We start from the raw sequence: 143398 nt of genomic DNA, 5'->3' as shown, positions 1-143398 counted from the left end.
TGTGCCTTGGAGATTATTTCATGTCTGTACAAACAGAGCTTCCTCATTTTGAGGGTTTCTACAGCTGGATAGAATTCCACTATATGGATATACCATCATGTATTTAACCCAAAGCCTATCGATGGACTTTGGGGGACATAGTCATGTGCTATTATAAACGTTGCTGTAATGATTCATCACACACAGGTGCTATTTCACACATAAATAAGAATAAATTCTAGAAGTAGAACTGCAGGGTCGAAGAGCATAGGCTAAAATGAAGCTTTTAACTGCGTGGGATAAAACCCGGTATCTGAAAGATTAAAGACGGCTCTTGCTACACACACTACACCACACCCAGTGACCCGTGCTCATGTCTCATGTCTCTGTCTTCCACCAGACAGTAAGTTCCAGCAAGGCAAGAAGCTGTCTGTCTTATTTATCATTGCATCCTTGGCATCCGGCACTGGGCCTAGAACATAGTGTCAACAACAGCTGTGAGAGGGAGGGAGAGAGGAAGGAAGAGTTGAATAGAGTTGAATAGTTCTGGGGTACGGAGACCCCAGGGAAGCTGCGCTCACCCAAAGGCCCTGATTCTATGACTTGATAGAATAAGAAATCATCAGACCCAGTAAAAAAAAAGTCTCCAAAGTACACCAGATGGAAAACTAAGAGTAACTCATCCCCAAGGTCAGGCCATAAGAGAGTGAATGTGCTTCCTTCAGAGACAAGGAGCTATATTAGGGTCCCCCCCCTTCCACTTGGCCTGGTGAGAACAATATCATGGAAGCCAGCCTCTGTTCCAGGAAGGAAAAAAATTGTGCCGGAGCTAGAAAGATGGCCCATCAGGGGAAAAGGTAATCAACCCTCTGGCCCTATTTTAGCTTTAACTAGATCCACATTTGCTCTCCCGCTTGACAGAATGATGTCGATAGATCCTTTCCTTTTCATCCAGGCATTTCCCAGATGGCTCAGGAGTCTCTGAATGGTATGTTTTGGCACCAGTATACCCATGGGATCTTTAAGAGGTCTTACCCCTAAGCAAATTCAATAAAGCAAAGTGAACAAGTCCTTGGCATGGTCTAGAATTCTCTCCAAAATCGAGGCCTGATGCTCTGTCCAAAAGTGGAAGCCCCCAGGAGGCCCTCAGCCTTATTGAGCGTATGAATGCCCAAAGACAGAGTGTTCGAGGTATAGGAGGACTACGCTACGGATTTGAGAGCTTCCTCCCTCCCGACCCAGTAAAACCAACCAGGTTTGAGAGGAGGAAGAAGTAGAAGAACAAAGAGAAGAGCAAGTGGGGTAGGGGAGACTGGAGAGAGGTAGGTGACCCGGGGAGGGAAGCAGAGGGGCTCACTCTGGTTTAGGCAAACAGAGGGCGGGGCTGGGAAAGGAGGGGGGTGGAGGAGAGGGAAGAGAGAGGAGCGGAGGGAGAGGAGAGGAGAGCCAGGGACACAGGAAGACCTACAGGGCTACTAGGGCTGCTTCTCCCCAGGCTTGGAGGAGACTCTGCCTGAATCTCCCTGGATCTCCTCCTTCCCAGAGGAAGACCACAGAGGTCCATGACAGGCTGCCTCCTGGGAGGTTATGGAAACAGGGGCTGTGGGCAGGCCAACTGGAGAGGCGTTTCGGCGACGGTTTGCCCTGGTATGTGAAAAATTTTTCCTGCTTAGATAGTTGGCAAACATTTTAGAGGCAAAATGGAATTTATTAACAGAAAATATTTGTCAAGGATTGTTCCTTCCCCCTCCCTCTGTTCTTTTCTTCCTTTTTTTCTCTCTCTCTTTTAATCTTCTTCTTCCCAGGGCAGAGGACTTCATTAACAAGGTTCTTTCATCTTCTTTTGTGGTTTGGGTCTTCAGGCCCGGCTTGAGAGAAGAGGGATCCAGCGTTAGGGGAAATGCTCAGCCCTCCACCCACAGAATGGCTTCCTTTTCTATGTGCAGGTGTCAGCCTTCTGCCCCAGGAAGATTCTGGACTGATATGCAATTGTCTTTCTAGAGGGGTTCCTTCTGTTCACATTGATGTGGGATTGAGGCCCCATAGACCTGGGCTTGAATCCATGATCCACCACTTATTAGGCTTTCATCTTTTGGGGCCTCCATTTCCTCAGGAGTGGAAGGAGGTGGTGTGATCCTTAGCCCTTGTCATAGTTATGAGCATAAAATGTGAAAGGGTATGTTAAGTGTCTGGCTTAGAGTCTGGCCCCGAGTGAAACCTCAAAGGATGCTAGCTCTGTTGCTTCTGATAGAGGACAGAGATGGTCACGCACTCATGCAGTTACTCAACTGAGAATCAGAATATGGCAGCTATGGGTACCCGTTAACATGCAACCTACCGTCAACCAGAGGCACCAAAATCGATGATGTTTATGCAGGGTTCACTAAGGACCAAGGGTTCTAAATGCTTTATCAGCATTATTTACCCCACACTACTCTCCTACCATTAATCCAAAGTTGATAGTAGTAGAGTAGCTGAACCAGTGTTTGAACACAGACCATCTGGTTCTCCAGCCTCCTTTGTTAACCAGACTGAATGCTCCATCCTTGTGGCAATGAAAGGGGGCCATGGAATCAAACCACTCTAGAAATTGAACAAGCTTGAGAGATCACCTTTTCCATATTTGTGTTATAGAGGAGTAAATGTCAGCCCAAAGAAGGGAAATTCTCACCCAAGTCCATGTAGTGGTAGAGCCAGGACTAGCAGTCCAGCATCTGGAATCTCAGGCCAGTTGTCTTGTCACTGAGAAGAGAGGAATGGTCAGATTTCTTGGGGAGAGAGACTGCTGGTTGACCACCTGCTCTTGAGAACTGAAGGTCTTAACTTAAATCCTCAAATTTAGCCCATAAACCAAACCTTTTTCAACCACCTTTGATTGGACATCTGCCATGAAAGGAGGCATCAGGGAGTGCATCCACCCTGCAGGAGCCGAAGATGGAGGCCCCTCCTGTGTGGAACTGGGGATGGGCTCTGGGGCCATGGGAAGCTCATCTCTGATGAGCTGGAATGAGGCAGCTGCAGGAACACTGAGCAAGAAACTAATGTTAGGCTCTGTGTGGAGATCTAGAGGAAGAGGGACCTGTGGTATGTCTCTTGAGGGGTCAGGAAAGACTCATTGGCAATGGTCCTTAGAAACCAAGGGCAGGGTTCCAGTTTTTCCCATCTAGGCAGAGCCCAGCCACACCTGTATGCACAGATATGGCCCCCAGTTCTCAAAATATTGAAAACATCTGTACTACTTGGGAAACAGCCACTACCCTGACTCCTGGTAGTGCCCCCGGCCATCATGTGACACCTTCACACCTCCCCCAAGTCCAGCAACTAAACAGTTAGCACTTGCCCTAGCAGAGGCCCTCTGGTCGCTCGCTCCTGCCTTCAGAGTTGGCTGTTACTAATGGACTAGAACTAAATCCATTCTTACTGGGGTGGGTTTTGTCGTCGTTGTTGTTCTTTTGGTTTTTGTGGGTTTCTTTTAAGATTTACTTATTTATTTGAGAAAGAGAGAGCATGAGGGAGAGAGTGTGAGGGGAGGCGTAGAGGGAGGGAGAAGCTCAAGCCGACTCCACACAGTGCACAGAGCCCACCACGGCTCCATCTCCTGACCCTGAGATCATGAGCCGAGCAGATGTTTCATTGACTGAGGTACCCGGGTGCCCCTCGTTCTGTTTTTAACGTTTGAATGTCACCTCCAGCTGAAGCTCCCCAAATGGAATGAAGCCTCTCAACAGAGCCCCATAGGGTCCATCTGGGTGGCTCCCCAGAGGACAGAGCCTGCAGAGGAAATCTGAAGGGGTAGGAGATGCAATTTAGTGGCTAGGGGAGTGAGGTTTTGGACCAAAGCTCTGATTAAGGGGCAGTCCTCCCGCTGCATGCCGAGATTTAAACACAGGGTTCAGGCACCTCCCACATCCCTCTGCCCTCCGCTGCCCCCTGGGCCCCTCCCCTGCCACAGACTTGGAGGGCCAGGTCCAGTAGTCAGCGGCCACATTATTAATACTCCTTGATCTGCTGGACTCCCTGTGGTTTCCCTGCCAGCAGCGCCTTCCCTCCCCTCATTGCACATGCTTGGGGCTTATGCTCCTAGACAACACGTGCTAGAAGAATGCGGGTCAGAACAGCCACAGAGGGCTCCCCAGCAACCCACCAAATCCTCTGCCCAGCACGCTCCCCCAGAGGTCACTGAGTCAGGGTCGAAGGTAGGAGGATTTCACCAACACACAGGCATTGTGCAGGGAAAGAGTTTCGATAACTTGCCAGGGATGGTGCCCCGCGTCTTATGACAGGTGGGAAAAGGTTCCTGAAGGCTTCACTTCAGGCCCTCCCCTTCAAAGGGAGAAACAACAAAATGGGCCAGGGAGAGAGGGAGGAGAAGAGGGGGGGTCAAACCCATGTGCCGTCTCCCGCACTGCTGGGGAAATGTAGAGGGCAGCTCATCCACTGGCTCTGGAGCCGGGCAGCCCTGGGTTCACATGCTGGCCCTTCCCTTCCCAGCTCTGTGACTCTGGGTGGCTTATCTACCCTCTCAGCCCGGCTTCCTCATCTATAAAATAGGAATATTTTATCTATATCTATAAAATATCTATAAAATAGTAACGCCGAGGCCTTCAAGGGGTCAGATGCGGTGGTGGATGGAGGGCATGTCCCCCCGTGACTATTGTCAGCGCCCTTCTCTTGCTTCATCATGTGACGTCGGACAAGGACTTGATCCCACTTGTCCAAAAACGATCCCCCAAGCCATCCAAATATACATAAAATTAGTTCAGGAGTTTTTTCTGCCAGCTACAGACTTTCTCACACATCTTCACCTGGTCTTTTCTTCCCTTGGGCTCCTTATCTCTGGTCCTCCCTGATCCCCTCCATGCCCCCCTCTGGGACCAAAACAGTGAAAGATGCCCCCACAGTCAGGAGATGGTTCATGAAGTCAAGCAGACATTTCAGAAGGGGTGATCTCTGCCATTTTGTTCATATTAGGAGCCTCCCAATGTTCATTATTTCACCTGAAACTTCTACTTCTAGAAAGATTAAAGGTACAAGGACATGAGATACACAGGCACATATATTTGGCATTCAGGTTGTGATATTAGATATATAATATATAATAATTCTATATAAGATTATATATAGGGATCCCTGGGTGGCGCAGCAGTTTAGCGCTTGCCTTTGGCTCAGGGCGCGATCCTGGAGACCCGGGATCGAATCCCACGTCGGGCTCCCGGTGCATGGCCTGCTTCTCCCTCTGCCTATGTCTCTGCCTCTCTCTCTCTCTCTCTCTCTCTCTGTGTGACTATCATAAATTAAAAAAAAAAGATTATATATAGTATGTATTATAATGACATAGGTTGTGACATAGTAATCTACAATAATAATATAATAATAAATATCTATTGCAATCAGAATGTCAAATAAATAATGCTGAAAAAATTAAATAATTAAATACTTATCCGTGCCATTAAAAAATTGAGTTTGGGAAACTATTTAGAGAGAGTCTTAAAATATAAAATACAGTGAAAAATCAAGACATAAAACCATATTTATGGCAGGATCTCAAATATCCAACAGATGTTTGAGCACAGAGGACAGGCTGAAAGGAAATTCACCAGAATGGGAATTCTGGTTGATTCTGAGCATTGGAATTGGAAGTGGGTTTTGTTTTCTTCATTACAAAAGTAATCCATGCCCACTGCAGAAAATTCGAAAAATGCAAAATGGTACAACCAGAAAAAAAGTTGGTTTTATTTTTAAAATATTTTAAAAGAAAAATGGTTGGTTTGCAGGGGACTCACCAAGAACACCAGCAAGTAACACGATCAGCTCCTCTGCTACCCGCTACCCTCCTCCCGTGTTTGCAGCACTGTCCTCCGCATACACCTCACACGTGCACACACGCACACACACACTCGTGTACCCACCTGCACCCACATGTACTCGCCCTGAGATTTCCCCAGGGCACGCGGGAGTCCCCCAGGGGCCGGGCAGGAGCCTGAGACTGGGAAGAAGGGATGTGCTGCAGGGAGGGGGAGGGACTTCTTTTTTTTTTATTTAAAGTTTATTTATTTATTTCTAAGGATTTATTTATTTATTCATGAGAGACACACAAAGAGAGAGAGGCAGAGACAGGCAGAGGGAGAAGAAGGCTCCCCGCAGGGAGCCCGATGTGGGACTCGATCCCAGAGCCCCGGGATCTCGACCTGAGACAAAGGCAGATGCTCAACCACTGAGCCACCCAGGTGCCCCTGGACTTCTGAGGATGCAGCCACAGTCACCGTCATTCAGAGATGAGCTGAGGGTCTTTTCCAGAGAAAGCCCAGCCTAGGGGGCGGCAGGGTGTGCTGCTCTAAGAAAAAGACCTGAGGGGCCTTGCTCCCCAGCACCAGCCTTGCCCGTCCCCAGGACCAGACAGCCCTGGGACTTAGTGGCTCCCAAGAGCCCCATGTACCTGTTGGGGTCACGTCCCTGCGTTGGGGCAGGGCATGCTGGGGACGGGGGGCCTCTGCTCCGCATGCTCAGCCGGCGCCTGGACGGAGGGCTCTGGGATGGCGCGCTCATAGCGCTGGCACGTTGGCGCTGGGCGCTGGGCCGGGGCCAAGGTCTGGGTGCGCCCGTTCCTCTCCACGTGGGCTTCTCGTCCCCACAGGCTGCTCTGGCTTCCTCGAACCATGGTGGCTGGGTTCCAGGAGCAAGCATCCCAAGACACAGCTCCTGAAGACCTGGGCCCAGGTATTGGCACAGCACCCCGGGTGCTCTGTTCCTTTGTCCCACAGGCACAAGGGCCAGATTTCAGGGATGGGGAGACATCCCACCTGCCAAGAGGAGGGGGATGAAAGAATCGGAAGGCACAGACAAGATCTCCTCTTGGGGGCCGGTTTCTTCAGGCCAAGCTGTGTACAGCATCATGGCACTCATGAAGGACAAGTGGGTTGAGAATGGGTAGAACGAGCCACGCCGCACCACATCCCTAAAGAAGCAGCCTGCTCGGGCCTGGGAAAGGAAAGCCCAGTATCTCTCTCCCGCCCACCTCTCCAGCGCCCACTGAATGGATCCCTCCAGCCTCGGGCCTGTCCTCCTCCTGTCTGCTCCGTCCCTAACAACTCTGGACAACCTCCTGTCCCGGATGGTCCTCAGGGCCTGCGTGAGCAAAGGCAAGGTGCCGTGACTCCTCAGAACCAGCTCTAGAAGCCAGAGGGTGGGAGAATCAGGTCACTTCTCTCTAAGCGAGTGATGCAGGGGAAGAGGGAGCCTGTGGTCCGTCACCCAGTCCGTGTGCGGCCTGTGGGACTGGGACTCCCTACGCCGCTGAGAAAGGACCTCGCAGATGGAGGGCAGCGCCTCATGCTCAGAGGAGGACCCTGAGCTCAGAGCAGGAGAGAGGCTGGCCGGAAAAGCGGGGCCTAGCGCCCAGGTCTCCTGACCCCACACCCAGGGGCCCCCCACCGGCCCATCTCTTAGGGCGTATCCGTTCCCTGCTGTCTCTGGAGCTTCCCTTGTGAGTGGGGGGCTCACCTTAGATGGGAAAATGGTTCTAGCCCAGCACCTCCACCCGGACCCCCCGCCAGGGCGTCTACACATTTCCTCTAAAGAAGCCAGCAGCTGAGAGATCTGCAGAGCCAGGGCTCCCTGGGCCCCTTTCCCCCAAGTCAGCAGCCAACGCCCCTCGACCCCCACCAAGGTGAAGCTGCTCCAAGGTCCCTGAAGTCTGTGACGGCGGGACTCGTGCTTTGTGACCTGCCCCCCACTTCCGATAACGACCTGCAGAAATTACTGCTGGGGGAAGAGGATGACGTGGGGGCTGTGGCCTCCCTAGGGGCCCCTGGTGCCCTTCTCTCTCACACCCGCCACCCTGCACGCTCCTGGGCACCGACCCGGCTGGGGTTCTGCTCTCTCACCTGATAATCGGGCCAGTGGGGCCTGGGGACGTCGGGCACCTGAGTGCAGGTGTCGGGGCCGTGAGCCGGGAGTGTGGGCGCTCCCACAGCCAGAGGGCACCCCCACGGGGTCACCCCGCCAGCCTTGGGGCACCCAGAGGAAGGAGCGAGTGAGGCTGGTGTCCTGCATGGGGCTGACTTGCCCAGACCTGCCACCCCGGCCCCCAATATTTCTGGGGGAGGATCGTCCAACAAATATGCATCGGATATCGGGTATGTGCCTGGAACTGCGACAGACACTGGGATGACAGTGAAAAAAACAGGTGAACGAAACCCCTGCCCCGGTGAAGCTGATGGTCGCAGGGAGGAGGCCGGGTAAGGTCAGGGGTGGTGGGGCTCCCGGTCTCGGGCTGGGGGGCAGCGAAGGCCTAGAGAGCGCTGGTCTGATCTGGAAAGACCTCTCTGAGAGGTGATGCTCGGGGAGAGACCTGGTGGCAGCCAGAGCGAGGGGAGGAGGAGGTGGGGGGCCCCCGTCCTGAGGCTGGAGGGGGAGGACATGAACCTGACGGACCCGGGAGGCCTCCTGCCCGCCCTGCCCCTGCAGAGGGCACAGCCGCAGGGAGGTGGACTCTGAGTAGGGCTTCCATCCTGCTTGGGCCTCGGGGCCGCGTGGAGGCTCCCAGAAGTTACCAGGGGGTTCGACTGTTAGAGGCGAAGTTGGGATTTGAACCCAGGACCGCATGGCTCCACAGATCTGTCCCCGCTGCGGTGCGTGGCCTCCCGCGGAACAGGCTTTCCCTTTCCAGGAACCGAGGCGCTACTGTCTAAGCGGTGACCCAATGGGACACACGGACCGGTTGTCCGGGCATGGGACAAACCCCGGCGCTGCTGCCCTCGGGGCCCCGCCCGGACACCTGCGGACGCCACCACTCGCCCCCCTGCCCCAGCCCCCAGCAGGGCCGTGAGACCCCCAAGGCCTGGCCGGGCAGTGGGAGCCCGCGCGGGGCTGAGCCCTCCCCTCCTCCCGAGCGCCCGGCCTGCCAATCCCCCCTTTCTGGAACCAAAGGAGGACAGAGCAGGTGAGTAAGGAGCGTCGCAGGGCGGGGGCAGAGGACAGAAGGCGCGGCCGTGGTCGCAGGCGGGCAGCTCTGTGTGGGCTCGGGGCTGACGCTCGCTCGGAGCCGCGGATTCCTGTAGCCAAGGTCCTTGGGAATGAGGCAGAGCGAGTGGGGTGGCACCACCAACCACGGCCTTCCTGTTCCCCGTCCCGTGGGAGGAGGAAGGGACAGGCCAGAGAAGCCCAGAGGACGGTCCGGTCGAGCCCAGGTTGTGACCTGTCTAGTCAGAAAGTTCCAGCAGCATCACGGGCAGAAAGCACGCGCTGAAGCCAAGTCGCCTGTCGCTCAGCCGAAGTCCCAAAGCACCGGCCTTGTCTTCATCCTGCTGGGACACGAAAGGGAGGAGAGGAGGGCTGCCACTTGATACAAAAATGGCTTTCCCTTCCAATTCTGGAGATTCAAGGTGCATTTTCTTTCTTTTTTTTTTTTTAAAGATTTTATTTATTTATTCATGAAAGACACACAGAGAGAGGCAGAGACACAGGCAGAGGGAGAAGCAGGCTCCCTTCGGGGAGCCCAATGGGGGACTCGATCCCACGGGATCATGACCTGGGTGGAAGGCAGATGCTCAACCACTGAGCCACCCGGGCGTCCCACAAGATGCATTTTCTACCCACTTTGTAGGGAAAACCTTTCACGAAGTTTCCTTCCAACTTCCTCGGCCCCTCTTCTTCCTTTGCTCATTTTCTTTATCGTCCTCATTAGTGTGTGAGTGCCCCCTCTCTCTCCTCTCTCTCTTTATCCCCCTCTTTTTCACTCCTCTCTCCTTACTCCCTCTCTCCTTCCTTCTCTCTCTCTCTGCTCACTCTCTCTCTCCACCTCCGCTCTCCCTCTCTCTCCATCTCCCGCCCTTCCCTGTCTCTCTCTCCCTCTCTCTTTTCTTCACGATCCAATTCATCCAAACAGAACACTTCCCTTTGGGGCTCGGGGGGATTTCTGACACCTGGGAAGGGGGCCGAGCTGTGCCCAGTATGTACCCGAGTTCTAGCTCCAGAATGCTTCGGGCCTGTTCCTCTGATGATAACCTACAGCCGTGCAAGTGCAGGAGCACCTCCTGCTCCCACACTGGCCTTCAGACAGAGAGAGAGAGAGACAACACCACGACCGCAGCCTCCTCCCTGGCTGGTCAGTGCAGAGGCCACATCACACACCCCCAGGCCATCTCTTACCAAGCAAACATTTTAGAAGACTCATGCTTCCAGAAAAATAAACAGAACGTTTTTAAAATCATCAGTCATAAAACTTGCTCTTAGCTTCTTTGAAAAAAAAAAAAAAAAACCACCACCACAACAACAAAGCAAGCTCTGGAGTAGAGTGATCTGGGATTCGAGTTTTCAGGTTGGGAATAGAAGAAACCCATGTACGATGTTCAACGCTAGCGATGCTTCTATTTTTTTTTTATTGGAGTTCAATTTGCCAACATATAGCATAACATCCAGTGCTCATCCAGTCAAGTGCCCCCCCACCCCAGGGCCCGTCACCCAGTAGCGATGCTTCTAAACGCACGTCGGCTTTATGTGTCAGGCTGTTTGTCTGAGTCCACCCATTAACGAAACGCCCTCTGCCCCAACTCAGAATAAAGAGACGGAGGAGTGAGGAAAGCTTTGTTATCAAGCAACCTTGGCTTCCAATCCTGACTCAGCCGTTTCCCAGCTATAGATGTAAAAATACTCCTCTGCGCTTTGGTTTCATCTACAAAGCGCCGACAAAAATTATCCAACGCTCGGGGTTGAAAGGATTCAATGAGATAACGTCTTAAAGCCTCTGCTAGATGTTCATTTCCTCGTTCCCACATCCGTTTTTGGGTGCAGCCGAGAGCTCATTCCAACAGGTATCACCACATCCTCACCGTCAAGAAGATTACAACCTTGTTGAAATGGCAACACGTCGTAATGCACAAAAACCCCTGCCCGAATGACGGGGGGTGGGTCGTAATCAACACGTCCAGCGTGAGGCCACGAAGGGGCAGGCCTCACCCAGATGGGCCTCAAAGGATGGGCAGCGGGCGGCGGAGCCGAGGCTGGCAGCTGGGGCCCAGGTGCTGAGGGGTGAATCCAGCTGAGGGGTTGAGGAGAGAGCGGCAAGACTGGCCAGGGGACAGAAGTCATGGAAGGGGGAGCCACACAAAGTGCCCTGGCGGGAAGGTGCAGGGCCGCGGGGTGGCGATGTTTGGAGGCCAGGCGGAAGCAGGTGGGCATGAGTTCATCGGAAACGGGCTTAATTGCAGGTTCTGCTATCATGAGATCAGAGTTTGATGGCACGGGGTGCGAGCGGCCTCCTCCCTCCCCAGACACGAGGCCCCGGGAGAGGTGAGGAGAATCACCCACAAAGGAGGGAAGGGGTGAGGTCCCCCAGTGGCTGGGATCTGGAGGGGGAGAGAGGTATAGGGGGATCCCCGATGAGCCCCGGTTGGAGTCAGGAGGAGCAGGGAAGCTCACTGCCGATACCAGGGATGGAGGGGCTCAAAAAGGGGATTGACTGAAGAAGGAAGCCATGGGGCCAAGTTGGGGCAGGTTTATGGTGAGGTGGGGGGGCAGGCGCATCCCCCCACCTGTGTCGGGGGCGCAGAGCCTGCTCCCACTTGCCCTACCCTCTACCCCTCCTCTCCCTCTCTCCCAGCATCTTGCAGCCGAAAACCTCAGCCCGGTTCCCGACTGGGTCTGCCTGGGGGCAGGACGAGGAGGCCGGGGCACGTGTCACACCTGTGTTTCCCAGGTCCTCGTTGAGTCCCCGAAATCGTCAGCCAGCAGTCCCCTAAAAGGGCTCAGACTCCCTTCCCCTTTTTGCTCATTCAATACAGTAATTTTGCAACAGGAAAATGAGAGCTTCTGGAGAGAATTCGACTCCACGTCGGGGAAAGGCTCGTGTCTTAAGGAGACTCCATAGAGAACCCTAGAACCCTAAGGAAACTTGGAGACGTTCTTCCCTAAGATCTTTCGTCAGTTACGTGTATTCCGGATTTCTCTTCCCAGCTGGGAATTTGTTGTTTCTCGTCCTGTAAGGTGCCCTTCGATGAGCGGACCCACATACCTTGGACGCATCCTCTGGCCCATTCGATCTGCCCCCGGAGAAGCCCACCCTTATCTGCTGCGCTTTACCGGAACTTCATCGGCCAGCATTGCTGTGTGGGATTCTGGGCACCCGAACAGCCAGCGGGCCTGGAGGCAGCCAGCGTCGGGAATCGAGGCAGAGAGTTCCAGATGGAAGCAGCACAGTGTGAAGATGCTTGACTACAGGCCAGCTCCGGGGCGGGGGGGAGACGTGCGGGGGCTTGGAATGCCCTAAAAGGTTCCAGACCAGTGGAGAAAGGCTGCTAGGAACGGCTGAGAGCATCGGCACGCAGACCCAAAGGAACGTCTGGTATTCGGCCCCTATGTTAATAAGATCTGAGGAATTACAGGCTCCCCGGGATGGAAATCACCCTCACCCTAAAATTCTCGTGTCCACACGCCAGCCTCCTGCCAAGATCACCAAAGCAGTGTTTTGTGAACAGGGGTGGAAATCTGCCACAAACTCCTGCAGGTCATTCATTCAAGACCCCCTAATACTTCCGTTGCCTTCTACACCATGTCAAGAAGAGCAAAAAAAAATCCAACTTCAGACTTTTCTGAACTAGAAGGAAACAGATGAATGCAGGGGGAAGTAATGCACATCAATGAAATGAGTCAGAGTTAGAGAACAGAAAGCACTTCCCAGGAGTCTGAGGAGTGAGGGATAGACCACATTCTCAAAAGTAAGTCTCGGTGCTCTTTCATGGAAAAGACAAACACACTAGCCTCTCCCTCGTCTATGGGATATGGGTGGGGACCATTCTCTACCTTGCGTTATCGATAGCGCAGAGAATGAAGCCCCCTGTAGACGCTAAAGACCTTGACATGTTGAAAGGACACTTCACCCCTAGATCAGCTTCCAGAAGCCCTACATGAGTCAATGAGGCCAGCGCCCTCTAGAAGGTGCTCTCAGACTGCCAACAGTCCTCCTGCTTTCAGCTGATAACTTCCTTCCCTCACTACAGGAACCGTGACTCGACCACTCCCTGAACTTGATGATGCCAAGCACGCCAAGACCACTTCCCACCAGCCTCCACCAGGGCTCCCAGGTTGCAGGTGCAGGGACCACCTCTCCCAGAGGTGAGGAGAGAACATGGAAGGCTGGCTTAGAGCCAAAAAAGCCCGAAACATCATCTTAACTCGTTCCCTACGGCCCAGGGACCTCTGGAATCCCGATGAGGTGTCTCAATGGGGAATGGGAGTAGGTCAGGATTAGTTTTGGGTCTCCTACCCCTGCCTCAACCACAGAAGTTCAGATGTTACCAGTGTTATCTACTAGGGTTCCATTCATGCTTTTGTTTACAAAAGGGATCCTGTGCTTCTAAAAATGCTATAAAGCATCTGCCTGCAATAATGTATTTTATTTTATAGACAAAGAAACCGAAGTTTTGAGAGGAAAAATTGTGCTCAAGACTTCTTTAGAACCAAATACCAAACCCAACAGAAGAATTCTATTGAGAAAAGTGCCCGTGCTGTTGACCCCAAACTAATGTGACATGCATGTAAATCCTATGGGTCCGTATATTTTTGCTGAGCTCTCCCCCTTTCCAACTCCTAGGTGCTGCTGGGACAGGTAGAGATGCTCTTAGGAGATGGCCTCCATGTATCCTCACTCTGGGGCACTGCAGATCCTCCCTTCAGCTCTGTTTTGCTCATCCTCCATCATTAACACTCTATATGATTGGTTGCTCTGGACCATGAACACCTTGAGGGCAGGAACCAGGTCCAATTCCATAAATCTGTTCAGTCTCCACATGAAGCACAGTGCTCATAACTCAAGAGAAGCTCAATAGATGGTTCCTGAATGAATGAATGAATGAATGAATGAACAAATGAATACGTACCCTGCACAGACGTAAATCCCTTGGTTTCTCTTCTCTAAGTAAGTTAACCTCCTCCATGGTTTTCTTTTTTTCCCCCTCTTCTGGGTTACAGAGGGCTAATGCTGTAGATTTTCTCTAAGAGAAAACTGGGCAGATGTACTTGGGAACACTTAAAAAACTAGGCTGGCATTGGAGAGGAAACAGCCAATATATTTAGCTACCCATGGCATGCCAAGGCCTTATTGAGACAGAAATAAGCACCGTAGGAGGAATCTCAATTAAATATTTTTCTAAGCATTCAGTTTTGGGCTTTGCCTGAACATGGCTGTGGAGCTGGGGTGAAGCACAGGACAGAAAGCCAAGAGGTTTCTGAGTGGGGCTTCTGAATCATCTTGGAGCTCAGAGGCCTGCATTAGAGCTGGTGACTCCAGGGCTGGGGAGACGGGCCAACCTTCCCTGGTCCAAGGATCAGGACACCCCACTTTCAGGTACTTTCCAGCACCCCCTCCCCTGGAGGGGCGCATCCTCTCCTCTCCATCTCTTCGGACATGGTACCCTACATCTGAAATCTTCTTCCTGTGAGCTCTACTCAACCATTTCCATTTGTCAACACTCCCTGAGAATCCTGCCTCACCAAGAAACTATTCCAGGAGGGACCTTAAGGGAAACGATGACATTTGGGGCGCTGAACCCTGCCACGCATCCTTCTTATCATTGTTAAAATGCACAGCGCTTCAATCCAGAGGCATGAGGATGACCACCACAGAGAGACTGGGGCATGGCGCTGGGCTCTTGGGCTGGGCAAAGGTGGGTGGAGGAGGGCACCTGGTGGGGGCACAGGCAGTCCCGTACAGAAGCCAGATCCATCTGCCAGTGTACACATATGTGAGTAATAACAAATATCTTCTTCTTCATATTTGAGATCACACTGTTTTGAAAACAGCTTTTCTCACTTAAAAATGTATCATCAACCTTTTTCCCATGTCATTGGGTGTTTCTTTTATAACATGATTTTTAACATCTATACAGCATCATGCTCTCGTTTGGAAGTCAGACTTTATTTAGCCAACCTCCAGCTGTTAAGCATTTAGATTGTTTCCTGTTATTATAACGCTAAAATGAACACCCTCAGGGGGGCAACGCTGTGTTCATTCCTAATGGGTTCAAGAAGCAGGATGGCCTGGTGGTTAAGATCAAGGGCCTTGCAGCTGTTCTCTCCGGATCTCGCTCCCTTAGCTCAAATGACGTAACCTCTCTTGGCTTCGTTTTCTTTGTTTGTAAAATGACGATTTACCCGTGAAAAGTATTAATGATGCTTACCTTACAGGGTTGCCCTGATAGTTAAATTAGTGATTAAATATAAAGTGCTTAAAACAATGCCATCCTGGCCACTGTGTCATGGGTCGAGGAAGCAGTCAAGCTTTAGTTATTATGCCCGTGGGGTTATGTTCCTTGAAGAAGAAGGTCTGGATCAGCAATTTTATACATCTTTAAGGCCTTGGGAACATCTTGCCCAATTGGCCTTCTAAGGGATTATCCCAGTTGACATGCCCATGAGCAGCTTGTAGAGATGTTGGGTTGTCCACAGTCTTCCAAGTCTCTTCTTTTAAAATACCCAAGATGCTTGCTCTCACAAACCCAGACTTCTCTGTAGCTGAGGGATTGAGCACTGTTGACCCTCTTTCCTGAAGCCCTCAAGTCCCCATGCTTCCTGGGTTCTCCTTCAACGTCTCTGATCTGCCTCCGAGTCTGTTGTTGTGTGCACTGTTCCGGGACCAAGTTACGCTAGGAGTTTACCTCAGGTCCCGGCCTCAGTGGCCCCCTCTCTGTTCTCCACAGGCTCTTTCTTGGAGGTCTCATCCCTTCCACCCACATCCTCAGTTTGCTCATTGACACGTCGAGTTCTCACTCCTCATGAATGTCCCAGTTCCACATCTCCGTGTGGGTGTCCATTGTCTCCAATCTTCAAGCCTGATGTCAAACCCACCATATCCTGCTCCCTCTCATCCAACCTCTTCCCAGCAAGCTCTTGGTTTCCATCTTCCTGTCACCAAAGCGTGAAACTTCAAAGATACTTTGGATTCCTCCTCCTCGAACATCTAAGCTGTCCTCAGACCAATCCATCATTTTTTCTTAATAGCTCCTAGAGTGTCTCCCCCTCGCCATTTCCAACACTTTCTCCCTTGTCCAAACTTTTATCATAAGGCAAATCCTCTTGTCAACCAGCCGTCTCCTACTGCGCACTCCTTCCTTTCTTTGACCTTAGGATGGATCACTCTAGACCCCCAGCCACACCCCTGCTCAAGGGTCCTCACTACCCAAATAAAGCCCACACTCCTCCACTTGGTGTTCAAGGACCTCAAAGGCCTGACCCTACTCTATAGTTCAAGCTGTTCCCTCTGCACGTTTCCTTTTGCAATTCTCTTCACCTGGGGTGTCCATTCGCTTTAAGTCCTATCCATCCTCAAATCATTCTCTTCCCCGAAGGCTTTTCTGATCTAGCCTGCAACAAGAACCCATTTTAGTTTAGGACAGTTGCGCTTCAGGTAACGGTCTGAGAAACGCTCAAACTGGTTTCAACCACAAGAATATTTGGCTCCCATGAAAGGAAATCTATAGGTAGTGTAGCCAGTGGGGTCAACTGTAGCAAACGCTGTTGCTAGCCAGCATCTCCTATCTCCTTGTCTTTCCCTCTTTCCTAACAGAAGTTAAATTTTGTTCAAATCCTCACCTCTCCTTCACATGGTCATGTGCTCCAGGGAGGCTGACCTCGTTCTTAACTGGAGTAAGTGGTGATTAGGGACACAGGTGCTGCGGCCTGAGTTCAAAACTTACCTCTGCTACTTCCTAGCTGTGTGCCCCCTGGGTAAATTGCCTAAACTCTTTATTTCCCTATCTTCCTGTATAAAATGAGAATATTAATAGTATTTCTTTTAAAACATTAGGATGCAGCATTTAGGAGAGTGCCTGGTACATAATAAAAGTTATATTGTGGAGGGCTTGCTATTTTTACCCCCAGGTAATAATAATGCCATGGCATTCCCAGGGCACTTGTCAAAAAGTCATGAGGGCGCTCCGCTAGGAATCTTTCAGGGGAGATTATTCTAACTCTTAATAAGGAGACACAAAGTCACCTGAGTCTTATTTTCTTGAGTGTGCCATATCCGAAATCTGATGTCTGGGATGTGCCGTCTGAGGCAGACGGGCCTCAGTGTTGATTGAGTGATGTCATCAAGGAGCCAGACTTTCTTGCCTCTTGACTCATGTCTCTTCCAGACACTGGCTTCTTCCAAGCAGCAAGGTGGCTGCAGTGGTCCCAGCCATCATGTTACAGGGCATGACAGCAACTAGAGGAAGAGAGGGACTGCCCCTTCCCGTGGCTCTGTAGGAACAAGAGACGTTTTCCCATAGGCTGCCTGGGAGACCTCCATTCCTGCCTCATTCACTAGGATTGTGTCACATGGCCTTCCCTGAAGCAAAAGGAAGAGGATTTTCTGTAGCCTGATCAGGGCAAGCGTAGAGCTGGGAGTGGGGTCGTCATCCTCTGAGACAACAATGCAGCTTCCGGCAGCATCTCTCCTGGCTCCTTTGTCCACAGCAACAAAGTGGCATCAAAATAAAGGATTTCCATGGAGGGTTCAAAAGACCTGGGTTCTGGTCTGTGCACTGCTGTTGGCTGGCTGGTGATTCTGAGCAAGTCACTTAACTTCTCTGGGTCAGTTGCTGGCCTTTAAAGTGGGAATAGTTACCCTGCCGTGTTGTAAGAATCCAATGAGACCATGGGAGTGAGTCCTTTGTGTGCTTGAAGTTGCTCTATAATTGTGAAGTGGTGAATTCCGAAGGGCTGTTGTCCTCTTGTACGAAGGCAAGAGAGCTCTAAAGTCAGCGGCCAGCTCAGGAAGTGAGTCAGGAATCTCTGTCTCCTTCTGCGCAGCTGCTCTTGTGGGCTCCCTCGTCTCATACCTCACTCTTGCTCTTGGATCAGCAGCCCCACCAGGGGTCATCTGTCTACCTCTACTCCTGTAGCAGCAGGGCTTTTTTGGACTGAGGAGGCTTTTTTTTTTTTTTTAAGAAATTTTTATTTGAGTAGAGTTGACACATGGTGTTACACTAGTTTCAACAAGTCTATATGCTGTGCTGTGCTTTCCACAAGTGTAGCTGCCACCTGTCACCCTCAACACGCTTATAATACCATCGATGATATTCCCTGTGCTGTACCTTTTATTCCCATGAATTATTCGCTCCATAAGTGGAAGCCTGGCTCTCCCACTCCCCTTCACCCATTTTGCCCATCCCTCATTCCTTCCCCTCTGGCCACCTCTGTCAGGTGTATTATAGGTCTAATTCTGTATTATAGGTCTGTATTATAGTTCTAATTCTGCTTTTTGTTTATCTGTTTATTCATTTGGTTTGTTTTTTAAATTCCACATATAGGTGAACTCATATGGCATTTGTCTTTCCCAGTCTGACTTATTTCACTTAACATAACACCCTCTAGGTCCAGCCATGGTGTTGCAAATGGCAAGGTCTCATCTTTTTTTTTTTTTTTTTATGGCTGCATAAAATTCCTTTTTTTTTAAATTGGAGTTCAATTTGCCAAAATATAGCATAACACCCAGTGCTCATCCCATCAAGTGCCCCCCCTCAGTGCCCGTCACCCAGTCACCCCCACCCCTCGCCCCCCTCCCTTTCCACCACCCCTTGTTCGTTTCCCAGAGTTAAGAGTCTCTTATGTTCTGTCTCCCTTTCTGATATTTCCCACTCATTTTTTTCTCCTTTCCCCTTTATTCCCTTTCACTATTTTTTATATTCCCCAAATGAATGAGACCATATAATGTTTGTCCTTCTCCGATTGACTTACTTCACTCAGCATCATACCCTCCAGGTCCACCCACGTCGAAGCAAATGGTGGGTATTTGTCGTTTCTAATGGCTGAGGAATATTCCATTGTATACATAAACCACATCTTCTTTATCCATTCATCTTTCGATGGACACCGAGGCTCCTTCCACAGTTTGGCTATTGTGGACATTGCTGCTAGAAACATCGGGGTGCAGGTGTCCCGGCGTTTCATTGCATCTGAATCTTTGGGGTAAATCCGCAGCAGTGCAATTGCTGGGTCATAGGGCAGATCTATTTTTAACTCTTTGAGGAACCTCCACACAGTTTTCCAGAGTGGCTGCACCAAGTCACATTCCCACCAACAGTGCAAGAGGGTTCCCCTTTCTCCGCATCCTCTCCAACATTTGTGGTTTCCTGTCTTGTTAATTTTCCCCATTCTCACTGGTGTGAGGTGGGATCTCATTGTGGTTTTGATTTGTATTTCCCTGATGGCCAGTGATGCGGAGCATGTTCTCATGTGCATGTTGGCCATGTCTGTGTCTTCCTCTGTGAGATTTCTGTTCATGTCTTTTGTACGGCTGCATAAAATTCCATTTGGACTGGAGAGGCTTTGGGAAAGACTCCTTCAGATGCCCACATCCATCTGCCTAAAATCTCATTGTCAGGAGGGCTGTGATGTTGCATTTTCATCTAGAAGCTCCAGGCCACCTTTCCTTTGACCCAGTCTCTTGAGATCTGTCAAGGTTGGGCAGGAAAAGTTTTAGAAAGGAGCTATTAAAAACTCAACCTCCAGTTGAATTCCAGTTGGAATCCAGACTTCAACGCTCAGTAGCTGGTTAATCTAGGCAAATCCTTCAACCTCCCCATCTTTAAAATGGAGCTGTGGATATCTATCAGGCTGCTCTAATCAAACGCGTGAACCACTTAGCACCATGCCTGGCATGTAGCAAGAGCTCACCAGGCAGGAGCTAGGCTTTCTATTCTGTTTATAACGATTATTAGGAGAAATTTGAAGAACCTAATTCTTGCTTCTCTCCAGCCCTTGAGCAGCTAGAAGTCTTGGAAAAAGAAGGAGACCCGGGTTCCAGGCCTAGCGCTAGCACCATAAACGGTGTGCTCTTTTTGGTTATCCCATTCCTCTCTGGGTTTCCGTTTCCTGGTCTATACAGTGATGGAGGCTGCATGGGGATGAGCTGGGAGGCCTCTTCTTACGCAGATGCTCATGAGCTTCTTTGTGTGGCTCCCAAGGTCTTCCACGACAAGACTTTCAGAGTCTCCTCCTATCTATCTGATTTTCAAAACTGGCTCCTGGGACAGTCCATGCACCCAGGCATTTGCTGGGGTAGGGGTGGGGCCTCCTCACCGTTTCTGGGCATGGACACTTCATCTCCAGATGGGTGCTGCTGCCACCCCTTCACTTCCATCTAGGGCTCTTCGTGGGTTTCCCCAAATGCCGTCCCTCCCGTGCTCCCAGCCCCCCTCCTCCCCGACCCCTGATCGGTGTCTTCTCACGTTTTTGTCTGCTGCCAAAATTCCTGGCTGCCGCAGCCAGGTAGAGAAGCAGTTTAGTTTGACCCGATCTGGCACTTTCTTAGAACCTCCCCTGTCTCTGGCACATTCCTTGTGTTTGGGCAGGACCCAGAGGGCTAGAGAATTCCTCTCCCTCCTTAGCGTGGGTCCTTGTGTTGGCATGCCAACAGCCCCAAATATTTAAAGCAATCATGAAAATGAGCTCAGAGTCCCATGCCAGCTCCTTGAAAGGAATTAGGCTAAAAACAGGACAAAGGAAGAGGTGAGGCCAAACGGAAAATGCCATGAAAGGCACTGACCAACACGGCCAGGGCTCAGAACCCAGAACTCACAGGCTCCATTCATCTGCAGCCAGGCACTATGCTAGGCACTGGGGAGGCAAAACTAAATGAATTGTCATGCCCGACTTCAAGGAGCTTCCAGTCCAGCCGGGGAGGCTGCCCAAACAGGACATCATGGCACAGGATGGTAAGGACGGCCAAGATGCTACCAGAGATACAGTGGAGCCATCAAGGAGGGGGATTGGCCCAACTGGGGACGGTCAGCAATGCATCTCTAAACCTTGGCTGAGGCCTGACTTAGGACAGGCTTCCACCAGAGGTCAGGGCAGAGGACATGTTTCCAGGCAAAGGGGAAACAACAGACCCAAAAGCGCAGAGCGAGAAACAGGGTGGAGAGAGGGATAAAGTGCTCATGCATAACTGCTTTGTAAACTGTGGAGTCCCAGCCTCTCTACCGGGCATGTCTATGCACATGTAACACACAGGACAGAGAATGGAATTAGACCCAGCCCTACAATTTAAGAGGTGAAAAAATGTTGACAGAGATGGACACTTGGATACACATAAACAGAAAGTCTGGAGCAGAAGGCCTTTATGAGCAGGGGCTTTGAGTGCGAGCCAATCCTCGCATGTGCAGGGGAGGGTGGTGGGGCTGAGTGCTCACACGGGAGCACCTTTCCTGTGATCCATCTTGCTGGATTGCTGGAGGGGAGATGGGATTTCCCAGGTCACTTGAGTGATGGAAGAGAGTCAGCTTGGCAGGCTGGGAGGGCTGGCAGTGCCCCAGGCAACTGGCACGGCTCAGGGGAAGGTGCCGAAGTCAAAGGCAGATGCCTGAGTGAGTTGTGATTAAGGAAGCCCCGGGGCCTCCTGGTTACCAGGAGGAGATGGGAGAGCTGGGGCGGGCCCGGTGCTCCTCCTGTCAGCACCTCAAAGTCCTCACAGGAGTAGGGAGTGCCTTGGACCTGAATCTTGGGATGCTGGGTAGCCACGAGGCAGCCTCTTTTCAAAAGAAATGAGCAAAAGGGGGGCCCCCTGAGTGGCTCAGTTGGTTAGGCATTTGACTCTTGGTTTTGGCTCAGGCGGTGATCTCAGGGTCATGAGCTTGAGCCTCAGGTCAGGCTCTGTGCTCAGTGGAGTCTACTTCTCTGTCTCCCTCTGCCCCTCCCTCTGTCACCTCTGCTGAGTGCTCTCTCTCTCTCTCTCTCTCTCTCTGACAAATAAATAAGTCTTAAAAAAGAAAAGAAATGAGCAGAATGCTCGTCAAGGGCTATAAAAAGGAAATCTATTATGACCAAGACATCGGCTAATAACAGTGGTGTTATCAGCATCATTGTCACCTTTATTTAGTGAAATGGCTCCAGCATTTGCTAAGCACCTACTGTACGCCCACCTCCAACAAGCCTCATAGGCACCTCATCTTCACGGGAACTTTAAGACGTCACTATCCTTACCAACCCCCTTTGACAGAGGAGGAATGTCTTCTCGGGAGCCTGAAGGTCCAGGATTCCCTAAAACCCAGCAGTGTATATTTAAAAAGTGGAAGGTGTTAGGGGCTGCATTGTGTCCCCCCAAATTCATGAGCTGAAGCTCTAACCCTGGTACCTCAGAATGTCGCTGTATTTGGAGATAGAGTCTTGATCCAACGTTACTGGGTCCTAACAAGAATATTTGGATGCAGACAGCTGCAGAGGGGGGGCCCTATGTAGACTCAGAGACAAGCCCAGGGAGGAGTCCTCAGAGAAGCCAACCCTGTCAACACTTTGATCCTAGGCTTCCTGCCTTTGGAATGAGAGCCAGTGATTTCTGCCATTGACGCACCCCCAGTCCATGGTACTGGTTACGGTGCCCCATGTGCAGTGGCCTGAGAGAGCCTCAGAGAAACTAGGAGAATCAAGTCTGGGACGAGCACGTGGTGCCCACACAGAGGAGCTGACCACCGTTGCCTCGTCCGTGGCCGTGGGGACCCTGAGGACCCTTCAGCCTCCCCGGCTCTGAGGCCCAAGATGGTTTGGAGTCGGGCAGCGCAGTGCAATCAGTGGTTTCTTCCTTTACAAGATGCAGGTTTAACATCAAGGGGATCAAATACAAGACTTTAAAGAGATTAAAACACGAGACCTAAAAATAAATAAATAATAAATAAATAAATAAATAAATAAATAAATAAATAAATAAATAAAATAAGTAAATAAAACACGAGACCTAACGCAAAGCCAAGCCATTATCATCTTGCCACTCCAGAGCCTTTATACAGCAAACCTCGATGAGACGTGGGGTCTACGGGGTCGATCAATATTTCTCAAAAAAGTCCATCATTGAAGGAAAAGGCAATGGGGTGCCTGGCTGGCTTGGTCAGGAGAACATCTGATGCTTGATCTTGGGGTTGTGGGTTCCAGCCCCATGTGGGGGGTAGAGGTGACTTTTAAAAAAAATAAAAGCTTTAAAGGAAAAGGCATAAGTGGAGTCTTAAGCTTCCAGTAATTGAGATTAGGCGAGTCAGAGCTTGGATGGGAAAGAGGGTTTTGAGAGTTCCGGTCAGCCCCTGACATAGGGCCAGTGGAGACTTAAGTCACCCTGGAGTCTGCAGTCAGCATGGAACTCACCAGAAGTGCAGAGGCGTGAGGGCTCCAGCTTACAGGACCGGGAGGCCTAGAGATGGGGGGATGCAGGGGAAGCATCCTGAATCTTTAAGAAAGTTGGGTTTCTGTGTGGAGAGCAGACTTTGAAATAGGTCTGGGCTACTGGGACAAAGAGAAGGCTAGTCAAAGACGGGGATCTGAGACGCTCTTGGAGGGGGTGCCCCGCAAGCTGGGCTCTTGAAGGAGGAAGGAGATGGACCCCAGAGGACAGAGGAAGGTGCTTTTTCCCATGAAAAGTGGAGAGAGAAACTCAAGAAGGTTCAGTGGACAGCAGGCAGGAAATCTTCAACGAAGAGTTAAAGCTGGGACGGGGGGATGCCTGGGTGGCTCAGTGGTTGAGCATCTGCCTTCGGTTCAGGGGGTGATCCTGGGGTCCTGGGGTCGAGTCCCACATCGGGCTCCCTGCATGGAGCCTGCTTCTCCCTCTGCCTGTGTTTCTGCCTCTCTCTGTCTCTCATGAATAAATAAATAAAATCTTTAAGAAAAATTTCTTAAAACTTAAAAGGAAGCTGGGAGGGAGCCCTGGGCAGCTCCAGAGTGGGTTGCGTGCACCTATGCACACATGTGGGAGTCCCGGGACTTGCAATGGCTTGGGGGAGGTCACCTGGTCACACGTCTCCTGGAGGAGCAGGGCTAAGGGAGCCAGAGCTGACAGCAGCAGGATCTGGGGAGAGCGGGAGGGGACGGGGCCCCCCACAGGCACCTGCCGTGGGGACCGGGGAGCAGGGATAAAGGGTCGGGAGAGAGAAGCCTGCTGGACTTTCCATCAGACCTACAGTGCCAAGTTGGGCCTCCAGCGATATCCACATGTCTCGTGTTGCTATTTTATCATTTCCACGGTGGGTGCCCAAAGCGGAGCACCCCATCTGCCCGCCGTGGGCCGAGGAAGGCAGGCCCGGTAGGCCCGGGCAGCAGCTGAGACCCGCGCGCCCCCCTTTGTCCAAGCCTCACACCCTGATCCGTCCTGGGCTGGCCTTTCCCGTTTGCTGGGGCAGACAGGCAGCTCCAGGGTGACCGGGGAGTGGTGGTCTTTGGGTCCGCCCCCCCTCCCCTGCCGCCCCGGTCACCGCCAACGGTGCTCGTGTGTTGACAGGTTATGCAGTTCAAGGCAAGACGGCAGCAGGAGTCCGGGTCTCCACCCCAAGCTGCATGTTCAGCGACAGGGGCAGGAGGTGCCCCCCACACCCCGGCTCCCTCTGCGCCCCACCAACGCGGCCTCCCGGGGGGCCGTGTCACGTAGGGAAAGCTCCCGACTCGGTGCCTGGCGCACAACAGCCACTCAAGAGACACTTTCAACAATAATCCTAAGGGTAGGGGGTGCCTGGGGGGCTGTCGGTGGCGCCTGCAGCTCTCCACCTCGGGCTGCGAGTTCAAGCCCCCCGTGGGGGCAAAGAGCTGAGGTCAAGTAATCATAATGATGATGGGGAACACCTCCAGCACGCCAGGGTGATTGCAAGCACTTCCTACGGATGACTGAATCCTTCACGCCCCGTAAGGCAAATTCCCTGCTGCACGGAGGAGGCCACTGAGGCACGGGGAGGTTTGGTTACGCGCCCAGGGTCTGGAAGCGGGCAGATCTGGGATTTGCACTCTGGCTCCAGAGGCGAGTTGAACTAATTACTAATAAATGAACTAATTAAAAAGTTGATGTGCTGGTGGATGGATGGATGGCTGAGGGACTGGGATATGGAAACCACCAGAAATGCAGACCGAGTGACCCGATTATCAGTGGGGCAGGGGCACCTAAGCGGCCCACTGACCACCTGAAGGCTGAGGGGTCTCCTCCGAGGGGCTGCCCTGCACAGCCTACACTCCCCCGCCCCGAAGGCCGCCTCCCCGAGACGCAAGGAGAGGGTATGCCGTAATTTGGAAGGTCAGGGACTGGACAGGACCTAGAGATCACCAACCCCTAATTTTATGTTTGAGGGAATTGAGACGAGAGCAGGGATGTGAGCAGCTCAGGGTCCCATGGTGACCGCGGAGACACCCGCGTCCAGGCCAGCGTCCCAGTCCCGAGAGCCTGGGGCCTCGGCCCCAGAAAGTCAAGTCTGGAGGTGGGGAGAGAAACGGCAGGTGAAAAAGCAGGTGAATTGAATACATCTCGTGGCAGATGTTTTACGACCGAGAAGGTCTTCCTTCGTCGCAAGGGAAGTTCCCAGTTCCCTGAGCCTAGGGCCGGCCCAGGCATGTCCCTCCCCAGTCCTGCAGGAAGGTATAGAGAGATCTTGGAGGGGACAGGACCCGTGTACGGAATGCACTCGCCGCGGGCCCAGCAGGCCACGGGCTGTTCCCCAAGCATGCCTGGAGCAGTCCACGTTCCCACCAATGGACATTTGCACCCCCACCCCTGCTCCTGCACCCCCAACAGCACCTGGGGATAGCCTCCCAGCTTCTCTCCGTGAAGCCACCGACCATCACAGCCAGAATGGCCTTTCTGGGCTCCAGGGATGCATCCTGGCTCCCACACCAGCCAGGCCTGGTTATGAGTCTCTGTTCCAGGGCCTCCACACTCCCCATCTCCATATCCCCACTTATCAACGGGGGTGAATCCCAGCCCTCTCCTTGAGGGGTTCCAAACGTAGGATTAACGTAAGGACATGGAGAAGTTAGTGCAGTGCCTGGCACTTAGGAAATGGGGGGGCCTCAAGGGGCTGATAGCCAAAGGCTCTTGGACCCCAGCCCTGGAAGCAAGGACAGTGTCCTTCCTTTGAGAAAAGGGAGGGCTCTGGTCGGTGCACCTGGCATCTAGCACAGGGGTTTAGAGAGATAAAAAAGTGGAAGGGGTCATGGGAAACGAGGGGAGACCAGAACAATAACCCACAAGCTGAAGCCGGAGCCCATGTAATTAATTCATGGGCTACCCGTTTAGAATGGAATCGCTCTACCTTTATTTCCTTACCTGGTAGAATTAGGTTTGGCAATGAATTGTAGGAACTCCAAAATAACACTGGCTTAAACACAATAGATTTTTATTTATTTTTTTATTTTTTTAAGTAAAAAACTGGAATTACACCAAAAAAAAAAAAAGGAAAAAAAAAAAGAAATGGGGGGGCCTGATTGCCTCCCTGGGCGGTCTTGCTCCTCATGCGGTTGCGATTTGTGGTTCCTTGGGTCTGCATCCTATCTCCCCTCCTAAGGAGATACCTACCTTGTTGGCGGGAACTGGGCCTAGTTCATCTTCCCACACCCGATTTGCCCTAAGCTCTGCCCAAAGTCGGCACCTGGTGAGCATGTGCTCAGTTGAAGTAAACTAGACACAAACAGGATTTCAACGTAGCCAAGAGCAGAGGCCTACAGCTTTTGGGAGAGGCCTGTGGCGCTGCCTTTCCAAGTAGGCCTTGGAGGCTCTGGGTAGAAAGGGAGAGCGGGATATCACTGTTGGCTCCGTTACGACTTCTCTTAGGGATGGTAAAAGCAGGAGCAACCACCTCCACCGAGGAAGGACTTCAAATCGTCCATGTCAGGTGCTTTGCACTCGCCGTCTCATTCAACGCTTACCAAAACCCTGTGAGGTAGACGCTATGACCCCTATTTACAGACGGGTAAATTGAGACTCAGAGAGCCTGTCACCTGACAAAGGTCAGGTGGCACACATGCGGCTGAGCTGGGCCTCAAACCTCAGGCTGTCTGACCCCCAAGTCCATAGTCTTCATGCCAGGGCCCCGAAAACTCCCTCTCCATGTGCCTTGTGCCTGTCTCTGTAGGCTCAAGCTGAGAAGGGTTTTTACCCTCTGAAATAGTTGGGGGGTGGGGGGGCAAAAAACTCAAAAGGAGACTAATATTTTGTGACAGGCGAAAAGTATATGAAATTCAAATTTCAGTGTCTATAAATAAAGCTTTATTGCAATGCAGCTACATCTGTTCCCGTATGCATTCCCTGGCTGCCTTTGTGCTTTCACAGGAGAGCTGGAATATTCGCAGCACAGATTGCATGGGGCCTCCACGCCTGAAATGTTTACTATCCGGGTCTCTGCAGGAAAAGTCTGCCGACCCCTGCTCACTGCCACGCTGCCTCTTACAGGCAAACTTCCCGCAAGGGAAATGTCCCTTCCAGAAAAGTCGTGCTACAGAAAGGCGCTCATCCCTGCAGCAGTCCAGCCTGTTTCTGCCTTGCCCTGTGCGTGCTGAGCCCGCCGCGGGCTCCTATCACCCAGCTCCCAGAGCGACCTGCGAGGCAGAGCTGAGGGCAGCCTCCAGACTCCGCCAAGCAGGGACAGGCCGGAGCAAGCTCGCAGGAGAGGGAGAGGGATTTAGACTCAGAAGTCAGCTCCACGTCGTTAATGCCTTCACCCCCTCCCCTTGATTCATGGTTTCCTGTCACATCTTGTTCAGCTGTGAACATGCCCGGGCCCCACGCAGGGACAGGCAGGCTGGAACGCATGAAAGCTCGGGGGCCCCATGCCCGGGGGTGCTTGTCGGGCTTTCCCTGGCCAGCCGGCAGAGGTCCATCAGCAGAGCCCTCCCTGGGGCTGCCTCAGGTCATCCCCTCCTGCCCTGAGCCTCAGTCTCCTCATCTGTAACATGAGAGGGTAGCTTGGCTGCTCTCTTTCCCACTGCCCCGCACACCTGCAGAAAGCAGGCCTTCCCCTTCAGATTGCACAGACACTCCAGGACACCATTTGCCCCTCCATCCCCCCACCCCCATGGGATTTTGCTCTTTGTGACATTCCTTCGTTCGGCAAGAATTTTTGAGCGCTGTGTGTCCAGCTCTGTAGGGCGTAGAGGAAGCAGGAGTAACGGAGAAGCTTTCCATTGGTTTCAGGACACAGAATGTAAGTACCAGGGGAGAAGCTACAGAACAATCCCAGAGGTTTCAGGTTCCTTGGACAAAGGCCGAGTGCCAGTTATCTCTTCAGAAGGTTCCAGGTGCTTTCGTATCCCTGCTTCTACTTAAGCTGAAACACGCCCCTGTGGCCCGAGCAACCTTAGACCCATTTTACAGATAAGGAAACGGAGACTGTGAGGGGTTGCTTGAAATTAAATGGCTGTTAAGGGGTGAGGCTAGGCTTTCAGTGCTGCTGCTTCCAAAGCCTGTGTAGCTTGGAAGAACAGAGCTGCCCTCTCCACCAGAGTGCAGTGGGTGCCTCGACGGATGCAGGGTGGGGACGTTAAGACAGGGGCAGAGGGAGAGGGAGACAGAATAGAATGTTACGCTGGCTTCATGGCCAGCATGGAGCTCAGCATGGGACTCGATCTCACAACCCTGAGATCATGACCTGAGCTAAGATCAAGAATCCGATGCCTGACCGACTGAGCCACCCAGCGCCCCAAGAAGAAACATCTTAACTGAGCCCTTACCCAGCAGTGGAAAGATCACTGGACCAGCGATCAAAAATTCTTCTAGACTCAGCTCTGCCTTTGAATGAGCTACCTAGCCCTGGGTGGGATTTGCTTCCTCCCTGAGCCTCAGGTTCGCCGTGTGTAAAACTACGGAGGAGAAGCTGGATGAAGTGCTCCCAAGGTACCGCTCACCTTCCCCGCTTCCGCACAGATGCTGCTCTCAGGCGCGGGTTTCCCTGTTCAGCTCTGGCTGTGAATCGCAAAACTCAGCCCCGATGCGTGTATCAGAACCTTAAAAAGGCAGAGAAACCCTGATAAAGCTCGGCTAGTGGAGCTCTGTGGGTTCAAACCGCAGAACTAGGTTTAAGGAAAGAATGGAGCCTAAACGCGTCCTCCCCTCCTAGCCCATCCTGCTTGGGCTCCGTGGAATTTGTTTTCCAAGAATAACTTGGGCTTCTGTTGAACTTGAGTTTTCTGAGCCAGGAACCAAGACAGGCATGTGGAAAAGGAGGCTGGGGTGGGGGTGGTGGCAGAGGGCTGAGGCCCGAAGGATGGGAAGGAAGGATTTAGGCAAAGCGGGGACCACAGCTCAAAAGAAGAAAGGAGGGCACCTGGCCAGCTCAGTGGGTAGAGCATGCGAGTCTTGACCTTGGGGTGGTGGGCTTGAGCTGTATTTTGGGTGTAGAGATTACTTAACAACAAAATCTTTAAAAAATAAAGAAAGAAAAGAAGAAAAGGAGGAAAGGAGGAAGGAAAAGAGGGAGGGAGGGGGGAAAGGGGAGGGGGGCCCCAAGGCCTTTTGAGGAAACAGTGATGTCATCAGTTGACTTTGATGGACATTAGCCAGCGGTGAAGAGGAAGACCCTGAGCATCTAAGCGTCCTGAATGCTGTCAGTGAATTAAAAATGTGACTTGACCCTCCAGGGGCTACAAACCACCTAACACCCAGATCTTGATTTCTTTTTCTTTTTCCTTTTTTTAAAATTTAAATGCAATTTGCCAACATATAGTATAACACCCAGTGTTCATCACGTCACGTGCCCTCCTTCCTCAGTGCCCATCACCCAGTCACCCCATCCCCTCACCCTCCTCCCCTTCTGCAACCCTTTGTTTGTTTCCCAGAGTCAGGAGTCTCTCATGGTTTGCCTTCCTCTCTAATTTTTCCCCACTCAGAAAATCTTGACTTCTAGATCTTGATTTCTGATATCATCCTCCAACACAAGGAACCAGGGCTCTTTGGAGAAATGGCTGATTCTAGGACTGTAGCAAAAATACATATATACGCATTATGAACCTGGAACATCTTATAATGCCAAAAAATAAGGAGGTGCTAAAAAATATTTTTTAAAAATTTAAAAACCCGGGCAGCCCCGGTAGCTCAGCGGTTTAGCATCGCCTTCAGCCCAGGGCATGATCCTGGAGACCCAGGATCGAGTCCCATGTCGGGCTCCCTGCATGGAGCCTGCTTCTCCCTCTGCCTGTGTCTCTGCCTCTCTCTCTCTCTCTCTCTCTGTCCGTAATAAATAAATAAAATCTTAAAAAAAAAATTTAAAAACCTGCATTCATAAGAGTATGTCAAAGGGACACAGGAACCACCTAAAAGAGTTCCCAATGGACAAAGCTGGAAAAACCTGAACAGCAATGTAAAGCGATAATGAGGTTCTCACCCAAACTGTAAAACAGCCACAAATCCAATCAGATATCAATATATATGGTATAAATATACAAATAAATACTTAAATGGGGAAGAAGAGAAAAATCTCTCTTAGAGAAGAATTCCAAGTGATTTTTGTGGATAATCCTCTCTCACGAAGAGGGCAGCAGGGCCCCCCACTCTATAGGTGTGGGCTGTGCATAGTGACCTCCTTCCAAAGAGCACAGCACGCAAAAGGGGAAAAAGAGGAAGTGGAGAGTGAAGAAACTTGACACAGGCGGCTGCCTCGTCCCCATGTCCTCACACGTCTCTTTCTCTTCCTATTAGGGCACTTGCCCTGTTGGATCAAGGTACGACCTCAGTTAACTTTCACCACCTTTTCAAAGCCCCTGTCTCGACATTCCAATCCTGGGCAGACACGCGTGTCCAGTCCGTAGCACTTAGGTACCAACCCAACAACATATGTTAAGTCTTGTGGGCTGGAAAATGAAGTGATGCCAGAAGAAAAAACCAGCAAGATACAGATTTTTAGGTAGAGATATATTCGGGATAACACTACTGCAACAGCAAAGCATTGGAATAAAACCAAAGATTCATCAATAGGCTGTCTGGTTTAAATAAATTCTGGTAGATGCGTACGATGAAAACACCCCGCAGCTCTTACACAGCAGGAATGAGGGCGCTGTCTGTGTCATGCCGGGGAAATATTGCCGCGGTATCTGGCTAAGTAAAGCATGTAGGTGAGCAGCTATTTAACTTGCAAAACTTTTGTGTAAAAAAGAAAATGTAAGGCGGAATAAGTCTCTTCGCATTTTGTCATCTGTGCACAGAAAGTCTTGGGAAGGTTGTACAAGAAACTGACCTGTTGGCAGTTGAGAAGGGAGTGGAAATGGGGTGATGGGGAGCAGGGCAGCGGGGGAGGAATTCTGTTCCTCTGTTTCTGTCGCTTTATTTTTTTATTTTATTTTATTTTATTTTTTAAAGATCTTATTTATTTATTCATGAGAGACACAGAGAGAGAGGCAGAGACACAGGCAGAGGGAGAAGCAGGCTCCATGCAGGGAGCCCGACGTGGGACTTGATCTCGTGACCCCAGGATCAGGCCCTGGGCCAAAGGCGGCGCTAAACCGCTGAGCCACCCGGGCTGCCCTGTCGCTTTATTTTTGAATCATGTGAATGTTGTACTTATTCAAAAAATAAATTGGGAAAAACACCACCAAAAAACAAAATGAGATGATCTACAGAAAATTATTAACTTGAATAATAGTGAGATGCTCTGTGGCGATGACGAAAGTCAAAGGTGCTGGGCAGATAATTAGAGTAGAAAAACATCGCCAACCTCATTCAACTGCCTCCCACTAAGTAGAGCCGCGGTCGGGTTCCTACTGATTGATTGATTATTGGTCACCCTTTAAATCTTATGGGCTGACAAGTGTTCGGATTTACTAAGTCTTGGTCTTGTTCTTAGTGACTCACTTGGGGTGGGACTTTTTCTTTTTACCTGTAGCCTTATTTCTGTTTGGTAGATCCTTCCTGTTCCTCTGCTCTTTTCCCCAGAATCTTTACTGATTATTTTGATTGCTGTGGGTGGGTTCTAGAAATGGCTTTTCTGGATTGAGGTGATTATCTGCATGGTTATATGTAATGTGAGTTTTTTTTAATAAGCTCTACCTCCTGGTTTTTCTATGCATGGGTCATAGTGAATTTGCTTAATGATTTCTGTGGTTTGGGGAGGATACCTGGAAAGACTTGGATTTAAGTGGCTTCAAATAACCCACAGGAAACCAACAACTCTTCATGTTCTGTTCTGAGTATGAATTTGTTTGAATGACAGGTCTATATGCCCATCTGGACTTTTGTATTTTAAAATGTTCTTTAAAATTCCTGTGTGCTGTCTTTTATTATATATACCTCATCTGGTACCCAAATTTAATTGTACCCTTCTAAAAATTATTAGAATTGCCCTTGTCAAAAAATAAAATAAAAAATAAGTCTTACGGGCTGAGAAATAAAGTAATAATAGACGGGAAAAAACAGCAGAACTATTCACAGATTTTTAGATGGAGAAGACACTGAAGGAGCTTCAGGCTCACGGAGCAAAAAGGAAGAGTCAGGGAAGGAGAGCGACCCGTGCAGGCTTGTTGGCAGGGCGGCCTGAAAGCTCCCAGGCCCTGGGCATTTGTGCTTTCGGAGGCTCCCCATCACAGCCCGCATGTGCATCCGGATGCACCCACACGGAGGACATTCTGTCCACACAATCTCTACAGCATATTTCTAACTTTGCTTTTGAAGTGGTTTGACTACTAGTAACTTACTGAATGTACGTACGGTTGCTTCTGATTCCAGGGTATTTTGATAGTTACCCGGGATTCCTGCGAAGTCCAAAAACCTCTGCTAAAAATTATTTGCCCAGGAAATCTGTGAATTCTGTGTTTAATAGCTAATGAAGGCGACATAAGGAGAAGTTGTAATTAAACATGGATTAGTTTTGATCTTGCACTTTCCTTTGGCTATCGTTTCTTCCCGAGACTTAGAAGTTCCCTAACCCCTGCACAGCTCATAAGCAACAGGCCCTGTGAGCTAGTGGTGGAGGAAGTGGGAACCCACACTTACGTCCCCCCAAACCAATGCGCCCCCTGAACACCGGTCTCCCCTACTCTGACCACAGCCCCCCGAGCATTGGTTCGGTCAGACAGAGAAGTGGTTTCCTGCCCCCTTCCACTTACACAGATGCTGCTTGTGGGTGGTGGTGATGGGAGCCCAGGAGGCCCAGCCCCCTGCCCAGCCCTTCCCCACCGTTCCGAAAGAACCTGCCTCTGTCAGTGCCTCCCACCAAGCCTCCCGTGGACTCCACACATCACCCAGACCGCACAGAGCCCCCTTTCCAAGGTTTCTCAGAAAGAATCACTGCTAAGTGAGACAAATGGGCAAGGGTGGTGCTCCTTAGGGGCTGACCCGGGCCCGGGTGGAAGGACGCTGAGAGTGTAAGCTGGGGACACGGAGCGGCCGCGAGCGAGCGGAGGCCAGCCAGGCCCTGGTTTTCAGTGACGGCAAACCCAGCTCTCCTGCAGCCTCATTTTCATTTCCGCTGAGATTGGGGGTTAGGGAAGGGGGAGCGCTTTGGACTAGGGGTGCAGTGCTGTGATACACTTGCAGATGAAGGCGAGGCAGGATGGAAGCAGCCAGATGGCCAGGATGCAAAGCCTCCTAGGATAGGGTCACAACTTCTTTCGCCCTTTAGGGACCCAAGGGAAGACTGCAAGGCAAGACACGGAGTCGGATTCTGTCTGTTGTACAGGATGTGGCAGGGCAGGGATGGCTGCGTGACGGCCCGTACTCCTACATCTCAGGGAGTACACAGGAGGCAGAGCCACCCAGGCAGATGGGCACTGACCCCGGCCTTGGTACATACAAGTGTCAACACATTATTCATTGACTGCATCCACCATCCATTTAATTAATTCCTGCATTTGCTCGATGCTTAGCCCATGGCTCCCAGACCTCCCCAGCGCAGGCCCCATGAGCACGCAGAAAGCACAGGCCTTCGCTTAGCGCTCTAGTCAAGTACAACAACGGTGTTCCCAGCTAACACTTGTGGCTTCTCTCTGGCGCCAGGTATTTTGCTAAGCATCCACTCTTGTCTCGTTGAAAATCTCTGAGCACCTCGCTGAGATGGGGATCGTTATTATCCGCATTTCGGAGATGGGGACGCTGAGGCCGGAAACATTAAATATCTCCCCAGGATCACACAGCTGGGAGAGCCAGAGTCACAAAAACCCAGGTGGTGGGGTTTAAGCCACCCTCTGAGCCAGTGCCTCCTGCTGCCTTCTGACTTGTGATCGCTCTCACAGGCTAGCTGGGACCCGTGCTGATGCCCACCGTAGGATGAGAGAAGAACCCTCCACTGGACTCGTTGTGTCGTTCATAAAGCACCTGTCCTCAGGGACACCCCATCTCCTTTCCAACCCGCTACCACTCACGCCCCCGTGGCACCTTGATACCGTGCAACTGGCACTAACCTACTTGGTACATCCTCCCCTTTGAGTCTCTTGACCACCCGATGAGGAGGCCGGGGCAGTCCTTTCCATCCTCTCTCAACACCATGGGGGAGATGAGCATAACAGGAGGAAGGAGACTTGCCAAAGTCACTGCAAGCATTTGGGGGAGTTGGCGTTCTAGCCCAGTTGTCTAAAGCCAAAGCCATCTGCGATGTCATCACGGGGAGGGGAGGGAAACCTTCCAGGGTCGCTGGCTCTGTGGCTGGTCCTTCTCTCACCAGAGGTCGGGCAACAGCTCTCAGGGATGCTCCGTCCTGCCCGACGACAGCCATTCCTCCCCAGCCGAGACTCCCTCGTGGATCATCAGTTCCTTCTGGTCTTGCAGTTCTCACTATTGCCCTATTGGTGCTCAAAGCACCAACATGCCCGTGGGGGGAGTGACCTGCCAGCCCCCTAATTCCTTCATCTTGAGAAAGTTCACTCACTGTCTCTTTGGGACAGAAAGGAGACCATGGACGGGGGTGAGGGCGACAGCCGAGGGGCGGAGGGGGACTGCAGGCCATCCAAAACTTCGTTATGGATCTGCAAGGTCGGTCCAGCGTGCTGCAGACAGACAGCGTGCTGCCTTCAGGAAGTGGGAGGAGGAGGCCTCCATCTGCTGACATTTTCTTTGACATTCTCTTCTGCTTCCTGTCCCCCACCCTCGCCTGGACCACCTCATTCTTGTTGGTCTAGCAGTGTGAAAAGGACGCCAGGATTCAAGAGGGGGCATCCCGTGACCAGGGCGGGCTGCGTGGGGCTTTCTTGACGGAGCGAGGTCTCTGTTGGAGGCAGTGTGGCTGCAAACGAGGCCAACTCTGCACCCAGGTCCTGAGAGTCAAAGGAATAATCCCAAAGGCTAAAACCTCAAAGAAGTCCGTCAGTTTCCGGCACAGCTAGCTTGTCAGCTACCCGATGTGACCGCAGGCAGATCGTGTATCCTCCCCAGATTCAGTGTCTTCAACTGCAAAATGAGGCTGGTGAGAGACCTACGTCCACAGTATTGAGTGAAGACCCAATGAGACCATCAGAGTTCCTGTGAACTCCAAGCCAACAGAGAGATATCATTCCCCAGTCACTAATCACCTGCACCCCTAATTGGTTGTTCCGCACAGATTGAGTATTAGATTCTACCCACAAATTGTTTTATTGGGAGAGACAAAAAGGCAACCCAAATTTTAAAGAAACCCAACGAAATATTAGCATGGAGAGCTGGCTGGAAGAGCCAGGGGCGCACTGAAGCCAACAGCAGTCTTGACAAAGAAATGCCAAGGTTGGGATCCCTGGGTGGTGCAGCGGTTTGGCGCCTGCCTTTGGCCCAGGGCACGATCCTGGAGACCCGGGATCGAATCCCACGTCGGGCTACCGGTGCATGGAACCTGCTTCTCCCTCTGCCTGTGTCTCTGCTTCCCTCTCTCTCTCTGTGACTATCATAAATAAATAAAAAAAAATTAAAAAAAAAAAAAAGAAATGCCAAGGTCTCTAACCTTTGCGCCCCACTTCAAGGGGCATTGGCCCCTGACCCACAGGTAACACAAATATTTTTTACTCCAATGTATTTCTTAGTTCAGTACACTCGTCCGTTTTCCCCGGGTCCTCTGCACATTTATCAGTATTGTGGCTGCCTTTTCAGCGGGAACCCTCGAATTTGAAGTCTGATGAAAATATCAGAGGCATTTGTCTAAAATGCCAGTTACTGGGTTCTAAGTCCAGAGACTCCGGCGTGGACCCTGCAAGTCTGCACCTGTGGATGACCCCAGATCCATTCCTTCAGAGCCCCAGCTTCAGGTTCTGTTCGTCCCAAGGAGCTGAGCCGGCGCCATTTAACTGCCCGCTGTATCACCAACACCCAACATCAGGAAGATATTTGCCAATAAATCAGAAATACTGGTAAGGCTGACCAATTACTTCTTGAAGGATAGACTCCTTTGTCTCCACTATCATTGCACAACTTCAAGCTGTTGCGATATTCCAACCCCTCCTTAAGAATAAAATTCTGGCAATATCAGCCTTCCCATATTGGGTTTTTCTGACACCCTCAGGCTACGATGAGTGACCCTTCCTTGTGGTTCTACAGCTTGCAGACCATGCCAGCTCTTATCTTATATTCTATCTGTTGACTTTACTGTTAGTCTCCCCTGACTTGGAGGAGGCTTGCCCCTTTTCCTGAGGATGAGGGACTATGTCCCTCCTCTTCGTGTTGCCATCTGGACCAGTGATCAGTGCTAAATCAGCAGTGGGTAATGAATGAACCACAAAGGGTACTCAGGGGGATGGCTGGTAAACACTCTGGGATGGGAGACGGAAGTGGGTCCTCTGTGATATCCTATTACAAGCACCCTCTTGTTCTAGGATGAGCCACATAGCTGCGGGTGGTTGGTTTTCAAGGGATGGAGATTCTTTTTTAATTTACTTATTTACCTTAGAGGAGGGGAGCAGGGAGAGGGGCAGAGGGAGAAGGAAAGAGAGAATCTCAAGCAGACTCCCTCCTGAGCATGGAGCCCCACATGGGGCTCGATCTCACCACCCTGAGATCATGGCCTGAGCCAAAACTGAGAGTTAGATGCTTAATTTGACTGAGTCACCCAGGCGCCCCAAGGAATGGAGATTTTTTATCTTGGCCATGGTCTGGGGATTTTGAGAAATTATTTCAAGGAGTGGGCATCAATAGATGTTCCTTTTGATGCCTAGTGAAGGGTCATTTCGTTCTTCATAACAATTTTGACATCTTAGAGCAGGTGTTTCAATTGGCTCATGTCAGAGGATCACTCACACTAAGATTAAATTTGTTTATGTAGCAGATCATCATGAGCTGTATTACTCCACCAATATCTGGTTACCTCCTGTAAGAGGATCGCGCTTACCCACATTGCTGAGCTGCCATATGGCCATGTGGCTTGCATTGGCCAGAAACAGAAATACGGGCAGAAATGATCAGAGTCACTTCCAGATGGATGCCGTAAGAGTAGGTTTGTGCTCCAAATGCCCAGGTCCAGAACAAGGATGATGATAGGAGCAGAGCCCCAAGCCAACCCACAATGGACAGAGTATGAGCAAGAAATGAACGTTTGTGCTGAGAGCCCTGGGAACTTGGGAGTTGTTACTGCCATGTAACCTGGATGCCCGCATGTCCCTTTTTTTTTTTTTAATCAATGAAAATATTGATTATTTTATAAATATAAACACAACTAAGCTGGTTTTGCGATTTTTAAGAAAAGAAAATAGCTTTCTTAAAATATGCCTCCGGGGGCCTCAGTTTCTGTAAAGTGAGGGGGGAAATATAGCAAAATAACAACAACAATATAAAACGTTAATTGAATGCTTATCGTGTCAGGCTGAGCACTTTAGGTAAAGTATCTCATTTTGTCCTCACAACAGACCTAAGAGGTGGGTATTGGTATTTTCATTGTCCTCATTTATAGACAAGGGAACAGAGCTCTGGAGAACTTAGGAAGCTGCCCAGGGGAGTAAGGATACTAAGGATAATTAGTGACATAATGCAAATGGTCTAGCACAACAGCCTGGTCTTTTAACCTCTATGTCACATCTGTGGGGTTCTGGTCTCTTAACCTCTGTGTCATATCTGCGGGGTTGTTTCTAAGATCCTGTCCATCTGGACGGGCGAAGAGTCTGTGACATCACCACATGGTAACGGCTGTCACCCTAGGTCTTCGATTTTGAAACCAAGACCCATTTTCACCACTGCCTGAATCTTAGAGAGTTAAGAAAATCATTCGTGCTGTGCTCTGAACGTCTTCAAGGAAAGCACTGGGTAAATGAAGTGGGTGCCCCAGTCCACAGAGGAGGGGGAGCCTCCCCCGGGGAGCAGGAGGTCCAGACGCTCTCCTGTCCAAAGCCGCTGCCTTGCCGTGGGAGAAATGTGCTGCCAATACAGAGAGCCTTTCTGCTCTTGCTGCAATTTTATAGAGAATGAAATCACCAGAGAAGTGGTGGCTGGTTGGGGGGGGGGGTGTCTCTCTTGGGAAGGCTAGGGCGGAGCCAGGTGGCCTCATCATGTGGCTCTGGACTCAGGTTTGCAGCCTCTTGTCCCAGGGAATTTTGTTCATTATATCCTACTAATCCTCACAATGGGCACCTCTCAGCCTCCCTAACGAGGGGACATGGGATAAGAATTTTCCCAAGAATGGAAGCCCCACTCTTTTCATAGAATGGCATTGAGAGAACACACGCAAACTTCCCACGTCTTGTGTCCAGGTAGATCTAGTAAAAAACCAGACCCTCCTGCATCAATCTCTCTTCTTCTGTTAAACGAAAAGACTGTCTTTGGGAAGACATTCTTACTCCCCGTGGCCCTTTCTCCTGATGACTGGCTTTTGAGAGTTCAACTGATCTGAATAGAGACTAGTTCCTTCAGTGGGGTAGAAATGTCAAACCAAGGGCATCCAGGGTCTCTCAGTTATGAACCTCTCAGCCACAAATCCGGCTCCCAAACAACGCTGAACTCCACCAAGGCCTGTTGCAGATCCCATCCTGGGTTCTTGTCATGGAAAGAGCCCGGAATTAGGCTTTTGGTTCCATCATCGTCCAGTGGTATGACTGTGACAGGTCACTTCCCTCTCTGGATCTGCATCTCCTACTCTTTAAAATGATGGAGTCGGAGGAGATAGCCTCTAAGTTCGCCCCCAGCAGTATGATTCCAGGATACCGTGACGTCTGGGGACATTGGCATAACTGTCTTGCCTGAATGAGCAAGGATAGCATCATTGGTTTACCTCTTCCCCGCCACTTCCTCCTCCCTAAGTACTGTTGGAAGGCTGATGTCTCTTCAATTTCTGTCCCTCTACTCAGCCACAACCAACTCTCCTCCTGCCCCCACTGTCAGTGTATACAACCTATGTAGGGATGAAGATGCCACCAAGTGTCATCAGCCACTTCGTTTTGACCCTCAGCAGCTCGGGCAAAAAGACATGGCTGAATTGCCATTGGAGTTTATCTCAGAATTTCCCTCTTCTGCTTTCTTCTCATCTTCCATTAGCTGAGTTCATGGAGGCTTGGTTCCATTTTGCCATTTCTAAAAGAGTAAAAATGTAAGAGGGACAAGATTGGGAATTTTTAGGGCCCTAAGCAATATAATTTGAGTAACCTGTGCTTTTCTGTGAGAAAGCGATCCACCAACAGCTGATGGCCAATGACATCAGCAGGTCAGCTCCCTCTCGGGCTCCTCGGACCACAACCCCAGTGCCCTCCATTCAGATGCTCCTTGTGATGCCTTCCTTTGGGCCACTAAATTTGTATTCCCTTCCCAGTGTCCTGCGGTGCTCCCCAGGACCCCCAGCTGATCTTGGCCCTGACTCATTGGTGCTGACTCAACAAAGAAAAGAAGACCCCTCAGGCAGCCGGATGGTGGACCTGGGCCAGAGCCTGCAGGAGTGGGCGGGAGGGCAAGCAGAGGCGGGAAACCCATCAATCAGCCTGTCACCAAGTCTTTGCGGAGCCCCCCTACCCCGCCCCAGGACTTGGTCCCATGCCGACCTGCACAGTGGGGTCCCACAAGAGGAAGGGGAGAAGACAGGAGTCTTTATTTTATTGCAACTAAAGATGCAAAGTTGGAGCTCTTTCCTTTTGGGGGTACCCAAGTAGACAACCCACCATAGCTCCCAGGAGCAGGGTGTGAGGACTGCTCAGTAGAGCTGCACAGTGGAGCTGTGGGGAAGCCTGGAGTGGGGCAGCCAGGGTAGGGCTTTGAAGCTGTGTTTGCGAGGCTTTGGATGTAGGATTAAGATAATGTCTGCTGTTCAGAAGAAAGAGAGAGGAAGCAAATGGAAATCATGGGGGGATTATAAAGCCCCCAAACTCACCCCCTTGGGACTGCTGTTGCCACCAGCCAACACTTCTCTCCAGCTGGGTGTGGGGCACCTCCTTTGAGTTAAACCATTGTCTTTAAAGTGTCCCTGCTAAACTGAACCGACTCTGTTATTCTGAGAGTGACTTTTGAGCTCCATCTGTTCCCGGGATGGCACATACACAGAGGGGGGACACAGGCCATGCGGGGCATGGGGGATGGCAGATGCGGGAGGCTGTGCTTTAGAATCCCAGAGCCCTGCGGCCTGGAATCCTGCCTCAACTACCAGTTGGGTAACTGAACTGGGGGCAGTGATTCAATCCCTTGGAGGCCTGGTCTCCTCGTCTAGCCAAGAGGGACGCAGCAGCCCCCTCCCAGACCTTACCAGAACGTCCTGTGCGCTTCCTTTGGGGGACGCTCAATGGGCACCGAGTGCGTGCGGGAGAAAGGGAAGGAGCAAGCTGGCGGTGGGACGGCACCGGGCCATGTCGCTTTCTCTTTCTCCTGCTGCCAGACTGGAGCAAACCCCACCGAGGGCTCCCTCTGCCGTCCGTCCGTTCTCTGCGCTCACCGTCCTATAGAAACTAGGACAGGACAGGCCTCCGGGTGGGGGTTGGCGGGGCGCAGGAGGCGTGTGCCCTAACCTCATCACTGCAGGCCTGTTTGCTAACATTCCCTCCTGAAGGCGGTCTTTCCTCCCCTAGCTCCCCCGATGGCTATGCTTTTGTCTCGTGCCCGGGTTGGGCCTCCCATCAGCACAGTCCTTCGCAGTCGGCTGCTCTCAGAGAAGCTGGCTCTTTATCTGAAAAAAAAAAAAAAAATTCTCTGCAGTTCAGTTCAAGCCAGTAAACAACGGAGGGAAAGGTGGATAAGACCATTTCTAGGTCCAAAGCTCATCCCTCTTCTGCATATCATCCCTGTCTGAAGCAAGACGTAACCCTGACTTCTGGAAGCGTCTGCCTGGCCGTCTGTAAGATGGGAGAAACAATCGTCTGAAGCCCATGAGGCTGGTGTGGGAAGGCGGGGGGCCATGCAGGGGGAGACGAGGATCGACCATAGAAAGAGCAGGGTCAACACTAGCTTTGATCTGAAAGCACAGTGTATTCGAGTGACTGGAGGAAGTTCCGCACAGCTGGTGCTTAGAGAGGACACGGGACATGGCAATCGATAAGGCTGGAAAGGTAATCAGTGACATCCGGTCCCACGGTTCACCGGGGGCAGCACCGTCGTGAGGACTAACTGAGCTTCGGGCAGGCCGAGCCCCTAGAACACAGCCGGGCCCCAGCGAGGTGCGGACTAGGCATTCCTAGCAGAGCAGAGCCCCCCCACCCCCTGCCCGATCGCGACTTAGGAACTGAGGCAGGGACATTGACAAGTGGACGAGTTAAAGAAACAGGTGCTTGGGGCAAAGGAACATCAGGAAAGAGAAGAGCTTCATGTTACCCATATAATTGCAGCCTTTGCATCGTAGCAGATTACACCACTGCTTGTGCGTGCGTGCACACACGCACATGCCCGTGCACACACACACGCACGTCCCTCTCCAGACGAAGTCCCTCTCCTGCTGGCTCCCTTCCAAGTCATACTTGCACCAAGCATCCCATTGGCTCTGCCCAGTGGTGGTGCCATTAGGGTGTCTCCCTGCATCACTGTAACCTTTTGACCCACTTTTTGGGGGGCCGCGCTCTCACTTAGCTTCCCGCATTGGTTCACATCTTCATTGCTCTAGTTACTCAATTACGAAGCCTGGTGTTTTGTGACAGTGTACTTAATACTACCCTCCTTTAAAAAGTACTGAACTTTTTTAAAGGACGCAAGAGTTCTCGGAGATTCTGAAAATGTGGTAGGAGACCTGCACCCCGCAGATTGAGAAGTGCCTGCTAAATTGAATCGCATTCATTGAAACATAGCTTAATGATGCATTACCAATGAAGAAATTTTGTTCTTACAAATGGTAAAAATGATTTTTAGTATAATTAGCAAAATGAAAATACTAACGTTTTCTCTTCAAGCTAGCAGATCCTAGAAAATACACCCAAGTCCATCTTAATTTTATATTAGTGGGTTGTGTGTCCCAAAAGACCTGTGATTATTAACTCCTTTTGGTTCTCTCTCTCTCTCTCTTGCTCTCTCTCTCTTTTTTTCTTTTTTTACCTTAGCTTGGTCACATTATGGCGTTCTGGAAATTTAAAAATAACTTGGTGCTTACTAAACGATAATTTTACACAAGCTCTTAACCATTTTTATATATGCCCTCAAGTCGAATCTTCCAAACCTTGCTTACTTGTCCGGGTATGGTCCTTTCTTCTCTACATTGCATCGCCCTCTAGCGCTATATTCGATGCTTTGCAGACAATACGGGCTGACCAATTTGAAGGAATTTATATTATTTGTAGATGAGTACTTTTCTGGTTTACAGATTAGGTTCCCAAAGAATATATGAAAATCCTTGGGTTCCAGTGGCAAAGTGCACTATATAAACCTTCAAAAATATCTAAAGAACTATACATGACACCTTATGAAGGTTGTTTTCCAGTCAAGACACAAAACAAATCATATACATGCCAAATGATTAGTTTTCTCCCTGTCGACATTTGTAGGGATCTATCAATGTTTAATGAGAAACCAGAAAAAAAATGGGACGTCAGGCTTTTAATACCAGAAAATAAACCATAGACCAAGGGGGTGGTTCTAGTTCAGACTGATCTTTTTCCTTAAATGATTAGCATCTATTTTACTTTGAGCTACTGAAACATTAGTGGTTTTATGTTTTTGCTTCATAGAAATATCTACTATTTAGAAATTAACTATTTTATATGCTTTCTAGCTTTTTTTTAATTTTTTTTAAATTTATGATAGTCACACACACAGAGAGAGAAAGAGAGGCAGAGACACAGGCAGAGGGAGAAGCAGGCTCCATGCAGGGAGCCCGACGTGGGCCTTGATCCCGGGTCTCCAGGATTGCGCCCTGGGCCAAAGGCAGGCGCCAAACCGCTGCGCCACCCAGGGATCCCATATGCTTTCTAGCTTATGTTGATTCCAACTTGAGGGGTCTTTTTGATCAATTGGCATTGGCTTTGCGGAATTTATCAGTTCCCCTTAATTTTCTCTGGTCAGTGTTTCTCTAAGTTCTTCAATTTTCTTCAATTTGTTCCTCAAGAAATTCAGAGCATCATCACCTAATTATGTAGTGTTTTGTATCTTCTCAATGGCCCAGAAATGCTGAAAAAATGCACACTTTTTTTTCTATACATTTAACGATACAGTAGTCTCTCCTTATCTGAAGTTTGGCTTCCCAGTTACCCAGGGTCAGCTGTGGTCTGGATGCAGCTCATCCTCCTCCTGACACAGGGTCAGAAGGTCAGTAGTAGCCTCGTGCTACCTCACAATACCTACGTCCTTCCCCTCACTGCCTCTCGTCAGGTAGACGTTTTAGCATCTTTTAGCATCTCACATCATCACAAGAAGGGTGAGTACAGTGACCACATTCATCTAACTTTTATCACAGTGTATTGTTATAATTTTTCTATTTTATTGTTGTTAATCTCTTACTGTGTCTAATTTAGAAATTAAACTGAATTGCAGGTACAAACGTGTAGGAAGACAGTTTATATAGGGCCCAGTACTACCCATGGTTTCAGGCACCCACTGGGGAGGAGGATCTTGTAAAGTGTCCCCCGCGGGTAAGGGGGGACTACTGTATACATGTCCCCCTTTGTCCCTAGCAATGCTTTCCCGCCTTCAAGTCCACTCTGTCAAATATTAATAAAGCTTTCACTTTCACGGATTAGTGTTTGCAAGTGATCTCTTTTTTCAACCCTTCTGTACCTTTAGTCTCTGTGTCTGTATCCTTGTACTACTTATGATTTCTTATTCTTTAGATCTGTCTTTCCTTGATCTTGATACTTTGTGTTTGTAATCCAACTTGACCAACTTTAACTTTCAACTGAAGCATTTAGACTATTTGTATGTGATGTTATTACTGATGTATATACAGTGTGTGCACATATATATGTTGCATATATGTATACACTTAAGCTACTGCCTTACTGTGTACTATTTGTCCTTCTAGTTCTTTCTTATCCCCCCATTGAGTGCCTTTTAATTGATTCCACAGTACTGTTAGTTATACATTATTTTCTATTCTTTTAATGATTACCGGAGATTACAACACATATTTGATTTGTAGTTTGACCCCTTCCCAAACAATGCAAGAACTGTATGACATTTTAACACTATTTACCCTCTTTCTTGACCTATATGCTGTTGCTCTGATACATTTTACTACTACGCCCCAAATTATTATTATAATATATATATAAACAGTCTGTAGTTACTTGTATTTACTTACCCTTTTCCTTTTTGTTGACTTTCAGTCCTTCCTGCATCTTCAAGTCTCCTCCTTCGATTATTACTTTCTGTCCAATGGGTGGGGGTCTGCAGTAATAAAAGCTCTGTGGTTTTTTTTGTTTGAAATTGTATTTTATCTTCATATTTTAAGGATATGGATGCTGGATACAGAATTTGATGAACTTTGAAGATATAAATTGTCTTGTAGAGTCTGTTGTTAAGAAGTCAACTGCCTTAGGGGCACCTGGATGGCTCAGTTGGTGGAGGACCCAACTCTTGATCTCAGGGTTGTGGGTTCAAGCCCTATGTTGGGTGTAGAGATTTCTTAAGAAAAAAAAAAAGTCAGTTGCCTTAGTGCTTCTTCTCTCCTAGCTTCTTTTAAGATATTCCTTTTGTCTTTGGTATTCATAACACTGTGATAGTCTTAGGTGTGATTTTCTTTGTATTTATTTTGCCTAAGGCCTACAGGAATTCTTAAATCTGTGGCTTTCTATTTGTTTTTTATTGTTTTTGGAAAATTCTTAGCCATTATCGTCCCTCCTCTCTTTCTCCTTCTGGGACTCCAATTACACATGTATTAGAATTCTTCATTGCATTTCCTATGTCTCTTTTACTTATTTGTTCCTTTCCTTTTCTGTCCTCCTTTCTGGATATTTTCTTTTGATTTATCTTTCTAGTCACTGATTGTCTCTTAACCTGTATCTCATTTGCTGTTAAATCCATCCATGGAATTCTAATTTTAGTTATTAAAGAATAGTCTTTTTCTGTGATGAAATTCTTAATCTTGTCTCCTACTTCCTTGTCTATTATTAAGCAGTTGTTTTTAAGTTAGTGTCTAACAACTCTGTTATTTGGATACCCTCTGTATCTTTCTCAGTTTTCACTTGTTTCTCTTGATTTTTCTTTTTCTTTCTTTCTTTTTTTTTTTTTAAAGTTATCTATACACTCAACTTTGGTCTCAAAATCACAACTGAGATCAAGAGCTACATGTTCTTCCAACTGAGCCAGCCAGGCGCCTCTTTTGGTTTTTTAAATGAAACTGTTTTGTCTCCTTGGTTATTTTTACGTGGGTGCCAGACACCATATATAAAAATGTATAGAGATAACTTTAAGTTTAGAGTATCTTTTCTTTTCCAGAGAAGATTTACATTTGCTTCTTGTAGGCAGCTAGGACACTAGTAATTCTAATTAACTAAATCTGATCATTAAGAAGATTTGGAACTCATCTTCAATTCCCGTGAGGGCTTGTTTATTTCTTGTTCACTTGTCTCAGAGTGTCAGCTGCTGGGAGTCTTACTCCATAGTGGGATCTCACCAAATCACTTGTCTCAGAGTGTCAGCTGCTGGGAGTCTTACTCCATAGTGGGATCTCACCAAATCAAAGGAAGAGCTAATACCAAGGCAAGAACCAGGGCAACTTCAGGAAATCTTAGAGATAGCAATTCGTAATCTGTTCCTTAGGGCGCTTCCACCAAAAGACTCAATTCCAACTAGTCACCTCTCTGTGTGTTATGCTGCACAATCTATAAATTCCCAGAAGAAACAATTTGATCAGTTGTATCAGTTTGCATCATGTGACCATCCTTTGTGGTCAAAGAGGCCAGTTATTGGTAACTCCACTATAACCAACCCTGAATGGCAGAGGTAAGTTGCTCAAAAAAAGAGAATTGGGGAAACGAAAAGAACACATCTTATTATAGAACATAAGAGGAAGGAATAATAGATGACAAAAAGACAGGGAACAGATTTGGAGGAGTATATGATTTCAGCTCAGGAAATGTCAGAACAGGTTATTGTGAAACATCTGATTTGGTCAGGGTCCTGGCACAAAACAGATGGGATACTCAAATCGGGTAATTGAGGGGAGCTGAATAAAGGGACCAAGGTCAACAATGTGGGCAGGGTTATGAGAAATCAGTAATAGATGAAGCCCTCCGTTAATAATGGGGAGCCAAAACCACCGTAGGCCTGCAGGAGAAAGGAGAGAAAAGAAGGTACTAAATCTCACAGAGTAGCTATAGACAGGGGAAAGAGCCACCTAACAGAGCTGTACCCTTCTTTCTAAGATTTTATTTATTTATTTGAGAGAGAGAGCACACAAGCGGGGTGGGGGGGGGAGAGGGAGGGGGAGAAGTGGGCTCCCTGTTGAGCAGAGAGCCCTACATGGGCCTCGATCCCAGCTTAATCCCAGCTTGATCCCAGGACCCTGGGATCATGAGCTGAGCATAAGGCAGACTCTTGATGGCTCCCCATTATTATCGGTCCTAGAGAGCTCCATCTATTATTGATTTCTCGTAACCCGGCCCACATTGTTGACCTTGGTCCCTTTATTCACCAGGACTCCCAAGCTCTACTCTTCAGGCCATTATATTTGAAGCAACTCTGCAAGGAGCAGGGGAAATAGCAGGGCTCTACTTTCTTCCCATCTGCCAAGTCTTCTGCTGGTGCCTCCCATTTACTGGACCTACCCAGAAGCCAGAAAAGGGAAGTCATTGCTACAGCCCCTTTATGGCAGGGAGTCTCCTGGAGCACAGAGCTGGGTGGCGAAGGTGATATTTCTGGAGAAACTCCTTTCTAGTTTGTTGGTTCAATGGCATAAAGAGCCCAAAATGATCAGAGAACGATCTCAGGATTTCAATTTCAGTAGAATTAAGGTTGTGTCCCTGGAAGAAACATTACTTCCTTAGGCACTAAGACCTCCAAACTCAAGGTCACCAGCAAGAGGAGCAAAAATGCTTTCAGTAGGTCAATTGGCCTAATTCTCAGTGGTGTGAGTCTCACTCTCATCTCTTCATTTCTTTTCTTTTCTTTTTTTTTTTTCCATCTCTTCATTTCTTGATCCATACATCCCAATTAGGGGAAAAAGCACCATATACTGTGTCTTTTAGGACAGTATCTAGCTTCATAATGAGTTTAACTCCCAGCTGGTTCTATAGCTAAGCCTTTGGCAAACGTAAGTCTATTAAGCAAGCTCTCTCTGGATAATGGGGCACATGGTAAAAATTATTTCCGTACGTGTGAGCCAGTTGATGTACTTTCTTTCCTTCCTTCACTGTCAAGAGACTATACAATATGGGATACAGTGATGGATGAGGCTTTCTGCCAAGTCCGTGAATGGTGATGCTGGCAGACATACTGCAGGCAGGAAAGACAAATCCACACCCATAATACACATCTTTCCCTAAGAAGACAAAACCGCTGACTTTTGCATAATGGAAGGCAACTAATGTAATCACTTGGCTGAATGGTACCCCTAAGGAACGGGGCCATAGTAGGGCTCAGCACTAGCCTCCCTGGTTGCAGTTTGGCCCTCCAGCAGAGGCAGTAGCCGGGTCACCCTTGGTAAGGGGAGGTCCAGCTTTTCTGAGCTCAAACACAGGATCAATCTCTGTTGTTATGATTTTGCTTCTGTGCCTAACGAACAAGCGCCAAGGTAGTGGCTGGCGAAAATAGAGGATAGACTGCACAGAATGGGTTATCTATTTATCTGGCCTAGTGAGAGCAATATTCATATTTTCTGGTGGGCATTTACGTGGGATACAGATATCACCAACTCTACTTGTTCTATGCATTCTATCCACATATCTTTTCCCTTAACATCTTTGTCACCAATCCTCGATTTTTGTTTTTCCCAGCTCTCTGACTAGGTGGCCACTGACCAAGTCCATTGTCTAGAGAAAGAAGACTCTGGAACGGGTTTAAGTTGTGGCCCAACTTGTTCTGCTACTCTTAGTCTCTATGACCTAGCAAATCTGAAAATTCCATTTGAAAATAGAATGCCATTGCATGCATCTGATTTTATTATTGTATAGATCAGGTGACATCAAATCTATAATGGGAAGTTTCAGGTGCACAGAATATCTAGGATCTATGTTCAGGCGACCAGGGTCCAGTGGCAAACAAGAGGCACTTTTCAAATGGATAAGAGATGTTAGCAGAAATCACTAATCCCAAACCACTCGTGTACTCTCTTATTCTGCAGCATCCTGGAACATCTCTGCCTGCCATTAGCCCTCCCAGTATATTCAAATTTGAGAAGTTATAGACTAAGTAGCAAAGTGACTTGGACCTACTCCAAAGTCCTTGCTTTCTCCAATATCCCCTCAAAACTGATAGTCTTACAGGTTACCTGGCACATGGGACAGAGAAGCACATTCAAATGTACTGTTTTGCCTCTGAAATCCAAACAGATCCAACATTATGTCCCTTTCTTAATTAGGGGTGTCTAAGGTGATGAAATTTGTCGATCACTTTATAAAGGATATCCCAATGACCTTAACCACTATATGCATGTCTACTAAGGTCATCTTTGGTGATGATGTATGGTGACCACACTTCCTGCCTGACCTCTTAGTCCAATTACATCCTTAGTGTAATGACAGGGAATATCTGACTTGATAGTCCCAAAGTAAAACAATTAAAGGTTACATACTACTGTCGCAGGGTGCCTGCATGGCTCAGTTGCTTGGTTAAGCATCTGCCTTCAGCTCAGGACATGATCCTTGGGTCCTGGGATGGAGCCCCACGTCGGCTCCCTGCTTAGTGGAGTGCCTGCCTTCTCCTTTTCCCTCTGCCCCCCACTTGTGTGCTCTCTCAAATAAGTAAAGTCTTTAAAAAAAAAGATTAAAAAATACTGTTGTCCCTGTAATGTGAAGATAAGCTAATTTTGAGTACATTAGAATTTTTTTTCGGGTGAGATAAAAACATTTCATATGCCAATTAATTTTCAATTATAACTTTAACCTACAAAAATAGAGTGGGAGGGGACCTTGACATTCTCAGAAATTCAAGTGTAGCTGCAATCCTGTGGAGTAAGGCTTGTTTGTCCAGGAACCTTCTGAACCTTGTGGCTCAGATGGGTCGTCAGTGCAGACGCAGCGGGCGCTGCTGAGGATGGCTCAGTGGTGGACGGCGCTCCCCCCCAGGAGGCCTAGGCGGCTGGCATAGCGGCTTCAAGCTGGGTCCTCGGGCCAGTCCCCTCTGTGGCCCTTTACCCCTGGATCTGGCCAAGCCGCTGCCTGGCACTATTTGCCTTCCGCGACTCTCCTCCAGCACCTCCTTTTCTTCCTCTTCCCCTTGGACTTCATGGGTTCCGGGAAGGGTTTCTCAGTCTTGGTGCTTCGAGCCAACTCTGCCCCCAAGTCATGCTCGTAGCAGTACGACCGCCCATCCTGGGTGGAGCTGAAGGCTGTCCCATCCTGGTGTTCCTTGCAAAATGAATTAGGGCAAAAGTGGCAAAATGAAGTGGAAGGTTTGCCACACACGTCACAGTGATGCCAAGGACATTCCCACTTCCCGAAGGGCCGCTTGCCCAGGCCCAGGCACGACAGGTGGTAGGCCTTGGTGCAGGACTTGCGGTCACACAGCACCAGCTGGCCGCCGTCCCCACAGCGGAAACACTCATCCTCAGACTCCTTCTTTCCTTCACCCCTGGTTCTCCGCCTGCGGGTTCTCTTCTTGGTCTTCTTGCCCTTTTCATCTGAAGACAGGGATGCTGAGGTCTTTGGTCGGTCCCCAAGGAACCCGCTGCAGTTGGAGGCACCACACCGACAGACCGTCTTCTCGTTCCCCAGACAGTCCAGGTTGTAGTTAAAGGTCAGCTCCGTCCCTGCAGGAATGTCACACACAGCAAACAGGCCCACACGAGAGTCACCGTTCACTGTCCATTTAAGGGTCTCACAGTTGGGCTGGCAGCTATGGTTCATAAAGCGGGAATAGTTTCCTTTGGGGCCCGCATCGATGATCCGGTCCTTGTCTATGGTGAGCATATTGAAGTGAGTGATGTCGTTCTCATGGGCATATTTGATTCTCGCCATGCACTCCCCCTCCTGACATTACTAGGTTAACAGCAGTATGTCAGGGCGACGTATTGAATTTCCTCCAATATAGACTATATTCAGAATCATAACTGAGATTGGTTATGATCATGAGAATGTTGCTCTTGACAATTTCAGTTGCTTGGTGGTACCATTAATCTGTGATTCCTGTTTTACTATCTTGGTGTATGTGCTGGAGTTCAATTTCTAGAGGTTTGCACCATTTGACACTTCCAAACCTAAGAGCCCTTCCTCCACTGGCCAAAGGACCACTGAAGGGACTTCACAAGTTACTAAGTGTATCTATCTCATTTATATCCCAAGTGGGTGTAAAAACCACAGGATGGGAGTCATCATCTCTTTTCCACAGATGGCTCCAGTCAGGACATCATCTAACATCTGGCCTCCATTCGCTCCTACCCCGAGCAAGACCAGAGGCCTCAGGTTTCCACGGGGGAAGAACTAGAGAACAACTTACAGTATGTACTGTGGCCATGTCCTCGTGTTCTCCCACGAGCTGCAATTTGCAAGGTGGTTTAGAGACAAAATTCCATTGCTTTTAAATTAGATGGTTAAGACACAATCCAAATGATAATTCAAGTTTGATTTAAAGATACTTTTCCTCCTCAAATTATAGCCACTCCCATTTCCTCTCGGATTTTCCTGTTGTGTGTCATCTTCATGGGACTGTCTACACAGGTGCCAGGGGATGGAAACGTAACCCCAATTAGGTCAATTAGAGGTTTTCTCCAGGTTTTTCACTCGTAGTGTCAAAAAGACAAAAAGAGAGACGTGATCTCCCCGCTGGGGAGATCTTAAGACTGTCTCTCAGCATCTGCCACTGATAACTGAAGAAAAGATGCCCTGGTTTCCTTCCCTTACGAAGTTGGTCTTTTTCTTCTATGAAGCACTCTATTACCCTCCAGTAAGATCTCTTCTGCTTTAATTAGCCTGAGTCAGTCTGTATTGCACACAAAGAACTATAGCTGAAACAGGTTAGGAATTGGGGCAGCCCTGTGATCTGGGCAGCAGGGAGTCCATGACATTTTCTGAAGCTTAGTGCTCCGCCTTAGTGTAACTCAGCTCCTGTATTTGAAGAGAGTTGACTGGTTCCATTTACTCTATCAGTTGTCCATCCCTTTTTCTGTAGTGCTTGGGGCAATCCTTTTACAGTTCCTGTGCAAATGCAGTCAATCCTGAATTTACTTTCCCCACAGCCTGGAGTAAGCTGAAGAGCGGCTATAATTAAATTAAAATATCTGTGCAAAGTTACTGCTTGAAACTTAGTGCAAACATGCTACATACAACTTGACCCGTGTGATATGGGCCCACATGACAAGTTTGCGGGGACAATACAAACAGTACAAGTGGACTGAAGACAAAAGAGCAAAATAAACCCTGCCCCTAACATGGAGTATCACAAGAGCCTCCAAAAATGTAATCCTAAGGGAGCTCCAGGTTATGGGCACGTCATGTGGCCACACACACACACACACACACACACACACACAGTGTGACATTGGCTTCCTATTTTCAAAGGTCCTGCTTTAGTCTTTCCTCTAGGACCCAGACTGTACCTTATGAGATTCCCCAGCCTGAAGCTCACGTCTTTTCCTCCTTCAACATCATAATTCCTCCTTCTACCGCACGCAGTTTCTCTCCTGGGTCCTCCTGACCTAACATCCTCACTGAAACAGCATCGGTATCTCTGGCACTCATCCCCTCTCCGAGATCCAGGATTCTACTTATCCTGGGTTCCTGGACCTTAACATTAATGAGTGTTCTGGAACCAAAATTACCTCATTTGTTTGAAAGAAACACTGTTGTATCTATTTTACCAATAAAGAAAGTTGTCCAAGGTCACTCACTGGCTAGTAAGAAATCTAAACTCCTGCTTCTGACCCTAGCCCATGTCTTTAATCACTAAACGACACTGACTTTCTTGTTCTTATCCTTTGTACTTATTCCCAAATAAATTTTAGAAACATTCTGCTAAGCCCTGAAGACAAATTAGCATACTGACTGGAACTGCCATACACATACAACCACATGTATACATTATGTTACTTTGAAATACTCTTTACCATATACTTTTCCAAACCAGGAATTTGTAAGTAAGTGTAATGAGGCATGTTGTCTCACCGGCTAGTGAGCTAGGACTGGCAATCACATCTTGTCCCTAGTTCGGGGAGTGTTCAATGTATGCTGATAAAATGAGTTCTCTCCCCCTAACCTCCTTCATTAGCTGAACCACAAAAATACTGTGGGTCTTTGGTGTCAGCCATACCACCACTGTCCTGACACCTCTCTCAGAGGCTCAGGCCTACAGGACTGACCATGGCATGACATGTATTTGACCTTTCACTTATTTTGGCTGATGTATCCCAAAACACACAATCCGTTTTCCTGCCCTGCTGTTCGATTTTGGCCCAAAGTGCTAGCCACAAGATAGCTTTTGGTTTTCCTGAGGAAGGTAGTAAAACAGAACAAAACAAAACAAAACCTTAACTTTGTACAGACTGCTTGGTCTGGCTGCTACATTTCAAAACTGCTTGTCACAAATGCATCTTTTTTTTTATATAATAAATTTATTTTTTATTGGTGTTCAATTTACCAACATACAGAATAACACCCAGTGCTCATCCCGTCAAGTGCCCCCCTCAGTGCCCGTCACCCACTCGCCCCCACCCCCCACCCTCCTCCCTTTCCACCACCCCTAGTTCGTTTCCCAGTTAGGAGCCTTTATGTTCTGTCTCCCTTTCTGATATTTCCCACACATTTCTTCTCCCTTCCCTTCTATTCCCTTTCGCTATTATTTATATTCCCCAAATGAATGAGAACATACCTTCTCCGATTGACTTATTTCACTCAGCATCATACCCTCCAGTTCCATCCATGTTGAAGCAAATGGTGGGTACACAAATGCATTTCTAATCTTAGTGGGGCCCTCCTAAAATCCCTTCCACCCCCAGATCTTGGTTCAGGCAGGATTTGATCTCTAGTCCTGTAAGTAGTGCCCATCCCTCATCTCCAGGCCCAAAACAGAACCTGCAATTAGATACGCTCTTTTGGCTTTCTGGCTATCTGCATTGATCACAGCACGGACAAAAAATATTCATGGTACAAGGAGACAACCCATCTATTGAGGAACACGTCTTACCTTTGAATCCTGACGGTCAAATGACTTAAAAACCAAAGGATCTGAAAACAAGCCAGGGTTGCTACATAAGAGTAAAATGAAGGTGGGGATCTTTAGTCTATAAAGAGGCAAATTAAGAAACATATCCTTGAGCTCATTAGAAGGCAGTCTAGCCAAGCAGGAAAAGCATGGACTAAGGAATGAGAAATCTAATTTCCAGCCCTACCCTCACCACCTACCATAATCTTGAAAAAGATTTCCTACCCACAAAATATTTACTATTTTCATCAGCCTTCTAACTGGCCTCTATTTCCCCCACTTACTCTTTTAACTATCATAAAAAAAAAAGGTTAAAATAGCAAAAATTTCTAGTATTATCAACCCTGCAGCCAACAATGCAGGAGTTCAAATCCCAGCTCCATCGCATAAGTTATGTAACTTTCTCAGGTGTGTAAAGGGGGATATTATCTACATTTCATAAAGTTGTTGTGGGATTAAATGATACTCCGTGCTTGCACTGCTCATGCTCAACAAATGTTAATTACCCCACTTACAAAATTCTAATGGTTCTTTACCTAACAGAATCACATCCAAATTCTTTAACAAAGTAACACAGACATCTTCCAAATAAGATGCCCAATTAGTAACCCTGGCTCCCATCACATACTCCATTTTACTACTGGGCATTCTTCTGCAAACTGGAGCATGGTTTAAGCTGAACCACCTAACCACTGAGGCAGTTTGGCGAAGTTGGTACCTCTTAACCCCAGACACCTAACGTTTAACTCCCGGTGCAGATGCAACATCTAGGGATTCTGAAGCTCTATCAAATATTTCCATGAAGCTGGAAATTGACAGTTTGTCAATCCTGGGCCTATTCCCACTACGTCATGACCCACACTACTCACTGAGGTTTCACAGTACAGAATCGTTTACAGGCACCATTTTGTGACAAAAATGAGAGCCACACTACTCATCAGATATTTAAGGAATTACATTAGGTACTGGGGATACATAATAAACACAATTGTTTGGGGCAACAATAATACAAACCTAGTTACTGCTATGGGTCTAATAAGGGCTTGACACAGAACATTACCCTGAGGTAATGTTTGTGCCAGAGTCAATGTGGAAGTGAAGGGCAAAATGTGTGCAGATGTTAAGCTAGTAACAGGCCAAAGAGTTATGGAAGAGAAGGGCAGCCCATGAAGAGCCACAAAGGTTTTTACTATAAGAGCATAAGAAATCCATGCTTTCATAAAAAATAAATAAATAAAATCCATGTTTTCATACTAGATTTGCATTCCTAAAGAATTCCTTGTCTTTGGAGTATAGACATACCTGTTAGGAGGTTCCTAAGGATTCCTTAACCGTAGACCATCAGAGAAAAAGGTGAAATGGGAATTCAGAACTCAGTCCTATTAAGTGGACTGAATAAAGGCAAAAAAATGTTCACCATCACTATTAACTATTCACAACTGGAATTCCTCCATGGAACCTCATGTTAAGTGCAACTGACCATCTATATCAACTTGAGTAATTCAATCCTGCCCATCCTTCTGTGCAAACTGAAAAATGGGAGAATGGGGTAGACATCTGCAAAATTTGTCCTAAAATTCTAATTGTTTCATATGGTTTCCTGAAAATGCTGATAAAACGTGTAGTCAAGACAAAACACCTGAATGTTAGGAGACTGTGCACATTATCCTATCTTTAGAAACATTAAAAAAAAAGAGGCTGTATTAGGATAACCCATCTCAGCATGCTTTTCCAAAAAAATTAGGATTTTTCATTTTCAAGTCTTTTGAGGAAGCAGAATGCGACGCAAAGTGAAGATCTACTTAAGAAACTTAACAACAAGCCCAAGTAATTTTATTATATAAATTAACCCATTTATTGTAAGCTAGCAATGTTTCAAATGGTGGAGCTTCTACTGGTCTTTCAACTCCTTCAGTCTTCTGATGGCAGACTTTACTGTGACAGCAGAAGTGGTGCTAGAAAGAAAAACAAAAAGTTGGTACCAACATGATTAGCTACACTAACATGTGAAATGGCAAATGAGTAAATCCTGCCTTATTTTTACATTACAATCTTAACGATGATGGATGGCATCTTTTAACAATTAGAGCCGCGTCTTCAGGCTCTTGCAGAATTAGAGAAGACCATCTCATACATCTGATTTCTCAAACAGCATTGAAAAGATGAGCAGGGAGGAATGAATGGTTCCAAGAGGCTGACCGAAACTCATTAAAAGGGAATGGACAGAAGGTCGGAGAAACTAATGCATTCTAGGATGCTGTAATAAATGACAGGTATCAAAAAGCAGTGTCAGAATAGGATAAGACTCAAGTATATTTTGGAAAAACAGCTACTAAAAAGGACCATAAAAAAACTTATATAGGGGGATCCCTGGGTGGCGCAGCAGCTTAGCGCCTGCCTTCCGCCCAGGGGTGATCCTGGAGTCCCGGGATCGAGTCCCGCATGGGGCTCCCTGCATGGAGCCTGCTTCTCCCTCTGCCTGTGTCTCTGCCTCTCTCTCTCTCTGTATCTCTGATGAATAAACAAATAAATAAAATCTTTAAAAAAAAATTTTTGTATCAAAAGATTCAGGAACCTGGAAAACCCACAACCATCACATACGGCGGGTACAGGAACGCTAGTTCATTAGATCAACACAACCAAGAGAGCAGGCTTGGCTGGTTGCGGTTCCACCTCACCGGTCCTAAGGCACATGCCGCGCACGAACCATCACTTCGACGCTTCCCATTATCTTACCCTGCTGCAGTTTTAAATCAACTAACACCAAAATTCCAAGTCCTCGCCGCACTAGCCTCACACGTGGGGGGCTCGCACGCTGGACGGCGCACGCCTAGACCCCGGCGACAGCAAGGCCACCTCTGCCTTTCGGCTCGGCAAGGAGCCCCAGGAGTAGGGCCCTTGGTGGCTTCAATTTCCAGAACTGGATTCCCTCGAGTCCACTCGGGAGCCCGCCCGGGCAGATTCACCCGAGCAGCCGCAGCTGGCCGGTGGGGGTCGCAGGGCTGCGGACGTCCGGCCGGAGGGGCCCCGGGTCCCCCCGCGCGCGCCGAGGCCCGGTGCGGGGCGCCCAAGGGGACGCGAGGGCGAGCAGCCTCCTGCGTCCCGCGGCCCGGGCCCGGGGCCCCGGCCCCCGCCCCCAGGAGGCGCAGAGGGAGGGACTCACTTGTAGGTCCAGGCGCCCCCGGCCACGGTCTTCATGCAGGAGCCGCAGTGCCAGATGCCCACCGCTCGCCTTTTCATCTTGGTCTGCAAAAGACCAGCGGCGTCTGCCCGAGAACCTCCTGCCTCGGCCCCGGGGGCCCTGGCGAGGCCGTGCGCGTCCCTCGGCCCCGGGGCCCTGGCGAGGCCGGCACCGTCGCGCGGCCCCGGGGCCGGGGAGGTCAGACGCCCGCCCCCCCTCGGCTCCCCCCGGGCAGGCCAACGGCCTTGTGGCCCCGAGTCCCCGCCGCCCGCCGGCCGCCGGCCCTCACCTTGCCGCAGAAGGAGCAGGTGTACTTGGCGTGCTGGCTGATCTCGATCTTCTTCACCATCTTCCTGAGCGAGGCCCCGTAGCGGGTCCCGTATTTACCCACGATCCCCACCTTCTTGGTGCGTTTGGCCTGTTGGGCGGCGAGAGACAAGCGGCGTCATCGGGATCGGGATCGGGACCAGGACCCGGGGCCCCGGGGCCCCGCGCCCCCCCCACCCCCGCCCGGGCCCATCCGGGTCAAACGCGGGCCCTCCGCGGGGACCCCGGCTCCCGCCTAGGACGCGCCCCGCGCCGCCGAGCCGCCCCCGCCCTTCCGCCCCGGTCCGTGTCCGGGAGGCCCCGCGGCCGAGACGCCCCCCCCCCCCCCCCCCCGCCCTCGCCCTAAGAAAGGTCGGATGCGGCCGGATAGACCCGCAGGCCTCGCAGGCACCACGGCGCTCGCTCACCATGTCGCCGCCAGCCAGGTCCCAGCCCAGAGAGGAAGAGACTCCGTGCGCAAGCGCGGTTGAGGCGGGCGGGCGGGCGGAAGCGGCGACCGGAAGCCCAGCTAGGCACTGAGCTCTATGCTCCGGAGGCTTCCTCGCCCCGCGGCCTGCTGGGGAATGTAGTTTTTTGTTTGTTTGTTTGCTTGTGGGCGTTCGGAGCTGACGCTTTTATTGTTTCAGCAAGAGGGGTTTTCACAGGGTTATTGCTAGGGATGGAGGAAGGTCAGGCTGTTTCTCAACTAACTGGCTTCTTGTACGATGAATGCTAAAAGACGGAAATAGCAGACCAGTGTTTCTCCAAATTGAGTCACTCGAACACTGCATTTCCAGTGTTTGCAGTTTTGGCCATTATCGACTGTTTGAGCATTTATTTTAAAAACTGAGTCACTTTTTTGAAAGACTTAACGAAAACGAAGCGTCGTCCTAAGCCAAGTCTATGGAGTCCAGGTCGAATGTGCTACGTGGGTGTTTTTCCTGATAGGCATTAAAACCCACACCTAAATACCTAAGTGAAAAATGTCCATCGATGAAGCTATGGATATTGACCCCCCACAGAACATTTTGAAATTCTCAAATATAGACAAAAGTAGAAAAAGTAATAAGATCTACAAAAGCACATCTTTTAAGGCATAACAACTACATCTTAGCTTCAAGAAATGCTTTATAAACTGACTTGGGGAGATTGCTTTTACGTACTAACTAAATTTTAAAAATATACTCATTTTGGGATGCCTGCGTGGCTCAGCGGTTGAGCATCTGCCTTCGGCTCAGGGTGTGACCCCAGGGTCCCGGGATCGAGCCCCACGTCGGGCTCCCTGCATGGAGCCTGCTTCTCCCTCTGCCTGGGTCTCTGCCTCTCTGTGTCTCTCATGAATAAATGAGTAAAATCTTAAAAATAAATACACATTTTCAGCGATTAAATTATATATCGTACTCCTTGGCATTACCGTCTTGCTTTTATATATTGAAAAAAATTAACCTCTCATTAAAAACTGCAACAAGAAGGACTCCTAGAAACACAGCGGTAAGTACCTTGTTTCACACACCACTGCAACTGTGCAAACACATCTCCCCACTGGGGGAATAGGATGTGCTCAAAATCTTCCAGTTCCGCCACAACCTCCATGTACCCTCTGCCCCTTTAGGGTGAAGAATGGTTCACCCTAAAGGGCTGAGGGAGCAAGTCTGTCCTCCCTCAGGAGAGAAGTGCACCGCATTTTGGGGATGATTTCTGGACACCTTTCCACCAGACTATGCCCTGCTTCTAGAAAACTATAAATTAAAGCGAAACACATTCCTATTGGTGCAAACAAATGGGATTGGTGGAAGAAGAGTTCAGAAACGAGCACTCCCGTGGTCCTCCTGTTCCGGTCTGTGCCTGCAGGCTGAGCAGGAGTGAGGTTCACTTGCCCTGGGTGACTGTACAAACACGGCCAGCGTTGCACTCACTGAAGTGAGTGCTTCTGGGCTGGCTAGAGAGCCTAGTTCAGATCATTTAGCAAATTTACCGCCTCCCACCCCATCCCCTGCGTAGCCGCCTACGTCTCTGCCCTTCAGGGAGTCTGAGAGAGAGCAAGGTAGAAAGCAGGAGTAAGAAACGCAGTAGAGTGGCTGAAAATGAGACACTCCATAATAGGAAGAAATTGTTCATGCCCAGAGCAATTTTGTAAAGACTGGACAATTCTCTTTAAATGGCAAGCTTGAGGATGTACAAATAGCACTCTCATGAAATCAGCTCTGAGTGGCTTCAGAGAACTGTGCTTTACAAAGTTTCAGTTTGTCTTATCTGTGGGCTAGTAAGTCTCCATCCCCATTAGAGGACCATCAGGTGTAGAGATTAACTGTAATACATACCCATAAAAGTCTCAGCAGGGATCCCTGGGTGGTGCAGCGGTTTGGCGCCTGCCTTTGGCCCAGGGCGCGATCCTGGAGACCTGGGGTCGAATCCCACGTCGGGCTCCCGGTGCATGGAGCCTGTTTCTCCCTCTGCCTGTGTCTCTGCCTCTCTCTCTCATTCTATGTGACTATCATAAATAAATAAAAATTAAAAAAAAAAAAGTCTCAGCAAAAATCTCTGAGTCACCCCTGCTCATCAGGAGCAATCAAAACTCACTTTCGCCCTCAGAAAAAGAAGTTGAAAGTTGCATCTAGAGGAGAGTTCTTTTAGCTGTTGGGCCAACCAGTTGTCTTTGGGGCATATGGAACACTTGATTCTTGAAAGAAATCTGAGGTGCAAGCATCATCCCCAATTTATCTCATGCTGGAGACCAAAAGGGCTTATCCTGGAGTCCCAGGCTTCATTGCTGTTCTTTCACTTTGTGCCCAAAGAGTTCTTGCTTGCCCTACACTGAAGTGCCGGGTGGCCAGACAAGAGTAAAGTTGCACACAATTTTAAGAGCCCTGTGGGCCAACCTCCACAAAAGGCAGTGGACCCAGCAAGGGGAAGGTGAACCCTGCCAAGGCCAGGTCATAAACACCTACGAAAAATCAGGTGTCCAAAAAAAGATTCAATGTGTGGATTCATTCCTTCTTCTCTTCTCTCCACAAATTTACTTTAAATTCATCTTTCTAGTTGTTTGCTTTTTGTTTTAATGAACATTTCGCTGGGCACTGACACGGTAATGCATCCATCAGGATGGGAGCTGCTAAGTAACTCTTAAAATAGATAGGGTCGATCAGTATGAAACAATGACCAAATATATTATGTAAAATGAATCATTTTTAATATAAAGAGTTTGATACAATTTTTGTAAGAACAATTCAATGTAAATTTATATGCATTGGGAATAAAATACCAAAGGCTCCCTCCCAAATTGTTTATATTAGTTATTACCTGTAGGAAGTAGGGCTAGGAATAGGAAAGAGGAGAATGTAGGGCTTTTATTTTTTTTACTTATACATCTTTATTTTTTATTTTTATTATCTTTAAACATTTTATTTATTTATTTATTTGAGAGAGAATGAGAGAGTGCATGAGCATGAGCGGGAGGAGGGGCAGAAGGAGAGGGTCAAGGCACTCTGCCCTGAGCACAGAGACTGATGTGGGTTGCCAACCCAAGACCCTGAGATAAAATCAAGAGTCATCAGATGCTTAACTGCTTAACCAACGGAGCCACCCAGGCACTCTGAATAGTTAATTTTTACATCAAATTTTAATAGTGAAAAGAAGGCACTTCAGAGCACTGGATGAAGCGACAATCTTTTCAGTAAGTGATGCTGAGAAATTACATATTCATTTGGAAAAAAAAATTCGCCTTGACCTTATCTCACTCCATGTACAAAAATAAACTGCAATTGGGTTGTAAATCTAAACATTAAAAGCAAACCAATAAAGCTTCTAGAACATATTCGCAATCTTGGAGTTATGGTTACATGAGTGTTTATTTTGTAATATTTGTTAAGCTGTAATTGTGTTTTATGAACTCTCTTATGTCTGATATTTCACACTAAAAGGGAGGGTTAAAAACAAAGAAGAAAAGTGCCTGGCACTCCATAAATCAGATTAATGGGTTGGTGGGGGGGATGTGGGCAGAGGGTGTTACAAAATCTAGTAACTGTTGGCTGTCATAATATCCCAAGCACTGTGAGTCACAGGCTTCTCAATGTTTTCTGCTACGATTAGGAGTCCACTTCCTTTCCTGGGACCTCACAGGAAAACACAAAACCAAAATACACAGGTATGAGAGAGGCTCCAACAAATTCTCTTTAAGCTTCCATGCCATTTTTTTTTTTAACCTTGTAATCCTCCACACAGTAAGAAGTGAGAGGATAAAGCAGGAAATAAGGTGCGACTTCTTTTCATCCCTTTTGCAGTTTAAATTTCACCTAAAAAAAGCTTTAGAGAGCATCAAAGTTCTGGGGCATCTGGGTGGCTCAGGTCGTGATCCAGGGTCCTGGCTCAGTGGGGAGTCTGCTTCTCCCTCTGCCCCTCCACTTGCTCGTGCTCTCTAAGTAAATACAGTCTTAGGAAGAAAGAGAGAGAGAGAGAAAGAGAGCAAGCAAGCATCAGGGTTCCAATAGGCAAGAATGCACAGACGAGGCAAAACCTAAGAGCCAGCAGTGAGGAGACGGCACCGCCAGCTCTGTTTCTTAGCTCTCCCTCTGACCTAGAAAAAGGCTTGTGGGAAGCCAAGAAGGAAAAGACATGATTAATTCAAGTACAAATGGATCAAGGCTAACAGGATCACTGTTCCCTCTAGGAGTCTTCCTGGTGCCAGCCCTAGAGGCAGGAATTAACCAGGGTCATTCAGGGAACGATGACCCTGGTGACGGCGGGGACCGAAGTGGGATGAGATAGGCCCAGATTCCCAGAAAATACACTGGATGGTGGCAGGTGTGTGTCTGGACTGAGATATGAAGAAAAGAAGGAAAAGGAGTTAGTGCAGAAATCCTTCCTTAAGCCCAAAGGCATTCACTCTTGATAAGTAAGTCCCAGGGTCTTCTCAGAATCACACAGAAATGGTTGGGTGGTTCTCAACAAATTCTAGAGGTATATTTGGGATGGTATAACCTGGCATATACAGGCTTCGTGGTATAAATAAAATTTGCTTTGGAGGCCCTCAAGGACATCTCAGAGAGAGCGAGTATTTCTCCAAAGCAGCTGAAAGTGAGGTTTAAGCAGAGGCTTCAGACGGAGGTTCAACAGGCCATATTTACTAAGACTACAGAGGAATTGTGGTATCAAATGTGCACACCAAGTCGCAAGGACCAAGGGCAAAGTCTCCCAATGGCAGACATGGATCTGACACCTTGCTGAAAGGGCCACTCTGTGTGGCAGGCCACGCAGTAAATAAAGCAGAGATTTATTAACTTAACAATGGTCCGTGAGTCTCCTAAGCAACCCTGGATATATGTCTCAAAATCACTTGCACATTTTCCTTTATTATCCCTAGGGTAAGGAGGAACTATGAAGAGAAGTTAAGGAATGAGATGCTACGATCTCATTCTCTGAGACTCTAAAGAACTTGACCAAAGTCCAGCGGAGCCCATGAGAAAGCTGTACCCAATCTCCTTTGCATGAGCAACAGGCAGGTGGCAGTCTCTGGAGAAGTCCACAGACTCACAGAAGAGGGCTTCCTAATGCTTCTCAAGCCACGTGATATGAGCAATGGGAGCAGAGGCTGTGCATAGGCTCTGGGGCAGGCGAGGAAGAGATGCTCCTTTCTATACCTCTCTCAGCATCTAAGGGTGATCCAAAACCTTTCTGCTTCCTGGGCCTTAACTCATTCCACAGATTTTCCCCTAATGAAGTGATTGTATTGTTTCCATGAACGAGCCACCAAGATTGCAAAAAATCATTACAAAAACCTCATGAGTAACGTTGAGGTAGGATTTTAGCATTTCTTTTCCTACAGATTCTGTCCCCGATTCTGTCCCCGTTGGGCCCCCTCCCAGTAGGCCACCCAGTGCACAATCGACTGTGTCCTTTTCCGGATCTATGCTGATTGCTGTGTCAGCATTTTGGAACTCCAAGGGCAGATTGATTTTGGAACTCCAAGGGCAGCAACCATCAAGTGATGTAGTTGGCTTTCCAGAGCACCCACTCCTGAGGGGACTTGGTACAACTTACTTGATGACACAGCAGCCATTGCTCTTAATTACTCTTAGACAAATATTTAAGTGGCTGTTTGGGACAAAGTTAGAGTAAACTTTAGAAGGACCCAACTACTTGTCCTCTGGAAGCTTCTGACAAGTCATAGTCACTATTATAAACAAACCGGTGCAGCTAACAAAATTTAAAAATAAAACAGAGAGCTGAAGGTAATAAGACAGTGTAAGATGACTTCAGGTGACCTAGAGGAGGGCCCAGGTGAGCACTCTCTCTCAGGCCTTTGACTCTGGATTTTCTCTAGGTATCACTTGTTCTTGTTTCAGGAGGTAATAGAGGAAAGCAAAGGCCTAGTTATGGAGATGTGGCACCACAGCAGAGCTCCTCACGGCAGGGCACACTGGCGGAATGCAGGCTCAGCTGCTCATCTCCACAATCCTTTCCAGAAAGCCAGGAGAAGCAACTCTTGCCCTTTAGATGTGGGTGTTCAGGCTGGATTTCCTGAGGAGCTCCGACCCTGCAGAGAAGCTCACAGCAGATCGATACAGTGATTAATAGGAAGCTCAGTAACCAAATGCCAGGTTTGACTGAGAAAGGCAGAGAGTCAGCCGGTTATGTCCCAAGGCCGAGGCCTCATACAGGACACGGCCCCTGGGTCCAGATCATACAAAGATGTCAGGATGCCCGACGGCTCCTGAGCAGTGAAGGGGGCCAGGTGGCTCTCAGAGATTCCTCTCTCAGTTGGAGCTATCCAGAAGTCCAAGAGAGGAGACCGAAAGGCACAAGCAAATGCGTTCCAGAGTCTCGTTCTGGTTTGAACAGTTAGCTGGGAGCCTGCAGGGAAGCCAGCTCAGGGTGACAGTCAGGGCCGAGCCCCTGAGGAAGGCGGGCATGCAATAAACTGCTCACAGACCCGCCAAAGCACCACGGAGCCTCGTGGTGTAGAAGTGTGTACCTACCCTAGAGTGGGCTCTGGAGCGGTGGCCTGGCTGTAGTCCTGCAGTAGGTCCACTTCCTAGCTCAGACTCCCTTGGCTCGGGGTCTACATCTGCACAATGAAAACCTGCCTACCTTCCTCCGAGATGGGGCTCACTGCATCAGTACATGTACAGTGTTTGGCCCGGTGCCTGGCACCTAGTCAACAGCACAAGAGTGAAAACCATCCAAGTCTAACAAACAAATGCACACACAGTCGTGCTGGAACGCAGACATGCTGCACTGCTGCCAGGAAAATTGGGCTACCTCTAAACCTTTGCTTAAACCCGGCCCATGGTCTATTGACAATACCAAGAAAGCAGCACCACCTTCCTTTTTGAAACAGTTTTTTTTAAAAAATCCCCCTCCTGGACACCCATTTTGGTTTTCTTCCTCTCTTCCTTTGCTGTTTGGTCTCCTTTTTTCTCTTCCCAATCCTAAATGGTAGAGTGCTCTGGGGTCAGTTCGTTCAGCTTTCTTCCCCACCCCAAACCACCTTATCTGCTCAAGCTCCTCCAGCCCCATGACTATAAACACCGTTTATAACAGGTGAGGGCAAAATTCGCAGCTCTCGGTGTGACCTTCTCCTGCTGGAGACCCAAATCCTACAGCCTGTGGACTGAGACCAACTGGAAGATGTGACCAAGTAGAAGCTATTTGCGTCCTGAAGCTGGGCAGGAAGCTTAAGTCCTTGACGGGGGAGCTGGGCAGGTTGCCTCCATCTCCAACCCAACGAGTCCATAACCAAACCCTTGATTTTGGCCTGATGCCCAACCCATCTACCCTTCCCCATCTTTTCATTTTTATTATTATTTTTTTTTAGTATCTCAGTCAATGGCACTACAGCTTTGCTCAGTTCAAATCCTAGGTCTAAGTATTGACTCCTCTGTCCTCTTCTCAAATGCGTCTTGGTCAATCCATCTCAAACTCACTCAGCTCTACAATCATCACGTACCCAATCCAAGTGCTTCTCACCTCCTTCACACTGCTGCTCCGCTGGGCCACACCCCAGCATCACCCCATGGTCAGCTGCAATGGCTCACCAGCCTCCTCTCAAACTATTCCCCCGACCACCCCTCCTGATCTATTTTCTACACACGAATGGGAGTGGTCTTGGATTTTTAAATTCATTTTTTAAAGTTTTTTTTTTTTAAAAAGAGAGAGCATGAACGACGGCAGGAGGGGCTAAAGGAGAAGGAGAATCTCAAGCGGACTCCACGCCAGTGTGGGGCCCAATGACAGGCTTGATCTCAGGACCTTGAGGTCACGACCTGAGCCAAAATCGAGAGTCAGACGCTTAACCGCCTGAGCCACCCAGGTGCCCCTGGAGGGATCTTTTAAAAATATAATCAGGTTGCCTCATATCCCTGTTATATCCCTCATATCCCTGTCAAAACCAGTCAGCAGCTTCATATTCAAAATTAAATCATTCCTTACATGACCTCAGGGGTCCACATCATCTGGCCTCTGTCGGTCTCTTCAGTGACATCACCTCTAATGATGCCCCTCACCCCTCACCATTCTTTAGACCCGTGCTGCCCAACACAGGAGCCACCAGCCACAAGTGCACCTGAAACAAGCACTTGAGGTGTGCTGTCAGCATCAATACACACTGGGTTTTAAAGACTTAGCAGGGAAGGAAAAAAAGGGAGAACATAATAGCAAGTTTCTCAGGAAGTTTTTAATAGTGATTGTATGCTGAACTGAGTATTTTGAAGAAACTGAGTTAAAGAAAATATTACTAGTTTCCATCCTTCATTTTTTAACACTCTTTTAGAAAATTAAAATCATGTCCGTGGCTTGTGTCAGATTTCTACTGGGTGGTGCTGCTCTAAACTAGGAGTTAGCCAGTCATGCTTCTCAGGCCAAATCCTGCCCACTGCCTGCTTCCGGACGGCCAGTGGACTAAGCAGTTTTTACATGTTTTAGTGACTCAAAATGAATCAAAAAAATAAGGTTTTGTGACACATGAAAATTGTATGAATTTGAATTTTAGTGTCTGTAACAGAGTTTTATGGGAAAAGAGCCATAATCATTTGTTTCTGGATTACCTACGGTTGTTTCTGCCCTACAGCAACAGAGTCGAGTCATTCCTACACAGACAACCTGGCCCGTAAAGTCAGATACGACTGCCTGCCTATTTACAGAAAAAGCTTGCCCCCTCCCGCTCCAAACCCTTACCTCCGTAACTGCTCTCTTCTTCTTAGGATGTGTAACTATGACTTCTCCTACAGATAGAACTTCTGCAGAGGTACGAGCTTTCTTCTCTCTTTTGTTTGATGAATGGCTGCCGGCACCTAGAACGCTGCCTGGCACGTATCAGGTGCTCTATAAATATTTGTTGAACCCACAAATTTAAAAATCCGGATTTCAGAGGCTGCGTGGGAAGCATCTGGTACTTAAAGCGCCCCAACTGTCACTACTGCAGCCTGCTGTCTCTAGTCCTCAGCCAGAGAAGGCGAGGTTAAGACCCCGCACACCCGCGCAGAAAGGCCAGAGAGGTAACACCGACCCCCAGCCTGGTAACAGACGCCAGCACTGCTGCAACGTCGAGGATGGTGCAAGTAGAAACGAACACCTTATGTTAACGAGTTCCATGATTTTTAAATGCCTTTTTCCTCCCCCTCTTACAGGGGAAAGGTAAAGCTGTCAAAGTTATCAAAAAACTCAAATCTCCTTTTCTTCACGGGGCTGCCAGTCACCATGGTCTCGTCCGGCGTGTCTTCTAGGTCCTGGGAATCATTTCCAGGTACACCCGGAGCACTTCTGGGGTCAGAGGATTCTGCGGCCTCCAGGAGCTCCAGGTCGCTTCCGTCTTCCTCGAAGGACTGCTGGAAGAGGTCATAGATCTTCTGCTGCTTTGGGTCCTTCATCAGGGAGGGGAAACAAAAGGTGAAAGCTGAAGCGCAGGCTCCAGCACCGACTCTTGCTCTGCCCGAGGCTGGGGTTGCGGGAGGACACAGACTGCTGCACATTGGTTTGCAACGTGGGGGCTGCACACTGCACATCACTGGGTGCCCACGACCGCGCGTGCAGCCCACGCGGCCTTACCGCCTGGCGTCGTTTCTTCTCTGCTGCTCATGGGGTGAAGGAAAACTTATGTTGGAAATGGCTTCTTCCTTCTAGCTTTCCAAATCGGTACTGAACCAGCTCCCAAGCCCCCACTTCCTGCAAAGCCCTTCTGTACTGAGGGTTTAGGTTGCAGTTCAACTGCCAACCCACATGCTCCACCACCGCTTGCACCTAATTTTCGGGGTAGTTAAGAAAACATGCACATACTTGACACACTGAGTAGAGTCCCCTGCCTGTTTCGGGCTACCTGAAATCTGCCAATGATCCAAAGGCCCATGAGCTGCCTCTGTGCTCTGAGGCCACGGTGCACTGTGAAAATCAGGCCCAGCAGTTCCAACTACAGCTCGTCATAGGCTCGCTTATCACCCCTTAGCTGATCTGTCCCAAATGTGTATTCCCAACCTGACCATCTTTCATTCCTGGTGCGTTTTCAAACATCTCCATGGCCATCTTGGTTCCACTAAACTAAAGCTGTTTAGAAACCCAAACCATCTTTCCTCTCAATCCTACATCCTCAAGCCAGTAACTCTTTTCCAAAAGCCTAGTTTTGATGGTCTACCAAACATTCTTCTCCTCGTCTCCCTGGCTTGCCATCCCCAGGGCATCCTGACTGCCTATCTCCACACATCAACCTCACAGCAAGTCGGCCTCGCCCGTCTGTTCCCTCCGCGATGTTCCACAGGCACAGTCTTTATTACCTGGGTCACAGCACCCGGTACCTGCATGGATTTGCAACGGCTCTCCTGTGCTTCCCACTGCGGGCCTCTTTCTGTTTCCGTCCCTGGCAGCTCTCTGCCTCGATGATTTCTGCCCCCTGGCTGTCCTTTAACAGGATTTTCTTGTCACATCTTACAGTCCCCCGTATCTACCTCATCAGAGCTCCTCCCTGGCTCTTCAGCTCCTTCATCATCGGGTCTCAACCCAGCTGGTCTCTGTTTCCTCACTGCTCCTAACAGAAGCCTCCGCGCATTGGTGACATGAGGCCCTTGAAACCTGGCCTGGGGAGCAGTCTTTTGAGAGCTCGATTACCCAATGAACCTGCACCTTACTTACATTCCCTTGCCTTTCAGGATGCCAGCCTTCCTGACCAGACAAGGAGTGACATTAAAGGTCATTAAGGTCAACCTCACATGATCTTCACATCTTCCTCTAGAAATCTCATCAGCCTCTATCTGAACAACTGCAGGGTTAAGGAAATGCCTCCCCACAAGGCAGCCTGTTCTAAGTAAAACAACTGTTAACCTGCATTTGAGTATGGTGGTGGCAATACTGTGCGCTAACTTGGAGCATGCTTGATTAATGGAAGCAAGGTCCAAGATCTGATTAGGATTTCACTTCCCCTCTGGGAAGGCATGCTGTCTTAGCGAGAATAACCTCTTGCTTTAATCTCCTGTTAGGAGGCAGCATTTTCTTTTTCTAATAGTTGATGAAATTTTCAGCTCTATTTTAATAAAAAAATAGATATAATTATTAATCAAAATAAATATTGATAAACTGCATTCATATTATCTTGTACTTTAGGCAGAAATTCTTAACTAAGAGTAAGTGAAGGTAAAGGCAGTAGGAATAAATGAGTTAGTTCTAAATAGACTCATTATTGAGTTTGAGAAGGTTAAGAATCCCTTAAAATTAAGTCTCCTTCTTTTCAAAGGGCATATAATAACAAAGTCTCTGTGAAAATATTTGCCATTCAATTGAATTAGAGTTCTTTAAAAAGCTTAAAAATAAGGTTGTTTCAACTTAGCTTATTAACTGTTTATGAGGATAATTTATACTCTACATTTAAAAATATGATATTTGGGGTTTCTGGCTCAGCCAGAGGAGCATGCCAACTCTTGATCTGGGGGTCATGAGTTTAAGCCCCATGCTGGGTGTAGAGGTTACTTAAAATATGAATTAAAAAAATAAAAATATGATCTCTAAGACTTATCTCGATCATTACATTTGAAAGGAAGCATTTCGTTACTACATCAATGTAAATGAAAGATCAAATCCTCAGACTCTCTAGTCTTCCTGTCACTCAAAGATATTGCTGACTTTACTCAGACTCTGATTTTGGGCAGTTCCATGAGAAGGAGAAGACACTTGGTTTTCAGAGGAGCTACCTGAAGGCCACCATTCTGCATGAGGCTGAGTGAAATCCCCAGGAGTGATCCACTTCTCTTTCAGGACCCAAGGGCTGAGGAGACAACTCAACAGCTCCCCCCACTCCAGTGGCAAGGAGCCATTTGCTGGTGTTACCTTGTAGAAGTAATTAGTAGCTGCTGTCATTTCTGAAAAATTGGTCTCAGAAAGTCCGGCTTCACCCAGAACTTTAATCTTCTCTTGAATTAGGGGCCTGTTGGGGAGAAAAGAGCTGCGGTGAATACAAGCTGCACAGAACCAGCGGGATTAAAAAGAGATCACCCTCCTAGTTTTTATGGGACTGAGGCATGCTGTTTCACTTCTTTGGAGCGCTCAAGGTACAAACACCCAACCTAAAATATTTATCTCTTCTGTAAACCAATTTAGTGTTTGCATCATTAGGTTCAAAATTCTTTCTACTGGAAGATGTGGAGGAAACAGATGTCTCATTACAACAAAATTCTGAACCTGGCGCTGAAAATGGCCTCGTGGTTATGAGCTGCCCAATGATCAAATCAACAAATCCAAAGATGTAGGAGTAGGGACAACCTACACATGTGACAAAGGTAAGATCCCTTAGTCACAAGGCTGGAAACAGAAATGAGTAGTAGAAACTAATGAGGTAATCAAGAAACTTAGTATTAGGAAAGGGGTAAGTATGACTAGGAAGGAGCATTTGGAGACTTTTTGCTTAGGTAAGAGACATGAACCCCAGGGTTGAAAAATTTTACCCTAGTTCTAAGGAAGCCCCATGTGGTCCAGGGTGAGCCACTTCCTCCCAGTGGTCAGCTGTAGCACTGTATGATGGCCTTATTTTACCGATACGTGCCATGAAGGAGCAGAGGGCAGTATGACCATGTCTCAGCAGAGTCTTCATAGCTGGGACGGAGTGTCTTACAAGCAAACCTGCACATATACTTCTTTCCCCCTCCCTTGTCTCAGGACACTGGGAAAGGAGCCACATCCCCTTATCCCTCATGCACCCAGCAAGTCATGAGTGAATGCTGTGAAGGAGGCCCGACATGGTCATGGTGGAAGTGGGAGGGCATTACTCCTGGGTCTTCTGCATGGGTCCCTGAAGACATCAGCAAGAGCAGAAGCAGTTAGGGAGTGAAGGAAATACATCACAGGCGTCAACCCTTGCTTAACCCCAGTGGCCAGCCATACCATAGGTAGTCATCAGCTGTGCCTTTCGCCACAAGGTAGTGGATGCTCACAGAGCTCGACTGTCCGATTCGGTGCACCCGGTCCTCAGCCTGAAGCAGCACCTGTGAGGTACAGGGATCAGGATGTGTGCAGGCCAAGGCCCAAAGGGGCTCAGTCCACCACAGCAGGCAGTCCCCTGCCCCCGAGCCCACCACACCCTTCTTCTGAAAGGACTTCACTCCATGACCCAAGTCAGCAAGCTGAGAACCTCTACCTTCAAGGAAGCTGTCACCTAACATAAGAGAGAATCAAACAAAACTAAAGTTCTGGGGTTATCTAGAATCTATAGCCAGACAGCTGTGGGCAGAGCCCTAGATGCCGCAAGGAACGAACAGCAAGCTCGACCTGCCAGCAGGCTATGCTGAAGGGCAAATGAAGGAAGCCTGGCACATTTCCATTCTTCTTGCCATGTAAGAAACCATTACCTTGTAAATAAACAAACATATCACAACCAAGGGAGAGGCCCTATATGATTAGGGGTAGTGTGGCTCTTTAATATGGCGGTAAGCCCTACTATAGATAACAAAGCCCAAGAGCATTGTTTCCATCCCATATGCTTTCAGCCTAGAAGTCTACGTGCCCTATGTGTGGCCAGTGACATATATCTGCTATCACAGCTCTCTGCTCATCAGATGAGGCCAGTGGACACAAAGACCACGTTCAGGGAACACCCAGAAAGGTCGCCTGTCATGGCTGCATCGGCTACGCAGCTTGCAATGATGGCTAATAGAAGGCACAGGCTGGAAGCCCAGAGGCCTGGGCTGGGGTTGCTGTAGCCGCAGGCTCCCCTTTGGGGATAGCTGTGCATGTGAGCTCTCTGTGCCCCAATTTCCCCTCAGAGGGAGGACTCCTAAGATTCCTTCCAGCCTTCTAAAACTTCAATATTCCCTTCCATAACATGGAGTCGATACTCCTACTACTTAGGAGACTGCTGTGAAGATCTAATAACTAGCCAACAGATATGCAAGGCTTCACTTCTTTTAAGACTGGTAACTGGGGAAAAAAAAAAAAAAGACTGGTAATTGGGAAGTATAAAACATGTTTCTGAGGCCTAACAGAAACGGATGGAAGAAGACAAAACTGGTGCTAAGGAGAGGGCCCAGAGACCTACTCTGCCCAGACTGACACTCTCGCTCCTTCTGCCCCACAGCCACACGCACCCCTGGGGGATTCGAGCCCCATGTGTCCCTTACCCCTGGATTCCAAAAGAGCTCAGCAAACACCACCAGGTCAGCCGAGGTGAAGGTGAGGCCCATGTTGGCAGCGGTGATGGACAGCACGGCCACAGCATGCTTCTCGAACAGCTGGAACTGCTGGCACAGGTCCTCTCGGTCCGCCGAGGAGGTGGAGCCGTCGATGTGGATGTGTGGCACGTGCTGCAGGGACAAGGATGGGAAGCGAGGTGGGCTGCACCAGTGCCCGGGGCACGGCAGCCGCGGCTCCAAAGACAGAGCCACGTTGCTGTTCTAACTCAGATCACGGGTCTGTCACTGCTTTCACAGCTTCTTGTCCTTTTGTGTCACATTGAGGTTTGTGTTGATGGGATTGTAGATGCACATTAGTTGAAGCAAAAATACAGAGATTCCTTGAACATCTGGCCCACTTTCTCCCAGTGGTAATATTTTGTTAAACTATAGTAAATCACAACCAGGATGCTGACTTTGATACAATGTACTGATCTCATGCCCATGTCCTCAGTTTTACTTAAATTCACATGTGTGTGTTCTACACAGTGTTATCACTGTGGGTTTCCACGTTATCTCCTTCACACTCAAGACACTGAACAGCTACAGGAGCCTGGCAGGCTTGGTCAGTACAACAAGTGACCTGATCTTGGGGTTGCGAGTTCAAGACCCATGTTTGGCATAGGGCTTACTTAAAAGAAACAGAAAAAAAAGAGACACTGAACAGTTCTAACACCACAAGGATCCTTATAGCCACTCCCACCTCCCTCTGCTTCCTGCCCCACTCCCAGGTCCTTTTCACTTTAAGAATGTTCTATCAAAACAACAACAACAACAACAACAAAAGAATGTTGTATCAAAACAACAACAACAACAACAAAAGAATGTTGTATCAATGGAGTCATAGAGTGGGCGACCTTTTGGGATGGGCTTTTTTTCACTCAGCATCATTCCCTGGAGATCTAACCAGGGCACTGCAAGTGGTGGTAGCTCATTCCTTTCTTACTCCTGAGTAGTATTCTGTGGTGTGGATGTACCACAGCGTGGCCTTTCACCTCTGGAAGGACACGTGGGTCGGCCCCAGTTGGGGCTACAACAAATCAACCTGCCATGAACATTTGTATACAAGTTTCCATGTAAACACAAGTTTTCATGCCTCTGAGATGAATGCCAAGGAGCTGACTGCTGGGCTACATCTTCCTTACATGTCTGATTTTTATTTTCTTTTAAGGGGCAATTATCTATTTTTTTTTCCCTAATGATAAAGACAAGCATTATAAAGGAAATACAAATATGGGGACTATTACCAATCTATTTTTGCCAGGCGCTCTCTTCTCGATGTGCACAATAACCTTTTATTTATTTATTTTTATTTTTTGAATTTTTATTTATTTATTTTTATTTATTTATTTTTAAAAAGATTTTATTTATTTATTCATGAGAGACAGAGAGCAAGGCAGAGACACAGGAAGAGGGAGAAGCAGGTTCCCTGCAGGGAGCCTGATGTGGGACTCGATCCCAGGACCCCGGGATCACGACCTGGGCCAAAGGTAAATGCTCAACCACTGAGCCACCCAGGTGACCCGTTTATGAGAATTTTTAAACACAAAGTTTTATATCCTGCTTTTCTCCAATAAACATTATGTTGTAAATAAACTAAACTATTAAAGTTTCCTAAAACATCATTTTTAATGTCCAAATAATATTTCATTATGTGGCAATAGTATAATTTATCCATTCAAGTATTTCTTCATATTTGGGAGATTCTTTTTGGTTTTTTAAAGATTTACTTATTTATTTGCCAGAGAGAGAGAATATGAGGGGGGAGAGGGGCAGAAGGAAAGGGAAACAGAATCTGCAAGGAGACTCCTTGCTGAGAGCAGAGACCAACACAGGGCTGGATCTCACCACACTAAGATCATGACCTGAGCCGAAACCAAGAGTCAGACACTTCACCAACTGAGCTACCCAGGCACCCCTGAGGGAGTCTTCATCTTCACTGAAAAAGGATGGGCTGGCGAATATCTACCAATGGGTGAAAGGATAAAAACCATGGTATATGCATACAACAGAGTACTTACTCAGCAGTAGGAAGGAATGTACTGATGATACTTCAATAACATATATGAATCTCAAAATATATTGAGAGAAACCAAATTAAAAAAAAAAGAGTACACACTGAATCATTCCTCATTTATATAAAGTTCTAAAAATGGAAATTAATTTAGAGTGACAGAGAACAGGTCTGTGGTGGCCTGGAGATGGGTGGGCAGCGAGAAGCAGGAGGGATTACAAAGGCACAAGGAAACCCCTGGGGCCAACAGCCATATTCACTATGAGCTCAAACTCACGACCCTGAGATCACAACCAGAGCTGAGACCAAGAGTCAGATGCTTACCGATTGTGCCACCCGGGCACACCTTTGAGGTCTCGATTCTTTTTTTTTTTTTTCAAAGATTTTACTTATTTATTCATGTGAGACACAGAGAGAGAGAGGCAGAGATATAGGCAGAGGCAGAAGCAGGCTCCCTGCTATATTCAAGAGATCCGAGGCAATTAATTGGAGAACTATCAAAGCATTAGAGTACAGTAGGGTGCTTAAATTCCATATAAGTATACTAAAATAAGTTGCTATTTTTATGTACCAGCTATAAATAATTAGTAAATACACAATGGGAAAAAGATCAAGTTCAAAGCAACATAGAAAGTACCTAATAGTAATGTCACGAAGAAGAGCGTAGAAACCAATGAAGAACTGGAGAGACTTGGGCCATGCTCCAGTGCAAAAACTGTAAAAATTGTGATCCTTCCCAAATGAATTTGTAGGTTTAGCTCAGTTCAAATAAAACTCCCAATTGGGTATTTTAAGGGAACTTCATATTATTATGCTACAGGAGTTTCAAAAAATAATCAGGAGAGATATCTAAGGCAACTTGAAAAAAGAACAAAGTTGATAGACTTGTACCTCCAGATATTAAAATCTATTATAAAACTCAGCCATGCAGGTCCATAAACTGGTAGTCAGATGGGTGGAATAGAATGGATAGCTCTCTTTACTATTAATAACTCTTTTTATATTCTCTTGAATATAGTGACAGCTCTGATTTTTCCTTTTCAATAATTATAGCTTTTAATTCCATTGGCTGGCATCCTGCATGACATCATATACAAAATTCAAACCCAGGCGGATTAATGAACCACCTCTAAAATTTTCAGGACAAAAAATTATAGGAGAAAATCTTTATGACCTTGAGGAGGGACAGATTTCTTAAATCATTCATAAAAATTAAAAACCACATAGGAAAAACTAATAAGCTGGAAATGTGTTTCAGTTGTAACAAGTAAAAATTAAACATTATGTTCACTAAAACTTCAACAAAATGAAAAAAGGTTAGCTAATATCCAGAATTTAAAAAGAGTATTTCCAAAGTAGTAAGAAAAAAACAAGCCATCTAACAGAGAAACAGGCAAAATATTTACAGAAGAGAGCCATAAATCACCCATAAATATATTAAAGGATACAACTGTTAGTGGCAGTCAGGGAAATGCAAATTAAAATAAGAAAGAGCAGAGCTTTCATTTCACTATATTGGCAAAAGTTTAAAGTCTGATAATACTAAGTGTTAATGAGCATGCAGAAGAGCAGAAATTCCCAAATGCTGCTGGTGGGATTATAGATTTGAATTGCCAGCGTGGGGAGAAATATGGCAATACCTGGTAGAGTTGAAAATGGGACTATCCAATGGTTATGTAAGATCATGCCTGGACATGTCCACACATGCATATGCATATCTGTACTCACATAACAGTAAAACTGTAAATAAAATCCCATATCCATCACCAGGAGAATGGATAAACTGTGCCACAGTGACCCAATGAGATACTATTCTGTAGTTATGGTGAATGAGCTAATAAGCCGTAATACTACATGGAAAAATCTCAAAAATAACATTGAGCGAAAAGGTAAATTTCAGGATACCATTTCTGTAAGTTAAAATATATATCTAAGAGAAGACCATATATGAAGAATATGTACTTTTGAAGCAAAGTATGACAACGTGGAGGGAAGGACTGGGGACAGTGGTTACATCCGGTGAGGACAGAGAATGAATTCAAGGGCTGCTAAGGGGCCTAAGTATGGTATTACTTAAAATACACACGTTGAAATAAATACAGCAAAATATTTAATTTATTTTATATAAAAATTAAAATAAGGTGCCTGCTGTATGTTTCTCTGTCCTCATCTCTATGTTTGAAATGTGACAGGGGTGCCTGGGTGGCTCAGTTGGTGGAGTGACCAGTTCTTGATTTTGGCTTGAGCCATGACCTCAGAGTAATGGGATCAAGCCCTGTCTCAGGCTCCGTGCTCAGATTCTATTTCTCTCTCTCCCTCTGCCCCTCCCCCACTGCTCATATGCATGCTCTCTCTCTCTCTCTCTCTTAAAAAAAAAAAAAGAATCATTACATAAAATGTAATAAAAGATGAAGAAAGTCAAAAAGCAATTTATGGTCCAACTTTAACCAAAAATGAAAAGGGAGATGAAAATATGTGTTTTACTTTTCTAATTCTACAAGCTAGTGGTGATTGGGCAGCATTTCCATGTGACGTGTTACAACTTCACAAGTTTTGTTTCTTAATTTGATGTGTTTAGTTTTAATGAACATCCTTGGAAATCTTTCGATATTTTTCAAATAATAATAATAATAATAGTAATAATGGCCATAAAACTCCATACTGAAGTCTACACACTGCCAGGTATGATTATTAAAGCCACTTTGACGGTAATAAGGAAGAACAAAGGAAGAGAGGAGATATCCATATAAATACTTGTTTCCACACAAGAGAATTTCTGCTACTTCCTCTCTTGACCATCTTGTAATTATTTACTTAGAGTCAGGAAAGATCCACCGGGAGATGTTGTTAAAGCGAGGCTCCGGGGTTATCTATAGGGACCAGGGAAGAAGTTAGTATTTGGACTCCACTGTGCTTTTACAAGCAAGACAGCTTCTTCGGAAAGTCTGGAAACATCATCTCACTTCTTTGGTTCAGATCTGTCCTCAACCTGCTCAGAACAACTCAGCAGCCGCCACACAAACTACAGAAGCATTCTATGTTGAATTTCGAAGGGAGCTTACCTTTTTCTCAAGCTCTCTTGTAATTGCACTCAGGACTACCTTATGGTGTGCGAACACCAGAAACTTCTCTCTTCCACTTTCCAGGAGGTCCAGGATATATTCACTGCATTTGACAACAACAGCACAATAAACATCTGCTTATCCAACTGAAAGGACTCCATTGCATCTTTAGAAGACTCCTTTGAGGCAGCGCCCCCCCCCCCCCATTTCCCTCCCTTTCTCTGAAAGCTGACCTCTGGCCTACCCCTCAGGCTAGGTCACCTGAATAGAAGGAGCAAAATTAGGAGCTGCGGGGAAGCCACCTGGTGCCGCCTCCAAGAAGAGTTCTTCCATTTTTTAAGTCCTCTCCCATAAGCAAATAAATCAAAGTATCGTTACGTTTTATGTGTCTCTGATATGTTACTGAGACTTTCTTATTCTCGGGGATCACAGAAGATAATTAACAGTTTTCACTTTTGCTGTAATGTGTTTTCAATACAAACCGAAATTCCATCTAAGATCTGAAAATGCCTAGGCAGGGGATTAGGAGATTCCTGGCAGTAATCAAATTTCTGCAAGTGTATTACTGAAACATTAAGTAATAGTACTGAAGGACAGTCGGGGAACGCTCCCCAGGTCCCTCACACAGTAGACAGCAAGCTACTGGTTAAGACAGCAAGGACCCACGGTTATGTCAGTAGTAAGGGAATTTTTTTTTTCTGAGGCAAGGGAAGATAGAGTGAAGAGCCTTATTTGCTTGCTCTTTATTCTCCCCTTGATTTACTTTTCTCCTCCATCACTGTTTTTTCTTGACTTCCCACCCCCACCGTTAGCCGTGGCCCAGAAGGCTGGCAGCTACCCCAGGAGCTGTTGGAGGTGGAGGGTATCACCCAAGCAGCAGCCTCTGTGGCTTCCCGGAGATTTATGTTCTGCAGAGGGTTCACAAGCCCAGGACAGGTCACTGTTCCCACAAGTGCAACGGGAAGATGAGTCTCCCTAGACACAAACAGTAGGTCCAGGATATAGTCACTGCATTTGACAAAAAGGACTTACTCTGCCTGAGGCCACCCTCACCCGTGGGGGTGTCTTGGCACCAGAGAGACACCGCCCTCCTTGGAGAAGGACAAATCTCAAAGGTGTCCTGTCAGGCAGGTGGTGACCTGGCCTCTAAGCATCTAAGAATTATTTTCAAGCACCACTATGGCCAACCAGGGAATGGATTTGAGTTCAACTTGTGAATAGCTGGTACTAATAGAATCTACTTTAATTAGTTTGAGAGACATAAAATTTGCCATGATATAAGCAAGAAAGTTTATTGCTACAGCATCAGAAAGTCACGAGGCCACAAAATCAAGTTGGACAGCTCATTAACAACTGTGGGTCCTGGTTTTCCTAATTCCTCTCTTCCCTCTACATCTCAGATGTGGTTTTTTTTATTTCTATCCTTTCCAAGTCCCTACGTTACCAGGCTGGAAATAATCTGCCTACCACAATACCACTGGCTTTTATATCAAAAGATGCCCATTAAAATTAAAACAAACAAACAGCAGCAAAAAAGGGAAGAAAAACAATTAGCAGAGGAAATTTGGGTTTCAAGATTTATAATCTAATTTCCACTTACTAGTTGTGTGACTCTGAGACCCAGAGATATACATGAGATTTACCCCATTACTGCATTTTAAAAATGAGGCCAATTTGACTTACTTGACTGATCTTACAAAGAGGCTGTAAGTGTGAAATGAGTTAGCAGATGTCAAAACTGGTTGGAAATTAGAAAGCACTATAAATTTGTCACGGAATCTTGAAAAAGTATGCAGGCGCCCCTCCCCCGCCAAATATGGTTGAAATAATGACCCCCGAGGTGAGGTTATCATGAGATGAGACTTTGGGAAGTGATAAGGTCACACAGGCAGAGTCCTCATGATTGAAATCAACATCCTTGTCAGAGGACCCCCCTGACCCCCACAAAGAGCACCCTCGCCCCGCCCCTTCTATCCCGGGAGGACACGGACACAGAGAAGACGGCTGTCTGCAAGCCAGGAAGTGGGCCCTCACCAGACACTACATTTGCTGGTGCCTTGATCTTGGGACTTCTGAGCCTCTAGAAGTGTAAGAAATAAACTTCTGTTGTTCAAGCCACCCTATCTAAAACGAGGCAGTACCAAAGTCTGTTTATAAGGTGGTGGAATGGCCAGATTTAACATTTCTAAGCAAATGGATGGTTCTGGGCCCAGCACTCCATAGACCCTGAATTTTGTAGGTTATGAGCGGAGAAGAGTGAGGGAAAAGGATCACACCCTTGCCATCTGTTACTCAGCAGCTTGTGAGAAATGGGCTGGTGGGGGCAATTCTGAGGAGTTTCTGAGAGGTAAGTTTCCAGGTTGTAAAACCACATCTGGAGTTCATTAGTCTCCTAACAGTCTCATAAATGAAAAGGGCAGTGCCCCGAGGGTGAGGAGAGCTGGCCAACATTCAGCAGTCTTTCTGGGGTGAGTAGGGGAAATCTTAGATTGGAAGAATGTGGGGAACTCACTCTCTTACCTCATTTCGGGGTACAGAGGGAGAGGCCGGAGAGACTGGGGGGTCTGGAGGCTGAGTGAGAGGGTGGGGTAGGCTGTGTATATCTCAATTTATCCGCAGATCTTGGTCCTCACAGCCAAGCTGGCACCGCTCAACCCACGCTAAATTCATTTTCATTGTAATTAAATCACTTGGACCATTATCCTGCCAGAGTCTCACATGAATGTTAAACAATAAAAAATCAGGCAAATGCACGTCATGAGAATTGCCTCAAGTTTCTACCACAGTGAATATTTGAACATGAGTGGGTTTTTCCTTTCTTTAAGAAAGGCAGACAATTTTTCAAGCCACTGAATACATTTAAGAATAGGAATTATGACTTCAGCCTTAGTTTATAAGACGGAAGGAAAACTAAGTGTGACAATGGCCACTTGCCCATATCTTTTGAACAAACTTTGACAGTTGCCTTTTTATGTAGGTGAATAATGGCTGAGACTTCATGTATTTGGAAAATACCAGAGAATCCCCATAGGGCAGCCTTCCTGGTCTTCTGTGAAACCCCGACCTTGTGTCTACAGGCAAGTGACCAAAGGTTTCCTACTAAGGGGAAAAGTTCCCTTTAGCGTCTGGTCAGTCCTACCCTCCTCATACGTGGCAGCAGTGCCAGCTTACGTGGTTAAGACAGGATCTCTCGAGGACCGCACACTCAGGCTAGCAGTGCTCCAGTGACCGGCCTGCTTATGCCCCATGAGTGATGAGGCTACGCTGCCCTGAACTCTGTACTGAAGGCAGCTGTAATTCTAGTCTCTGATCATTTCTTGCAGAGCACTGAAACCATTCTGGTGGATTAAGGTAATAGGTGCTTCTTTTTAAAGATGAGAGAGAGACAGAGTGGGAGAGAGAAGTCGACACTTGGTGGCCACTTACATGACAGATGGGATTTTAGCTTCAGCTGTTCTGTTGAAGAAGAGAAGGAGAGCTTCTTTCTGCTGCTGTTTCTGTGGAAAGAGAAGTCTGGGGTTTAAAGTCTCCCACTCTGTGAACCCTGGGATAAGCTGACATAATTACCACCGCTCTGAGCTTGACAAATCCTAACACCCATTTTCAGAGCTGGGAGACCCTGACTCATCCACTCAGTTTGGCCAAGCTGTGGGAACTGTAGAGATTCCATAGTTTGTCATCGGACACGTGGGATGGTAGGTACCCTATCACCTCCCAGGAACTGCTGTGAACAGCCAGTGAGACCAGGAACATGAGAGCCCCCGGGAAAGGTGTCAGGCAGGGTTCCCCCATCCACACAGGCTCACATGATCAGCCGAAATGCACCGCCCCCCCTTGGGAAGCTGGTCCTACTGTCTGCTTACAACTTGTTCCTTTTTGCCTCCCCCTTTTCCTCTGCCACATTGTGTCCATACCCAGATGACCAAGCTTACTCTGGTCCAAGACTTACTGAATCAATTCCAACTGACCCCAACTAGTCTATTCTAGTATCATCTCAAAACGGCCATTCATGTGTTTTTTGGCCTCACTCCCACATAAGGTCACCGACCTCCCAGGAGAAGAAACCATGTTTTCTTTATAGTTGGCATCTAAATAAGTATTAATCGAGAATGCTAGCACAGGAGAGGCACAATATAGTTTCATCATATTATGAGATAACATTTACCATCACTCTGGGTCCCCAGAGATGACAGACACTCTTACCATCACTCTGGGGTGGCCCTCTCCTTCCACTGGCCAGAATGGATTACAGATGCTCCTAGATTTTTTGTGCCCAGGCCCCGTGAGGCCAGTGACCAACATAATAGCTTCTTCAGGTAACAAAGAAGTGACCCCACAGTAATAACATCCATGGCCCTGACTTGTTAGTAACTCAGGAAAGCGGCCACAGCCAGGCTGTACCTCAAACAATCGACACCACAGACGGTGCGACAAGCTGCCTGGTCAAAACAGCTTCCTGCCCCTTATCAGTATCTTTCCTCTAGGGCTTGATGAGAAAGAAGGACGATAACCTGGGGACGGGGGGGTTGGGCACTGACAGGGGAGTGGGGCCATGTCACTGTTGTGGCAGTGGTGGCCACCGTCCCTTCTGCCTTGTGACACAGGTCCAACTGAACCAACTTCCTGAGAACTCTTGTTGGAGATGCGACTCCAAGAGGGCGTGTCTTCAACCTTCTCAGCTATAGACCCAGTGTAGACTCTGATGAAGCTCTGGACACACACCTTTCGCTTCTGGACAAAGAGCTCACAGGCGTCCTGAGGTCCATTCACATCCCCTCAAAGGGTCCCTTGCGGCAGGCCAGGCCCTCTAACATAATGTAGACCCTGGCAGGATACGCCAAAGGGACAGAGCCGGACTTCCAGGCGCTGACCACCTCACCCGCTGTGGGCCTGCCTCAAGCAGACGGCACCCTAGTTGTCCTGGCTTCATGCTGACTCCCGTACCCTTTGGAGACCCCCACTGCTCCTGTCAGGTCCTTCCTTCCATTCCTACTCACTCACTCCACACCTGCTAAGCAGAGGGGGGAGGGCAGAACATGGACATGTGGCAGGGAGCACTCTGAGAAACCTTGCCTGTTTGAGACTGGCCATCAGGAGCTGATGAGGTGTGGGGAGCAAACATTTTTATCACACTTGGTTTTGGGGGTTGGTCCACTGGGCACCTGCAGGAATGAGCACCCATGTGCCCCAAAGCCTGCCAAGGGCGCCTATCCATCCCCATGTCCCAACGACTCACTCCTTCACATCTACCAAAGCCCTATGTAAACTGCTTTCTCAGTGTCATTACTTAGAAGACTGAGCTGAAATAACCCAAACCTCCAACTCAAAATGATGCAAAATTGTAATACGGCCTTGGGAAAATAACACATACAGTGCTTTAAAACAACACTTAAGGGCAGCCCGGGTGGCTCAGCAGTTTAGTGCTGCCTTCGGCCCGGGGTATGATCCTGGAGGCCTGGGATCGAGTCCCACGTTGGGCATCCTGCATGGAGCCTGCTTCTTCCTCTGCCTGTGTCTCTGCGTCTTTCTCTCTGTGTGTCCCTCATGAATAAATAAATAAAATCTTAAAAAAAAAAAAAAACAACACTCAACAGCACAGAAAAATGTTCATGATGTGGTTTTGTAAACTGTTTTCTTCCCTACCTGATAGATGTTTACAGGGTACCCATTCAGCTTTTAAAAATGTTACTTATATATGTAAATTATATATCTATATATGTATGTATACGTAAATATTTTCAAGCAAAATACATGTACATTTTACAGAAAAATGACTCAAATGATATATGCCAAAATTTTATGATATAAAAGATGGGTAATTCTTCTTTACAGCACAGTAATAAGAAACACTAAATCGATGTTATTTTTAAGAACTTTTCTACAGTATTTTTAATGCAGGAGAGATCAAGAGTTTGATCTTAAGAAAAGTCCAAACCTCTCCAAAACGGAGTAGACACAATACTAGTCCATTAATGATCTTCTTTTGCCAATCATGGGCCAGGAAATTTTAAATAACCTGCATTCTTTGTTCCCGGACTTTTACTAAATTAGATCCACTGGGGTTTTGAATTTATTATTTTTTTTAATGTTGGAATTGGAATGTATTGTCAAACGGCAGAAGGGTGAACTGATACTGTCACCAGGAAGTCTGCACGGACTTGTTCCATTTTTCTGCTCCTGGTCTTGCTGATCAAAAAATTACTATAGACAAAAGAGGATTAGAGTCAGCTTTTCTTAGCCTGTGAAGAGATACCTATTATTTCAGCTGAAAATAAGAAAAAGCTTTCCTTGTACATTATATTTTATAAATGGGCTGCTTCGCCTTGGCTTCTGTGATTTAAAGCTTTTTAAAAAATGGCTTCTCCCACGGGGGAAGACGTGAGGGAGCAAAGAATCACTTCTTGACAGGTTGGCAGTGCTTTGCTGGAACCACCATAATGCACAGCATGCAGGGAAACTTCGTGCTACAAGTAACTTAAAAGTGGGAGGGGCGACATTCTTAGACTCACAGGCCATCCTTACTTGCCTAAGACCATAAAACCACAATCCCCCATTTTAACTTTTTCAACTCAGGATTTGGAAGAGATGTCAATGGCCACCTGGTCCCACTCCCGGCTGACACTGGCTCCCCTTCCTGAATTAAGGTAGGGTATTGCCTTGGATCAGATCCACAGTTGCCAGATATACCACACAAGTGGCTTTGGAGTAAGAAAGCTTCTGGCAATCTAAAGGGCCAAGCTCCTAAGTTCATTTTCTTCTTGAATGTTCCATCATAAAAATGAATTTACGTTAAAGAACAGAAAAGGAAACCAATTTATCAAGGATTTATCTTGTTATGGGAAAGAATCTAGTATCTGGCCTCAGCGTCTTACTGCAGGTCATCTGTACCAACTCAATTTCTCTCTTTTAGGGACAAACTCCTAATTTTCCTAAGATGCCAAGGAAACAAAGCAACTCCCAAGCACTGGACCTGAGAAGAGCTCTAGGTTCTTTCTCTGCTGGATTCTTGAATTACACTGCAGCCTAGGTTTTGCATAATCTGCACAACAGTGTTAAGACTCTGGGGTGAAGAAGTAGGGAGACCAATCACCCAACAGGATGGACTCAGAGCAACTGACACAGCCCTTAGGAACATTTCCAGCACCAGGCATATGAGGCAAGTCATGACTCCCCTTTTTAGGTAAGAAGATATCAAAACATCCCAAAGAACTTAAGGGATTTACACAGCTACTGCAAGTTATAAAAATACCCAACATTCCTGATTTCCATAGTTTAGCCTACTAAATTTCACATTATTGCCTGTGAACTCAGAAATCAAAACTCCAAGCTGTATCTGAAATCATCTTTAGAAAGAGCCCCCTAAAGTAAGCCCCCTAAAGTAAAGTAAGCCCCCTTACATAACCTGGCAAAAAAAATTCTCAAATGTTATTAAATCTTGCTGCACTAAGTTAAAAATTCCCATACTTCTTTTTCTCTTTAGCCATATTGCACAATTTACAGTTGCCCCTTGGCCACTCAATGCGCTGTCCCTCCTCAATTCAAATGCCCACTGATCACTTTTTCTGTTGTCTACATGGGCTGTTCTCTGCCTGGTTTGGGAGGGGGACCAGGTACAGGTGAAGAGGTTCTCCGGGAGAATTCCACGAAATACCGATAGGCTTACTTCCAGCACACACAGGAGGAACTAAAACGCAGAACATGAACACTCAGATCTTTGCACCTAAAAACATCCTACATCTGAATTTTCCCATTAATATATTTGCCATACTTGTTCATTGGTTTTCTTGATGGCAGAATTCACTTGTGGGCAGCAGTTAGTAGACATTAAAGATTTAAGAGAATTATAAGAAAAAGCTTAAAACTGAGAAAGAGAATTTCCACTCAGGGGTGCCTGGGTGGCTCAGTCTGTTGAGCAGTTGACTCTTGATTTTGGCTCAGGTCTTGTGAGATCAAGCTCCATGATGGGCTCTGCACTCAGTGAGTCTGCTTCCAATTCTCCCTCTGTGCCTGCCCCCAGCATGCTCTCCCTCTCTAATAAGTAAATAAATAAATAAATCTTAAAAAAGGGGGGGAGAATTTCCATTCACTGAATTTTTAACTCTAGAAATCGGAAAAAGCCAACTGACAGTGATTTTAGTAACAGAGCATCTGCTTCTGCTCATGTTCCGCTGAAATACAGGTGGAGGACCACTGGTCTGTATGTATATACACATCGATGTTAGAGAACTTTGTTGGAAAATCCACAGCAAAAAGATTATGGCTGCTCATTTCCTCCACACTACCCAGATTATTACATACATGTACAGCAGAAATTAAATACAGCTCAACAACATACTACACTCTTGTTTCTTAAGAGTTACCCACTGGTCTTACTCTCAATGTGGTAAAATAACACAAAAAAACCCCATGCATCGGTCTCTTGTCATTCCTATTTATTTTGTGCTCTCCCAGAAGGCTGGGATCTCATCTTGATCTAAGTTTCTTTATGCAGGGTAATAACAAGCCCAGATAATGCTTTATGATAATGTCAAAAAATGTCAACAACTGTTATTTTCTTGGCAATGAAAACTGCAGGGTTTTATCCCAAAAGGACAGAAGTGGAACTGGTGTAAATTATTTTACAGCACTTAGCACAGTGTGACACTAAAGACAGATAGGAAAGTGTTTTGAAAAGATAAAACCAACATAGTGGAAAGACCTTAAAGTATAGGGGTAACAGGTTCGGTTACAGCCTCAGGTCTGCCATGGAGCCGCTGTAAGACTGAGTCAATCACATTCTCTGCGGGCCCTAGTTTCCCTTTCTGTAAAATGGGGATGCCAACTTCTTGCCAACCGTAAGTAACTGTTAATAAGGATTAAGGGTTAAGAGGATTTGAAAACCCTACTTTGTTATATGCCAATTTGTTATTTTGACTAAAAGAGGGTTAACATACGCATCAAATACACCTAGAACTAGCTTCTGTTACTAGACTAACAGTTACTAGACATTCTCAAAATATACTAAATAAATATAAATTCCAACTCTCTTTGAGGGATTCAGAACATACATCACCATTCTGCAGTTGCCATGGGGTTTATTTTTACGACCAACTGTCAACAGTGATCTGATCTACACGTGTGTAAAACCACAAATTAGTAAGAGATTTTGGAAGCAGACAAGGTAGGCTGAGAAATGGCATGGGCTCAGCGTCCTTGCCCAGGAGCGTGGGAAGAGGTCATAGCCCAGCAAGCTCAGAGAACCCTGGGTAACCCCTGCAGGCCCACTCCCGAGAAGGAACAGCTCAAATTCCCAATCCCCATCTCAAGCCCCAGACTCACAGTTTTGTCCATTGTGGTCATTTCCTTGGCCACGGCATCCAGGGCGGCTCTGGCCCTGGTGCTGATCCGGCCAGGGGCAATGATGACCATCTTGCGCTGCTTGGGTGGGAGCTGAGCAAGGACATCACACTTGAGGCGTCGCAGCATGACCGCTTCCTCCAGCAGGAGCTTCAGCTCGCCCAGGTTGGAGGAGCCCGAATAGTCCCATCCCCAGGGCTGCTGTGGAGAGAGAACCAGGCCACAGTGCCCGTTAGGTTCTCCCAGGGTCACGTTAGCCAGGGTGGGACCTCAACCTGCTCACAACTTTCTCTTCCCGTGGCTTTGCTCAGAGAACTTCAAGTGGCTCTAAAGGATGAATAAAACCTCACAGGACAGAGATGGGAACAAGGAAGGAAAAGAGAAAAAGAAAGTCAGGAATAAAGCAACTAAAAACCACTATCTCGGCATTCTACATGCCAAACTTCCGAGCAGCAAATGCAAGATGCTGAGAGGGCTGGTGTCCATTACATTTAAAATCAAACAAGACACTCAGCTTGTCAGACTATTCCTGTATTCTAAACAATGAAATCACATCTCCCCTGGGGCGTATCCTAGAGTCCACTGCACATTGTAACAAGTCCCGTGTTCAGTAATATCTCTGCTTGAGGAGATGCATTGAGATTTAAGAGGCTGCTGTTCATTTAAAACAGGCTATCCCGGCACGGCCGAGAGCAGTGAGATGAACACAGCATTGCTGCAGTTGCTGGAACTAAAGGGGGGAACTCAAAGCACAAGCTTTTGCCAGCCTGGCTGAGACCAGAGGCAGGTTTCATGGTACCCAAGCGGTCCTTCATAAAAATGGTTTCTTCACTTTGTAGTTCATGGGAGGCAATGAGCAAGAGTATCTATTCCCGGTCCCACAACTAGAGAAGATGTCAAAATGAAAACCGTACCCTTCACTAACACTTACTCGAAATAGAACTGACATCTACAGTCCCGCAGAAAATGCAGGAACCAGGGTGTCTGCTGCCTTATGTTTCCTAGCTGCTTGTCTCCCTTCCTGCCTCAACCTCCCCTGGATCATGAGCCACCTTAGGTAGAAGGTAGGCTTGTTCATTTTCAAGGGCCAGTGGACCTAGTCTCTAATTGTAAAGACGTGGCGGGTGTCCTATAAACCTCTACTAAATACAGAATAGGAAGAGATGGTCAAAGGCAGAGAAGTAAAATGATCAAAAATGGCTTCTTCTTTAAAAAAATACTCTGAAATCAACTGGCAGTTCTCGGCAAATGCCTTCATGCAATGGGGTTGAAAATTAACTCAGCAAGGGGCATTTTCTTCAGTGGCTTCTCTCAATGCAAGAAGCTGGTCAGTTTAAAAAAAAAAAAAAAAAAAAAGAAAGAAGAAAAAGAAAAGAAAAGCAGCCCTAGCCTATGGGCTGCATTAAATGAAAATCATGCTGGGAACAAGCAGATACCATAATTAATTTGGATATCATGCTCCTGTGCCAGCTTTTAAGCTTGTAGGTTAAAATCAGTAATACCAAAGATTTAAAATGTGGAAAATTAACAATCCAACGAGCTTTTATTGAAAATTTACCAAGGAGCAGGCCCTGGACGAGGTGAAAGGATAGGAAGGCATGGTCTGTGTTTGTCTTCTCGGGTGTTAGTGGGTGGGGGGCACACTGAGAAGGAGAGAAAGGATGAATCTAATAAGGATGGCATGAGGACTGCGGAGATGGTGGATGGAGACTGGGGACACAAGAAGGGGCAGCCTGGGGGTAAAGCTGACGAATTCTGTCTTCAGCCCCTACCATCACTGGCTAAACATTACACCATGAGCCCAGATAGTCCAAGAAGAGAAGATCCTTCCCAGAAAGTAGGTCATTTGCAAATAGGACAGAGGCACAAATCACTCATGAAGAGTTTTGAGGGATCATGACAACCATGCAGATTCTAATCTGGATTGGTCCATGGGGAAAGTGCACTGCAGATTTTGTTAAGGAAGTGTATGGCTTTAAATACATTTAATAACAGAAATTTCTTGCCTCAATAAGCAGCTAAAAATGGTTTGCAATTAACTTTGCAAAGCACTACAATTTACATTATAAGTACTTTGTTTAAACGTAAGTGGTATTTTTAAAGTACTTGAAAAGTTTTTTGAAAAAAGTATTTAAAAACTAAGGCAGACAATCTTATTTACATCACAAACTTGCATAGCAAGGCTTTTTCCTCAAGATGGCATGCGTAATGAGTAAGCAACAGCCATTTCTCCGAAGTGTCAGCATCTTCGATGCAAATAGTAGCTCAGTATATTTGCCATTTGATCACGAAACAGGACTCCTTAAGGTCTGAACTAATGAGGTCTCAGAGTCGGGCTGGAGCCTCTGTAGCAGGTGCGTGCCACCCGCAAGAAAGCAGTCAGGCGTAGCTCTGGTTGTGGCATCAAGGTTTACGAAGTTACAGCAGAACAGCTGGGGAAAAGGAGAAGTGATCGACACTTGAGAGAGGGGCCAGGGTTTGCTGTTCTAATTCAGGGCCACTTGGGCCCCCGTGGGAGCAGAGTTTAGGAGTTTTAGAAGTCTGACCTTGCCAGACGAAGGCCTGCTGCTGAAAGATAAATTCATTGCCCCGGCAGTTTCAAAGATAGAGATGAGAAAGAAAAATTGGTAAATCTTTCTTTCCTGCAGTTTTTCAACTGTGGAAGTTCCAGAGCCCGGGTCAGAGAGAGCTAAGCTACTAGGGGGCGTGGGAAGATGATGTCAGCCAGCCCGACCTGCCTCCCAGCCGTCCTGGTCAGCGAGGTCACTAACTGGGCCTCCTGCTTCCGTCCCCCGTGGCCAACCAAGACCCTGGCATACCAGCAAACAGAGGAGTGGTGTCCTACTGGCAGGCGCCACGACCACAGACAAGAAGAGAGAGGACATCATGGAGGTTCAGCTCAGGAGCCTCCTCTCTGGAGGAGGACAGTGCCCCATGCTCAGCTGGCTGGATCAGATTGATGAACACTGATGGATTCAGTGGCCCACCAGGAGGACTGGTGAATGATAGAACTTAAACATCAAGAAAATGTCAAGTTTCTCACTTAGAAAAGTAACCCATTTTGGTGTATGTTATCTTCCAGTCATATATGAAAGACAGGAGCGGAGAAGGACAGAGGAAGAGAGAGGGGGAGAAAGAGAGAAGGAATGAATGAATGAATGATGGGGAAAATTTTGCATCCTTTTTTCCCAACACTCTTGTATTTCCCCATGTCATTAAATAAATTTTTCAGTTAAAAAAAATCGAGGTTTTAGAAATCCAGGTTTTGACTGCAATGGCACTTGCATTTACAAGCTCCTTCTGCCGTTTCTGGGAGACTGAAGGTGTGCAGGCTGTGGCCCCAGAGGCACCTGCCCCATTGGCACTGTATGTCCACAGATAATCTGTAAGTCAGAGGCCTAATGAGCAGGCACATTTCACTGTCACAAGTGGACATTCTGACTGTTGAGAACCCACCGAGGCAGCTCCAGATCACACTCCCCGCTCCACCTGTTTCGAGGCCTCTGTTGTCTTTTCCCCAGCTGCACCCCTAGCTCACCTCCCAAGCTCACCTCTGTGCCCTTCTCAGAGCTCTACGCAAATATGCATCAGCCACGGTCCCCTCACTGGGAAACACTACCCTGGAATCACCATTAAGCACAGAAACTAGGAGGGACTGTCCTTATCCTCAAGGACATTTGAAGGTCAGAACTAGCGGCAAAGCAGGCGGAAAATCTGGATCTGCCTCCCTGGGCAGTGTGCTTCTGATCATACCATAGCCAAAGAGAAGCAACAAAAATCTAAGGGTCAAAATCAGGGTGAGGGCCAGGTGGGGAGGAGGGGAGGAGAGAAGAGAATAAATACCCGCTTGGCATCACAGTAGCGAAGTCCAAAAGCATGAAACTGAGGGAAGAAAGTTGGCCTGACCCCGATGATCTGGGTGTAGAGCTCTGCGGGCCGGGACATGGCTGGTGTGCCGGATAGCAGGATCACTCTCTTCGCAACCTGGAAGACAGAGAGCCAAAGGTGCTGAGAGCACACAGATGAGCACATAGAGAATATCCCAAATGTCCTGCTGGGATCAGAGATGGATGCCCCACCCCCCGGGATGTTGTACCCCTGAGAGCACCATCACTACCTGGGCACCCTGACCGCTGGCAGTTCTCCAGTTTACTCCTCTGGAAACCCAGGGAGATCTAGTTCCCAAAGACACTGCAGGTTGGTCTCACTCCAGATCCCAATGTGGCCCATACCTGGGAAATCTAAGCAGAGGTACTGTGGCCAGAGAAGAGGAGCATGTTCTAAGAACCTCACGGTGTGACTCATGTAAACAGTTGGACACCACCGCCTAGGCTGCCCTTGCCACAAGTCCCTACATCAGGACTTAGCACGTTATACTGAATTCCACCTTTTCCGTCTCCCTTACTAGACTACAAGTGTCTTGAGATCAGAGCTGTGTTCATCTTTACCTTCTGTAGCATGGTGCCTGCGACAAGGTAAGCAATCAGCAAATGTTCACTGTAGGCTGGAAACTATACAGCTAACCAGGGTCCCTAGGAAGATAGAATTAACTCAAAGAATCCAGCATTGGAAGAAGAAATGGGACTGGGGGAGAGAGCAACAGCTCTGACCTTCTCCTAGAGGGGATCTCTGATATCCAAGTTGAACTCCCTGGTCAGATAATGACACTGAGGACCAAACCCTTCTCATGGCCACGAGAAAAAGTCAGGGGCACCAGCACACACAAGCCTCTACCCAATTTTCTTTGGAGGGGAAAAAAGACAGTCACTAACTCACCTGCACAATGCTTTGAGCCCAGGGCTCCCTGACTTCACTCATTTTGCAGTTAATAAGGACTTTAAAAAGCAGGACCTATGTCCATTTACCCTAAATTCAGCCCAGGTCTGCAGCAGCCTGCTCAGCAGTGCGGAAGATAGAAATAAATGGTGGATTCCAATGATGGACTGTGGGTTCCTCAAAGGCCTGACACCAGGCTGACCCAAGGAGACATGACCGAAATATCCCACGTCTTACTAAGGTGGGAAAGAGGATGAGAATAAAGGAGACACCCCCACTGTATTAGGCCACAGAATGGCCCCAAATTCCTGGAGGTAAAAATCCACCTGGGCCCTGGGAAGGAAGCCTACCAGGGAGCTCAGTTGTCTAGAAACACCTTGTTAACCACTGTAACCTTGAGTTAACAAGGGGAGCATAAGGCAATGTCATGCAATAAATTACCAAGGGGAGGAAATTAGGTTTTCAAATGGATAAGCTGCCTCATAAAAATAAATAAATAAAGGTACAACACAGGGAAGAAAAATGATTCTTTGTAAATATACAATATATACAACTCTCAAGATGCACTTTTGCCCTCTCAGTGATTGCCAATACCTAATTCCATTATGACAGGAGAGCTATGAATTTCTCCAGCTATAATTTTCCACAGTTCAATTACCCAGGCTCCTAATTTCCTGCATGGTTTAATGCAGACTCATTAAAATAACAATGAGCTTCTTGAATGACGTCTGTAGCATCACTTGCCTTGGCTCAAGACCATTTCAATGAAATGGGGAAAATGAGAAGTCTTATCAATAAGAGAAAATCGTCCTATCATCCCAAACCTATTGCCCACATTGGTGCTGTTGTCCTGGGATGGAGCCTGGGCAGAGACAGCTCACAGATCAGGTGATGGAAAATAACTCCCAGGTTCTCGGTTGGGTATTTACAGGACGGAGTTAATTCAGAGCCCATTCTCCCAAATACTGTCCAGACAAGCGGTGATGACACCGTTGAAAATGGACATTTGTGGGTGTTTAAAAAGCAGAGGCAGCATTATGGAGGAAGAGAAAGGCCAGCTCTGAAAAGGCAGAAGAGCGTCTTATCTGTTCTGGAATGATTTAGCCTGCTCCCTGTCAACACTGTCACCCATGCAGCCTTTAATCCTGCCCAACTGCACAGGATTTATGGGTCACCCTCCACCTCGGAGAGCCTCCAATTTAGAAAAACAGAAATGAATAAAACTAGGTACATCAACACTAAACTGAACACTTCAGAGTCAACTCCTCCGGCTAACGAAAGAGAATGGCACCCAAGAAACCCATAGTGGAGCAACGTAAAAAAAATAATTTCTTTGTGATGTCTGAGAGAAATTTTGTCATAGGAACAGACACTGCAGGGGCAGATCACCTTCAAAGACCGAAGTACCATACGTCATGGCCAAAGCCTGGCTAAAAATCCATCAAAAGGGAACAAATCTACTATGATAGATTTATACAATACTCTTTGTTAGAATGAGGCCGAGTCATCTGAAATGAGGTGGGATGATTTCTAAGACATACTATTATGAGAAAAAAGGTAGGAGCAAAACAGTGGTTGTACAACACTCTAGGGAGGGAGGAAAGAAACACACGCACCCATGCTTACCTCAGCACAGACTAAATTTTACAAGTAAAACTGAGAGTCTGGTAACTCTGGCTACCTTTGGGGACAGAAATCAAGGAGTCAGGGGCCCAGAGGTGGGAGTTACTTTTCACCATACACACTTTTGAATATATCATCTACTTAAACTCCTTTCTTGAGAAAGGAAAAAGAAAAAGCTCATACATTTTAGGCCACTACTCTCACCTCATCTAACCAATCAGCAGAAATGTAAAAGGAGGGGCACCTGGGTGGTTCAGTGGTTGAGCATCTGCCTTCGGCTCAGGTCGTGAACCTGGGGTCCTGGGATCCAGTCCTGCATCAGGCTCCCTGCATGGAGCCTGCTTCTCCCTCTGCCTGTGTCTCTGCCTCTCTCTCTGTCTCTCTCATGAATAAATACATAAAATCTTAAAAAAAAAAAAAAAAAGTAAAAGAACTCTACTCACAGAAAAAGAGAAATTGCTATTTATTAGGGAGGGATGGTGGGATTCTGAGGGCTTTTTCCCTCTAAAGAAACAATTGAACATTGGTCTGACAATAAAAAGCACTATAAATCAAAGACAAACTCAAACACATACCTCACTGCTCTAAAGCAAGAGATTGACAACCTTCAAGTTAGAGTCTCATGGAAAGGACTATGGGATTCAGGTCAAGCGGGAATAAAGACGGTTATGCCTGGCCACACTGGCCTTCAGAAGCAACCATTGAAAAGTGAAATTTTGACCCAGTAACTCTGTGTAGGAATTTGTCCTAACAGGTCAAAGTACACAAGGTACAAGTACATGATGATGGTCACTTGCAGAATTATTTCTAAGAGCAAAACGATGTCCAACAGTAAGGGTTAAATTATGGGATGCACCCATATGCCAGAAGGATCTAGAGTCATTAAAAATTATGACTTTGCCCTACAACAGACATGTTAACGGTGGTTTTTCTCTGTTGAAGGGAATTAAGGTGATTCGAATCTTGTTCTTTTAGCTTTCTGTCTTGCCTCCTTTAACACATGTGTACATCAAAAATATAACTACCTTGCTTAGTCACTCAAACCAATAGTGCTGTGGGGGAAGAAAGATGTCACACTTCCCAGGGGAATAACGACACCAGTTTTCTACAACCTAAGCCACACGCGCCCCGCGTGTGCCTGCTGTCACTGCTCATGTTCCCCACATTTCTGGGAAACGACCTGACGTGGCTATCTCACAGACTGTAGGATATAACCTAATTACCTATCATGCACGTTTGCCGAACGTGTCTCGAGATATTAATTATGAGACTACAGTTCTAGGAGATGTGCTGGTTAGAGGAACAATCAAGTGGTACTAAATTAGGCCCTTACGTGGCTTTTCAAAGGCATATTTTAGTTCTTTCAATTTTCCTCTTTTTCTGAAAATATTTAGATTCATCTTCTTGGAGTACCTAGATCAGTGGTTCTGATCAGAGATGGGGAGGAGTGATCTGCCCCTCCCAGGGCATGTTTGGCAACGACTGGAGGTAATTTCAGTTGTCACTACTGGTGGGACCAACTGGCAATTAGTGTGTAGAGGCCAGGGATGCCACAAAACCTCCTACGGCACACACAGGACGGCTCTGCACAGCAAAGAATGACCCAGCCCAAAGTGTCAGTAGTGCTGAGACTGAGAGACTCTCATCTAGATGAAAACACAGCAGAGGGATGAAAGGTCATAATGAAAGTGCATAATGCCTCAGCCCCACCTCCAAACTTACCACCAGTCCAGAATCCTGTGAAGTCAACATTACAGATAAGAGGGACTTCAAGACACTTCCACAAACAGCAGGCTCTGTTTGTGGGTCCTATCTTTAAGTGTTAACTCATCCAAGTTCTATAGCAAACGCAAAGTAATCTATACTAGTTAACAGCTTAAATATTTCTCTTAAATGTGTCAATTTGAAATATCCCCATACTAAAGATAGAAATACTGTTTTAGAGCAACGCTGGTGGCTCGGTGGTTTAGCGCAGCCTTCAGCCCAGGAAGTGATCCTGGAGACCTGGCATTGAGTCCCGCATTGGGCTCCCTGCATGGAGCCTGCTTCTCCCTTTGCCTGTGTCTCTGCCTCTCTCTCTTTCTGTCTCTCATGATTAAATAAAATCTTTAAAAAAAAAAGAAAAAGAAAAGAAATAGTGCTTTAAAAGGTCTGACCCAGAAGCATATATTTTGGAAACAAGTATGTAGTCCAGCTTGCCTGGCTGGGCAACAACTGCATGAACAAGATGCTTGCTCAGAAGCTTTCCTACTGGGGAGCCTGTGTGGCCTCAGTTCAGTGTCTGCCTTCCGCTCAGGTCATAATCCCTGGGTCCTGGGGATCAGGTCCAGGGATGGAACCCTGCATCGGGCCCCCTGCTCAGTGGGTGCGTGCTTCTCCCTCTCCCTCTGCCCCTCCCCCTGCTCATGCTCTCTTTTTCGCTAATAAATAAACCTTTTTCCCCATCTTCTTTAAAAAGAAGTTTTCCTACTGTACCTGTAATGATACAGCCTATCTACTGCACAGCTTCTTCTGTCTAAGCAATCAGGGGCACAGATTTAATCCTAGGTATGGCTGTAATACTAGAACCGCAGTACAAAGATCTGTTAACATGTTTCAAAAGAAAATATACTGCAGCTTCCCAAAAGAAGGGTCATTGCTCTGGGAAAAAAACGTTTAAGTGTGTCCATAAATATTTATAGGTAATGTGAGCAGAGGATCAGGATTTTTAAGTTTGGAGCACAGGGCATAATCCTGCTTTGGAAGACACATCCTGTTACTTGTTATTCTTAAGACAAAACAAAACCTGAAACGAGCAGGCAGTTGTGCTTTATGAAGAATTGGAAAAATTAAGTTAATTTTCGAATGTTAGGACGCCTGGGTGTCTCAGCGGTTGAGCATCTGCCTTCGGCCCGGCGTGACCCCAGGGTCCTGGGATCTAGTCCCACGTCGGGCTCCCTGCATGGAGCCAGCTTCTCCCTCTGCCTGTGTCTCTCCCTCTGTCTTTCATAAATAAATAAAATTAAAACAAAAAAATTTCTCAAGTGTTAATAAGTTTCACCAACATTTAGCATATTTGTTTTCCCTAGTTTAAGTACAATTTAAAGCTTCCTTTTAAGCAATAAATGCTGCAGTTGGAAAGTGCTGGCACAACACAAAGGCTGCTTTAATAAAGCACAAGACAAACATATACTTTTGTTTGCTCAGTCTACATAAACCAAAGTAGATTCTCCCCTGTGGGAGATTTCTATCTGGTTATAAGAGAAAAAGCTACTTCCTAATAGTACTAGTTTCCCCCAATATTAAAAAAAGCTCACCATAGAAAAACGGGAGGAAATTTGGGGGCCTCCCACTGTCTGGGATAGGAGGGCTGGGAGTGTGTGCCAAGCTACACTATGTCCACATCCTGCCTGCTCTGAAGCCAGGGCTCAACCAGAGCGGTCAGGCCTCAGTTGAGACCATCACAATAAGGGGTGTGGATGGCTGACCCTCTCGTTAGCAAAAACAGGCTTAGGGTGGCCCTGGGAAAGGGCATCAGCTTAGGAGGCACACCTCAGCTTTCCCAACGCTTCTTGCGGATACCCGATGGCCTGGTCCCAAGCCTGGATGGCTCATCTCCCTTGGTTCTTAGCACCATGAGAGCTCTGCCCCAACCAGTGACTGAGAAGACAGGTGGTTTCTCCTGAGCTGTTCAGAGGGCATGCTGCTGGCGGCTCCCCTCTGCCTTGTCCAGGAGCCCGAGGAGGATCTACAGGGCAGTCCCCATCCAGCCTGTGATCTTCAATATTCAATAGGCCTTCATCTTTGCGAGACAGAAATGATTGCCTCAAGCACCAGTTCCTTAGCAGAAGTTAGAGAAAAACAAGCCTGGCACTGGAGGCCTACCTTCAACGGCCGACGTCAATGCCTGAACCCTGTGCAAGATACAGCAGGACCCCAAGGCCGAGTGCACTCAAGCTCCCAGCCTATTCTCCACAGGACTCACCTTGAGGAGGGGCATGGCTGCGCGGCAGCGGGCAGTCTTTATATTCTTGAGGAAGTGAGACTCATCCTGAAAAGAAACAGTGACACAGGTGAACAAGGCCAAATCCTGAATGGAGACAGAGCCCATGTGAAGCTTGACCCTGGCACGGCATCACATTGAGGACACCTCCCTTAGCAGTTTCTTGTTCAAGGAGACAGCTGTGGGCCTTGGTGAGGACCCAGATTCTGGTGCTGCTTCCCCACTGTATTCTGGGCGAGTCATCTTTTCAGGACAGTTTTCTAGCTGTTAAGCAGGATTAGGGACTCTCTGCCCGGCTCCCCTCTCAGATGGCACTGAACGAACTACTGAGGGGTGGTTTGCTGGTCAGCAAGACGTGCCTCACGTCTGCACAACGTGACGCCAGAGCGACTGTCAGCTTTACAACATGGAGTTTTATTTATTTATAGCTCTGCATTCTATGCATAAATAAACTAGAATATGTATATTTTCTGCTCTTTTTTTTAAAAAAAAAAAGATTTTATCATTTTTTAAGATTTATTTATTTGGGAAAGAAAGAGTGTGCAAGAAGGGGCGAAGGGCAGAGGGGAGGGAGAGAGAAACTCAAGCAGATTCCATGCTGAGTGTGGAGCCTGATGTGGGGCTCGATCTTACGACCCTAAGAGCAGACCTGAAAACAAGACTGTGCCACCCGGTGCCCCAAAGATTTTAAAGTAATCTCTACACCCAACATGGGGTGCAAACTGACAATCCTGAAATCAAGAGTCACATGCTCTACCAACTGAGCCAATCAGGTACCCATATCGTATTTTCTAAAGCCAAATGAGTAACTAACACAATCTTAGTATATGGGGCAGAAATTTCTATTTTGGTACACATTCAAATTACTTGCTACATACCTGAGCAACCACGGCTCTATAGTGCTAGTTTCTCCATAAATAAAATGGGTAAAACAGCACTACCTAACTCGTCAGGTTGCTCTAGGTCTTATTGGGCTAGAACACACATAAAGCCCTTCGAACAGTCCTGCCACTTAACTCAGCACTCAGTGGTATCGGCCACCCCACAATGGAGATCCCAGGGGATCCCGGCTCTATCTCTAGAGGTGATCTGTAAGAAACCTCCCGTTCCATTTCAGCTATGATGAACCAAAACAGACCTCAAAAGCACAATGGAGGGGAGTGCAAGATGAACCCACAAATGTCAGAGTATCTACTCCTGGAAACCCAGAGTGTAACACTCGTACTCCTGTCTGACGATGAGCCCACATGACAGCCAAGAAGGAAAGGGTTTATAGTGAGAAACAGCAGGAAGAACAGAGGATGCAGAAGGGAACGGATCCTTTCAACCAATGGGCTAAAATGTACCATTATTATAACTAACCACAAGGAATGGCTTACACGTGAATTCTCTTAGACATCTTAGAGCTGACACTTTATTCCTTCCTATAACGTTTCTCTGAAATCAGAAGACAAGGCTCTTAAATAACTGAAGACAAACCAACATGGGTGGTGAGCAGCTTGCCAAAAATCATATGGCAGGTTGAAGTGTTGAGTCAGAGACAGAAGCACATGAATTCCAAAGCCAGATGCAGTCCAGCTTTGATCAATGACGCCCCATCCTGCTGGCTTCACGCCTGTGGGCAAATCACGGGACACCGCTCTCCTCGTCAGTTCCAGCAGTGGTGAAATGGGACATAATGTCTGCCTTAGGGGCCACTGGGACGATGGGCAATTACACCTAAGGTACCTGACACAGGAGAGCACTCAAGAAACGACGGCATTATTCTTCCTACGTGCTGTAGAACCATCACCATCATCCCGGGATACTTCTTTTCATGTTTTCATTTCACATGTATACTAACAGTTTTTCAAAGCACACTTGAATTTGTGCCAAACCAGAAACGACTCCCCCAAAGACTCATTACCCTTCCAGCTGTGGACACATATAAACATTTAAGTTTGCTTACGCTAAGAATAAGAACATGGTATGGTTCTCACATCCGAGTCATGAGACTAGATCACTGAGGCCAGCAACTGTGTCTTCTTCCCTTCTCTGAGCTCCCAATACTTGGTTCACACAGCTGTGGAAGCACTAACGTGTATTCTAATTATCTACGCATGTTGTCTGTCCTGTGGGACTGTGGTATCTCGGAGCACGGGGTGAACTTTCCTCCACATCCTCAGTGCACAGCACTGTACAGGGTGTGGGGCTGGTGCTCAACGGTTGGCCAGACACGTGGATGAACGAGCCTCCCCTACAGCCAGCCCCGCGCTGAGAAAGCCCCAGGCTCTGCTGCAATCATGTTGACTTTTCTAGGCCTCTTCAAAAACACATTCCTTTCTCTCCTTTCTAGCTAAGATATGCACTGCACATTCTGAGCATCAGGATTTGGGAAGCCACTGTCAGCAGAGGATTCTGTTTTTAAGAGAAGGAAAAATACCACGGGCTTTTAAAATTCACACGTCTGAATAAAGAACCTTTCGTGTCATCCAAAGGCACTGGGTTCCCATTTTTCCAAGAGGAAAAACCAGGATAAATCTCCAGTGAAAATCATCCACTGTGCTCTGTGGCCCTGAACGTCTATTAGTGGTGACCTGTACCAGGGGTCGGGGGGCTGCATGCCTTTTCCTAATCTTTATTTGTAAGCCAGGTGAATACCCTGAGTTCTGCCAGCTGGCTGCCACCAGGTCTCTCTGGACTTTCCTTACAGACGACTTGAGTAATGAAAAGAAGGGAAGCCAGTTAAATGAAAGATATGCTGTTATACCTGGGAGCAGAACTAGAGTAAAGCCTACTTAAGGAAAACAAAACAAAACAAAACAAAATTCAACTAGAGTGAAAAGTACAGCTGGCCCTTGGATGCCACAGGGGCTAGGGGTGCGCAGCCCCCCAATCTTGTGCAGTCAGAAGTCTGCATATACTTTTGATTCCCTCAAAATTTAACTCCTCACCCAGCAGCCTTACTGATAACTTAGTCAATTAGCACGTATTTTGAATGTTATAGGATTACTTACTGTATTCTTCCAAAAAAGTAAACTAGAGAAAAAAATATGAAGAAAATCATAAGGAAAACACATTTATTGTACCGTGCCATATTTATTGAAAAAAAAAAACCTTGCCCATGCAGTTCAAACCCATGTTGTTCAAGGGTCGGCTGTACTTTTTTGGGGTGGGGGAGGAGGGAGTGTCTTTATATTGGTTGGGAAAAAAACTTCCTATTTGAACTGTGTGCCTGAGCCACTTGGACAAGAGGGCACTGGATGAAGGTACATGCCATTGCTGTCCAGGCCGGTGGCCTGGATGTCCATGCTGGCCTCCAGTCATGACCTCACGCTGGAGAGACGGGCTGCAAACCCCCAGCTCAGACCTATAAATGCCACTTTTCAAAGAGCTCCCCGGGAGATTCTAATATGCAGCCGGGGTGGAGAACTGCTATTTGAGATGAGTGAAATGTCGGTTTCTCGCAAGATAAAGACAGTGATTTTCTATTCTCCTAGAAACAGAGGGAGGCTCAGGGAGATCACAGACATGAAAGTTCTCAGGGCTTTTAAGAAGAAAGTTTCCCCAGAGACGAAGTACTTAAAGACTTTGCCAAGTCACTTACGATGATGACAACTTTAAAAGGAGTTTTTAGCTGTTTTTCTAACTTGCTCAGAAGGTCAAAACTGACAATGTTGACCAAGCCAGCTGTCAGGCGGTCCTTGCCGGTCACCACGACATTGACGCGCTCCGGGCTCAGAGATGGCAGCCACCGAAGGAAGGCCTGGGGAGGACAGGGGAGAATGAAACCTGGGGCATGCGGCCGGCAGCGGCCAGCTGAGACCCCAGCCCGCCCACCAACGGCACTCTCTCAGTGGACAACGTGAATGCCCCCCAAGAAGCGAACTCGGCGCCTTTCTCTCCACATCCGCTGTATTTGCTGGTGCCCTTGGGCCCACGAACAGTGATCACCTCCACTGCGCTCCTACCAACCGCTCCTTCACTTTCCACTCACGACACTGGCTGCCTCTAAGTAGGCGCTTGTTGGCAGTCACTGTGGTGTCTGGATCTCAGGACTCAAATCTCCAACAGACGCTGCAAGTTTCTGCAGCGAGAGAATGACTCTTTCCAAGAGGAAGTTTATAAAGGAATTTTTAGCGATCCTGGTAGATACCGAAGATACTGATAATGACAAAGGTACGTACTGCCCGCTCTCTCCAGACATCGTGCCATCCCTAGCCCAAGCCAGGGCCTAGAGCCAATGCAAGGCCACCAGGTGCCCGGGTGTCAGCAGCTGGGTCCCCGGGCTCACATTCTGGTGACGGCAAGGCCTGGTTCTTCCACCAGTTTCGATCCTGCTCATAACTAAGTGACACCTGATTTTTTTTTTTTTTTTTGAGATTTTCTCAGGGTGCTGTGGGAACCTAACACACACCAAATAAATATGTGTTCAACTGTTCGCTTCTGGAGGCAGGGGCGGAATTCAGGTCACAAGGACAGGAAAAAAAAATGAGGTATTGTTATGGTGCACATTTTTACAGTTTTGCTTTCTCTTTAGCTGGAAGGGCATGGCCGGGCACCAGGCTGACCAGCTACCGGCAGAGTCGCCTCTTCTCCACAAGTGGCTAGGGTGGGGGCTTAGTAAGAAGCCAACGTGTGAGGGGACAGAGAGCTGCTGTGAGTAGCAGAGAGTTGGGAAAAGCTACAGACGGTGAATGACGTCTCCTCTCTCCACCAAGTTTGCTTCTATGGGTGTTTATTGATCTCACAGGACAACTCTGACCCCTGGATTAATGATAAACAAAGCTCACGGCCGAATGCTAATAGAGTGTTCACGTCCGGTTCCTCAGCCATAAAGGTACCTGGTTGACAGTGAGCATCCTGCCCATGCCACCATCTGCAGGGTAACAAACCCTGAGCCAACCACTCAGGAGATGCCCCTTCAAGGTCCTATGCTTCCAACTGCCAGTGAGCCTGCTGCTTCCCCTCACTGAGGTTCGGTCTGTCTTCTGTAAGTGGGGTTAACGTTGACTTGTGTCTCCTCCCACAGCTGCTACAGGATTCAGGGAAATAAAGGAGGCAGTCATTTTGGAACATGAGCGTGCTACAGGTGAGGGGTGCTAGCGGCAGGGGCGCACGAGGTGCTCAGGAAGCGTCTGCTGCCAGATGGAGGCAAGTCTGAGCTCATAACGCCTCTTCCCTAAAGGTGTAACCCGATTCTAGGTCAGGAAACCAGGCGCCTGGCCTCAGAAGGCCACCTCCTCTCCCTTCCTCCTTCAGCTGACCCAGGATCTTTTAAAGCTCCCCGGGCCCATCCCCAAGTTGTTATCTGATTGCTTCAATACTGAGGACACTTCCTGAAAATCACCACACACAGAGAACTGACCTGCTCCCAGGTGAAGCGCACAGATGATGGTACCACCACCAGGAGCGGCCACTCCTTCTGGTAAAAGGCCGCAATGCAGATGGCTTGGATGGTCTTCCCCAGGCCCATGTCGTCAGCAAGCAGCAGGCGGCCTCTCTTCGCTATTGCAAAACTGAAAGCAGACGAGGGGAGGACAGTGGCATGGCACATCTATCGGGGACGGTGGCTAACCCGCCATCAGGCCACCATGTAAAGCGATACGCGTCACTGGATGTGGGCCACCGCAGTATGCGCCACAGGCCCTGCTCCCCCAGAGAGAGAAGACAGGAGCCAATTAGGGGACGGCATTACAGTAACATTAATAACACCAAAGAGTCAAAATAGGGACAATGTGGAATGGTGGTCAAAAGGCAGAGAGGCTCTAGAAGACAACCGGGTCACGGAAGCCAAGGGAGGAAGCTTCCAAGAGAGGCGGCCCCCTCAGCCCAGGGCAGATGAGACCTGGGACAGTAAGAGAGGGGCAGGCTGGCAAACAGCCCCTGAATAGGGCCTGGGAGGGGCGCCCTGGTTCACCTGAGAGGTTGGCCTGGAGGGGAAGGGAAGAAAGATGGTGGCATCAAAATCAGGTTTTCTCGAGGTCAGAGAGGACATTTATGCACAGGGGCAAAGAGAAGGAGCAGGACATGACAGAGGACACCACAGAAGCAGACAGGCCGAGGGGACGACAGTGCCAGGGTGTCTACCAGGGAGCACCAGCCTCAGCGGCTTCTCCTCCACCAGCAGCCCTCAGGGTCCCTCAGGCCTCCAGCGCGACAACTCCTGCTGATGCCTTGGGAAGAAGGGCACGTTCTTCTACTCTCCGGATGCCCGACTGGCCTGGGGGGCATCCCAGGTCCATGCTTTGCAGCTGGAGTGATCTCACCCCCCCGGTGCCTCAGCTGTGAGATGGGAATAAAAGGCCCTGCCCCGGAGGCTATCGTCAGGGTTGAACAGAGTTCACATGTAAAGAAGGCACTGACAGCAGTGCCTGGCACCTTCCTAAGTGCTGGGGAAGTGTTTCTCTTATAACCACTATTCCAGAAGAAGAGAAAAATAATCAAGATGAACACTAAAGACGACTTGCTTGACTCACAAATGAATCAGTGAAAAGGGAAAAGGATCCCAAGTGCCAGACGTCTGGTCTCTTGCTCTAAACACCAGCCCTCTTTCATCTGAATTCTGGAAAAACTGATCATTTGCTCAGAAACCTGCCAATAAGCCCATCAACTAGCTCTTTTTCTTTCCTTCTCACAGAGCCAAGGCTGCAAGTCCAGCCTCTGATCGGCACTGGGTATGGCTGACGACCATTCCAGGCTGCTTGGTCCTGAGTTGCCTGGAAGTAGCATTCCTGCCCTTCCAAAGCCAGCGCTCAGCAAAGGTGGAAAAGTGAGTGGCGCGTCTACAGGTGGCAAGAGCCAGCTTTCCCAGGCTGGGCAGACAACACACGTCATGCCATGGCACCACTCTACCCCTCAGCGGCCACGGCGGCCTACCAGGGGAGCAGCTTCCCCTCCACACCCCCCGGGGCCACGGCCACGATATGCATTCAGTGGCACAGAAGGGAGCCCAGTGAGGTGCCACCCCACTTCTCTGACAGATCTGGCCTCTTCTTGCCACACCTGCTTTGGTTAAATCTTCTGGACTACTTCCAGGTCCAACCCTCCACACAGATGGATGGGGAAGGCAAGGGTGAAAAGATTCATTTTTTTAACCTCACTTTTGAGTTGACAAAACTGACGGCCAGGGCGGCAGGGGCACCTAAGCAACAAGCCATGGAGAGGACCTGCTTCAGCCATTCACAACGTCCCTATGGTTTGGTCCATCCGGGCAATCTCAAAGCAGAACAGACCCTTGAATTTCGTGATCTTTCCTTTTGTCCCTGCCTTGAAGTAGCCCAACCAAGGAGCAAAGTGGCCAAAAATGGGAACACAGGAAACGCCTGCATACCAAAGAAACACAGAGCTGGTATAACAGAAGTCCTGCACTCCTCACCACAAACATGGATTTCAGCTCCAGTTCCACTCCTGGAAGCTGAGTGGCTTCAGGCAGATGACTGCCTTCTTGGGTCACCTGTTAAAAGGGACCTTTTAGATATTAGAGGAACTGGATTTATACCGAGATTTTGCTCCCTAAATTTAAGGGTGTTTTCACTGTAGGTCTTATAAAACCAACATGGAACTGACAGCCCTTTTTCCTCAACACAAAAATCCTCCTCTTCAGAGAATGAAAGTCAAAATCTGGATTTAACTAGGAAGTTCTTGAGAAACACTGCAAGTACCACTAGCGTTTTAGAGCCATAGGGAAAAAGATGGAAGCTACTGGCCAGGCTCTGGTTCTGGCACACAGAACCAGACAGATAACAAAGCGTGTGATCGAAGACAGATGGAACTGGGAGGGAAACCGAGGGAAAGGGTGTGAGCAGAGCTGGGGCCACGGGAAGGCGGGGAGGTGTGACTGTGCCCAAGTCGCAGAACACAATCCTGTCAGAGACAGTCTTTCCCAACCCTCAGGAGCAGGTGGCCTGTGGGCAGGCTGTCTCTCCGTTCACCGGGTCCCTTCCCCCGAGGCCATAGCCCCAACCACACGCCGAATGACAGATGAAGCTCTTACTGTCTCTGGACGGCCATCCCGACCGCCTCTTTCCTCTCCTCGACCTCCAGTATTTTCATTAAAAGGCAAGTTCAAACCTGTCATTTGGCCTCTCCCAAGAAGCTCTGGAGAACAGGACAGGTTACCACATGGGCTTCTCTTTTGTTTATAAGACCACCCTGACTTTCTTGGAAAACCCTCACCTCCCACTGTCAGTTCAAGTAACTCAGTGGGCAGGGGGGAGGAAGCTATCAGCTGGTGCCAGGGGTGGGCCTGTCACCCAGTCTCACCAGTTAGACCCCCAGCCCCCAGGCCACAACGACTGGTCCCGGCATCGGTGCCAGATTTCAGGTCCCACAGCGTGGGGCCCACCAGGTAAGAGATGCTTCCATTGGTCTGCAAAACTGATGGACGCAAGCCCTGGCCGCAACACCTGAGCACAGCAGGCTGAGAACAACGCAAACTGAGGAGAAATCCGAGCCGCCAGTGCGGAGACTTCTGATGAGGTCTTTGGAGAGCCTTGGCTTTCTACCACACACACCGAACAATCTCTTTTCTTGAACCTGAGTTGGGTTTCTGCACACCTGCAATCCAGAGTCCTGATTAACTCATGGAATTTGAAATCATCAGGCTTTGCTTACAGCACACCTGGCTGTCTAATGCCCAGATGTATCTAAATGTCCAAGAGAGATGAGGGTTCTTAAAAGAGGGAGCATCTGAACCCAGTCTATACTGAATGATTGTGAGGCAAGGGGAAGACCAGAGAACCTACTTGACTCCTGCTCTCTGGAAGGGAAGCAGACTGGACACAAGCTTGGGGTCCACTCCAGAAAGGTCAGCCTCGGGGATGGGTTGTGTGAGGCAGGGAGACGTCTTCTCTAGCTGTGATGCAAACGCCAGGGTGAGGGTCTTGGGCAGAGGATCCAGCTGAACTTGTGGAAGGCAGCGCACCCTCTGGACTAGAAGGAAGGATAGACGTATGTGAACTGGAGCGACAGGCCCACGAGGGCTAAGGACAGTGAAGGGGCTTTGAAACATGGAGCTCAGTGGCTGGATTTCTGCCGTGTGCCACCTTCTCAAAAACGTACCTGGAGAGAAAACCAAGGGTTGACAGTCGTGTCCTGAGCAAGTACATAAACCCAGAGAGCTGGTTTCCCCGCTCTACTCCTAACTTTCTACAAATAAAGAGGGAGATCACTAACGCCAGATTGATCTTCTACACTACACAGACCCCAGGAAGAGCTGCAAATGTTTCTGACTGATTTTTTAACCTAAAGCAATTTAAAAAAAATTACCTTAAGATTCTTATTCAAATAAATAAGGACCCACGTTCTTAAAAATCAGCCCAGAAAGACCCATAAAAAAGGCAAAACACAGAATGGATGAATCTCGTTTCCATTCTCTTGATGTTCTCTTTAGGTTTTGATGTTCGAGAGTCAACAACTTCACGTTACCAGCTGCTGATCAGCAAGGGACCGGTGCTGTGCTCTGTCCAGAGAAGCTGTGAGGCGTTTCCAAGAAGTATTAGGACGATAGGAGGGCTGTTTACAAACAATAGCAATGACAAAGGACAGAGTCCACGCTAAGGCCGTGAGGCCACGATGTAATAAAATACAAGTGCCCCTGTACCCTTGTGACCATCTCTGTAAGAGGACACTGACCTCCCCTTGAGAGGGGAGTTTTACGGCAGTGATGTCAGTGGTGAAGCAGCTAACAAATCCCTTGGTCTGGAGGGGACCTGAGAGCACCCCCACATATCCCTGAAAGCAGGTGTTGGCAAGCTAACACCCGTGGGCGAAACCTATTTTTGTAAAGAAAGTGTGACGGGAACACAGCCGTGACCATTTGTTTACGAACTACCCAGGGCTGCTGGCTTGCCACTTGGGCAGATTTGAGTAGACGGGAGATGGCACAGCCCACAAATAACCTTGAGTCTTTATTATCTGGCCCTTTATAAAAACAATTTACCAACCTCTGCTAAGCTCAGATTCTAAACTAAGAGTGACCATTCCTCTCTTTCAATTAAAGCTCGTATTTAGGGGTCTTTCCATCTGTGCAGTTCCAGACCCCCTCCTAATATAACGGACGGGGAAATCTCTCTTCCATTCATACCCATTACCTCAAGTGGGAAAAATTACTTGGTATCTCTATAAAATGAAAGCAAATTAACTTTAATGACTTCCCCTTTTGAAGGCATTTAGCCTCGCCTGACTTTAAAATTAAGAGGGTAAGAAAAAGCCCCTTTATTTGATAAAGGAACAGGAAAAAAAATAAACCAGAGATAATACGAATAAAACAGGTAATTCTGGGAGTGAGAGAGAGACCAGTTAAAAATGAGACAACAGGCCTAGGCATCCTCGGTGGTAGGATTACCATCTATCTACTAATCATAGGCTGCTGTCCTATGGGTTGTAGCTTTCGAGATGTCCTTCCCTTTTACCATTGTCCTTTGAAAAATCTAATTGGAAGAATAACTACTGTTTGCAGATCTTTGGCTGCTCTTTATCTTTTACCTTTTCACGGGCACCCTGGGAGTCCCTGTAACCCTCCAAAGAGGGTTGTTTTCAGGAACCTGGTAAAAGGAATTAAAGAAGAAATTGGGGTATATTTCATTTCTAAGCAGTATTATTTGAAATCCTAAGGTTGCTGGTTCTGTATTCCATAAGGCCATGTGTTTTCTCCGTATCCTCACAAGGTATTCCAAGGCTTTTGCCACAGCATCAATCGGCTACCACTGCAAATATTGATCTGAACATGGAGGGCTGAGCCATCTCCTGCTACCTTAAATTGCTTTACATTCTCAATGTATTTAAATCCACTTCCATTTTGCGCTAAATGTATATACCAGTTATTTCTGGAAACAGTTTGCGTGAACAGAATCACCAGGATAAGAAATTAGGTAAGGTTGGCAGCTTTAATATAAAAGAGACTTCCCATATTGATGGAAAAATACATTTTATGCCTCCAAATTAAATCTGAACATGCTGATTTCTGCACACTTCAGGCGACCGAGCACCCCACGTGCTTTCAGAAACCATTTTCATTTTAATCCTGGTGATCGCCAGCACTCAAATACCTGATGGAAGCTAAGAAAAGGCTGATGATCCGGCTGGTGTGAAATGTGGTGCTTTGTAAGCATTATGTTCTTTCAGCCGTTCAAGAGGAAAAATCAACCTCCACTCTGTCTCCCACCAACTAGAGCCTCCATAATCCTATGCTGCTAGTTCAGCCAAGTGGCTCTGTTTCCGAGAAAGCCCTCCAGTTCACTGATGTCCTTTCCAGGTGCTGGAAGATGACAGGAATGTGCTGTCTGGCCTCATGAGTCATCTAGAAATCGTTTCTGTAAAAGAGCTCTTTGGCAGAATGCTACTGAGCCACACGGCAGAGAGATTTTAATGTTTTCAAATAGCAGCTGACAAGACAAGATCAGTGAGGGGGATGCAGAACCCTTCTGGACTGTGACAGCCCGGGGAAAACAAAAGGCCTTTTGCCAATTTCACTGTGGGCAACAGGCCTCAAGGCACCGAGAAAAGAGGGAGGAGGGATGCTCTGAGATTCACCTTATCTGGAGAAAATAATCGTCGCCACGTCATCAGTAAGCATTCGTATGCTCAGGTCTTACTGTCATTTCTCAATGGGTTTCATGTGCACACACGTTCACTAGCTCAGGGTCAGTAACCTAACTTTGCACCGGAAGAACAAGACCCCAGGGGTACGCGGAGAGGTGCAGAGTCCCCGGGGTTTACAGTCTGTTAACGTGGAATCGGGGCTAAGCCGGGTTATTGGACAGAGCCTTGTCTCCTCAGCTTCTTGCTCACGGGTCTGGCTTCTGCATTTCCAAATGGGTCATGTTACAAACTCAGCATCACCAGTGGGGCCTGAGCTCTGCCTCTGACTTTATTGTGACCTTGCAGTGCTTCCAGTAGGGAAAACAACAGCTTCCTTTCTCTGGGTTCAAGCTTTTCACAACCTATGAAATGGGGAGAATCTGTCTTATCTTCCATAAGACACTGTCTCGACAAGCTAGCGCATACAACAGCAACCTAATTCTAGAATTAGGGCTAGTTAATAACTCCAGATCCGTGGAGTCATTAATATCAAATGCAAAATTTCATGTGTGGCCATCACGTGCATTTTTCTGGGTGAAGAAACCATCGTCTTCCTCAGATGTTTCAAAAAGTCTACGGCCCACACAAGGTTTGGGACCATTATAGGTTATCTCTGTCATCACAACATGGTATCATGTCGCGAATCATTGTTTTTCATTATAAATCTCTGCTAATGCTGTCTGCATCCTGCTTCATGTCGATCCACAAAAATCAAAGCCTTTATGGCTAACATATTTATGTGCTTTTCTGTGGTTAAAAAATAAGAGAGCAAGGGGGAAACACTCAGCCCTACTGCTCATCAAAAATTCAGCTTTGGCCAAAGAGTTTGCTGCGAATCACAAGGTCCCAACAGCAGCAGCCACAGGGCCTTGGCTCATCAGGCATCCTTTCTGCCTCAGCCAGTGTTTGCTGCTACTAAATAAGAATCTCATTACGTTCAAACTTAACCTTGAGTTTGCAGCAAGTCTTTCTGCAAGGAATCAAAGGCACTTCCCTTCTATTTAATTTCTGTCAGAGGAGGAGATACAACTGAAGACCCTGTTCTTCACTGAAAGGACAGGGGGACCTAAAATGTTGAATCGTCTACCTGATGTCACCTTGTAAGTCAAACGAGGAGGAGACAGAAGGAAAAAACCCAGCTCTTCCCTCTTGCTGACAGCTCTGGCCTGCCGGGCAAGATGGGCAATGACTCGGAGCTCCTCGGCTGGGGCATGTCTCTCCTGGCCTGACTGGGACCAGCACTGGCCGGGAGGCCTGATGAGTCCTCCGGGGACCAAGCAGGAAGAAAGTAAGTGGTGCCAGCTGCAGACCCACTGCAGGCGTGTGACAGCTTGGAAGATGGGTGACAGATGGGTGTTCCGGGACAGGCTGAGCTATGCCCACGTCCCTTTCTCAGGCATGCTAGAATTTACTGCCCCACCCATGCAGAGCACAGAGAGGAATGGGGAGCCCAAACTGGCTTGTCCTTCCTATACTTCTACCTGGGCACACAGCCCTTCCCCTGGTCAGTCTCCAAAGTGCTTATTCAATGCTTGCACGCCCGGGCCTATTATGAAGCCCATAACCACTCAATCCCTCTGACCTTCATTTATCATCTAAACGTAAACCAAGAGCCTGTTCTCAGAGAATCTACAGTGGCCCCCCTCTATGCTAAGCAACCTAGCTCACCTCTGATTTCCAGAGTCCGCATCTAATAATTCTGTCACAGGCCTCAGGAATTTGACTAGCCCTGCCACAGTCTGATGGAAGAGGGGGCCCTGCGTCTGCCTGGGTGTAAAGCCACCATCTCAGCAGACAGGGATGTGGCTGTCTGGAAATATATTCCCCTTCACTTGTCCAGTACATAAGCATGTAGAATTACCACAGGTGGGGAGTTGGGGTGGGGGGTGTCTTCCTTTAAAATACATTAAATTTGGGCAGCCCGGGTGACTCAGTGGTTTAGCGCCTGCCTTCAGCCCAGAACATGATCCTGGAGACCCGGGATCGAGTCCCACGTCAGGATCCCTGCATGGAGACTGCTTCTCCCTCTGCCTGTATCTCTGCCTCTCATGAATAAATAAGTAAAATCTTAAAAAAAAATAAAATAAAATACATTATATTTAAGGCAGATAACAAAAGCTCAACCCTAGCATGATATAAAACAAGCAAGGTAGGCATCTCACTTAGTTTATTGTGCTCTTCCAAGAGGAAGTTCCATTTCCTGGTCTTGACATCTGCAACGACAAGAAACAAGCAAGTAAGCGTGACACGCTGCCCTCCTCCTATGTAATTACACATATCCATTCGTTCCCTGGTTTCATAAACTCCCAATAAGTCAGGACGACCTGGCCGGGCCTGTGCCTGGTGCTGGGGAAATCGAAATGGAGAGTGCCTGCCCTTACCGCTTTCAGAGAATTCAGGGAGAGGAGACAAGCAGACCCGGCAATGATACCATGCTGCTAAGGGGGTGACAGAGGGTCCTACCGGGACCGCGGACACGTGACAGGTCAGAAATGCCCTCCATTTCCAAGATAGGGATAATAATAGCAGCTTACACTTATTCATGCCTTACTTTAAGCCAGGCGTGGGGCCAAGAGACTCACGAGCGCCATCCCTCTGCTCCTTGCGACCCTAAAAGCTGGGCCCTATTATTAGTTCCCTTTTATAGGTGGGAAACGAGCGGCATGTGATCAGAGTAGTTGAACCACCTACATTCAAATCCCGGTTCTGCCCCTTCCTAGCTGTGTGACCTTGGACAAGTCATGTAACTTCTCTGTGCCTCAATTCCCACACGTGAAAATTGAGGACATGACAGCCCCTGCCTCAAAAAGTTTACAACGGGGCGCCTGGGTGGCTCAGTCAGTTAAGATTCACTCCTCCCCTCTCCCCCCAATAAATTAAAAAATAAATAAAATGCTTATGAACTTGTGTCTGGTAAACAATGAGAACTCAAAAGAAAGCTAGGGATGATAAATGATTATTATTGTTGGTAGTAGTATGATGCTGTCTGCTGATTAGTAGAGTGTAGCACCCACTACGCCCAATGCTGACCAACGATGAGCATCTCAGTACTCGACACTGGCTAAGTTCTTCGAGAGTTTCCCTATCAATCTACCTTCTGAGAAAGTCATGGAAGTTTCAAATAGATAAATGCCTTCTGGATACCAGAAGTCAACTCTTCTCTGATCACTGAGAAAGCCAGGTGGCCAGGGAATGAGCAGCATACACACAGTGAGTGGGTGTCGGGGCAAAAGGCAAGGCAGCCCAGTGTAATCTGACAAATCAAAGGCCGATAGACTACTCCTGATGTGGGAACAGTACCGGAGACTCTTCCTGACAACAGCTGGACCCTGTAGCTACAGCAAGAAAATCCAATCATGGCTTCTGGATGTCTGAGTGTGGGCAGGGCTGGGTGTCAATATTTTAGCCGTTCACATTCCCAGAACTGCAGACCATGTCAGGAGCGTGATTTCAAAGGTCACACAGTGCAGAATGCACACAGGCCATCTGTACTGGCCTATTAAGGGCTACTCTAAACCGAAGCTGAAAATCCAAGGGAGCGGGAGAGGCAAAGAACCCTGGCCCTCGTGTGAGCGGCTCATCTCATTGACTCAGGCCAGGCTCCTGTACATCTCACGTAAATCCTACTCAGCAGGCTGTCGTTGAGCTAAAACTCTAGGGCAGCCTGGGTGGCTCAGTTGGTTTAGCGCCACCTTCAGCCCAGGGCCTGACCCCGGGGTTCCGGGATCGAGTCCCACATTGGGCTCCCTGCATGGAGCCTGCTTCTCCTCCTGCCTGTGTCTCTGCCTCTCTCTCTCTGTGTCTCTCATGAATAAATAAATAAAATCTTTAAAAAAAAGAAACTCCATTCATCTAAGGAATAAAAACGTAACAGCTGGCATCACCCTCCTCTTGAAGGAGCCCCAAACCCTGATGAAAGCTCACGGAGCAAATTCTATAGAGGCTGCTTCCATGACACCCCCTGAACGTGATGTCTGAAAAACATGAGGTTTTAAGGCTCTGCTTTCCACTTACCTAAGGAAAAGACTAAAACCATTTCAAGGATGGAAAAACATCAATCCATAAAAGCCACGTGGTTTTGTAAAACAACGTGGCCCGAGCTGAGAATGAAACCCAGCAGTTCACAATTCTTTTTTTTTTTTAACACATTTTTTTTTATTTTTTTAAAATTTATTTATTTATGATAGTCACAGAGAGAGAGAGAGAGAGAGAGAGAGAGAGAGAGAGAGAGAGGCAGAGACACAGGCAGAGGGAGAAGCAGGCTCCATGCACCAGGAGCCCGATATGGGATTCGATCCCGGGTCTCCAGGATCGCGCCCTGAGCCAAAGGCAGGCGCCAAACCGCTGCGCCACCCAGGGATCCCGCAGTTCACAATTCTAAAACAACTTCTGCTCCTTATTCTGACAGGACACATTTTGAAGAGCCTCAAAAAAATAGAGCAGAACTGCTCTGCTTTGGCCAGTGGTTTTCAATTCTGGCTGATTATTAGACTTAAAAATACCAATGCCCAGGCCCCACCTCGAACTAATTAAGTCAGGACCTCTCGGTGGGCACCAGGCATCAGTGATCATTCTGGGAGTGGGGCTTGGCAATCTGTTTTAATAAACCCTCCAGGCAGTTTGGATGCAGGCTTGTCTGACAACCACCGACTCGGTCTACCCAAGGGCATTTATTTTTATGGCATCTGCCTGTTTTTCAAGCTCTCCTAAGGACAAACATCATTTCTCAACATTCAAACAGAGAGAAAAATAACCTGCTCTGAGATCACAGATCACTAGGCAGAACCAGGCAAGAGCCAATTACTTGCCGTAACTTCTGGAATCCATCTGCTTAAATAGCGCAACCAGAGCTTCAGAGTAGCCGATGTCTGCCTCAAAGCGGGCCCGGGAGATGAGCACGCATTGCCCTTTGACAAAGGCCAGGGAGGGAGCTGAAGGCAGGCAGGACTGGGCCGTGCCACCTGCAGAGGGTGACTCCCTGCTGTGCCCGGCCCCTTCCAAAGGCTGCAGGGTGACCGTGGGGAGCCTCTGGGCTGCTTTCACTGTGGAAGAAAAGGACAAGAATGTGACAAGGTGGATGACTTTCCCACAGGGAGGGAAGAAGCATAGTTAGATTAGGAAAGCTTGCAAGTGTGCTTTCACTGGGGCATTGGGAATTACAGTATTTACTGAATTTACCGCTCCTTAGGTGTTCAAATTACAAAACCTGTGACTCAGAAATGAACAGAAGAAGGGGTCTCACCAAGATTCGCGAACTTTACAGATAACTGCTGCTGCTGTGACTGAGGAGCCACTGATGTCAATGGCCCAGAAATCACTCTCCCAACCTGACTGCCAGGTCACTGCTCTGCTACTGCTTGGAGAGCCAGGCAAAGAGACACAGACCTGTCAGCCCACCAATGCAGTTTAGAGCCTTATTTTATCTGTTACATTAAGTTTCATATATTAAGCAGATTTCATTTTAAAAAACTGAACTGTCAAAAAAAATCCAAACAGAATTGAAAGGCAAAACTACTCAATAAAGATTTTTGCAAGAAATAGAAGAGCCAGCACTTGAGAAAAATACTAGGACCACAAAACGTAAGACAGAGATGTCATGAACTCAGGAGGGGGGGAAATGAGTAATAAACATCTGGCAAAACATTCAATTTCACAGGTAATCAGAGAAATAAAGTAAAGTCAGAGAAGCAAAAATTTTACTCAACAAATTTGCAAAATTAAAACAAAAAACAGGTATCTACACACTGCTAGCTGGAAATAAAACCTTCTGAAGAAAAACTTACTAACCTAGAACATGAATCCTAAACAGTGATCATAATGATTCCACTTCCAGGAATCTGCCCAAACTAACAACTGAAAATAAATACAAAGATTTATGGAGAAAGGTATTCCTTACAAGCTGCTTTAATACTGGGAAAACCAAGAGCAAAAAACAAGTTAGACAAAAAGGAAATGATTTAAGCCCTTTATGACACATGTATACCATGGAATATTATATAGCCTCTGTTCTTGTTTGTTCTTTAGGGAGAAGTTTTAGAAAAGACAAAAATACAAAAACCAGTATTAAGTTGGACGGTATGAAAGCATTTTTTTAGGGGTCAAAATGATCTAATTATGAATACGTGTATTGTCATTGCTCAGAATTAGCAGCTAACATTCAGCACGAAAATAAAAATGCTTCTGGGGAGCCTGGGTTGCTCGGTTAGTTGAACATCTACCTTTGGCTCAGGTCATGATCCCAGGTCTTGGGATGGAGCCCCCTACCTCCTTGCTCAGTGGGGAGTCTGCTACTCCCTTTCTTGCTGCCCCTTCCCCCCCACTCATGCTCTCACTCTCTCAAACAAATCAAGTCTTTTAAAAGAAATAAAATAACAATGCTTCTGCTAGAACACTAATTAAAAAAATCAAGATAAAAATTATATCACACAGTTAAAACGTATATGTTTTAACACACAGAAAAAAGGGTGGAAGGAGCAAAGCCAAACGTTAATAGTGGTTGACTGAGTAAGGAGATTATGGAGGAAAAGCTGGTGCTCTTTGCAGGATGATATACTTTCCACATGTTCTACGATGTATGCGTGGAAGGGTTAAAAAGGCAAAATCCACAGGCATGCCTAAAGCAAAATGACAAACACAGTCTTTACACTGATAAAAAGGATAACCTGCTATAAAGGCACATCATAAACCTATCTGAAAATTAAAGAACAAAGACAGAGGGTACCTACATTCGTGCTGAGCAAGGCCTAACCCAGTGCCACTGAATCTGTACACATGAAACAACTGTAACACCGTGTGTCAACTGTACTGCAAGAGGAAGATAAGAGCAATGATAAATGCACAAATCCACAGTCACTGCATGAGTGTTCAAGGGACATCGCAGTAGGTAGCAAGCTGCACAAGTGTGCAAAAACACTGGTAAGGACACAGAGGAGCTAAATAACTCATAATCAATAAAATTCATCTAAAAGCTATATAGAGAATTTTGTGCTCAATAACCAGTTTTTCAAAAAAGATGTAGGGCATTACAAAAAGCAACCATGCCACACAGAAAACCAAAATCAATCTGCAAAAGCAGAAGTTATCCAAGTCACCATGCATTGTGAGTACGAGAGTAAAAAGATGGTAATACAAACAAAACCATGGACGTGGAAATCACTGGATTGAAATGAGCAAAAATGAGAAACCCAAGTGTTGAAAGCTGCAATCTCAGCTCAAGAGTACTGGCTCTCCCCCTCCCAACACCTAACAAAGGGATTAAAATAATACAAATAAGCCCCCTCACCCAGCCCCCACCCCTACCCAGGGACCAAAGCTCAGCAGCAACTACCAAGGACAGGGACACCACCCAATGCCACGCACTTAAAGAAATGGACACCAGGGAGGGACACAGGAAACTGTGCAGGGGGCTGTCCCATCACTCCTCCCCCAGAAACTATGCTGGTGACTCCAGAAAATTCTACTCCAGGGCCCACACCTGCAAAGAAGCGACCTCGTCATGCATCTTCACCTTTCCCCTTTTCAAACTGGGTGGGGAAAGAGGGAACACCTTCCTGGCTGTGGGAAGAGAGGGAAACGGGAGGCCAGAACAGCCAGGGCTGACGTGCTGGCAGAGTAAGGGCTCGGGGCACCAAGAGGTGATGAAAACCTTGGCAAAAGAGTCAACAAGATCTCGGAAGACAGAGTGGTGCCCTTGAGGGTGCGGACAGCAGACCAAACTGGGTTAACGGGGTCCACTGGAGCCTGCCCAGGGCAACGCCCTCTCCTTGCACCTTCAAGTTAACTGAACGTGTGGAGTGCTGTGAGGATGTGTGCTATCGCCGAGCTGTCCCTTTTAGGGCAGCACAGCTGCCTGTCACAGCTGGAGCCAACAGTCCAGGGGGAACATGCACTCCTCCGTCAGGCTGTCTGCATCTGAATCCCAGCTGTACGACTCATTAGCTGTGTGACCTGATTTTAGTAACTCATCCTCTCTGGGCCTGTTTCCCATCTATAAAATGGTTGCTGTGAGAGGTAGGGGAGTTAGCATACACAAGTATACCTCGCTTTACCGCTCTTTGCTGTGTTGCAGATATTGAGCTGTTTTTACAAGTTGAAGGTTTGCAGCAACCCTGCATGGAGTGAGTCTACCGGTGCCCTCTTCCCAAAAGCATGTGCTCATGTCCTGCCTGTGTCACACTTTGGTAATTCTTGCAATATTTCAAACTGTTTCATTATTACTGCATTTGTTATGGTGACCTGTGATCAGTGATTACAACTGATTACAACTTGCGGAAAGCTCGGGTGATGGTTATAATGCTTTAGCAATAAAGTACCTTTAAGTGAAGGTTTCTACATTGCCTTCTCAGACACAATGCTATTGCACACCTAACAGACTACAACAGAGTGTAAACGTAACTTTTACATGCACTGGGAAACCAAAAAGTTCACCTGAGTCACTCTGCTGTGATATCTGCTTTATTGTGGTGGTCCAGAGCCAAACCCACAGTGTCCCCACAGTGTGCCTGGGCAAGGGGCTCAGCACCACCCAGCAGAGGCTGTTACGAAAGTGCTAGCTTTTGTAAACACGGAGACCTTCACCCAAGGAGTTGCCTCGATATGGTGGCCATTAGTGAGAAGGGAGAGAACTGGGGTAGTGCCCTAAATGCCATCTGAATCCTAAGCTGGACCACATCTGCTGCTCTAGGAGCTTTTCAACACCAGTATTTCCCTGCATGCAGGGCAATGACACGTTTACTTACTCAGGGCACCGTAGTCAGTCATGCTGAAGTTCCATGTCTTGGTGGCAGGATCTGAAATTAGACAAAAGTACTTGGTTTGCCCCTAATGAGGCTGATGACTGTTGTTCTGGGTTGTACTGAGCCATTCAGTAAACCGTTGTTTAATGAATGAATGAGGGGCCCTTGAGTGGCTCAGCTGGTTAAGCACCTGCCTTTGGCCCAGGTCATGATCCCGGGATCCTGGGATCGAGCCCCGCATCAGGCTCCTGCTCAGAGAGGAGTCTGCTTCTCCCTCTGCTCCTACCTTATGCTCTTGCGTGCATGTGCGCACGCGCGCTCTCTCTGTCTCTAACGAATAAATAACATCTTTTTCTTTTTCTTTTTTTTTTAAATAACATCTTTTTCTTAAAAAAAAATGAATTAACGTGTGCTCAGTTCACAACAGCTGACTGAAAACTCCTACAAACGTACAAAATCTCAGTGGAGGACAAATAGCAAATACAAATGAGGACGATGCTTTTACTCCATATATTGGAATTCGAGGGCCCTGGGATGTTATGACCTGGTCTAAGAGGGCTGAGGACAGAGGTGGGACTAGAATCCAAGTTCTCTGGGACCCACTGTAGTCAGGCAAAGCAGAACAAGGAGCCCACTCTCTGAGCTGCTGCAGAACTAGCACATCCTGGCTCTGCCTTTCCAGAGGAACCAACTCGAGCATGTTACCTCACCTTACTGAGTCAGTTCTGCTGCCTTTAAAATGGAAGTAACATCTACTGATCTCAAAAGACTGTTGTTACACTTAAGTGCTACAACACAAACAAAGCACCCGGCAGGGGGACTGGCCTCTCAGTAAATATTCATCCATTCTCCATATGGCCATGTGGCAGCCCTGAAGTTTGGCAGCTGTTTGAAGGAATGTCTATTACAAAAAGAAACATGAGCTAAAACCAAAATTTTCAACAACTGGACGGACAGAATGTGCCAATGCACTCTCCTCATATTTATGAGAAACTGGTAGATTAAAAGAGACTCTAAAAATAGAATAGACCCTGTGAAGAACAAGACCAAAGCCTCATTACCATAACTTCTGCTGGGTAGGCTCTTAAAAACCGCAATGAGCTCTTCATTGTACCCGATCTTCACCTGGAAACGATCCCCACTCCTTATGCACGTTCCCCTCTGGGAGCTTACTGCTTTGTGGGTGGCTGCGGCCCCCAATTTCTGTGAAAGTCTTCCTTCCGTCCTGGGTGTCACACTCCCTGAGCCACAGTGGACACCAGCAATGTTCTGCCCCGATGTGGAGGGCCTCACTGCCTTGGCCTCTAACCTGGGATCACCGGGTGGCTGTCCAAAGGCAGAAGCTGGTGTCTTCTGGAAACTCTTGGCTTTGGCCAAAGACTCAGGAGTTGGGTTAGCAAAGGGCGTGGATCTGGCCTCGTGGGAAGCCTGAAGATGACCTTGACCTAAGGCACAACCCAAGAGTTGTTGATCGGGGACCTCCTGCGCCAAGGGAGGAGAGATGCCCGTGAGAATCATTTGACCTGATGAGCTGTGGCTCGGGCAGGCTGCGGGCACATCATCTTGCCTCTTCCAGGTCCTCTCTGTCTGCTCTGGAGCACTCAGGTGAAAACTGTGGCAATGATGAGGTCTTTGGCCATCACTAGATGAACTACTGAGATTCTGCTGCATGAAAATGACACCATGGTTCACTGGCTTAGAAGGATCCCCGGGGAGATTTGGGGGCAGGCCCTGTCTGGACTGGGAAGAGTTGGTGGCAATGCAGGAGCCAGAGCCTGAGCTCTGATGCTGTTCTGCTAATAATTTCTCAGCTCTACGGGCCAGAGCCTTTTGCCGGTTCTCTTCAATTTTTTTCCTCTGCTCCTCTGTAAGAGGCAAGGACATTTTAACAGGGAAATGCTTATGCAGGGACGTCAATCTTTAATCAGAAACTTGGCAAAAGCTGAGGAAGGAAAAACAATATTGAAACAAACATTAAATATATTTATTTTTTTCATGCTCCTACCTTGATTTTAACAAGCTTTCTTCCAGGGAATACACAATTTGCACAATCAAGGGATATGTTAAAGTTTCTTTGATAATTAAACACACACACCCACAGGGATGGTACCATATACTACAACAAAGACCCTCACGCAAAAGCAAAAGACAAGGGGAGACTGGATCCAAACCTAAAAAGGTATTTTAGCTGCAGTATTATTCTCCCTTTCATCCCCCAGCCAACGTAAGTGAACAGATCCCAAGGAAGTTATGCAGCGCACCGTAACCTACCGCGTAATCGGGTAATGAGTAGGACGACGTTTCAAACCAGAAGTGACAAGAGATTAGGCGGACATAGACCAAAACAGCCACATACCATGGTGTGACACTCGCTAACAGACCCCTGCCAAGCTGGAAGAAGGAAAGAACCATTAGCCTCACATAGACTGCACACTAAATTCACCCCTTACGCTCCTTCCTGTTACTATTCCTGGCAAACCCATCTGTTGGTGGCCAGGTGCAAGGCACAAAGCAGTTAGCCTTGGTGCCGGCCTTCCAAAGTGCACCACCATGGAGCAACTGTGACTTTTTTGGAAAAATAAGCAAAAAACAAAACAAAACAACAACAAAAAAAGTAATGCATGCTCACTGAACAAATTCAGATGCTACAAAAAGATGTAGGGGCGCCTGGGTGGCTCAGTCGGTTGAGAAGTTGAGCGTCAGCCCGTGGCTCAGGTCCTGGGATCAATCCCCACAACAGGCTCTCTGCTCTCTAGGGAGACTGTTTCTCCCTCACCCTCTCCCTGCCACTTCCCCCAACCCCCACCCCTCTCCTGCGCTCTCTCAAATAAAATCTTAAAAAAAAAAAAAAAAAAAAAAAGTACGATTATTTTGTAATCTCCCCACCCCATCAAGAAGCTCGGTTGGCGGTTTGGAGTAGTTTAGAGTGCTTTTTTTTTTTCTACTCATACCCATAGATACGTGCCACATATTTAGGGGATATGTGTATTTATTGCAAAAAAAAAAATCATTATATACATTGTTTTGCATCCTGATTTTTTTTTCCCCATTCATTTACTTCGGACATTTTTCTATGAACACAGCACAACTTTTCACAGTATTCTAGAACCGAGGAGCTGGACCCCAGTGTCTCCGGCTCGGTGCGGACTAAGCCTCCATCCAACCTCCTGCCGTGCGCTGTGCACAGCGAGGGCGCGGGGGGCGCTCCGGCAGAGGGGGGGCTCGAAGCTGCCCTTGCTGCTGGAGGCCCCGCGGCCCCCGCACCCCCAGACCCTGCAGGCCACGGCCAGGTGCGCCGCCTCCACCACGCAGGGGCGGCGAGGCCAGGGCAGCAGGTGCCCGCGCCCCGCCGCGACCCCGGCTGCTCCGGATCCTGCGCGCGCATCTCCCGCGACCCCCCCCCCTCCCCCGCCGGCTGCTCCGGATCCTGCGCGCGCATCTCCCGCGACCCTCCCCCCCCCCCCCGCCGGCTGCTCGGGATCCTGCGCGCGCACCTCCCGCGACCCTCCCCCCTCCCCGCCGCTCCGGATCCTGCGCGCGCACCTCCCGCGACACCCCCCCCCCCGCCGGCTGCTCCGGATCTTGCGCGCGCACCTCCCGCGACCCCCGCCCCCCCCGCCGGCTGCTCCGGATCCTGCGCGCGCACCTCCCGCGGGCCCGGCTGCAGGGCGGCGCCAAGCCCCACTCCCACCCCTGTCATCTGCACTTGGATTCACCCTTCCCCTCGGCCCACTCCCTCTCCCACGCGGGCATTTGGTCCCGTCCGCCTTCTCACCCGTCGAGGCGCGGGCCCCCGGGCCCCAGGCGCGTCTCCAGGGTCCTCCCCAGCCAGGCTCCCCTTCCGGGTGGGCGGTGAAGAACGGGTATCCCAGCAGTTCGCCCGCCTTACTGCCGCGCCTGGGCCCGGACGGGGAGGGGCCCGCCCGCCCCCCTCTCCCCCGCAGAACTACGTTTCCCAGCGGGCAACGCGGCCGCAGTTACGCTTCGCAAAGTGGGAGTGATGCGCCGGGAGACGGGACCCGTGCTGCAAGGTCTTCCGGGACCTGTAGTGCGGGCCGGGAGCCTGGCGAAAATTAGGCGATACGCGACGACGTAGGCGGGGCGGGGCCGGAGCGGGGCTTGGAGTGATGCAGCCTGGGAATTGTAGTCTTCGTTCCCCCAAAGGTTTGGCCAAACACCTGTAGCAACCCTGGAACGTTGAGGTTTCCCAAGCTGGAGTCTCGCGGTCCCGGCTGTCTTCAGGGGGCGTCCCAGACAGCGAGACTGACTTGGTAGCTCTTAATAAAAATCATCTCCTGGAGCATCTGTTCTAGGTATTGATTACCTATCAATTGAAGCCCCAAATCATTTTCCCAGCTCCTACCTGAGCTTCCCGGACTAAGAATTAGCATCATCATCGTCATCGTCCTCATCGGTTGTTGTGCTGACCATCTGATGTGGATTATCTTATTTGTTCCTCGCGGTAACCTTATGGAACATGTGTTATTCGCACCCCCATTTTATAGGTGGGAAAACTGAGACAGCTCTTAGCTAACTTTTTCCTTTGTTAGGCTCTTTGTGATTCCGATTCCGAAGTCCCCTTTCTTCAGCTTAGTGATTACCAAACTGGCATTATCAGTCGGTTTTCCCCATTTCTGAGCACCAGTACCCCTTTCCTCACACAGTCGACTCAGTTGCTACGTATTGGTGGTAAATACAGTATTTCTATGTCGTCAGTGTACACAGATGTTGCTCTTCAGTTTTCAAACATGGCTCACCTAAAGGCAAAGAGGTAGATCTCTGTGTAAGGATTTGGAAAGATGGCCAAGACATAACATTAAGAAAAAGAAAGCACAGCGATTTGTATAGGTTGAGCCATTAAAAAAAAAAAAAAGAAAAGAAAAGAAAAAAAAAAAGGAAGGCAGGCAGGCAGCCAGGCTGGCTTACCTATAAATGCATGTAAACTCATAGAAAAAAGGTTTGAAAAGGAAACCCCAAAACTCACCAAACTGCTCAGGATTGGGGTAGGATAGGACCCACTCTCCTTTTTAATCTATATTTTCCTGAATTAATTTGGATTTTCTTATAATACCCATATGGAACCTGTGTGACTTTTGAAACACAAAATCATTTTTGAAACATGTAATCAGGGCAGCCCGGGTGGCTCAGAGGTTTAGCGTCGCCTTCAGCCCAGGGTATGATCCTGGAGTCCTGGGGTCGAGTCCCACGTTGGGCTCCCTGCATGGAGCCTGCTTCTCCCTCTGCCTGTGTGTCTGCCTCTCTCTCTCTCTGTCTGTCTCTAATAAATGAAATCTTCAAAAAAAAAAAAAGAAAGAAAGAAACATGTAATCATTTTTTCTTAACTGACACACACCTTGGCCTGTCTTAGCCCACTTCAGGGACATCAAGTACTAGAAAGTGTGCAAATTTCACTCTCCCTCTTTGATGGCCAGGTAGGCACGGTGACTATGGCTCCATTTTCTCAGCTGCGAAGTCAAGGTAGACAACACCACGGCCTTGCTAAATCTCCTTGTTGTGGTGAGGATCAAAGCAAGACAACAGAAGTGCTCGGTGAACTGTGAAATCCCAGAACAGATGCCAGATTGATGTTGCCGTTATTTGAGGTAAATCTTCTTGGTCTTTCATTTCTCTACACCCAGCATGAACTTTCCTACTATACAGATGAACAGAAATTAGTGAACACCTTTCCCTGCCCTGCCTGTCCGCCAACAGAGTCCATTAATTTTCTAAGAAAGTTGGGCACTGTGGTCTTCATCCGTGTCTGCCCCCGATTTATAAAAGAGTGACTTCACTCTGTTGTGCTCAGTCATCTCACCTGGAAAATGACATATTGCCCTTTGATACCTCCTAAGAGGGCATACGGGCCAGTGGAACTCGGATCCTAGATTTGCTGTAGATTCATGGATCTTATCCTTCCAAGTCCCAATTGGTCAGTCTGGAATTGGACTAGAAGTTGCAATTACCTTTCTACAAAAATTCTAAAAATGGGTAGCTGAAATAAGAATTCAGTGGAAAAAAAAAAAAAGGTGGGCTTCTGGGTGGCTCATTCAGTTAAGTGTCTGCCCTTGGCTCAGGTCATGATCCTGGGGTCCTGGGATTGAGCCCCGTGTAGGGCTCCCTGCTCTGAGGGCAAATCTCTTTCTCCCTCTGCCTCCTCTCCTTCCACTCATGCTCTGTCTCTCGCTTTCTCGCTCTCTCAAAATCTTTTGAAAAAAAAGAATTTAGCAAAAAAAAAAAAAAAAAAAGAAAAGAAAAATCGTCTTCTGAAAGTAGTATAATCAGATACCACTTAATATTCACATCTGCTTTGCCAACAGCATCGTTATATTGAGGCCTCACGATATGCAAGGCTTTCCCCTCCTCCCATGCTGCTGAGGTTCTTGAGGCGACTTATGTGAAAATTCACTCATTAAAAGGTTTGAAGGCCTGGAGGAGAGCGCATGATCCCAGGGATGGAAGGAGAAGAGAGGATAGTTGAGGCAGCTGAGCTCTAGCTGAACTTGACCTCCCTGGCAGCTAACACCAAAAAGTCAAAAAGTAGTGCTAGGCCTTCAAGCAAAGAGCATGCAGCTGAAGCTCCCAAGCACGGGGCAGCTGGGCAACGCCAAAGTGATTGGAAGCCTCGCCTGGTCACCTTAGAAACACCCAAACAAAAGGACGATGTAATGAGTATCTTGTAAAGTTAAAAAAAAAAGTTTTAATGATTAATATAATTACATTTAATGACTTAATTATTAGTAATTGTATAAAATGATTTGAGAGTTTTTAATATTTACCTGGTTTTCTTTAGTAAAGCGATGATGGTTACAAATACTTTTATTTACCAAAATAAAAAATAGTTTTGCCCTGAAAGAAAAATCCAAGAATGTTTCATCTGTGCAATCCAAAAAGCCGGCAGACACCATTGTCAGCGAGTAAGATCTATTACTGGCTCTCCAAAAGTTTGCAACATCTGGAGGATGGAAGGCAAAGAGTTAAAAAATTGTCAGATTTAGCCAAGGTCATCAGTTTTTGTCTCAAATGTTGCACAGGACTCCTTACACTTAAAAAAGAAAAAAGTATGTGTTGTTTATCTGAAATTCAGATTTAACTGGGTGTCTTGTATTTTATCTGACAACCATAAAGACAGTCCACTCGTGTTATCAGTTAGGCTTAACTGAACTGCAAACAAATATGCATTGATACATAGATGATTTACAGATCTATCGATATGTCGAATCTGAAAGCAAGAAGAGGCTTAGGAGCCTATGTAGTTTCCCAGGGGACGACACTGAGGTCAGATCAGCCTTTGTGTGTTGTAAAAATGCCCCCAGAGAAGTGAGCTTGCCTGATGTCACAGACCAGGGATGGAGACAGGGATGGAAAGGGGAACCTCAGTCCCAGTGCGGGGCTCTCTCTAGACACTAAGTACATAATTGTTGCACGCTTGCCCTCCCCTGATGGTATGTGTGGGACCCTACAACGATCCCCCAGAGAGGCCTTGACAGCTCTTTGGGGAGAGAGCTTTTGACAGCCTCCTCAAGGGCATGTCATCGCTGAAGTTAATTACACCTCAAGCGCTGTGATAAGATCCTGGAGCAGATGCAAGACTTTGGGTGGATAAGGAGGCTGTTGGCGCTGCCAGTCGGCAAAGGCATTTACATATCCAAGCACAGAGGAGCTATGTGAAGGTTTATAAGCCAAGAAATTCACCTTCCTTAGCGGTTGTTCCGTTCTGATGGACTTAATTGCTCTGAGTCTGACAGTTCGGTTTTTCTCCCTACTGGGTCTGCCTTTCCCTGGCTCTCCTGTCCCCCCAGAACTTTAAATGTATTGCAAAGACAGAAACTCCAGGATTATTTCTAGGCTGTGCATTCCATATTTTGGTGTGAGTATTCTCCAAGCATCTTAATTTCTCCTAACTGTTTGGTCTTGGTGGCTGTGATTATTTCACAAGCCTCTCTCTCAAATCTGGCACATTCCCTGCCCAGGATGGCTTTGTATATCCTTTGCCAAAAGCATCCCCCTCAACACCCTCGTCCAGTTTTTTTAGACCTGTAAAATTTCACTTTCTCCGTTCCTCTAAAATCCCAAATTCCACTGTATTTATCCATCCATTCATATACATTTAGCAACAATTCAGGGACCTATGATGGACCACATACAGTGCAAAGGCACTGGGGTTGCTGTGGTGAATAAGAACCTGAATGTGTCACCCTTTCTCCAAAAAGCTTACAGTCTATTTGGGGAGGCAGATAGAAAGAAAGAAAGAAGAAAGAAAGAAAGAAAGAAAGAAAGAAAGAAAGAAAGAAAGAAAAAGAAAGAAAGAAAGAAAACAAAAGACAGAAAACAAATAAAATGATAAGGGCCAGAAGGGTTCAAGTAGAGACTGAACAGGGAACTATTACTATTTCAGAGTGGTTAGAGAGGGCCTGGGTTTGGAGGGAGGGGCAGGCATTAACCCTGAGGCCCAAAGGAGGAGTGGAGCAGCTCTGCAGATGTCAGAGCAAGGAGGGTTCTGAACCAGAGGCAAAGGCCAGCACCACTGCACCCAGATGAGAGAGAGCTGGGCCCGTTTGCAGAGGTGAAGGGAGGCCATTGTGGCTGCAGGACAGTGTGAGGCAGAGGGCTGGAGAGACGGGTAGGGCAGATCCCTTCAGGGTCCCGCAGGCCATGGTGAGAAGCTTTGGATTTGGTTCCAATAACAGGAGGAAGCCACTGGAGGAATCATGCAGCAAGGGTGTGATCCGATGAGTGTCTTGAGAAGATTGCTCCCCGCCTCTGAGTGGAGCATGCCCTGGAGGAAGGCAAGCGTGCCAACAGGAAGGCCTTTTCAAAAGCCATGGCAGGGGTCCAGAGAAGAGATGACGCTGGCCTGGCTGGATGCTCACGTTGGAAAGCTGCCTGGAGGGAGACTCCAGCACCATCTCTCCTTCTCGAGGAGCCCGAATGTCTGAGGCCGAAGCACACCCACACTCAGAGCTCCATTGCTCACCTCCCACTGACAGCAATAGCTGTGAGGTTGGCTTGGAAAATCAGGGTAGTATACGGAACTCTCTTAGGGACTGTTGTTTTTTCTGTAGCTTCCTTGCAGGCGTATGAATTGGAACAATTATGTGCTTTCATGATTATTCATGGAAAATGGGGGCAAAGAGGAGCTAAGTAGCTTCTTCGAGGATATAAGCAACACCGGGGTAAGCAGAATCTGAGCTGTCCTACTTCCTACTCCTTAATCACTATGCTCCTCCATGGGTCCTGCAATGAGAGGACAGCCACCAGACTTTGTTCAGGGTTCTACTCTTGCTGTAGTTACATCCCTCCCGTGGGAAATGGCTCATGTGATGACACCCCCTGTGCTTCTACCGATGCGCAAATGTAACGTTGGATTGCCCTGGGCCTGGTGCAATGTCCCTGAGGGCCACAAGGGGGAGAATAGTAGTCCGTGAGAGCTGGCCCGCGGTGGCCCTTTTACCTGTCCCCTCTGGGTACCTGTCCCCTCTGTCTGGGTCCCTTTTTACACTTTGCTTTTCCATGTTTGTGCTCGTCTTTTCCTAAGTCTTTCTTTTTCATTTTATGTTACATGTATTTGCTTCTTATCCTCCTCTTTTTATTTCTGCGCCTCTAATCCCATATGCAGTCTGCCCACACCACAGAACAAAAGCTTATTTTCAGTAGTTTGTGCTATGGGTTGAATTGCTTCCCGGGTTTCAGTTCTCGGAGAGAGTAAGTGGAACACTGTACACGCCCTTCCCCTCGCCTCCCCCCTACTCTCATTTGTTTGAGTCTTGCTTACATGGTTGTCTGTTGCCTCCTCGGCTTCAATAGAAAAAAAGAAAGGGGATCCACTCCTGACCCAACTAAAACATCGCACAAATGCAAGGTGCTCCAACTTTTTTTTTTAATTTTATTTATTTATTCATGAGAGACATACAGAGAGAGAGAGAGAGAGAGAGAGGCAGAGACATAGGCAGAGGGAGAAGCAGGCTCCATGCAGGGAGCCTGAGGGTCCTCCAATTGTTGAAGAAGTTCAAGAATAGGGGGAAATTTAAGAGGCCTTGGAGGCTGCATCCTGCCTCCACAGTAGACGAGATGGCATCTAAAGGACCACCCAGGGGTGTCTGATGGCTCAGTGGTTGAGCAGCTGCCTTGGGTTTAGGTCTTGATCCTGGGGTCCTGGGATTAAGTCCCACATCAGGCTCCCTGCGGGAAGCCTATGTCTCTGCCTCTCTCTCTGTGTCTCTCATGAGTAAATAAATAAAATGTTTTTTAAAAAAGAAAGAAAGAACCACCCAAAGTGTGGAGTTCTTGTGGATTTGGGGAAAAGCCTTCCTTCTTTTATCCCAGTATTTTAGCTCTTACTGTCAGAAGATTCTCCTAAGTATTCAATCCAATTCTCTGCAAGTTCAGATTTGTTCTTTCTGCAGGAGGAAGATAGATGGAAGGAACCGCTAGCTATTTTATATTCTGTTGACCCGAGGGCCTTGCAACCATTCCTTCCATGGAGCACGCGACGCGCTGCAGGTTCGGGCAGCCCGGTGGTGAGGACGCAGGGTTGGCTATCTGCTGCAAACAGAACCATCTGTGTCTGCATTAGACGGGGACCCACGCAGACTAAATCAGAGAGAAGGAGCAGTGCCATTCATCATGAAGGTGAATTACCCTAATTGAGTGGCTAAGAGCATGAATGCTTTCTAGGTAGTTTACAGTAAGGACCTCCTACTCCTGGACGCAGTAATAGAAAACCACGGCCCCATCAGATCCATTTGGGAAAGAGCATTAGCATCCAATCCACTCACTTCCTTGGTTCTCCAGCACTTGTTTTCGGGAAATCAGCTCTCTCTCTCAGCAATCAGTTCAATGTTATTCTAGTTTTTATTTTCGGTTTCCCTCGTAAGCTTCTGAAAGATCAGGGCCTCTCTTCTTAACCTACCGGTACGGCAAGCGATGTGTCGTCCAGTATGTGTTACACACTCAAGGCTTTTAGCCTTCGGGGGTACAAGCCTCTGCTTCTAATTGATGAAAGTGAATCCCTATCTTCTGCTACCCCTGCTTCCACTCCACAGACAGCTCCGGAGCTCCTGCTCCGCGCCCCCTCCAGCTTGCTGCAAGCACATCCTTCTCTGCTTGTACATAAACGAAACAGTTGTTTGCTTTTGGAAAAATTTAGAAGGCCCGTTTCGGGCTGTCAGTTGGAGAGATGGCATTTTAAAATATTAATTAAAATAACTATATACTTTTTGAATAGTCAGCAGTCACATGATTCAAACTCCATACACCTGCAAGAGTACATACACGGAAATGTTTTCTTCTGGCCGGAGGCAGATTTAACGTAAACTTTGGGGAATCTGGTTTGCATAGTCCCCTTCTTAGGGCCTGCAACTAATTCTGTGTTCATGATCTTGCATTATTTTCTCTCTCTCTCTCTCTCTCTTTTTTTTTTTAAGATTTTATTTATTTATTCATGAGAGACACAGAGAGAGAGAGGTGGAGACACAGGCAGAGGGAGAAGCAGGCTCCATGGAAGGAGCCCGACGTGGGACTTGATCCTGGGTCTCCAGGATCATGCGCTAGGCTGAAGGCAGGCGCTTAACTGCTGAGCCACCCAGGGATCCCTATTTTCTCTTTAAAAGCTTCCCTGGGGGATCCCTGGGTGGCGCAGTGGTTTGGCGCCTGCCTTTGGCCCAGGGCCCGATCCTGGAGACCCGGGATCGAATCCCACGTCGGGCTCCCGGTGCATGGAGCCTGCTTCTCCCTCTGCCTGTGTCTCTGCCTCTCTCTCTCTCTCTCTCTCTCTCTCTCTCTGTGACTATCATAAATAAATAAAAATTAAAAAAATAAATAAAAATAAAAGCTTCCCTGGCCCCCCAGATTGTTTGGACTTCAGTGCCTCCAAAACTGGACTCTGCCTCTGCCCCCATTTCTGTCTCGTAACCACACCATTCCCTTCCCAACCAGCAATCCACGTCAGCAGTTTCTTGCATATATGTCTGGGTATATTTTACACACATTTAAGTAAAAACACGTTTATCCCTCCTTCCTTTTATGAAAGCAGTGGCTATACGCGGTTCTGCACTTTGCTTGTTGCAGTCGTTTCAAAGCGAGTTAATTTCTTTGCAGTTTGGTTTCGCCCTCTGTGAAATGGAAATCATTGTACCGGGATGCCTGGGTGGCTCAGCGGTTGAGCATCTGCCTTCAGCCCAGGGTGTGATCCTGGAGACCTAGGATCGAGTCCCACATCAGGCTCCCTGCATGGAGCCTGCTTCTCCCTCTGCCTGTGTCTCTGCCTCTCTCTCTGTGTCTCTCATAAATAAATAAATAAAATCTTAAAAAAAAAATCATTGTACCAACCCTGGAGACTTCCTGTCACCATTCACTGAGATCATGTAAAACCCTTAGCCCAGTCCCTGGAACATAGTAAATGATCAATGGGGGTGAGTTATGATTCCTTTGTTACTCCTGAAAATACCCAACAAAGCTACAATAGTGGAAACAGTGTGGTACTGATAACACAATAGCAGGTGGATGAACTGAAACAAGAAGTCTCTGCAACTTTGTGTTATTTGTGTGCCAGATGCTGTTGTCCATGGGTGGAATACAAACCCCAAAGAGAAAAATGTTGTCTCAAGGAGCTTAGAGTCCAGGAGAAGAGAAAAGACTTGTGTCCAAAGCGCAATAGAAAAAGAACAAATTGCTACAGGGACTGGCTAGGAGGTGTTTGTCCACTAGAGCCCCGGGGGCGGCAGAGCCAGTGTAGAACCAAGAAGGCTAAGCCGATGCGGTGCTATCTGAACTGGCCTTTGAAGAATAAGCAGGGGTTTGACCTCCAGAAATAAAGGGAAAAAATGGTAGTCATAAGGATGATCCAATCTAATGGAATCACAAGTGCTGAGGAAAATTTGGTAATTAAATGAAATATGTTTGATTTTTTAAGAAAGATTTTATTTATTCACGAGAGACACAGAGTGAGAGATAGACAGAGACACAGGCAGAGGCAAAAGCAGGCTCCATGCAGGGAGCCCGATGTGGGACTTGATCCTGGGACTCCAGGGTTGCACCCTGGGCTGAAGGCAGGCGCTCAACCACTGAGCCACCCAGGCGTCCTTAAATGAAATCTGTTTAAAAGAGAGAGTTGCAGGCTAGTTTCTGGGCTGACATGATCTTTGGGGTCCTTAGAAAAAATCTGAAGCAGTAAGGGAGGTCTGGGAGTGCCTTGGTGGGGGGTGATACGTGGGCTTTGATTTCATTTGACATCTCAGTCCCTCCACTACAATTTAAATTGGGGCGAGGGTAGTATCAATATTAACTAAACGCATCCCTCATGAACAAACTCAAAGTCTAAATCTTAAGCTAACAGTTTATCAATACCATGTTCTAATTACATATGAGGCTTTGAAAGTCTGCTGCTGAATGATAATTGCTGTAAAGCAGATTTTAGTCACAGGGACTTATACATAATAATCGCACAGATGAAATAGGGGGCTTATTAGTGTCATCTGATTGCAACTGCGGATCTTGACAGCGCCTGGAACGATGGGCTCCCCCAACACTCCTCCTGCCACTGCCCCTTTATATCAAGGGGTAAAAGTGACACTACATTTGCTAAATGGCCCGTAGGCCCTCCAACCACACCCCAAGGCCAGACAGGGCTTTGGGGAAGCTGAGTGCCAAGGTCTGTGTTAGATAAAATGCTCGACCTTAGAAATTCAAAAGCCCTATGGCTAAGTCAGCTTCTAGAGCAGTCCAGACCCCAAAGAGGAATTGGTTCCTCACTGCTCTGTGATTAGTTCAAACATGTTTGAGACCTGAAGAGGGAGGAGCCCCTCTAGCCGGCCCCCCAACACGTGTAGGGTGGGTTTCTTCTTTCCATCTGGCGCCTCTTTATCCAACTACTTCTCTCTGTCTAGATCTTCCCCCCCCCCCCCAGACCTCACCCAAGCAGTGTATGCTCTTGGGTGATCAGCAAGTCATTTAGGGAAAAGCCTTTTAATTAAGAGGAGAGCGACAGATTATTAAATCAGAGTCATTTATTACCCTGCCATCTGGCCAGCACTCCTCCTGGCCCCTCTTTTGCTCTAAGCCTGCACAGACATAAAAAGAGACAAAGAGAATGAACAGAGAGAGGGCCTATCTCTGCCTGAACTTGAGAAAGGCCCGCCTAGCCCTTCTGAAAGCAGGGGATGGCTCTAGGAGGATTTCTCAGGGTCTTTTCCACACTGTGGAAGCCGGGTCTTGGTTTTCCTCACCTGCAGAATGGGAACAGTAAGGCCTGCATCCATGCTCATGGGATGCCTGGCACAAGGATGGCGTGGTGGAGGCGCCTGGGAACTGTAAGTTGACTCTGGAGCCAGTGCGTTAGGAGTTTAATTCTGAAGATGGGGGGGACAGCTGCAGTGGTGTCAGGGGGGCAGGAGTGAGGCAACAAAATGTTTCTTCCCAGTTAAGCCCCCATTGGTTCTCCTTCTGTTGTGACCCACAGGGGCAGTCCTTGGCCCCCTGAATGTCAGCGAGCTCAGGAAATGCATGCTCACCTCTTGTCCAGATCCCCTCCTTGCCTGGATGTCAGGACAGTGACCCTAAGGGAAATGCAGCTGGAGACTTCTAGGTCTGGTTTGGGCCTAACAAGGGGCCCAGCAGACACTTACCGAGAGGCCAGCACCAGAAGACGATGAAACAGACACTAATTCCTAATAAAATCACTGGAACCGGACAGCTACACAGGGAGGCTAATACAGGCAGCATGTTGGAGACTCAGTTATCACAGGCAGCATTGCCATCAGTGATGTGACCTTGCAAAAACAGTGGACAACTCCTGGTAAAGCACTGAGCAAATAAAGTCCATTCTTCCTGTAATTTGCCTAGCAGTCCCAGCTTTAGTGTGTACTGGGCGCCTACGAAAAACCATTTTAAAAATGCCTTTGGAGTACGTGTAAAACAGCATTAACAAAAAAAAAAAAAAAAAAAAACAGCATTAACATTTTAAAGATCGGCTCTGTAACTACGTGGTGGGACATGGGAAAGTTGTGTGGAGCGTGCGGTGCAGCACATGCAGGGTTGTCTCACAGATTACAGGAGGTCAAGCTGCACCTGTGCACTTCCCTACCTGTGCCCACCCTCTCTGTGCCACGAGCAGGGGCCCTACAGATCCCTGAGCCAACGCCCCAGACAGGCCACACTTTACCCAAGTGCCCTCTAGAGGGGTCATCCTGCGCTAGACTAAATATTAGAGCAAGAGTCAAATTAATTAAATGCAAAATGTGACTCAAAGTAAATAAAATGTAAAAAAAAAAAAATGAAAACTGAGACGTTTAAATGTAAAAAAAAAAAAAGCACCTTGAAACAATCAAGAAAATTTGAACTAGATACTAGGATGGTATGAAAGAATTGCTGTTGATTTTGCTCAATATAATAACGAAATAATTACTCATTATTGAATAATGAAATAACAAAATTGAATATTGAAATACTGAAAAATGAAGTAATTTCATGTCAGAATACCAACAAACGTGCGTGCAAGAATACAAAAAAGCAAATCAATCTCAGGTTAAAATCTCAATAGTGATGATCGGAGTACAGTGTGTCTATGAGCTTTATAGAAACTGTTTCTTGGGGTGTCACTCTTCTCTGGAAGCTTCCTTCATATGACACAAAGGTAAGCCCTCGGTTGCAGAGCTTGGATCACTGACCTCCACCTCCGCCCACCAGAACAAGTGACTGTTGTAGGTGGGGCCGGGGCACACCTGACCCAGTTAAAGCCCATCAGATCCCCTTTCACAGGAACTTGGCATTTTGAACTAATTGATGGGGAGTTTGGGGTGTGAGAGATGAAAAGTGACTCCTAGTGAAAAGTCATATCCTTCCCCCAAATTCCATTTCTTTGTGCCCAAGCACAAAGAAAGACTGTGTTAAAGAATTCTTTCATTCTGGGGACAAGTGACAACCAGGAGGGGATGAGCAGATCGAGGATCGACTACCACAGATTAGGTCCCTTGGAAGTTACAGCTGGAGAATCACTAGCTTCTTCAATTTAGTTATATTTAGATAAACTCTGTAAAGAGTTTTGGGTTGAACTTGGCAAATCACCTGTCTTTGCATATGTTAGAAATGATCATTTAAATAGAATAGCTGTGGTAGCCAGCCTCCAAAAGGGCTGCTGGGTACTCCCCTTCCTGTTTATTCTCCTCCTTTATCAAACAGGGCTGATCTGTGTCACCAGCACAATATTGCAAAATACTGGGTGTGGAACGTGACTTCTCAGGCCAGGTCAGAGAAGGCATTGAGGCTTTCACCTTGCCTGTCTTGGGTCACTAACTGAGGTTCCAGAGGTGGGAGGCCAGTCTCTGTGTCCCAAGGACACTCCAGCCACCCCATGTGAAGAGATGTCTGTGCTGAGCAGCCTCCTGGCACGCTGCTGCCTCAGATACTTTGCATTTGTGGATTTTCCCCCTGGAATCCCTCTTCTCCCAGACGCACAGTGACGACTTGCTCCCTGACCTCTTTCAAGGCTTGCTTCAAAACTCACCTTCTCTGTGAAACCTTCCCTGATCACTGTATTTAAAATTAAAAATCTTTCCCTCGCCTGGCAATTCCCTCTCCCCTTCTCTGCTTTGTTTCTTCCATAACCCTTATCGTCATTTATATTTTATTTATCCATCTTCCTTATCTTTAGCTCCAGAAGGATAAGGATTTTTGTGGGTTTGTTCCTTGCATCCTTTGGGTCTAGAAGCTTCTCAATAACTGCATGTTACGTGAATGAATAAATGAATTGATCTAGTTAATTTAAAAATGAAACACATTATTAGGGGTTCCTCATAGAAAAATTAGAGACTATAATAAGCCTTAAGAATGAAATAAGAACCATCATCTGGAAATACCCAGTGCTAACATTTATTATGGATCTATCCTGACTCTTCTCTTCGATGCCCTCTGTGTTATAAGCAGTGGAAATCCACTTCAGCTGGCTCCAACACAGGAATATTTATCAAAGGCTGCCATGGACTCCAGAGAAACCTATAGGGCTCAAAATATCTCTGGGCCTGAAGGGAACTAAATCTCAACAGACACCAAAGCTGCTCTCTCTGGCTCCAAGGGGCCTGGCAACCCCCCTCCCAGGGCATCTCTGCTTCATCTGTCCACCTGCTTCGATCTTCTGTCTCCGAAGACCACTTTCCTTTGCTCACTCATTAGTTCACATGTGGTCCTCATATCTGCTCTGCAGCCTCTATGATTTTTCAGCCTCACTGGCTCCATCTTTCATTGTCCCAATTCCAAGTTCCAAGAAGACTGCCAGCTGACTCCAGGGAGCTTTATCTGGTAGACGGGGTCACAAATTGGTCTTCGTTTGCCAGGGCAGTCATAACAAAGCACCATAAACTAAGGGAGTAACCAATAGAAATTCCTTGTCTCATAGTTCTGCAGGCCAGAAGTCCAAAGATCAAGATGATAGTTGGGCCAGTCCCTTCCGAGGGCCTGCATGGAGGGTTTGTACGATGCCTCTATCCTAACTTCACATGGTTTCCTGGGACCTTTGGCATTCCTTGACTTCTGCTGTATCACCACAGTCTCTGCCTCATCCTCTCATGGTGCTCCTCTTGTGGGTACGTGTTTGTATCCAAATTTCCCCTTTCCATAAGGACACAGTCCTATTGGATTAGGGTCCGCCTTAGTGACCTCAACTTAACTTGGTCATCTAGAAAGTTTCTATTTCCAAAAGAAGGTCACATTCACAGATACTGGAGGCTAGGATTTCAGTATCTTTTGAGGAAACACAGTTCAACCCATGCTTGTCATATGGAAATAGTAGATTTGCACCTTCAAATGGCTATAGTGGAAACAATGACCTTTGTCTGGTACCAATGTTGTTTTCTATGTAAATATATATTTTTTTCATGCAAAAATGGAACGGTACTGCATGTTTTTCCCTTAACAGTGTATTTTGAAAATGTCCTCATGTCAATAGCACATTTTACCTTGTTTTCAATGGCGGCATTGTATTACACTATGCAAACATATCATAATTTATTTAAGCAACCTCTTATTGTTAGATTTCTTCCAATTTTTTGTAATTTTGTTGTGCAGTGAATATCTTTGTTTTGAAGTCTTTGTGCACACTGATAATTATTTCCTTAGGATAAATTGCTGGAAACAGAATTAGTGGTTCAAAGAATATGACATTTTAAAAGCTTTTGATATATTTTATCAAGTTGATTTCCAGGAAGTTTGTTAAGAATTTCTGTCTCCCCAACATCTTTGCCAGTATCCAGCAGTATACTTTTGGTCAGCCAAAGTCAACGAGATTATAAAACATCCTATAATGGTTTTAGTTTCTATTTTTGGAATGAAATTGAAGTATTTCTGTGTATTTATTGGTCATGTGCATTTCTTGTTTGGGGAAATTGTCAATTGATTCGATTTGTCTACTTTTCTATTGGATTTATTTGTTCTTATTTATTTGTATTAATTTTCTACCTTAGAAAAATTAACCTATTCTATGTTGTAGCTATTCTTTATACGGCCTGAGTTTTATTTTCTGTCTTATTGATAATGCTTTTGAAATACAAACGTTTGAACTCTATCAAAATTTGTGTCACTGGATTCCTTCAATCCTCTTATGCTTAGAATTTCCCTATCTATGGGGGAGACAAACAATCATGTATATTTCCTTTTATTTTTTCTCCAAGTGGTTTCTATTTTTACATTAAAAGTGCTGATGTGTATGCTCTCGTTACCTCCGGTAGATTGATATGGCTACAAATCCTTCACCACTCTTACCTCTGAGAAGTGGAGTCTAATTCATCTTCTCTGGAATATGGCTTTAGTGACTTGATTGACCAACAGAATTGATGGTAGAATTGATGTCCTGGGAGTTCTGAAGCAAGGTTATACCCTTGTTGCACTGGCTCATAAAATCCCCAGTCTCCAGGTAAGAAGTCTGACTATCTTAAAAGCCACCTTGCTGGAGAGGTTACGTATAAGCACTTGACCGTCCTAGCTGAGCCCAGAATTCTAGCCATTGGCCCCAGGACAAACTCAGTATCACCAAGTAACTCTGTCAACACTAAATGGAGCAAAAGAACCACCCAGCCAAGCCCTGACCAAGTTCTGGCCCCATAAACCCATGAGATATAATGTGTACAATTGTTTTAAGCCACTACATTCATTGTAGAGTAGTTTGTTATGCAAGAGTAGATAATCGGAACATTACCTCTTACCTGCAGTATCCTTACAGAAGCTGTGAGATGCAGGTAAAAGCACTCTCACTAGAGTGGTAGGGAAATAAGAGTCAGGAGCAAGGGTATTTTCATCGGTTGGTAATGACTGATGATATTAAAAGTAGCAAGGTTTATCGTTGACACGTACTTTGAGGCAGGAAAAAAAGGCAAATCAATCCCAACTTGAGCGTATTAAAAAAAAAAAGCTTTTCTTCAATAGTTAAAATCCATGGGACATTTTTAATGTACCATACACAGTGCTAAGTATCTGACACAGATTTTTTTTCATTTAATCCCCAATGGACTCCCTGTGAGTAGCTGCTGTTATTGCCCCATTTTATAGACAAGGAAATGAGGCTTTGAGAGTTTCAGTAACAGGGCTATTTAGAATCTGAGTCCTTCTGTCTGAGACTGCATGCTTGGCCACAAGGCTAACCTCATTTCCAGGGTGAGGCTCTGATATCAACTTGCAGAAAGTGTCCCTTTTCTAAGGGACAGGTCTGGACACCGGATCCTATCAGATCCTCCTTCCCTCCAGATCCTACCATTTAGATGTTCCTAAGTCTCTAAAATCAGGGGGGGGGGGGGGGGGGTTAGCCAGATACTTTCCAACCTTTTTTTTTTTTTTTTTCCAGATCATGCAAACCGGTGGTTCCTAAACTTTAGCCACGGGCCTGGCAACGTGGACAATACAAAGGAAAATGAGTGAGCCTGAGATTCAGAGTGCCTTTTTTTTTTTTTTTTACCCAGGGCCCTCTGTTTCCAGACACCTGGACTGATGGGGTAAAGTCACTTCATCAGGAAGCACCCTGAGGGGAGGGTTCATGTCCAATTCATCCCTATATTCCTAGAACCTGACACAATGCCCAGCCCCTCAGGATGTGTTTGATGCTATAAAAGAAAGTGCCTCAAATTACAGTGTCCTGAGCTGAGACCCTCACCCTCTCAGACCACTCTGAGGGCTTCCCAGAGTATTGCCTTACCCACTGCTCAGGAACAGGTCCAAGAGGTTATTTCATTCTGCTTTACCTGCAAGCCACTGCCTCAGCGACAGACTTCCATGGCATTCCTACTGGGGACTGGGGTCCTGCGACTGCCACTGTTTCTACTTCTCAGGCCTTAAGGAAGGGGACACGGCTCACTGCTCTGAGGCTGGGTCCCAAACGGGTGTCAGCTGCTTCCCTTAGCTGCGACAGCAACATTGGAATCAGGTTCTATATCTTAAGGAGAACTTTCTATAAGTCTGGGATTAATGAAAGGAAATTGTGAAAACTGAGAATCATTAAAAACTATGGGCCCCTTTCAGGCTTATCCTTTAAATGCATTTCCTTGTGTGGCTCCTGGCTGGCCTCTGTTGACAAAAGGCCATTGACTCACACCAGAAATATCCTGGGGCTGTTCTTGGTCTTGAGGTACCAGCTGAAGGTATACTCTGAGGAGCACAAATAATGCTTTTTTCTTCCCAATGGAGGTTCCTCCTCCTCATAGTCTTATAGCTAACAACTGATTAAAGTCTTGCCAGGACAACTGACAACGGGAGTGTCCATCTGCTTCAAGGGCAAGCCATTCCCCAGCCCCCCACCCTCCCCCACCCCCTGTCACCAGGGTGTGTCTGGCCCAGATAAGACAATCTGCAGAATGGTCTGACATTAATCTGCGCCTTCAACTGGGTTCTCCAGTCTTATCCATGTGCACCTTGTAAATGAGTGCATGAATTATCTGACCAAAACTAAAGCAGCCACCCCGATTCCAACGAATCAGCTCGACACCAAGCATCTTCTTAAATATTCAGAAAGCTTCCCCTTCACACCAGAGCTTATAAATTCTTAGCACAACCCCAACCCCGTCAACGCTATCCTCCCCTCCTCTGGCCATTGCCTGTTCCCCAAGCCCAAGACCATTAATCACTCTGCTGCCTGCCAGGCCCTTTCTGTCAGCAACCGTTCCCTTTGACCCTCCTTGTCCATCTTTCTCCCTCGCCCCAGCCTCTGACAGAACAGAGTGGAGGCTCACACCTGTCGGAATGGGGTGAACAAAATCAATCAACAGGATTATGAATCTCTCCCACTGCCCCTTCCTACCCTCCACCATTTTCTCCTTCTACTTCTCAGGAGCATGCCAGGATTTTAAATTTCCTTCTGGGATTGGCCAAAGGGAAGTGATAGCAAAAGGACATGAGAAAGGATTCGGGGGAAAACAAGAACAACAGTAATTGGAGCACCCTGCAGAACTCTGGAAACATTCTGATAGTCGGCTGCAGCCAGCACATGGAAAAGTTCCCCAACCTGGACCCAGATTCCCACAGGGGAAGAAACCTAAATAGGAATGAGAGGCGGAATATGATACTTTGCTTGTCAGCATCTTCACCTTATTTTTGTTAAAGCCTGCTGCCTAATTTCTTCAAAGCTCTGGTCATATGGGCATGAATGAATTGAGTGACTGGTGTCTCAGTAGGAGCCAAAATTATAAAGTAGGCCAGTCTCATCTTCTCCGAGCTCCTGGCAGTATTAGCTCTTTGTGCTAAAAGGAGCAGACACAAGGGCCTCCCTTCCACTCCCAGGAAACCTGCTTTAACGGTGACCTGCTGGGAAACATGCTCCATCCTTTGTCATCTAAAACCTTCGAGACTCTAATGGCAGGAATTGCAGGCCCGATAAGAAGGGAGGGTGTCATAGGCAGGTGGGTAGAGGAGGTATTTTTAGGCAGCCAGAACCTCAGAGAACCCATCAAATCACAGAGGCCCGCCCACTCCACCTGTGTCAGCTTTAAACTTGGATTGAATTTTTGGTGGCACAAAAGATTCTGTGCCTCCTGCCACTGGGAGGGCCCGTTCTCCCACTCTGCTGTCTCCAGTTATTCCACCCTCCAGCATCCAGCTGGCTCTGGCTCAGCCTGAAGGAGGGCAAGCAGTTGGACCAGCTTCACCAGACTGGCCTTTTATCCCAGCAGAGGGTGAAGGTCCAGGCCGCCCCAGGGTTGCCCTGCTGCCTGCTAGGTCCTTTCTGTCAGTAACAGTTCCCTCTGACCCTCCAAAAGGGCTGCTGACACAGCTGCTCCAGATTCTAAAGTACATGTGCTTAGGGTGCCACTGACTGAGAATATTTGGATGGTGGGAGAGGAGTTTCTAGCACTTTGGGAAAGCCCAGCCAAGTCCCTAGTCTCTGCAAAGACCATTTTGGAAAATGAGACCCAATATCTGGTAGGTGAAGTGATGGAGGATGAATAGCGGTAGAGCAGTCAGGACATGTGGCTTCTGGTCCTGGCTCTGCCACTCAGGAACTGTGCGACCTTGGTCATCATTCCCCCTCCCTGACCCTCAGTCTCCTCCTGTGCAAAAATGAAAAAAAGTCAGATAGAATGTATCTAAGTTTACTTTTAACTCCTTCCTTTTATGGATCCAACATCATTCAATTTGATCAAATACCTACATGGAGCATACAGGCAAAATCTATGAGGAGTCAGTGGAATATGAAATTGTGAGAAGTTGTCCATATTCGAGGGCCATACTTTGCTTAATTTTATTAATATTTGCGCAGGAATTTTTTTTATACTTGGGAAAGGTGGGCTGGAGAGGTTGGGAAGTACCTTATTCTATTTTACTTGCTGGTATATACGCAGCCAAAAGGTTCAGATTAATTTGGGTGGACTGCTATCCTAAGTACTCATATCTCTTGTTTACTATAAGGTGACTTTCTGATGCTGAAGGCTCTGTTCTTCTTCCATCTGTATCAGTTAGATCATTTTTTATTGCAAGGGACAGAAAACCCAACTCTAATGGACTAAACCAAGCAAGGAAAATGTATTGTCTCAAATGTCTGAACCATTGTCACTGAAATACATTTCTTCTCTCCTTTCAGCTCTGCATCCTCTGTATTTTCTCAAGTCTTAGGTAGAATCTTCCTTTGTGATCACAAAAGAACATCTAGACACTCTCAGAGTCATATATATCCATATTAAAATCTTCATTGGCTGGGATAATTTGAGCTGCAAACAACAGAAAATCTGAGTAAAACTTAGCTTAATCAATAAGGAAGATTTTCTCTTTACACAACAAGAAATCCAAAGATGTAGTGAGATCCAGTTAATTAAGTGCCTCAACAATGTCATCGAGGAGACAAGTTTTTCTACTCCTTTATTTTCAGTATCAATTTTTCTCTCAGAATGCCCCCCCCAACATGGTCACACAATGGCTATTGGAATTCCAAGTGTCCTATCTAGACATTGCAATGTACAGCAAAAGAAGTAAAGCTACCTCTTCCTCCAGGTTTTTCTTCAGGAAAATGAAATGTTTCCAGAATCTCCTAGAAGACTTCTCATATTTTATGGAATAGAATTGTTCCACTTGCCCATTTTTCAACCAACCACTGACAAGTGGAATACAATTATCATGTTAACTTAGACTGATTGTTTCCAACTAGAGAAGATATTGTCCCACAGGGATCATTTGACAATATCCAAAGACATTTTGGGCCCTGCAGTGGGCTAGTGGGTAGAGGACAGGGATGATGCTAAGCATCCTACAGTATACAGGGCACAACTCTCACAACAATGTACTATCTCATCCAAGATGCCAGTAGGCCTGAGATTGAAAAACCTTGGCTTAGACAATTATCTAGAGTGAAATGGTTAGTAAAGAATCAACCACAATGTCTTCTACAATATTCTATCTGGAAAACAACAGTTTTTGTCCCAACAGTTCTTTCTTCTTTTTCTTTAAAGATTTTATTTATTTATTCATGAGAGAGACAAAAAGAGAGACAGAGACACAGGCAGAGGGAGAAGCAGACTCCTGGCAGGCAGGCCTATGCAGGACTCCATCCCAGGACCCCAGGATCACGACCTGAGCCAAAGGCAGACATTCAACCACTGAGCCACCCAGGCGTCCCTGTCCCAACATTTCTAAGAAAATCTCATTGTAATGTCCATCTCTGAACCAATTATTGTGTACAGAAGAATGAGGTGCAATGATTGGTTTAAGTCTGGGTCATATGTTCCACCTCTGAGCTAGGATGAGTCAACCTTACCTGAAGCTGAGAGTAGGGGAAGAAAGGGTGATGCTGCAGAGAGAGCTGGGGACAGTAATCAAGATGAGGCAAATAGATGCTGGGCAGCGAAAACAACAGATGCCCACCACCCACACTCCTCTCATCAAGAGACTTCAGAGGCAAGAACTGTGTTTGTACTTGGACTCAAAATAGCAACAGCAGCAGTGGGAGGTCAATGGGACTGTCTAGGAAGACTCTGGACTAGTGCCAGTGAATTCTTCATTGGACATGGTAGGTAGATGTCCTGTGGCTTTAATTACCTCCATCCCAGCAGCACTTTTCACCTAAGGAGATGCTCAGTCAGCCTGGCAAAGTGAAAGCAGGAGAGGCAGAGAAGGGGGAGGGAGTGGAGGAGGTGGTAGCTAAGAAGTATTCAGAGAGAGGGAGAGCTGGGATGCTCTGTGTGTCCCGAACCTCAGATGACTTTTCTGCCCTGGAACTGGGCTCTATGAACTGCATCACCCAGGCCCCCTCCTCTGGTTTATGGTTGGGTTTGGCCAATGGTTGGCATCACCAGGAGATGAACGGGAGGGAGGAGAGATTCAGATATTTATTCCTACAGATTCTTCCTTGCTGTCATGGTACTTATAGTGGCTACATTCCAATATGACCAATGCTTTGACCAATGCTTCCAGTGCCTGCCAACATTTGTACCCAATTGTCTAAGCAAGCAGAAAGTGTGCTAACAATGTTGTATTTGAAAATGCTACCTACCTTTTCTTGAACACTTATGTCAGACACTGTGCCAAGCACTTTATATGTTTTACTTCACTTAATTTGCACAACAAACTTATGGGTTAAATACTATTATTGTTCCTATTTTATAGCTGAGGGAACTGAGGCTCAGACAGTTAAGTAACAAGATGAAACAGCTGGTAGCTATAGTTATTAATACCAGTGGTCATCAATATTTTGGATTCTCTTCCCCCTCGTGGATACATGAAAAACTGTATTTCCCACCTCCCTTTGCAATTTGGGAAGGTCTTTGACTAGTGTTCTCAATGGGTTGTGACTTCAAGTGACAAGGCATTTCTGTGCTGACATATTTCAGAGCTCGCATGTGATCTTCAGTCCTGATTCCTCTGCCTCTGCAGTCATGGTAGCATGTGTTGAGATGGGATGCCATAGGATTAAAGCAGCCTGCACTGCTGAGCACTGCATGAAGGCAGCTACCCTGCAGAGTCACTCAGACCTGCACTGACTTGGTGGGAAGGCAAAATAAACTTTTTATTGTGTTAAGAAACTGGAAATATGGTGCTATTTGTTACTGCAGCATAACCTAGCCTTGCTGACTGAAACAGTGGAGGAGCTGGGATCAAATAAGTCTTTCTGAACCAAAAGGCTTTCGGAACCAAATAAGTTTTCCTTAACTGCTGGACAATACTGCTTCTGCCTCTTTATCCAAGAAGACTTCTTAGAAGTTGTCACTCTAGGGACACCTGGATGGCTCAGCTATTGAGCATCTGCCTCCTGCTCAGGGCCTGATCCTGGTCCAGAGATCGAGTCCCGCATCGGGCTCCCTGCGAGGATCCTGCTTCTCCCTCTGCCTATAGCTCTGCCTCTCTGTGTGTCCATCATGAATAAATAAATAAAATCTTAAAAGAAGAAGAAGAAGAAGAAGAAGAAGAAGAAGAAGAAGAAGAAGAAGAAGAAGAAGAAGAAGAAGAAGAAGAAGTTGTCACCTGGAAAGAAGAGAGAAAGGAGACATAAGAAAGGAATGTGATACTCATGAGCCCTCTTAGTATAGGAATAAAAGAGGAAGGAAAGATATTAGTAGAAAATCATGCCTGTCTTTCCTTTGGTCATTATATCAATAAAAAAAAATAATAGAGAAAATAAAAGGATTCCTTGGAAAAATGTTTATAACTAGGGCCTCTGGCATTTTTACACATGGCCAGGGAATTAATTGTGGCTGCTCCTCATTGGAAATAATTTTGCAGCCCATCTCTAGGGAAGCATAAATGGGAATGCTGTCTGCTTTGGAAGAGAAGCTCCAAGCTATAGCCCTTCTGCCTGCAAGCAGGATAGAACCTCCATTCCTGTCACTGTCTCCCTGTGTTGCTTTTCTCCTTCTTGGCTCAATAAAGACAATTTGTTGGTTTAAGACTGTTTATTAATCTCGGCTGGCTTCTTCTTTCAGCCTTCTTTTGCCTGCCATTCCGAAATCCCAAGATTGACATGCCATGTCTTTGTTTTGGAAAGAACCCAGGTAATGATGCCAGTGTCCCCATATCTAAAGGCACTTTGTGTAATAAATCACAGTCCCTCAAGGTTACTAGGAAACCTGAGTTTAAGGGGGTTACATTGGAAACCAAGATGCTAAAACGACCTTGTTTTCTCCACTGAAGAAGATAATTCTACTGTGTGTGTGTGTGTGGGGGGGTGACAAGGAAGGTGGCACCAACTGCCCACATATTCCTATACCTATGGTGAGAACATGGACCACCCAGTCTTCCCCATATTCCCAAGCATGTGTATATGGATCCCCAAACTGGGAACAACTATGAGAGGATTTGCTAATTAGCATCATGTTTACACATTTATTGTCAACTATAATTACTTGTTTATTAGAACAGAGGCTTCCCTGTTTATTACAGTCATTATGGTTTGTCAGTAAGAGATAATGTGCTTGAATTTCACAAGTACGTGTGAACTGCACAAATCTTGCCAGTCCTAGCTAGGACCAACTTTCAATGAAAATGCTAGGAGAA

General features: G+C 47.3%; 2 protein-coding genes across 9 annotated transcripts; both read right to left on the bottom strand.

The window, feature by feature from the left end:
- Positions 1 to 55053: 55053 nt before the first annotated feature.
- Positions 55054 to 59069, bottom strand: RPL37A (ribosomal protein L37a). Its single transcript, XM_055345105.1, has 5 exons — positions 59051 to 59069; positions 57158 to 57303; positions 56713 to 56841; positions 56406 to 56488; positions 55054 to 55197 (listed from the first exon to the last, which is right to left on the bottom strand). Exons 1-5 carry the CDS (start codon positions 59052 to 59054, stop codon positions 55134 to 55136), a joined length of 426 nt encoding a protein of 141 aa, XP_055201080.1. The 5' UTR covers positions 59055 to 59069; the 3' UTR covers positions 55054 to 55133.
- On the bottom strand, positions 57226 to 120364 carry SMARCAL1 (SWI/SNF related, matrix associated, actin dependent regulator of chromatin, subfamily a like 1). Of its 8 annotated transcripts, none has more exons than XR_008666978.1 (19): positions 120231 to 120364; positions 118727 to 118846; positions 117517 to 118397; positions 116459 to 116509; positions 112529 to 112762; positions 109883 to 109933; positions 104885 to 105071; positions 101506 to 101656; positions 99745 to 99903; positions 96141 to 96206; positions 89621 to 89761; positions 85760 to 85978; positions 79868 to 79938; positions 76442 to 76544; positions 71315 to 71497; positions 70083 to 70183; positions 69033 to 69129; positions 65901 to 66586; positions 57226 to 57306 (listed from the first exon to the last, which is right to left on the bottom strand). XR_008666978.1 is itself a non-coding variant. In XM_055345101.1 (18 exons), the coding sequence occupies exons 3-18, from the start codon at positions 118337 to 118339 to the stop codon at positions 66347 to 66349; spliced, it is 2877 nt and encodes a 958-aa protein (XP_055201076.1). In that variant the 5' UTR covers positions 118340 to 118397; positions 118727 to 118846; positions 120231 to 120364; the 3' UTR covers positions 59898 to 66346. The 8 variants fall into 8 exon arrangements, 4 of the variants coding, with proteins under 4 accessions (XP_055201076.1, XP_055201077.1, XP_055201078.1 ...); XR_008666975.1 differs by lacking the exon at positions 57226 to 57306 and adding an exon at positions 59101 to 59220; XR_008666976.1 differs by lacking the exon at positions 57226 to 57306 and adding an exon at positions 59898 to 63272.
- Between the last annotated feature and the right edge of the window lie 23034 nt (positions 120365 to 143398).

The sequence above is a fragment of the Nyctereutes procyonoides genome, unplaced genomic scaffold (genome assembly GCF_905146905.1).
Source record: "Nyctereutes procyonoides isolate TBG_1078 unplaced genomic scaffold, NYPRO_anot_genome, whole genome shotgun sequence".
In the NCBI taxonomy this organism is placed as follows: Eukaryota; Metazoa; Chordata; class Mammalia; order Carnivora; family Canidae; genus Nyctereutes; species Nyctereutes procyonoides.
Note: the sequence above shows the minus strand (reverse complement) of the source record. Positions and strands in the feature narration are given on the sequence as shown.

Bases quoted from the DNA above. Each gene is read 5' to 3' on its own strand.
- SMARCAL1 (XM_055345101.1), bottom strand. From the start codon at position 118,339: ATGTCCTTGCCTCTTACAGAGGAGCAGAGGAAAAAAATTGAAGAGAAC. The intron at 79,939-85,759 runs GTGAGTCTGGGG...CTCTTTCCACAG, and splicing joins TGACCACAATGGACAAAACT to AAACAGCAGCAGAAAGAAGC. The intron at 71,498-76,441 runs GTAAGCTCCCTT...TTGTCCCTGCAG, and splicing joins CAAGAGAGCTTGAGAAAAAG to CACGTGCCACACATCCACAT.
- RPL37A (XM_055345105.1), bottom strand. The intron at 56,842-57,157 runs GTGAGCGAGCGC...GCCGCCCAACAG, and splicing joins ACCTGGCTGGCGGCGACATG to GCCAAACGCACCAAGAAGGT. The intron at 56,489-56,712 runs GTGAGGGCCGGC...GGTCTTTTGCAG, and splicing joins CCTGCTCCTTCTGCGGCAAG to ACCAAGATGAAAAGGCGAGC.